The 144,179-nt window shown below is 41.7% G+C and overlaps 9 protein-coding genes and 2 long non-coding RNA genes across 13 annotated transcripts; 4 read left to right on the top strand and 7 right to left on the bottom strand.

Annotated features, from left to right (window-relative positions):
- Positions 1 to 17,872: 17,872 nt before the first annotated feature.
- LOC119652363 lies at positions 17,873 to 18,638 on the bottom strand. Its single transcript, XM_038056454.1, has 2 exons — positions 18,308 to 18,638; positions 17,873 to 18,249 (listed from the first exon to the last, which is right to left on the bottom strand). Exons 1-2 carry the CDS (start codon positions 18,431 to 18,433, stop codon positions 17,980 to 17,982), a joined length of 396 nt encoding a protein of 131 aa, XP_037912382.1. The 5' UTR covers positions 18,434 to 18,638; the 3' UTR covers positions 17,873 to 17,979.
- A 26,900-nt stretch (positions 18,639 to 45,538) lies between these two features.
- Positions 45,539 to 59,377, bottom strand: LOC119650674 (abscission/NoCut checkpoint regulator). Its single transcript, XM_038053626.1, has 4 exons — positions 59,173 to 59,377; positions 46,599 to 46,777; positions 46,021 to 46,540; positions 45,539 to 45,922 (listed from the first exon to the last, which is right to left on the bottom strand). Exons 1-4 carry the CDS (start codon positions 59,218 to 59,220, stop codon positions 45,656 to 45,658), a joined length of 1,014 nt encoding a protein of 337 aa, XP_037909554.1. The 5' UTR covers positions 59,221 to 59,377; the 3' UTR covers positions 45,539 to 45,655.
- On the bottom strand, positions 54,656 to 56,237 carry LOC119650676. Its single transcript, XR_005249350.1, has 3 exons — positions 55,830 to 56,237; positions 55,512 to 55,731; positions 54,656 to 55,397 (listed from the first exon to the last, which is right to left on the bottom strand). It is a non-coding gene; the product is annotated as an uncharacterized LOC119650676 (long non-coding RNA).
- A 92-nt stretch (positions 59,378 to 59,469) lies between the features above and the next one.
- LOC119650672 (26S proteasome non-ATPase regulatory subunit 6) lies at positions 59,470 to 60,867 on the top strand. Its single transcript, XM_038053624.1, has 2 exons — positions 59,470 to 60,129; positions 60,189 to 60,867. The coding sequence occupies exons 1-2, from the start codon at positions 59,587 to 59,589 to the stop codon at positions 60,813 to 60,815; spliced, it is 1,170 nt and encodes a 389-aa protein (XP_037909552.1). The 5' UTR covers positions 59,470 to 59,586; the 3' UTR covers positions 60,816 to 60,867.
- LOC119650673 (protein FAM50 homolog) lies at positions 60,857 to 62,075 on the bottom strand. Its single transcript, XM_038053625.1, has one exon. It carries the CDS (start codon positions 61,975 to 61,977, stop codon positions 60,949 to 60,951), a length of 1,029 nt encoding a protein of 342 aa, XP_037909553.1. The 5' UTR covers positions 61,978 to 62,075; the 3' UTR covers positions 60,857 to 60,948.
- A 5,698-nt stretch (positions 62,076 to 67,773) lies between these two features.
- LOC119650895 lies at positions 67,774 to 69,024 on the bottom strand. Its single transcript, XM_038054074.1, has one exon. The coding sequence runs from the start codon at positions 68,676 to 68,678 to the stop codon at positions 67,809 to 67,811; it is 870 nt and encodes a 289-aa protein (XP_037910002.1). The 5' UTR covers positions 68,679 to 69,024; the 3' UTR covers positions 67,774 to 67,808.
- A 146-nt stretch (positions 69,025 to 69,170) lies between these two features.
- LOC119650892 (lysosomal-trafficking regulator) lies at positions 69,171 to 107,847 on the top strand. 3 transcript variants are annotated; one of them, XM_038054070.1, is made up of 26 exons: positions 69,171 to 69,373; positions 69,437 to 69,646; positions 77,580 to 77,794; positions 77,857 to 77,930; positions 77,998 to 78,160; positions 78,219 to 78,329; positions 78,409 to 81,124; positions 91,762 to 92,418; positions 92,475 to 92,660; positions 92,776 to 93,005; positions 93,064 to 93,798; positions 93,861 to 94,041; positions 94,101 to 94,216; positions 98,466 to 99,555; positions 99,621 to 99,847; positions 99,905 to 100,297; positions 100,352 to 100,525; positions 100,584 to 100,743; positions 100,804 to 101,387; positions 101,445 to 101,578; positions 104,807 to 105,542; positions 105,596 to 105,737; positions 105,805 to 106,163; positions 106,226 to 107,055; positions 107,115 to 107,546; positions 107,607 to 107,847. In XM_038054070.1, exons 3-26 carry the CDS (start codon positions 77,711 to 77,713, stop codon positions 107,737 to 107,739), a joined length of 10,647 nt encoding a protein of 3,548 aa, XP_037909998.1. In that variant the 5' UTR covers positions 69,171 to 69,373; positions 69,437 to 69,646; positions 77,580 to 77,710; the 3' UTR covers positions 107,740 to 107,847. The 3 variants fall into 3 exon arrangements, with proteins under 3 accessions (XP_037909998.1, XP_037909997.1, XP_037909999.1); XM_038054069.1 differs by lacking the exon at positions 69,437 to 69,646; XM_038054071.1 differs by lacking the exons at positions 69,171 to 69,373; positions 69,437 to 69,646 and having other exon boundaries at positions 77,654 to 77,794; positions 100,804 to 101,378.
- Positions 77,444 to 79,969, bottom strand: LOC119650896. The gene is made up of 2 exons (XR_005249383.1): positions 79,833 to 79,969; positions 77,444 to 77,684 (listed from the first exon to the last, which is right to left on the bottom strand). It is a non-coding gene; the product is annotated as an uncharacterized LOC119650896 (long non-coding RNA).
- On the bottom strand, positions 107,798 to 115,549 carry LOC119650894 (serine--tRNA synthetase-like protein Slimp). Its single transcript, XM_038054073.1, has 3 exons — positions 115,370 to 115,549; positions 114,972 to 115,278; positions 107,798 to 108,935 (listed from the first exon to the last, which is right to left on the bottom strand). Exons 2-3 carry the CDS (start codon positions 115,275 to 115,277, stop codon positions 107,886 to 107,888), a joined length of 1,356 nt encoding a protein of 451 aa, XP_037910001.1. The 5' UTR covers position 115,278; positions 115,370 to 115,549; the 3' UTR covers positions 107,798 to 107,885.
- Positions 115,550 to 115,660: 111 nt separating this feature from the next.
- Positions 115,661 to 131,521, top strand: LOC119650893 (4-coumarate--CoA ligase 1). Its single transcript, XM_038054072.1, has 6 exons — positions 115,661 to 115,965; positions 116,030 to 116,237; positions 127,464 to 127,791; positions 127,856 to 128,012; positions 130,187 to 130,341; positions 130,394 to 131,521. The coding sequence occupies exons 1-6, from the start codon at positions 115,834 to 115,836 to the stop codon at positions 131,046 to 131,048; spliced, it is 1,635 nt and encodes a 544-aa protein (XP_037910000.1). The 5' UTR covers positions 115,661 to 115,833; the 3' UTR covers positions 131,049 to 131,521.
- Positions 131,522 to 138,931: 7,410 nt separating this feature from the next.
- Positions 138,932 to 141,519, top strand: LOC119651810 (centrobin). The gene is made up of 7 exons (XM_038055601.1): positions 138,932 to 139,696; positions 139,752 to 139,961; positions 140,015 to 140,165; positions 140,222 to 140,404; positions 140,466 to 140,803; positions 140,862 to 141,129; positions 141,188 to 141,519. The coding sequence occupies exons 1-7, from the start codon at positions 139,008 to 139,010 to the stop codon at positions 141,335 to 141,337; spliced, it is 1,989 nt and encodes a 662-aa protein (XP_037911529.1). The 5' UTR covers positions 138,932 to 139,007; the 3' UTR covers positions 141,338 to 141,519.
- The last annotated feature ends 2,660 nt before the right edge of the window (positions 141,520 to 144,179 follow it).

Genomic DNA, 144,179 nt, shown 5'->3' with positions numbered 1-144,179 from the left:
GCAAGAGTGCGAAGACAATACCCACAGCAATCGTCAGATAAATTATAAATATGGGAGGAACCAAGAAGGACACCAGGCAGCCCTAAAGCATTGAGCGAGCAAAACTTCGTAGAAATGTGGCGATACCAACCTACTAAAGCAAGCGATCATGCGAACCCCACACAATGCCATTGTCACGCATTCATGCCATGGAGATGCACACTCCCCAGTAGAAGACGCAACTACTGGTAGCATAGTGAACTGGCCAGCCTCCGGTCAGCCTCCGGTCAGCCTGCGATCGAGCCATATGACAGTATTCAAACGCAAAAACCTCAAACTCGCTATCCAGCAGAGCGAGAGGAAATGTTTTAATAAGCTCCACTTAGAAGCGGGGGGAGCACCTATAGAATCGTGATGGGACGATTCAGATGCCGGCAGCATAGGTTCCGTAAAGCTAAATCAACCATCGATGCCAAAAAATTTGTTAATGGCTTGACCGAAAATGCGATTGACGGAAAACAAATAATGCGTGATAATGACCCTGGACTTGAGGAATGCATTCAATTCGGCCAACTGGAACCTTATATGAAAGTCCCTAGTGACGATTGGTGTTCCCAGCTATCGTGCTGTTATTGTTGATACCTACTTCGCGGAACGAATGTCCCAGCAAGACACTGATAACGAACCCCAGGAGTACGTTGTCTCCATGGTTCTCTCACGGGGCTCCATATTTTGGCCATTCCTGTGGAACATCATGTACAACGATGTCCTTAATCTTCTGGACACAACACTGCATATCTTATCTAACGCCAACCAAATGACTGCGGTCTACTGAAGAGCAGCCTTCAGGACCGTCTCAGACGACGGGCATTCGCCATCTCGGGAATAGTGCCGATTGGCATCTTGGTAAATGTGATGACGAACACACATACTATCAAGTCCATCTCCCCTCTGTTGCAGGTGAAAAAGCCGATGGGGAAAGATCTCTAAGTAGATGACAGCAACGATAGGATTACTCAAAAAGGGTCACTGGACCCACAAGTTAAATGCTTCCGTCGGAGAATGGTTGGAGAGAAAGCAGCCTGATTGTTCGAACTGCGATGAAGTCTCGGGAGACCCAGGTCATATTTTCTTCCAATGCCCGATTTTCGTGAAAAAAAGGTGGTACTTAGAAGGAACTCTAGGTGAAGGTGCTGTAAACAGAAAATTTCGTTCGGAGAATGGTAGCATGGCAGGAGGGCTGGGATGCAATCAAGTCCATAGTGCAGCGACCCAGGAAGAAGTGCAAAAAACGAAAAAGGTCTGTAATTATAAAGATATCATATTGCTTAGTACCACCTATAAGATATTCTCTTCTATCTTGCTTAACCGAACAGCCCCACACGCCCAGGAAATAATCCGCAAATACCAATAAATTAGATTTTTTCGCTGAAAACAATGGAAATCTTTTGAATTATTTCCATCAATTGCATCAGAGTCTGAATTCGGAGTCCCGACAAAATTTTTTAAAGTGGCTAGGTTGACACTGAACACACTGCCCTGGGTGCAGCGTAACCGAAAGTAGCGGCAGGTGGTAATCGCTCCATTTATATATAATTGCAAACATGGCATGAATGCGAATTATGTTAAAGTGAAATCCGTCATCAGTCTAGACCTAAACCAGGCTGAAGTGAATTTTTTGTTGAAGGTGTTGGAAGTCCTGAGTCCGCACCCACTTGATGATGGACTGGACCACATGGGAAGCAACTTACTTCTTCTCTTGTAGTGCATCTCCCCCTCCTCTTTTTTGGATTAAACACCCAAGTTTTCCAAAAAAGTTGACTGACGGTATCGTCCAGGGCAGAGGCAACTCATCAGCCGCTGCCTCACCACCACAAGTAGCATCACATTAAATTAGTATATTTTTATCGAAATTAATCTCCCCTTCATTTAAAGATATAAATTGTAACTGAATTTTCACCCTAAGTTGTTTTTAAAACCAGCGAATCCCCTAACGAATTCTTCCATCACAGTTTCAAGGAAATCTTCCTGTAATTATCCCCTCCAGTTTAATCCAGGAGCAAATTTCTCTAAATCGTATTATCACACATAATATAGCAAACGACAATAATCCGGTTAAAGCAAATCGCATTTACCTTACAGACACAATCGCATTACATCCCTAAGCTTTTGCTTATCATCACTTTCCTAGATGTGATCACCCCCTACACAATATATTTTGAATCGTTTTGATTTTCTTTCCGTGAATGGCACATTCAACGGTCCTAAAATGGCTTATTCAACGGTCCTACCTAGTAGTCGTCTAGACCCTTAGACTCCCCCGAGAGAGCCTCAAACTCCCCCTACTCCTGCCCACAAATGAGTGTTCATCCAAACGGACGTGCAAGAGTATACGAATATGTATGATTTCATCCCTAAAACTCAACACTGACTTCAACCTCTGGAATTCATGAATACTATCCCCATCAAATAGGGAACTAGGATAAACATTAGGAGACGTAAAAGGAAAAAGAACGGAAATGGAAAGCCAACCCCAGTAATATTTTCAGCAAATACGAAAAACCGCTCTATTGTAGAATAGCAACCCACGGAATGTCTCCCACTACCCTGAATAAAACGTAGATCCCCATTGATGATGGTGTGAAGACGGCGACGATGGTTAGACGTTACACATAGTGACCATCCCCGAAGATAATATCCAGTCTAAAGAAAGGTGTAATAAATTTCTCCAGTCTAAAAATGGACTTGTGAAATGGATACTGGTGAGACGAGACAGTTCCACAAACAGTTTGTTAACTTTGTTTTTCCTCCTTTTTATCGGGTTATCGAACGGTAGAAACGAAAATAGCGACTATATGTGACTCCTAAGCAATGCTCGAGTTGAACAAAAATATCTTAATACGTCTCCAAAGGATATTTTCCCAATGTTTCCTCGGAAGGTGGCAATATTTTCAATTGAATCGTCCACGTAAATGATAATCTTATCTTGATTGGCCATCTCCAAAGTGATAATGGGGAAGTAAGTTGCTAAACTTTTCAGATAAATTTTATTGCACTATCATTTGCGGCGACTATAAAGGAATGACAAATGTAATTAATTCACAGGAAGTGCAATTAAGGGAAGATATGATTGTTGAATAAAAGTAGAATTTCCGAGAGCAACAATCGCATTAACCTCAAGAAGCGGAAAAGGACAACAACCGAAAAACGCACACACAGCTAACAAAAAAGGGACGAGAGTCGATGCATCGATTGGAAATACTTGGTCAATATAATTGCGAAATAATGTCATCCGCCCTTATTCAAATATTCATAGCTACCACCCGGGAGTGAGTAAAAGTTTCCACATAAGCAATTGAATCACAACCTCAATATTCAACGCAGAAGTAGCATGCAGAAGCTCATATTTCTGGAGGAATCCAAGGACTTTCTGAAAGTATTTGGAATGCATGCTAACGATTCCAGGAAGTATGAAGTTGATTAAGTTCCTTAAATTGAATCAAGTCAAACATTGCCTCATTTCTGCTCAGCTGTTTCGCAACGCTCCAGTCAAAAAGGTTCCAGTAAAGTTCAAGGATTGGAACGTGTACAGCTGAGTGGCATACCCAACTTAGTTTGGAAACTTGCTTGCAAACTTTTTACAGAAGGTTACAAAAGAGCGAAATATTTTGGAGAATGGTAAAAATTTGACTATATCTGAATAAAGAGGAAACAAACTCGGAGAGATTATGTCGAACTGTCGCGTAACTTTCTTCCTTTTAATGGCATCCACTGTGGGATTGATTATCAAAGCACGAACAGGAGGGATCATATCCAAATGATGCTAAGCAAAGTGATTTTACTGCTTGGAAAGGCATAATTCCAATAATTCCTGATATTTCGAGAAATGTCCAAATGAATTTTGTCGAAGCCATTGCAAACATCTACGTGGGTTACACCTCCAGAACTGCTCCTACACACTATAAATATCAGTTTCTGGCAGTTTCGGCGGTTTCTTCAAGAATTCTCGTGAACCCTTCCACCGCTACAGCTGGTCTATTCTGTACGATATGTATTTGTAGTTCTAGGCTGTTATGGAAGTAATTTCTATTGCCATTGCGACGGAAAGTATCACACTTCATGGATCCAGATGAAACAGTGTTCCAATTAAAAGGTAATGTGCGTTTCAGTTGGTGTACACTGCCGATACAGAGAAATGGTGTTAAAAGCTACTAAGTCCCACCCACATCTCTCTGTGCTATCCGCCGAGTAATGCATCGGAGGCTAAAGGGGCAAGACAAACTACGCTCTAAAACGGCAGCCTAGTCTGATTGTGCTTCAGGTTAAGGCTGCGTAATTCGGCAATTCTTCGCACGACCTCCCACCCCCTCCTGGAAACCATTTTCGAGAGGACCAGTAATGTGCAGGGCCGAGCTGACAGGAGGTTCATTTAACTGATGAGGGACTGTTTCCCTGCTGGTCCAGTTTTAAAGGCAAATGGACCTGGTGTGGGAATGAACTCAAATAACAACCCAGGAATCGTCCTACCTGTACTGGAAAAGGTGCTAATAGGACCCCAAGCCAAGGCTGTATGGCCAATGGAGACTTTGGTATCTAACATTTCGCATATCCTAGGCACCTTTAATTTCAAGTAATACCCCGGTCGCCAGGCTATCCAAAATGGACATTTTTCCCAGGTTACTCACCAAGACTCAATAAACAAAAACAACAAACGGTCGATAGAGGAAGAAGCGGTGGTAATCTTAGCTGCATCATCGAAGGACGAACTGCTGCCATTCATCCAGGAGCCAGTAGCTGTCGAAGGCAGTGCAATATGTGCCACCCATACCCACTGTCAACAAACCGGTTGTAGCAAATACCAGCCACAGTACTCCTAACCCGAAACCATCGTTATCGGGGGTCCCTTCAATAGCAAGAGCTGACAATAATATCGACCACGAAGCCAACGAAGAAGAGGAGAAGCCTTACTCAAGAACCAGTACCAGAATACCATACATATTCTGAGCAAAATTTGCAATAAGGACGGAAGCGGGTACTATCCACGAGCAGAATGAAAAGGGCCTCTCTATATATCAGACAATTTTTGCATAATAAATGTCTGAGAAACCTGCAGATAGCGAAACCTAAATCCGATCTCAATCTCAAGATCGAACGCCGGAACAAGAAGAGAAATGAACTGGCAGTGGTCCGTGGGCTTAAAGTCCCCTCCGATAAGACTCCCAAAAGACGGGTCGCTCACATCAGGTTGCACCTTTTAGACGAATCCTTGCGTCTTTAAGCCCCAGAATCCCAGCCAACCTTTTTACTCCGAACAAATGCATTGGGCCTGAAGGCACAGGAAAAGGCGGATTATAAACTGTGGTCTAGAATAGAAATGCAAAGGCGAAAGTGTGAAAGTGTAATTACGACCTGAATCTTGGAGGAGATGAAGACCAACGGCCCGACGGAGACTGCGGAACCTCCTACACAGGCAGATCATTCTGACGAAAACACAGATAAATTTGCAACACTCGAAATGCGCCTCAGCTAATGTGCTGGTCTTCTTCGTAGAGGAAGACATCGACGTAGAGAAGAAAGCCAACTTATCGATAAACTGCGATGCCAATCATAATCAACGGCGCAACAACCGGTATCCGGTCTAGGCCTGCCTTAATAAGGAACTCCATATATCCCGGTTTTGCGCCGAGGTCCACCAATTCGATATCCCCAAAACCTGTCTGGCGTCCTGACCTACCCCATTGTTCCATCTTAGGCAGAGTCTGCCTCGTCTTCTTTTTCTACCATAGATATTGCCCTTGTAGACTTTCCGGGCTGGATCATCCTCATCCATACGGATTAAGTGTCCTGCCTACCGTAACCTATTGAGCCGGATTTTATCCACAATTTGACGGTCATGGTATCGCTCAGAGATTTCGTCGTTATGTAGGCTACGGGGTCGTCCATCCTCATGTAAGGGACCAAAAAATCGTTGCCATCATATGCAATATTTCGTCTTACCTTAACTGATGTGCAGAATAAGATCTCGCGCCGCCCGCTCGACCAGAATGAAGGCAGTGTGTACGGGTTGTTCTTCCCGGGATGTCAATATCATCAGCATAGGCGGGTAAACTTAAAGAGGATCGCTACCCTCGCATTTACCTCAGCATCACGGATCACTTCTTCCAGGGCCAGGTCAAAAAGGACACATGATAAGGCACCCCCATGTCTTAGACCGTTGTTAATGTCGAATGGTCTCGAGAGAGATTCTGCTGCTTTTATCTGGCCTCGCACATTGGTCAGGGTGAGCTTAGTTAGTCTTATAAATTTCGGCGAGATACGGTGTACAGTTGTGTACTCTGGCTATGCGGTCATAAGCAGCCTTAAAGTCGATGAAAAGATGATGCAACTGATGTCCATATTCCAGCAGTTTTCCTATCGCTTCCCGCAGAGAGAAAATCTGATCTGTTCCTGATTTGCCCAGAGTGAAGCCTCTTTGGTATGGGCTAATGATTTTCTGGGTGTATGAGGCTATCCGGCCTAGCAAGTTAGCGGAAAATATCTTATAAATGGTACCCAGCTCCCGCTTTTTATATATGGGGCAGATAATGCCTCTTTGCCAGCCGTCAGGCATTGATTCATTGTCCCATACGTTGAGCATACGTTGGTGAACCGGTTAGTGTTACTGGTCGCCTCCATGTTTAACCAATTCGACAGTAATTCCATTGGCTCCTGGCGACTTATGATTTTTAAGCTGTTTCTTCTATACTTGGTGGTAGAAATGTTTATCCGTCTTCTTCAGTTGATGGGACCTCCAACTCGCCGATGTTCTGGTTGTTCAGTAGTTCATAAAAATACTCAACCCATCGCTCCAATATGCCCATTCTGTCAGAAATCAGGTTACCCTCTTTGTCTCGGTAGGATGAGCATCGAGGTGTGTAAGACTTCATCCTGCTAACTTGTTAATAAAACTTCAGCGCCTGGTGCGGTTGCTCCCTGTACTTTTCGAGTTCGCAGACTTGTTGGTTCTCCCGGGCTTAATTTTTTCGTCTGTGAAGTCGCTTCTCCACTCGACGAAATTCGTGATAAGTCTCTGCGCGTGCCCGCGTTCTTTTAAGAAGGCAACATTACTCGGTATGTAGCATTCTTCCGTTCGGTTGTTGGCTTACATTCATCGTCAAATCAGCCGTTGCGACTTTTCTTGCGGCTGGCCAAGTATGTTTGTGGCCGTATTTATGATAATCTTCTTCCGGTGATTGTGAAGATTATTTGTTGATGCTTCATCTCCAGGATCTCTGCTCGCTGCAGTTATTGCGGCATTCATTTCCCCCTTATAGGGATTGCAGAGGGTTGTGCTTTGGATGGCTTCGGTGTTAACTCTCACCTAATTATCAGAGGGGTTTTTGGGTGGTATTGTTATTCGAACCCAGACCACCTTGTCAACGAGATAACGATTCGAGCCTCTATTAGCCCCCCTATATGTTCACCAAGGCTGAGAGGTGGCGACGTTCGATTACCACGTAATGGTTGAAAGTGATCCCGTCTGAAGAGACCCACGCTTGTTTTTCGACCGCTTTCCGCGCAAACCACGTACTAACACCAACCATTTCGTGAGACACCGCTAATTATGTAAGCTATGGGAGCCAGCGTATTGCCTGAATACGGGTTCCATTCCTACTTGGCTGTTCAAATCTCCAAGTATGATTTTGATATCATACTTGCGAACAGATTTCAATGGTCCGCTCAATTTCTTCGTAGAAGATATCCTTCTCCGACTCTGCAGTCTCCTCTACAGGGGTGTGAACGTTAATGGATCTTATATATCTAAATTTACTCCGCAGGGTGCGTAGCTGTTCGCTTAAGTTTTCAAAGCCGATAACCTGCTCCGAGCACATAATTTACTGGAAGGGCACTCTAATATATGGTGTAGTGGTCTTTGCCCAACGCATCTTCTGCAACACTGTTATATCAGCCCCATCTTGGGACAGGATATCGGCTAGTTGCTTGGCAGTTCCTTCTCTGCACAGGGCGCACGTTCCATGAGAAAATGTGCAAATCATTATTCCGTTTACGTTGCCAAGTTCGTCGTTGTGTTACGGTCCATTCCGAAGCTCCTTTTGTGGCTTCGTAGCAAGTTGTTTTCCGCGTTGGTCAGCTCTACCCAACCCCCAACCTGGAGGACTAGTAGGTACAATTTGTCCCGTTTTTAGGCGCGGGAGACTCACCCTCATCCTTCTCCGTCTGCAGCTTTTCGGTAATAAAGTGCTCCCACCGATCACCACGTGCAGCTTGAGACAAGGTTCGGCAGTAGCTGTTGGGGTTGGTTCAGCAGGGGTTTCCAGGTTTTATGCTCCATCATGAGTACCAATCCACGTTTCACCCTGGGACCCATACTACCCTTTGACCACCATCTTATTAATAGTAGTAGAATTCTCACCAAACTTTCCAGTATAATGCCCCTTGTTGTGATCTGTATTACTACACGTGCAGTGCATCGTCATGATTTTTTCAGATTCTTCGGGTAGGTAAATTCTGAGAATAGCTCCATAATTTAAATTTCTTCTTTTTAAGCACAAAATTTTAAAACCAGACTATGTTCCACAAAGGAGTAAGCAGGAGGCACATTGACATGCAAGTCCACGTAGATTGTAGTGAAAAAAAGGTGCAAATAAGAAGAAATCGGCTCGTGTTATTTAACTCTTTTTCTTTTAGCCTACGTGACACATTCATGAATTAGCTTCCTTACTTTTCCACCTGCTTCTACCTTTCAGCGAAATAATCCGACTTCAACAAAATTTTCCTCTCAATTTATTCCATTTTCTTTTTTAGTTTCATCTTACAGCGAAAAAAATGAATGGAATATAAGAATATCATTTTTCCTTCGCGGAATAATCCTAGCAATGATCCCAATCAATGGAATGTTGGATCAAATGCCACATAAACAACTCTTTGAACGAAATGAAATTTTTTCGAAATTGATATTGATAAATTCCATCTATCGCTCCATCATCATCGACAAACGCTATTCCTTGCCATCATCCTGTACTGCAATAATTCACGAGGATATCTTATGATCATAAAAACAGAAGACATAGGAAATTGAATCTACAATAAATAATGATGATACGAAAACTTACGAACAACAAGCCACGTAATGAGGAGAACGATAGCAATCTAGGAAGCCTGTCTCCAGTACAATATATCTGGGAGAGTTCGAAGACCTGATACTTCAATGTTCGGCTGTCACCATATACTAACATTAAAGCCATCATCCTTCATGTGGGTTCAAATGCAAACATTCGGGTCCCTAGGAAAATTGAAATGCTATTCCACGCAGATAGCACACGTTGACTACCCGCGTGTCCTTTGGATTTCACACAGCGTGTCGTTGGCTCTATTCGGAAAGCACGTTCCGAGAATAAAACCACATTGTTTTATGTAGAACGAATGTTTGATACAATATCTTTTTGTCGAATGTACTGTCAACAGTGTTGTGTCCATATGAAAGGATACACGCATATACCGGCGTGGTTTCGTTTGCCTTTGGAAATGATATCATCGAAAAGTCTTATGATACCACATGAAATTTTGCATACGCACATATTTGTGTTACAAATTTGTTTGCATATTGTTCAGAGTTTATCATGCTTGCTGGAGTCAAACGGATGCAAAATTATGCGAACTAGGACCTTGCATCAATTGATGGTCCCTAAATTCAAAATAAAAGGAAATTATATCGCATGACTGAATTAAACTCCGAATGGAAACTGAACATGCTCTTCCTCTCTCTAATCAACCTTCCAATTAATAGTTTTTGTTTACATAAAACCACGAACTACAAATACGCCAGGTACCTATCAATGACTCATCAAGCTCTTGGAACAAACATCCTTGACGGTAAACTCAAACAAAACAACCAGTCAGAGGCCAAATAATTGTGAAAGCATACCTTGTTTGCACTGTACACAAGTTAACACTACTGACGTTTTTGTTTATGAGGTTAAGGGGGCCATGAGTGCGCACTCTTTCTATTTCTGACCGCTTAATTAAGGGTAAGTATCCCCTTATTTCTGGTGCACAACAGTTAAACAAAAAACACTGAAATTAAAAAAAAAACGTTACAAACGACCATCAATCTATTCCCAAAATTAACTTAAATTTTCAGTTCGCAAATTGTTATCACATACCGGTATAATCACGTCTATTTGACTATTTATAAATATTTATTTACCTTCAGAGACGTGCAGCCTCCTATACAAATCAATATGGCACCGAAAACTACCGCATTTTTTCTACCGAAATATATACAGAGATCCATGCAAAATCAGTGAAATTGAGTCCTCTTTCCGCTAACTTCAAAAGCATTGAGCAATCTTCCGGACGAGACAACATATTCATATTCAACCAGTGTCTCGGCACTCCAGACCCACTAAAAGGGTTTCTACAAGATTTTCATTCAGAACAATATTAGACTTCATCCTCTCCCAGCAGTTACACCCTCCCCTATATCCCTATTTAATTCCACCCCAAATTGCCAAGACCATCCTCTACAGAATTTCCTTTGAACATGCTGCTTCTTCCCCTGGACCATACCCGTCAGCAGAAGGATCCCCCAAGGATCCGCCCTAAAGGTATTATCAACTTTCATGCAGATCGACCTTCAACAAGTTCTTATAAATATCCTTACAACAGCAGCAAATTTTCGATCCAGCTAACACCAAACGCATTGTCACCTTTATAACTCCCTCATTAAATTCCTCACAAAAGGCTCCACCTATAATAACCCACTCATTCAAAACGCTGTTTTGTTAACAAACCAGTAGTCTGAACGAAAACCATAAGGACTCTCCCTCAGGCAGCTATAAGGGGAAATCGGCACAGGCTAAGCAGCCAAGTACAACCTCGATATCATGCTGCTGAAGAAAACTAAACTAAGCAGCACCCAATCCTGTAACTGCGTTCTGTCCCAAGCAAACAAGGATTAAACTCTCCACAAGAAAAGCCCTTCGTTGCTGCATTTGATCCTTTTGAAACCCCAACGATGCTCAAAAATTGAAGTACTTGCTTCACCAGAGTTGTAGTGTACAGAGAATACCTTTCATGCAGAATGCCCTTCGTGCATCCCAGAACCACGACATTGCCACAACTATCGCCAAACTAGGAACTCCAATTATCGAAGGTCCAATTATCAAAGATGCAAGGAATGCATGGAAAGAAACTGGTAAGGGTCGCAACATTGACTTTCAACAAAAAGCTCACTTTCATAGGAGGGAAATTGTCAACTTCTCCATATATAACATTATTTGGAACAACAAAATAAGCACAGATTTTGCGAACCTGGAGCTGCAAAGCATATAGACTCAACATTGAAAGGACAAGACCCAAGAGCCCCTGCTGGGCTATCACGCATCACTCTTATACACTGAATTTGTCAATTTTAGGAGGGCACCATTAGAATCCCCGTTTGAAAGACAGTAAAAATGCTGCTCTTGAATCCTTCCAATCACGCCCTTCAGAACAGTCTTGCCAATGGAGAATATGGTGTCAAGAAATCAACTGAGATTACTATTATGGGGCCAGACTTTTGACGGGCCAATCTGTCAACTTCTTTATTACTAATAATGCTGAAAGTACCTGACACCCACGTCAAGAGCATTGCGTTCAGTCACCCAAATTAAATCAGTAAATGGTAACAAAGAGACCTCTAAGACACAGATACATCGGTGCCTATTAAGTCCGCTTTAATTACAAGAGATTATGTCCTCTCAAAAACAAATCTGTAAACCAAATGATTCACGGAAACCAAAGCACGTGATCTTTACCAAAGGATTTCCAAATCAACACCTGACAAACGAGAATGACATCTAGAATATCTGTTTGCTTTGTCTTTAGCAAAGTTTATCTTCAACCACCAAAAAATGCGCAGTTATATCAAAAGGGGTTTCATATTCCGTGAACCATTTATCGTGAAGACCATCAGTTTTTGACTATCGTAGAGCTGCCGTACCAAACCAATCTGCACGGAACCCAATCCGGTACAGTTTCATCGAGGGTAAAGGCAATTCCTCAGACGCTTTCTCACCTCTACTTCGGCAGCAGTATGACCAAAATACTTACTGGATGTTGTTTGCTCCCTTATATCAATCCGCAAACACGTTATGGGTGCGAATAACATATATTCAAAGATGAAGGTCGTGGGGGCTTATGTCGTGTAGGCATAATCCTAGGATACCCTTCGGACGCAAGTTGATTTAGAAACCACAATCAGAGCCCCAACAATTAAGGGGTACGGCGCCCGAGTTATACAGCGCAACTCCACGCTGGAGCCCACGAGGAGCTCTGCCCGCCATATGGGAAAAACCACACCACCATAAAACTCCCACAAAGGGGCTAACCGCAAATACCAGGGCCAAGAGCATATTCTCCAAGAAATCTCCTGGAACAAATGCCATCCCGATTCCCATGGTTCCAGGTAACTTCTGCGAGCCAATTCAGATGAGTCCCTTGCAGCCTCGGGTCTGATCGCCCTTCATAACGGGTTGACTGGAAGTAGCTCGGTGCAGAGAGCCACAACAAAAAACAACTTCCGCTCTGCATACAAAACAACACCCAGGACATCATAAGGCTACACTAGCACAAAACACACGAGGTTGGTGGCTGTCCACCAAGGCCATGCGCCCATCATATTGCAGACGAAGCAGCGTCAAAAAACTCCCACCTCCGTGAGAAAGAGGAAGGAAGGAAGAGTACCACTGCTAGCAAGTCACCCGCTAAAAGCATATATACCGTTGACTAAGTGGATACCCATGTTATCTAGATTATGGATGTCACGCTGGAAAAACACAGAGAACATAGAACAAGTCCTCTAAGTCTGCCCCGCGCGGACTGAAAGCAAGGCTCCGCGGGAGAGAAACTTATTTAAGCGGCCATGCCGCATTAGGAGGAAGCCCATCTGAAGTCCAAAGTCCACGACAGAGCTTTCTCTGGCAGGCACACTTTTAACGTACTCGCATGTGACCCGAACTTTCCCACTTTCGTTCCATTTAAGCTATCACTTAGGTGTTACACTCTAATCTAACAACCTTTTGAACGCAAGCGGTCCTAACCCCTCTACTTGATCCGCAATAACTAAATAAGCTTGCAGCAAAGGTGCGCCCTCCTGATCCCGTAGGCCGTGGCACGGCGGACTACGTCTCAATCGAGAGAAGGAGTACCCAACAAAACCTTCATGGCGTCGGTGTAAAACATGCTAGGAAGAGTCCCACATAAATGCAGCTCTGCTGCTTAGACCTCATTCACACGCCTCAACATACACGCCAAGTTGGTTAAACGCATCCTGAGCTCGATCAGGTATGGGCACAACCGAATACATTCTGCGACTGCGACTCCTACGTATGTCACATTCCGACGGTCTCTCAAATGTACTCTATTTGAATTTATTTCGGGCGAACGACGTAAGTTGCCTTTCAGCAAATAACGATGGTTTTTTTCCGTTGAAACCACAACACTGACTTTCAAGGACCATGCGTTTACAATGCCCATGCTCCCAGTACTCCGCAGTTCAAGCTCAAATCGGCTGCTTACCTTAACAAGAATAAGGAGATCATCTCCGTAAGCAACGCACTCAACCACCGAATTAAGGTCACCCAATCAAAGGTCAATCAAAGGTACCTTTGATATCCAGAAAGATTCCAAGGACGTATTTGCTATGAGAACGGACAGCAAACTTTTTCACATTAATACATATATTCAAACAGGAAACCGCCCAAGCCTATTAATTCTGACCTAAGCTGGCCGAAGTTGAATCAACTTTTGCTTGGAATTGAGGGAGCCCTAAGTCCGCCCTCCACTTGATGGCAGACCAAATCAATCGAATCATCCGCCACTGCGTCACCTCAGCCCTGGAAATAGCGTGAGCGAATTGGTTCCTGGATGTTGTTCGCTCCCTTTTGTGCATATTGATTCACAAACAAATGTTAGTCCAACTTAGACCGTCTGTGGCCAGATGATAGCCGATAACAACAAAGGTATCATCCTTAGGAAGTGTTTGTGTAAAATGTCTCATCTACCAGCATCAAAGTATCCATTAGAAAAAGCCAAAAAAAAAAGAAGAGGAGCCCAGGATGTGTAAATTCTCTCAGACATCCTATATTGGCTTAACCAACTTTTAGGTGAACGTGCTGTACGCAGTAAAGCGGCCAATTGGGAATATATCTACGTAGGAATCCTATATAATCCGTCTACAGTTGTTTCCGTTTATAAGAAACCACAGTTACACTGAGTGGTCAATAACGTCTAAAATCAATGTTTCTAAAGTTGAAACCTAGTACTATGCGAATGATAAACCTACAACAGCGGGACAGCACAAACAGCCTTGGGTAACCTGCATTCATACCCAGGTGGAAATCTTAAAAAGACACTACTACGCGAGGTTGCAGCAGTGTGTGGGATTCGCACCCACTAAAACCACCCCCACTTCTCCACCGATATCCTCGCGGGACCGCCGTGAAGTATTGCTTCGCAAGGAGGACTCTGGTTTACACCAGCATAACTAAGTCACGCGTTTGTCGTCCCCATGACGCACACCGCCTCACCAGATACCATCCTATATGCACTGCACACCCTCAGCGTAATTGGCCGGTATGCCGTCGGTATGATATCGAAGTCTAATGCAAAACCAACCAACTATAGTCCGAGCCACTTTTATGTACATATATATATGGTTACCATTTACCCCTTCATGGGGTATAGTGCTGCGCTTAGTACGGTTACCTCGCCCGCAATTTCTTACTCTACTGTCCTGCGCCAAGTGCCCTGCATTTTCAGATTTTAGACATGATAACGAAAGCGGCGCGATTAATGCGTCGGGCCATCACTGGCAGAAACCACACTTTCTAAATATACAGATTGATCGACGCCTTGAATGTCCTGCTCAATAATGCACACTTTCGAAATATACAAATTGATTCACGCCTTCGATACTCTGCTTATAAAGGCCGGGAGATAACCCGTCAGACTGAGAACCTTCAGCATTCCTCAACTATCATGACCTCACTTCATCATCATCATCATCAACGTCGCAACAACCGGTATCCGGTCTAGGCCTGCCTTAGTAAAGAACCAATTCGATATTCCTAGAAGCTGTCTGGTGTCCTGACCTACGCCATCGCTCCATCTTAAGCAGGGTCTGCCTCGTCTTCTTTTTCTACCATAAATATTGCCCGCATAGACTTTCCGGGCTGGGTCATCCTCATCCATACGGGTTAAGTGACCCGCCCACCGGAACCTATTGAGTTGGATTTTATCCACAACCGCACGGTCATGGTATCGCTCATAGATTTCGTCGTTATGTAGGCTACGGAATCGTCCATCCTCATGTAGGTGGCCAAAAATTCTCGGAAGGTTTTTCTCTCAAACGCGGCCAAGAGTTCGTAATTTTTCTTGCTAAGTACCCAAGTCTCCGAGGAATACATGAGCACTAGCAAGATCATTGTCTTGTACAGTAAGAGCTTCGACCCTATGGTGAGACGTTTCGAGCGGATGGTTTTTGTAACCTGAAATAGCCTGTGTTTTCTGCCAACAACCGTACGTGGATTTCATCATCGTAGCTGTTATCGGTTGTGATTTTCGACCCAAGATAGAAAAAATTGTCAACGATTGGAAAGTTGTAATCTGCTATCTTCATTCTTCTCGTTTGACCATGCGATTTAATGTTGTTGGTTGGTTTGTTTTTGGTGGTGACGTTATCACCATATATTTCGTCTTACCTTCACTGATGTACAGCCCAAGATCTCGCGTCGCCTGCTCGATCTGGATGGAGGCAGTTTGTACATCTCGAGTCGTTCTTCCCATGATGTTGATATCATCAGCATAGGCCAGTAGTTGGGTGAACTTAAAAAGGATCGTGCCTCTCGCATTTATATCAGCATTACGGATCACTTTTTTTAGGGCCAGGTTAAAACGACATATGATGTCTTAGACCGTTGTTGATATCGAATGGTCTCGAGAGCGATCCTGCTGCTTCAATCTAGCCTCGCACATTGATCAGGGTCACCCTAGTAGCCCAGTCTTTCATCGGGATACCAATGCTATCATCGGCCTTAAAGTCGATAAAAAGATGATGCAACTGATGTCCATATTCCAAACGTTTTTCTATCGCTTGCGCCACAAAGAAAATCTGATCTTATGCTGATTTGCCTGGAATGAAGCCTCTTTGGTATGAGCCAATGATGTTCTGAGCATATGGGGCTATCCGACCTAGCAAGATACCGGAGAATATCTTATGAACAGTACTCAGCAACGTGATACCTCTATAATTGCTGCACTGTGTGATATCTCCCTTTTCATGTATGGGACAGATAATGCCTCGTTGCCGGTCGTCAAGCATACATTGAACCCCTTAATGAAATTGGTCGCCTCCATATTTAACCAGTTCGGTTGTAATTCCATCGGATCCTGGCAACTTATGATTTCTAAGCCGATGAATTGCACGGACTGGTTCTTCAATACTTGGAGGTGGCAGTATTTGTCCGTCGTCTCCAGTTGGCAGGTCCTCCAACTCGCCGATGTTTAGGTTGTTCAGCAGTTCATCAAAATACTCAACCTCAAATCAGATTTCCCTCTTTGTCTTGGCAGGATGAGCAACGACACTTCATCCTGCTGACATGTTGATATAACTCGCGCGCTTGGTGCGGTTGGTCCCTGTACTTTTCGAGTTCACAGACTTGTTAGGTCTCCCAGGCTTCCTTTTTCCGTCAATGAAATCGCTTCTCCGCTCGACGGAGTTTGTGATAAGTCTCTGCGCGTGAACGCGTTCTTTGAGAATGCAATATTACTCGGTATGCAGCATTCTTCCATTCGGTTCCTATCTTATTCATCGTCGAACCAGCCGTTGTGACTTTCCTTGCCACTGGGGTCAAGTATCTTTATGGCCGTATCAATGATCAAGTGATTGTGAAGATCATTTGTTAATGCCTCATCTGCAGGATCTCTATTGATTGCCGTTATTGCGGCATCTATTTTCGCTCTTTTAGGTATTACGGAGGGCTGAATGTCTGAGGGGATTATAGATGGTGTTGTTATCGAGCTCGTAACACTATGCCAACGATATAGTGATCCGAGTCTATATTGGCTCCCCTATATGTTCTGACATTCATCAAGGCTGAGAGGTGGCGGCGTTCAATCGGCACGTGGTCAATTTGGTCAAAAATGGTTCTATCTGGAGAGGCCCACGTTTATTTGTGGACCACTTAATATAATAACAGCAGGTTCCATTTTTTTAATTGACTAACAAACCTACTCCGAGCACATGGTTTACTGGATGACCGCTATAACATATGGTGAAGTGGCTCTTCTCTAGGAAATCGGTCCCTATCCAACCTATCTCCTGCAACGCTATTACATCAGCCCTATATTGGGACAAGGTATCGGCTAGCTACTTGGCATCTCCTTCTCTTTACAGGGAGCGCACGTTCCATGGGAAAATGCGCAAATCATTATTCTGTTTTCATTGCCAAGTTCGTCATTGTGTTGTCAGTCCAGTCCGAGGCTCCTTTTGTGGCTTCGTAACACGTTGTTTTCCGTGCAGGGTACCCAATCCCCAATCTGGAGGACCATTTGGAACAATTTGTCCCGCTTTTAGGCGCGGGAGACTCGCCTTCATCCTTTCCCGTTTACAGCTTTTCGTTAAGAAAGTGCTCCCAGTGGTCACCACGTGAAGGTGGAGATAGGATTTGGTAGTAGAGCTGTTGGTTTTGGTTCATTATGCGTTTCCCAGTTTTTATCCTCCATCGTGGGTACCAATTCACGTTTCGCCATGGGACCGATACTACCCTTTGACCACCCTTGAGATTTTACCTTAGATTAACTTTAGTAGTAGCTAAATTAAAAAAAAATCAAAACGCCAGAAACAAGAAAGTTAAAATTCAATGGATTTCTTTGTTAGCTATCTACATGATTCCGTTAATATTTTCTGTTTATATCTTAACTTACAAATGGATTTAAACATTACGATTGACGCATTTTTCATACATCACGGTGACGTCGATATCTGTTCTTCTGCGGATAGTATCTCCTAGTGAGGCACCGATAACGCCGTTGGTAATAAGGACCACGCCGTCGACGTGTATAGTACTGGCAAGCTTCACATACCGAGTCGGAATCCTCTGCATCGGTAGGATCACCGCAACGAATACCATCTGTAGTATATCTTCCTCCAAGTTTCTTTATGAAGCCGTACTCCACCCCCCGGCAGAGGACATTCTTTACGGGCTCCTTGATCACAGAAGCATTCACCTGAAGGGAGAGGTGGATCAATTTCAAGAATCACTATATGGCAGCGCAAGACCCTTACATTTTGCTTATTGGCAATATGTGTGACCACGTCTGTGAAGGTCGCGGGCCCACTGATGCGCTTCAGTGCCTCCATAACTATCTCACCATTCTTCTGACGTATTATTCTGTTATTGTTGGTGGTCATTCTATCTACTTGAAATATGCCCAGCTTGCACGAAAATTTTATTGGGTTTTATGGTATTTTTAAATAGCTATAAATAAGATTGTTAATTATAAGATTACACAATAATTTCGTGAATAATTTATCTATTTTTTCTCGACTTCTAAGATGACTATTATTTGCTTTTGACATTTCATTAAAGTGATTTCCCGAGCTCTCAAAACTTGAATTGCTCCAACTGGCTTCTGACGTCTGCCTCACATAAACCCCCATTCACTTTTCAATATGCCCTTCTAAGGAAGATTCCCAATCAAAAGTTGATGTGAGCGATCGTTTAAACTTTTGTAACGACTTATTTAAACCCCCTATCAAGTGTCGCATTGGAAAATAATGTCCTTTCACCCCAGTCATCCTTGGGAAAGCCAAGCTCCCAGAGAAACTAATAATCTATTCAATCATGACACTATCCAATACTCTCTCGTCTGATAACGATACTCATCTCTGGGGAATTTTCATATTTTCCCGTCTCGATGAATATAAAAGTTTAATAAATGTTATAAAATGCATTGACCTATAACAGTGTGTTACGCAAAGATAACGGTCGCTCGTATAAGAAAATATGGCGCCAGGTCGTTGGAGCTATTAGGAATTTATGAGTGTGGTTAATGGCTTTCTCCGATTCTTTAATAAGTTTTTGATAATGTCGAACTTTTTGATGGGAATAAGCGACGACTGGAAGGAAAACTTGGTCTTATGATTGATAAGGAAAGGAAGAGAATGACCTGGCAATGTTTGTGGTCCTTCATGAAGTTCGCAGCTGGCCATGGCCATAACAATACATAAATAACCTTAATTTATGGAGGTTACACTTCATCATCATTTTGGGTGCGGAGTGTTAAACCATGTAATTTTAAGGATTTTATTATGGCAGCAGACGAGAAAAGATTTTATCGAATTTTTATCATATCCTTAAACTGACTTAGGAAGAATTGAATTTATGCCACGCTTCCTCCTTGGCTATTGATTTTAACCGTGTTTCGCCTGCCTTTAGGATGGTTTCGCACTTCTACCATTCGATTATATTATTCGGTCCTAAGATACAACAAATTCCGTCACGCTGCTCCTTTGAATTGAGTTCTCAGTTGAGGATGCTGGATCCTGAGCCCGCACCAACTTAATGACGGACCGGACCACTTGGGAAGCAACTTACTTCCTCTTTTGTAGTCCACGGACTCCTCTTTTTGAGTTAAGCCTATGTTTTCAAAAAAAGAACAAGAAAGCTGATTGACGGTTTCGTCTAAGGCAGAGGCAACTCTTTAGACGCTGCCTCACCTCTGCCCTGGGAGCAACTTGACCGAAAGTAACGACAGATGGAAATCGCTCCACTTAAATATAATCGCAAACACGTAATGGCTACGAATTCTTATTGTTACTTCCATAGAACAGGATTCTTCATATGAAAGACGAGAAACTGGCTTAGCAACCTTTTCATTAGCAATTCAAGGGCAGGCAGTTACTTTCAAAATAATACTAACGAATTGAGTTGACTATAATAGTAGCTTCACCACAACGCTCACGCTCAGCCCGTGATGAATTTACTATTGGCTCTACTGGCATCCTTCACAAATTCAGTGAAAAGAGGATGATGTGGAGGAGTGTCAACCGCACACAAGTTTTCACTAATGCGTCCAACCTGCCGTGAGGCGCAAAGTCAAAGTGAATATGAATGTTGAAGCAGCAAAGGAAAAAGTTTGGAAACAAAGGACGGTGTAGATCGCCAGTTCGAGTCATTAAAACGATGGAAAGCAAGACATTTGCTGAAGTCCTCACCCAAATTAAACAGAAAGACAATGGAGCAGAAGTGTCTTCCATGTAGAAAATCTTGAATAAGGTCCGAAGTCCTGCGAGGCGTTCAAGAGGCTAATGGGAAAGGGTACGCTGATCCGCATCGTACAATTTAATATGCACCAGAAAGTAACCACTCACGAGTTACTTGCGCCAGTCGCAACGGAGGTAGCATTAGACCTCAACATACAATAGAACAAAGACCCAGTTTCATGGTATCTCAACTTATCGCGTACAGCTGCCATCTGAGTTTGGGACAGCACCCAAATTCGGTTCTTACCCAAGAGGGGATGAGGGGATGGCTTTACCCCGATTTGTTTATCTAACAATGCCAGAGAGAATAGGCTTGATGCTCTGGAAGACACTGTTTTGAACATGGTTGAATGAGGCATACCTCATCCAGACCCCAGAGGGGAATGGATTATAGAAATGGTGACAAGATCCGGGCTCATAGTTTTAAACAAAGGATTTTCGTCAACGCTGCAGCACCTAAGCTAGAAAGAAGTATCCCGACGTAACCATCGCGTCGGAACTACTAGTATCGTAGATGAACGGGTGGCAATATCTGAAATACTCCTCGGCAAGTAACCAGCAATATATCTCGTGTGAAATGGTTGACGCTATTTCACGGCCAACACCAGCCCCGGTCTCCCTGCGCGTAGCACATCGCGAAGGTTTACCTCGAGAAATTCGTCGAAGCTCTTGAAATAGATAGAGCGGCAATGAATGGTATTTCGCGGGTTTTGTAATTACAGTTGATATTATTGTAATTACAGTTATGAATCTGATATCGACAGTCTGCAGGGCTTTCATGGGGGTAGAAGTGTCATATACTCCTCCGTTTAGCACAAGGTTTAGACGCCTAGACGCACCACAATGAATGAGTACAGATTAGCTAAAAGAAGACTCTGCAGCCAATAAGTAAAAGCAGATCCGCGGGGGCTTGGTTACAAACTCGTCAGCTAGAAAATTGAGCCGCTATTGAAACCCTGCTCACTTAAATCCGGACAGATGGACCGCACTATCCCCTAAACATCCTGTACGGGTTAATGACAACAAGGCGCCGTGTACTGTCTGCTTTTCACCCTAATAGACCTTGAAAAGGCAGTTCTCTCTATAAATAAGAAGGTTCTAAGTCTTAATGGTTTCCGGGAATATGTATTCAAACTAGTGTTCTACCATCGGTCAAACCTATTGCCCAGCGCAATCAATGCTTGAAGAACTACTGTGTATGCTTCACACACCCAGGAAATTGCTCGGGGAAGTCAGGAACAGTCTCACTAAAACGATCCTTGCTACTGGGGACTCACCCCGAGGCAGTTCTGTTTTAAAGGAGGGAGATCCACAATGAATGCTATCATGGAGGTTGTGGATGTGATCCATTGAACTGAAAGACGCAACCCATCTCGATGAATAGTGCTCTTCAAAACATTTCACTTCAAAAGGCCTTCAATTCTGTAGGGTCTGTCTTAGGGTCGGACCTCTGCAACGCTGTTAAGCGTTGACATGCCAGAAAATCGCGTCTGGTCTATTCTTGTTGCTGAACTGCATTATTGCTGAACTGCACTATCGAAGTAATCATCTTAACCAAAAAAGGACCCTACCCCATCGATCAGCGAATTAAGTATAGAGTCAAAACCAACGGTTAAGTACATTGGGTTGAAGCTTGAATTGAAAGTGGACCTTTCCGAACAAATTAGAGTTGCAGCAGATAAGGCCGCTATTGGCGAACGTTATGGACTCGATATCTACCAGGAGATGCTTTCTTATAAGTTAAACACAGTCCGTTCTGTTCTACGGCGTGAAGGTATTGGCTGATTCCCTTGATAAGAAGGTGTATCGTGAGCGCCTTGCCCAAGTACAGAGCCGGGAAGCTTTACGGGTGACATCTGCCTATCGCACTGCCTCAGAACCGGCTGTGGTGGTGATCGCGGGGATAACCCCCTTTGCCCAAAGGAGAAGACTGAAGAGAGGTGGTTGCTCACGATGAATGGCAACGTATACTAAATGAGTTCTATCTTGGCAAAATGAGTCTAGAGGCAGGTGGCTAAATCGAAAGCGTGGTAAAATTGATTATTTCCTTACCCACCTTCTAAGCGGGCATGAAAGTTTTCAGTTTACCTACACAAGATTCTGAATGCTCAGACCCCTGACTGTTTATTCTGCAATGGAGCGGTAGACGACGCCGATCACACCTTTTTTATTGTCGAAGTTGGGATGGGATTCACAATTGTAGAGTCGCCCTGTCGAATGAGCATGCCACAACGAGAAAGAATAAGTTCCCCGAATATTACTGCTGGTATCGAAGCCTATGTGAACCGCCAGATGGTATAATCGCAACCTTCTGCTAAGAAGAGTTTACCTACTAACTTGTGTCCCATAGTACACGAATAAAGAGTCCTGTGTAGAACGTTGCCTCGCTAGGAATGCTAACTAAAAAAAATAAACCACAACTGCCTCATTGGTAAGACCACTCCATTGCTCTCTAGGTAATGTAAAGTCAACATTATACTTAGGATAACGCACGGTGAACTTTGTTGCTCCGCGGTTCACCTACTAATCCTGGCGACATATCGTGTGAATAAGTGCTTCAAGGTAACATCACAAAAGGATGCTCTTCGGTAACTTGGTGTCTGACATGCTATCAAAAATACTGCCTCGAGAACTGTCCAGTCATCCTGTAGGGAAATGATTTACTTTTACCAGGACTTTACAGAAAGATGCGAGTTACCCCCTTTCGAAACTGACCTTTCGGCCAAAATAAGTTTTAGACTAGCATAAACTACCTCTATGAACAAAATTGTTAAAATTAAAATTATAATATTACATCGTATCTGATAGCTGGATCCAGTACTTTACAACCAAGTGAGCTACGGCTGATCATCAATTTTCGATCAAGCAAATTATGGAATAATGCCAGAAATACTACATCGACGTACACTCTTTATTTCTGGATTCCTCCTCAGATTGCGATAATACGTAACGCATTATACAAAATTTTGTTGGGGCTACTAAGCTTAGCGAAACTTATGTGATCCTGAGACACACAATGAAAAATGCAAAGTGCCAGGTATAGCCTCAAAATGAGCTGAATCTTAGCTTCCAAACAAGGTGAGGCCTAAAACAAAACGCTGGTCTCATCTCTTAGTTCATGGATCTGCTATGTACATTTTCAAAATCACTGCCGATTGCTCTGAGTTGAAAAAGATCTACTCCGCCAGATTAACGCTATTCGCATAGTCAAATTGGCAACCCCAACGTGGTACACTCTCATGAAATGTAGTGTTTTCTGCCCTTAATTCGACCCCAGTTGACCGACTTAAAAGTATTTCTAACATCTACCGTCAACATCGCATAGCACTTACAAACGATAAATGCCTCTCGAGGAAAATCCCCGCCCACTGCTATCGCATCGACTGCAGAACGGGTTCGCCGAAATACATACTGGCTCTCGAATAGAATCCCCGCAAGCTTGATGGAAAGGAGCAGCCTTTAGTATGTCACTCTCCCCAAAATCTTCCCCTTAGTGACTGAAAGGCAGGTAGCGTGATATGAAGAAGTCTCGCCAGGTAGTCTTACGGGTTCAACTAATTCCTACTCCTTCCACTATGCGGGGAATACTTCTTGTACCATTCGTGATTCAAACATGCATATGAACCATGAGAGCCTTGTTTCGAATCCAGTCCCGTCCGGGTCCTTCTTATATCCAATACATCAGCAGATCCTCCCAGATCCCCGTCTACTTTGAGATCTTCACCAATGTCAAAAACGATAAAGAATAAGGTACAGTGAAGATGAAAGAGCGTATAAAAGGAGTAACCCCGTCGGGGCTCATAGAGACCAGGGTTGCGATCCAGGTCAATTACCCTTCACCCAGCTTGGGGCGAAAATAGTTGAGCTCTCCTAATTTATCAAGGATAAGCACAACGTGCACCAAGCCATAAAGAATATGGTGAGGGCTATTATAATAATAATCGTTGGCGCAACAATCCATGTTGGATCAGGGCCTTGAAGTGTGTTAGAGCACTTCATTCAAGACCGTAACGGTACACTAGGAGGCAATGTGGTCAGCATTGCGCTCAACCAAGATTATTACCCTGATTTGACTCAGGTACTCATTCACAGCTGAGTCGACTGGTGTCCGACGTCAAATCACGATACAAATCCCACTGCCGCCAGCGAGATTTGAACCGCGACCTTCCGTACGACAGCCTTGCGCTCTAACCACTCAGCTATCCGGACACCAGTAGGGTGAGGGTTATCAGAGTCCTTTAAAATAGATTGCTGGAGGAAGAAAGGTATACTAAGGAGACCCCGAATCATACTGTTCGAACACTGTCGCAAATAAACGAGTACACGAAAAAGAGGGGAACCCTTTAAGTAATCAACAAGCGCCTAACAGAAAATAGGCGGACAGGCAATTCCGAAAACCAGCACTCAAAGTTCAGAAGGGGAGAAAGCATACACGCAGTGTACGAACGTTGACCAGTATTGTGAAGCCCAAGGCAAGCGATAACAATGAAAGGACTAAAGGTAATAATAATAAGCATCGTTGGTGCAAAAACCCAATTGCGTTAGGGCCTTGAAGTGTATTAGAACACTTCATTCAAGACCGTAACGGTACACTACAGTACACTATAGGAGGCAATGTAGTCAGCATTAGCCCGAGATTATTATCCTGATTTGGTTCAGGTACTCATTCAGAGCTGAATTGACCGGTATGCAACATACAATCACGGTAACAAATCCCTCTGCCACCAGTGAGATTTGAACCGCGACCTTTCGCTATGCCCGCTCAGCGCTCTAACCACTTGAACCATGCTTACTAAAGTTACCAAAAAACACCAAAAGAGAAGCAAGAATGCAAATTTGTCCAGAGAAGATTGTCAATCTGTCACACGCGGGGATACTCAAAGTTGGAATAGCTTGCGGAGGAGTCCATTGTGCTTTTACGAAAAGCTTATGGCGGTACTCAAACGGCCACAATAGGAGTACCAGCGGTCACAACGCAGAAGCTGTTGTAGCTGGAAAAATTCTTGCTTGCCGTTTAAAAGAACAGATTTCACTAAAGAGGTGCTCGTGTTTGGCCACTTCGCGAAGGCATGCACCAGCGGCATTGATGGTTCCGATCAATACAAAAGTTGTGGGGAGAACGCCTATTGTGCAAAGTAAAGGAGGACAGGATAACCGGCGTATTGCCGGAAGTGGTAAATGCCAGGAAATTTCGGAAGGTTTATTCAAATAAACCTCAATCATTGTGGCATTACCCAGGGATTTACTTGACCTGATCACCTACGAATCTAAGGTCGAAATAGCCATCATAAGTGAACCGTATAGAAGCCCTAACGGTGCCATTTGGGTTACAGATTCGACTCGTGGAGCAACGATACGAGCATGCAGTCGAAAAGTCATATAATGTACTGCAAGTCAGGCAGCTAGAGGCTTTGTGTTGGCGAAAATAGGTGGTGCATATGTTTAGAGCTGTTACGCTTCAACAAGCCTAACACCGTCTGAATTCGAGGAAATGCTAGACAATCTTGTTCTCGACACAAGGGAATGAAGTCCAAAGGTAATTGACGGTGACTTCAGTGCTTGGGCACTTAAGTGGAGTAGCAGAGAATCAAACGCAAGAAGGCCTAGCTTATTAGAAGCTTTTGCGCAAAATGGATAGAGTCCTGAACAACGAAGGTATTGTAAACACCTTTCGGAAAGGGAGGTCTGGCTCGGTTGTAGACCTAACCTTTGTCAACCCTACACTGGTGCGTGGTATGTCCTCATGTGTTAGCGAACGCTGCACCCACAGCGACCAGCAGGCAATCTTCTTTGAGCTATTTGCGGAGCCACAGAGGAAAAAAACCATCATGCCCGAAACCAAGAAAGATTTCAGGCTGGTCTACAAAAGCTCTGGGTTAGCAGAGCTTCATAGAGATGTGGCTAGACCATACTAATAAAGAAAGCCTCTTTACGGAAAGAGCTGTCCATGTGGCACAATGTATCATTAAAGCATGTACCGTGTCCATGCCTAGGAGAAGTTCATTTCCTAATAGAAGACCAAACTATTGATGGAATGACCAGAAAAGCGACTCAGAGGGCAGTAAGCAGAATCAATCAGGGGCAAAAAGCCCCCAAAACCCTCAAGCTCGCCATGCAGCAAAGCAAAAGGATATGCTTTAAGAAGCTCTAGGCAGAAGCGGCCGTAAACCTGTGGAGAAGTGCATATAGAATCGTGAGGGGACGATTCAAAGGACGGTTACATCCACACATCACATGCCGAAGATCATCAAGGGGTTATTCCCACCAGCAAGAAAGGGATGCGGACAGCTTCTAGCGACCTCTGAATGTGGCAGCAATTCCACTAGTTACTTGAGACGAACTGTTGAAGATCAGCCCCAGAATAGGCGACAGTAAATCCCCAAACCTAGACGGAGTATTGAGTATTGTCCTTAGATTTGCCGTGAAATCCACGCCGCACAAGTTCACTGAGTCTTTCGAAGCGAGGGGATATTTCCAGCTGTATAGAAGTAGCAGAAGTTGATAAACCTCCAGGTGAACTATCCTCATACAGATCCATGTGTCTTCTGGACACTGCAATGGAAATCTTAGACCGGGAAATTTATAACAGATTACTCCCGGTTGTTGAGATCCAAGGAAGCCTTTCAGGCCGACAGCAGTGTAGATTCCGTAAAGCTAGATCAACCATTGATGCCATCAAGTTGGCCCTGGGTGTGAAAAACACATTCAATGCGGCCAATTGAAATCCCTAGCGAAGATTGGTATTCCGACCTATTTCGTTACTATCGTCGATAGATAATTAGCTGAAAGGAGGCGCTAGTATAACACCGAAGACGGACCCCATGAGTACGTTATTTTGGCGGGTATTCCGCAGGACTTTGTATTGCGCCCACTGCTGTGAAACATCATCTACAACAATAAACTTACCTTTCCCCGTGCGGCGGAAGCCACGGTGGTGGGTTTTAGTGGCAAGGCATCTCGAAGATGCTAAGTTATATTCAACCGAAGCAGTCAGTGCTATTAAAGGTATACTAGAGGGCTCTGGTCTAATACTTGCGGAGTAAAAAACAAAAGCGGTCCTCATCACCAAGCGCCGAAAGAGAAACTACGTCTGCGTGTGAATTGGGAATCATATCATCACTTCTAAGCCAACTATCAAATACTTAGGAGTGATGATAAACGGGAAGGTCAGTTATAGGGAACACGTGCAGTATTTGTGCGACAAATCAGCCACCACGTGGAGAGCCACAGTATACCTCTTGGTTGCTTATAGCAAAGGTGGTAAGCTCCAGTATGCTCTATGCGACCCTAGTTTGGGGAGAGGCGTTGCAGATGTCAACCAGAGGACAGCCCTCAGGTTGAGCTCTGCTTTCAGGACTGTCCCAAATGATGCACAATTCGTCAGCTTGAGAATGATGCCGACTGACATTTTGGTAGTGGAGATGGCGAATATATACAATGCGAAGCCAATCCCTCCCTTATCGCCGACGAAGAGCGCCGAAAGGAAGAGATCTGTAAATAGATAGCAAGAGCTTTGGGAACGCTCTGAAAAGAGTCAGTGGACTCGCAGGCGGATCCCTGTCATGAAGGTGTCGTTAAAGAGATGACATGGTGAAATCAACTGTAATCTTACCCAGTTTTTCAGATGAGAGGATATCGCTAGTACTTCCATAGGTTTAAACTAGATACCTCACCTCTTTGTCTAAGCTGCGATGGATTCCCAGAGGACCCGGAGCATGTATTCTGCCACTGTACAAGATTTGTGGCGGAAAAGAAGAATTCCGTTAATATTGACAATTTCGAGAAAAGGAGCTTAATTGGTGATCACTAGTGAAGAGGAGAATAAGGACAACAAGTCCTTAAAAAACTACCTAGATATAAAACCTGTGATAAAATCACAGACCCACTCTTCAAACTTCAACGTTCTCACATTCGGCGGGCACCATTCGAACCACACCAATTAGGGAATACTCCTTGAACAGCTTCTGATCCACCACAACCATCGAAACATGTTTCCGTTCCTTCAAATCGTTCCAGCATATTCCTAGGGGTTCAACTCCCCAATCAATCCACCTGATTACCACCATTACCGGTTGCTGATTTCAAGAAAGCCAATTGATGTCTCATCAATCAATTGACAATACCAAACGTTCAGCCCACCTACTCCCAGAGTAACTTCGACTTATAAAAATTCAAGCACGAAAATACCTATACTGAAAAGCATATCTATTGAATTGAACCATCATCACTTGCCAAAAGAACTTTTTGTGAAATTCTCCTGTCACTGCATTTTGAGTATACTATGCATATTTCAAACGAAATACGAAGGTGCAGAATTTGCTCCTTGCTACCAACGTTTCCAAAGTGTCGTATCTTGTCATGATCAAATTATTGTATGCCAGATCCACAAAAAAAAATCAGTTTATTTTCGATCTTCGATTTACATTTCAATTCACCAGCTTGACAAGGTGTTTACACAACGTTCAGATTCAGGAAAACACGAAATACAAAACCATTCCTCCCCACTCCTTCAGGACTTATGTATTCACATAGTTATGCACCTCAAATATGGATCATATGCGACTGGAAACTCCAGAAGGCTTACACGACATGTAAGGATAATTTGCATTCATGTCACATTGCTAAACAACATTTTGTCGATGTCATTTCTAGGATTTACATCCTACCTTTGAAATATCCTTATTCTCCGTGAGGCTAACCTGGGTGCGTCCTGAATCTTAGAACTGTTTCAAGGGGCAGGCTGGAGACTAAAGTAAAATCTTAGCATTTTATAGATGTCTTAAACGTTACAAATGGGTAAGTGATGTGTCAGGGAAGTGTTCGGGCCATCCGGATTCTCCATTTTCATTCCCTTTTAGGATGATTGCAATTTAATTTCCCTGGAGTAAAGATGTGTTAGAATAGAAAGCGTCATAAAGATGTTGTAGCACTTACGACTCTTCTTAAGTTGCAGACTGGCTCTCGAAAAGCAGTCTCAGGCGTTCATCTACCATCATCTACATAATAGCCAACTATTCCAGAGCCACCCTCAAGCCGTGTATGCATAAGGTCATAGTTCTCAGACATAAAAAGGTAATAACTCGTATTTAAATGGACTAAGAATTGGAGGAGCATGACGTGATTAAGGACTAGAGGACCACTTGCAATTTATTCCCTACATTATTGCCCTGAGAAGGTCGAGCGTATTTTATGTTATGCGGTTTCCTTCGAGGACATTCCGGAGGATATGGGACTCATCTGGATGAGCTAAGGTTGAACGTGTCATGCTTGAGTTAAATTGTCCCGTGAGCCTTGGAATATTCATCTGTTTCCGACTGACAAATGAAGGTGTCAGAAATTTCATCACAGTTTCCCTAGGGTAGTTTTTGTGGCAAGCAAGGCGATAGTGATGTTCTGAATGGTCTTGGTAGAATTGGGGTGTTTAGCATATTTAATGTCGCCTGAAATTTATAGTATTGGTAGTAGATAGTTCAATACATTAAGGATTTTTCATTTACAAGCTGGTTGAAAATGAAATAAGTTGCTTTTAACTCAAAAAAAAGTTATTAAACTCTTTGTTTTCGATTCCAAGGCCTTGCGTTCCTCCTGAAGCACAAGCGACACCCTTAAATATCTAGTTCTAGTTCACTCCACCAAATCTTTCTGGCTTCAAATTTGGGGTCAACCATTTGGCTCAATAACCTCTACTGTTTTCTTCTTCATAGCCATAGGTTCAGCGATTCCGTTCTCTCATTTTGCTCACTGGATAATTCGTCCGAGCAAAATACTAATGATCTTTACGACTTCGCGACCTCATTCTTGCCTGGTATCCGAAACTTAATATAAATATATGGTTGCTGTCTTATGATGAAAAAGTTTGTGAAGCCAGATCAGAAACTACGTGTCTACGCCACAATGTCCTAAAACTTGTTAGCGATATTTGTAACCACTTTACGTCAGAATTCGTGTAATAGTATCGAAATTTTTCTATAACGTCATCGTTGACATTTTCTGGTGATGTACTCCGGCTCCCCCACGACTTTCCGAGAAGCTCCCACTCTTCCTTCATTGTTTCGCGCCGTATAACTTTAGGGAGGCCCACTCATTAACCACCCTGGGATAGTGTATTCCATTGCATGGCAGATCCCGCATTAGAATTGCCACCCTCTCTAAATGTTTGACTCATCCCATATCTAAGGGCACCTAGTCGCACGTCGTTCTTCGTTTAATATTGTCGAAAACGAGAGTACTCCAATGAAACGAAGCAGATACAAGTTGATAAAAGTTTGGAGCTTTCGATTAACTGTGGTTTCCACTTCTCATATGTACCTCCCATATGCCAGTAAAAAGAGAACATTGACGCGAAATAAGCTTAACTCCATGTTTGTATTGAGATAGCCGCACTGCCAACTACCACCTCCAGGCCAGGCAATACGAAGGAGTACCCCAAGCCTTATGACCTTATGAACTGCGTGCCGTTATTGACAAAAGGCTTCCTTCTATTACTGTACGATTGAACCTGGACCAGAAACTCGAAAAGAAAAAACTGTCAGAAACCGAAAATCCAGGCTGGTGTGAAAATAATACGAGGATTTCCAATATCCCTTCAACACTAGCAATTTCATTTGATCCCCTTGGAGGAATTGCCACTATACTCCTTCAGTTCATTAACATCGTGCCAGAGTCGACTTTTTTTCGAGTGCTTGTCGGCAAAAGCGGCAAGATAGCTGCAAATATTAATCGTTGTCAAAAACTTCCCGATTTGGTTCCAATTGGCCGAGTTTATGGGATAGTAAAAAGAATGAGTCGCCTTCAGATTTATCAGCTTTAGGTATGAATACAAATTTCTGTTACTCCCATAATTCTAGCAAGAAGGTCTTCTGCATATCCTCCGCACAATTACCGACAGCTTGACCGTTTTATTATGTTCGCCTTCCCGACTCGAAGCTTTGGTTCCCCGCTAGGCTGCTCCCTATGAGTGGGGGTTAGAATACCCTCAACGCCTTCTCTCCTTACAATAAGAGGTGGCTAAAAGAGGAATGTCTCTGCGGATTTACGTGAGTACCTGTCTGGTGGACTTAATCCTACGATCTTCTTAAGACACGGATTGATTTTGTGACCACAATCAAAGCCCCGCTGAGACAAGCACAACAAAACCAACCTATACTGAGTCCATGGCTCAGTTTATTCATACTGGTGATTGCAAGACCTACCTAAACCTCTATCGAATTTTGTAGTACGACACCCGTGTTGAACAGCAACTCCACGTTTAAGATCCGAAGGTCTCTGCTCGCTAAAACGTAACCACAACCACCATGAAACTCCCACTAAGGAGCCAACCGGAACAACCGAACTATATTTACATCCTCCAGGAATTCTCCTGAAGCATATGAATTTAAGGGTCACCCGATTCCCATGGTACCAGTACGGTACAGTTTCAGGGCCGAAGCCTCTTCAGATGAGTTCTCGTGGAGACTCGGATCTGATCGTCCTGATAAGCCATGAAGCATTCGCCTACTGTATCACGGCCAGCACGGAGGTTCTCCACAGCCACTTGGTTTTCGTTTGGCCGACAAAGTTGCATTCCCGTCTTTCTCACCGCCACCTTGAGCACCACTAAGGAAGATAGTAATTTCTGGGCTGGTCACCTGCAATTTTGAAACAATGAAATGTCAACATCGCCTCGCATAGGGACTAAACTCACACCGAAGATCTTTCGCTATCAATAACGGATTATGATTGGTTTCTGGAAAGGCTCCTCAAAAAGCTCGCTTTCTCCAACATGACCGGGAGCGCAAGCGAAGTAAGATGGTGGGACTCTGGGAAGTACTCCTTTCCCTATTACGGCGATGCACTTTTGATCTCTGAAAAGCCAAGTGCTAGTGGAAGCGCTCTCTTGACCTGGGAGCCGGTTTCTAACAGACTTCTAACTGCAAGATTGCGGTTCAGGTTAGTGAGTATCCCAATTGTACAATACTACCCACCAACGGAGATTTCCAAGGTAGTGGAGAAGGATGATTTCTTTCCAACTTAAGCGAGAATTCTAACGATATAAGCTGGACATTCTGAACGTAAGTGAAATAAGATGGTGAGACTCTGGGGAGTACTCCTCTCTCTCTTGCCACACAAATAGATATGTGCTTCTGCACTCTAGAAAGTATAGTGGAAGCGGACGAGAACCTGGTGTATGGTTGTTTCTGATGGCTGCCGCAAGATACGTTCTCCTCACTCATTTCTGACAGACTTTTAAGTGCAAGATTGCAGTTTAGGTTAAGAAGCATCACAATTTTACAATGCTACGCACCAGCGGAGACTTCCGATATAGTGGCGAAGGATGGTTTCCATGAGCAATGGAACGCAATTCAGAGGAGGCTTCCTAAAAGTGACATTGTGATCGTGACCGGAGATCTGAATGCCAAGGTGTGATCTGGCAACACCTTGCTCGGACATGTGATGGAGAAATACGGTCTTGGGGACCGCAACAGTAATGGTAGGAGGTTCGTGAATTTCTGACGTTGGCATCGGTCTCAAAAGTGATCACCATCTGAGAGGTGCTACCTATCTGATTGATTACCTCTGGACATTCACGCTTTATCGCCTCCTCTAATTCGACCTTTTCTATGAGGTAGTCAAGATCTGGATACAGAGCGGATAGGCTCTCGACTAGAAACAATAGCATTCTCCCCAGTAACCCCTTGACCGCTTCGCAGACGTAGTCGTTTTCGGGCCTGTTCGCCAAGGACTCCGCCACTCTTCGTTTTCCGTATGGAAGACACCTCTGCTCCGTTGTCTTTGGGTTTCATCCTATAGCGGATTTCACTGAGTCTTGCCTTCCATCGGCCTCATGAGCAGACCCGACGGTCTAGTCCTTCTTCGTTTCTTCCTCGTCTTTTCTGCTACTGATCTTTGGTTTCTAACTTCCTTGTCTTTGGACAGACGGAATTCTGGGGTGTAGTCAGCTGTTTCCTTTTATCCTTTTTTGCCTTCTTTTTTTTGGGCCCTGGAAAATACTTTGATAAATTCTCCTTCGGGCACGTCGTCTTCTTTTCGCTTTTGCTCCATTTCGCTTTACAGTGGGCCATCTGCGGCCCGATTTGCGCTAGCAATGGTCTCAGTGGAAATTGTGGCTGTTTTTGCTTTCCAATCGTCTTCCGCTGCTTTCCGCGTTTGCCTGTAGAAGGAGATGCGGTCCAGTAATTCCTCCCGTTCCATCAGCCCGTTTTTGAAACCTGTGCTGACGCTTCACTACTGCCGCAAATTTCCTGATAAATTTTTCCTCGGCTCTAGCTAGGGCGATTGAACATCTTCTCGGTTCGTATCCGAATCCACCTACTCAGGACTAGCAGTTCTAACTGGGCTGGACACTATTTTGGAGTTTCCGTCCCCGCACCGTCAGTCGCCCCCACTTAATAAATCTTCCTCTTTATTTGGGCGTCCCGGTGTCACATCGGGTATTTCAGCACCCGCTGCCTCTTTTGCTGATCGCTGCGGTGAACGACACATTTTTGTGCTGCACCCAAATGAACTCAGCTCCTCCTCTCCCTGCTATTTCGTCGATTTTTTTTTGTTTGTTCAGATTTATTCTCCACAGAAAATTCACCAACCATAGGAATATCCTAGACGAAGTACCTCGAGCGACGGCGTGTTGCAAGGATGTGACCCAGTATTCTTCACCGACAAATCAAAGAGGACTTGTTAGCACTGATGAAGGGAACAAGTGTTTCCCCGGAAAATCGCAAGCACTCTGACCGACAGCCAAACAACCATAGGGCAATGCAAAAACGCGCTCAACAGTCTGGGCGACACGCTCAAGGTAATCGTCCTCTGAGTTATAGGAACCTAGAGACCTATAGAGACCATGCCGCCAAGCTGGGGATACCCTAAAATTCCCATTGGTGAGGCTGGGGAGATGAGAGGGAAACCCTCAAGCACTTCTTTTCCGATTGCCCAGTTCTAGCTGGCGGCAAGCTACGGACACTAGGTAAACAATTCTTTGGGAACCTCAAAGAGACCTCTGGCTGCAGGCTGAGGGAGCTGCTTTCCTTCGTGAATGCTACCAGCTGGCTCTGAAGATCGGAGCCGGCTGGACTCTGCCTCATTTCTCTCACAACGGCAATCACGGTCTTAGGAGTTAATGGCACCAAAACGGCGCACCACAACGCTTATTAAGCGTGTTGGCGCGGGGCAAGACTGAAGAGCCCGGGGTTTCGTTAAATCCTATTAAGCTCTGTCCTATTATACTTTTTGCGACGATGATAGACGCCTGCGCACTTAGGCTGAAATCCTTCCTATTACAAAATTACTATCACCACTGAAGAAGTTATCAATGCTTTTATGGGATCTTGATCTTTCAATAATCGACCCCTAATGGAAAGCTCTCATATTCTAAGCACTGGTGTAACTCGTCGGCTCCATGAAGATCCGAACCACATGCCATCATCCTACATCCTACTCCGACCATATTGTAGAACAAGTCGAGTTTCGTGTATTTCCTTTATAAAGCCATTTGAGTGAACATTTGTCCCATTAGAATCTAGCATGTAATATATGCATATATATGCGAATATTCACATTCGCGTGACAATGACATCCAAAAGCTTAAATTTGCAAAGAAAGAGCAACTTTGATCTGTTATAATTTTGTTAGTAATAGTGCGATTTTCACCAAACTTGGCAGGATCATGCTCTATACATTATCGCTGAAAAATTTCATTATTCTAGAAGGAACTTAAGGGAGGTTTTGCAGCCAACTACTAAAAATTATAGTAATATACTATTATTAACCTTATTTGAACAGATGTCACTATGAAGGATGTGTCGGAGCCTAGGCACCATATAGTGGCAGCCTCGTGATTCTTTTCAGATATTTCGGTTGGGTAGTCTCTGAGAATGGGTCCGTTAAAGAAATGATCAATTTCGACACCTCGCACTCCCCACATTTCCAACAAATCTCAAAACTAAGACCGGCCTCGGAAAGCACAAACCGACTCCTTTAATTTGATACCCCTCATGACTATAACCCATTATAATGAAAAAAAAATGTAAACCCCCTTTTGCATGAATGAAGACCCCCATTAAATTCGATGTAGAATTATGTAACTCACTGTATGCGTGAGCGTTCACAGTTCCCACCTTTTCACCAAATTTGGTGTGAATCGCCATAACCGTCTCCGAGAAAAGTGTGTGTGATGGACAGACAGACAGCCAGACAGATAGACGGACAGACAGACAGTAAACCGATTTTAATAAGGTTTTGTTTTACACAAAAAGTATTTGCGCAACAGGACAGCCTCAAATATTTGCCATCTGTCCAACTCCCATTTATGGCAGAAAAACAAATCATTGGCACCAGTTCGATTGGTCCAGTTCGATAACTAGGTTGGCTCGTCTAGATTAGGTTCACCATTTTCTAGGCCATAGATTTGGTCCGGGTTTCCGTCAGCGCGAATTACATGACCATACCATCGAAGATACCTCTCGCGCGATTTTTCTACGGTGGTTGCATCCGTGATGCATATGTCCCTGAGTTTTGTATCTCCACAAATAACTTTGTTTCAATGGCGCACTTAAATCTAGGGGCGTACCTTGGAGCTAGAACTTTTGTATTTGGAAGACCCCACTATGATTGAAAGAATAAGAAATTAAAAGGAAGCTTAGAAGCCTTTTCTCGAAACGTTAAGCAAAGTGTGCCTGATCGACTTGACCTTCAACAACCTCAAAATTATTATCTTGTCAACTAATCGGGAAAACAAAAAACTGTAAAAAGTTTTCGCCAATATATTTTACATGGATTTTTTGCTATAAATTACAGTTTGAAAACGTGATTATCGCAGATTATATTAGATAAGCATCTCAGCAGGTTTTTTACGTTCCGATTTTTCGTCGAAAATGGAGCAGTTATTTACAACGTATCCAAATTACTTTGCCGATCAATTCGGGAAATCTAGACCCGAAAATAGTATTATCGATAAGTATCTGGAATCACGAATGAAGATGCGCGTAGATAGCAAAGCCGCTTCTGGCAACAACCTGCCATCCTTTTTGAAGACACAGAAAAATAATAGTAATCTGAAGCAGGAGAACGCCAGCAAGCAGGGCGCGATAAATTTAAAGAGTTCACCCGCGCAATTAGCTAATTCTAAGACTTCTCAGATTTTGGAAAGTGTGCGCAAAATGTCTCCGAACATTCATAACTATACTAATTCAAACATTCAGAATGGAAGCAATGAGTTCTATAATTTCTCTAATCAAAATTCAATTTTTTCACCTGGGCTGCAAAAGGAAGACCCAGATGGCGACGATAGTACGTTTAGCGGTAATTTTAAAGATAGCACCGAGCCTGATACTAACGTGCTGCGCGATGAAGAATATCTTGGCGATCACAAGTATGAGTACAACAAGGAATTGGAAAAAACGGATGAGAAGGACACAGTAAGCATTAAGGAAAGTGAGGACCATGTGAGCTGGGACATAAACGACAAAGTGGCAAGGATCCTGAAACTAGTGCAACTCGACGATCATAGCGAGGGTAGCGACAATAAGCGCTACTACTCAACTTATGATAACGATAGGGACTACTTCAAAGATAAGGAGAACATTGAAGTTTGGGCTGGGCAGGATAATCGCTACAGCTACTACGTTTTCTTCGTGATGGTCCTGACAATTGCCATAGGAACATTCCTACGATCTGCGAATCGTCTTTTGGCTACAGTCAAGGTGGTTTTTGACATGGTGTTCGTAAGTTGTTGGAGTTGGGCACGAAATATATTCTCACCGATTCATAATAACGATGGAAGTGTCTTCCTTTTTATTCTGTGTACACCAGTTTTAGCCTTCCTGCTTGTACTGTATGCAGGCTTTAGTATTGTATACTTTTCGAATAAAGCGCTGTTGTCGCGCGTTCCTGATAAAATTGCTGAACAAGTTAACTTGAAGAAGATTAAGGATTTAACTACATAAAATGATAAATTTCTTTTCGATGCATTGATATTTTTACAAATTTAACGAAACATGCCACAAATGATTGTAAAACAAATATTTTCAGATTATAAAATACTTAGTTTTTACAACTTTACATTTCAGTTTTTTTCCTTCTTCTTATCCGTTATTTATAAGTACATCTGCTACCACTGTTATCGATTAAATCCTTTTTAGATAACATCTAGTTTTTCCGTTTGTAATTCGATGTATATTGGTCCCTCGAGGCTCTCTTGGGGATGGGGTTATAGTATCAGAAAGTTATCACTTAACTTTGGCACGAACGGCAACAGATATGAAAATCTCTCGATATTTGCGTTGTGATTTCCCACCTGAAAAGGATGTAAGGTGAGGGAGAGGCAAAGCCTCTGAGCACTCAGATCTTAGTGGTCCATTGTACTCGATTCCTCCATCGAACGGAATATGCCTGATTCGTTCGCAGGATTTCCGTTAGAGGATGTGATGCTATCCGCTGCAGTTGAAGCACATCAGCACCAAAAATCGGATGTCTGATGCGTCCGTGGGCGGGGCACTCACATAGAAAATATTCCGTAGATACCGCCTCCTCATTACAGGATGGAGACGTATCATCATGGATAATTCCTATTCTGAAAATATGCCCAGCTAGTGAATTATTATAGCCAGTCAGGATGGTGACAATATTTTTCGACACGATCATCTTTGCAGTATCTTTGTTTGGTTCTGACAGAAAGAGTTTGGTCTGTCCAGCAGCATTAAGGCTTCACCACCTATCATTATGGGAAGCTTGTTCCCACTTTTGGATTGCAGCATCAGCCAATGCTACCGACACCCCAATTGCTGGTTCCGGTCCGGGCATGGGGAAAGTTGAAGCTTCTTTTGCTAAGGCATCCGAGATTTCATTTGCCTCTACACCATAATAACCAGGTAACCAGAATAAATTCACCGTATTGAATCTAGAAACAGAATTCAGTCGGTTTCTACATTCCTGGACAATTTTTGAAATGATCAAAATACTATTCAACACCCTCAATGCAGCGTGACTATCACTACAGATTGCGATGCGCGTGCCCTTCAACCGCTCTTCAATCATCCTGGTTGCAGCCTTTAGAATCGAATACTTCAGGACTTCAGTCTGAAAGACCGTTGTGTATTGTCCCAAAGAAAAAGCCCACTTCCCGTTTTTGTTCGAGAGGTAGGCTCCTGTTCCAGAACCATTTTCTGTCTTTGAGCCATCGGTGTAGAAGGCGTCAGAATATCCTGACACACATTCTTCTGGTTCATCCCAGTTTTCTCTCCGTTTCAAGATAACATCATATCTTCTACCAAACAGATATATGGGGATCTGAGAATCGGAAGGCATTGCAAAAACTAGATTCAGTTCTCCCAATGACTCTTCCAATGCTCTATGCCCCCAGGTCCATTGTTTTCTCATAGACCTAATCGAATTAGTCTATGAGCTGCTCTCATTGCAGTGTTCGGAATAAACAAATCCAAAGGCTGCAAATTGAGCAATGCATTCAGAGCTGCCCCGGATGTGGTGCTCATGGCACCGGTGATACCCAGACACACAGTTCTTTGCAGTGTGGCTAGTTTGCAGCGAAACTCTTCTGTTTCAACTTAACCAACTTTGGTTTTATTTGGATTTACTGTGAGTCCATGCCTAAGACATCAACTGTCAATCAAATCAACGGCGTGTTGTGTATTTCTACACACCAACGTATATTGGCAGATTTTGCAGTTCGCATAGTAGTGAGTTGATCAGCATACTCCACAGAAGTGGCGATAGCACACCTCCTTGAGGACAGCCTTTCGTCACTTCCTTTGTTTGGTAGCGATCAACACCCACTTCAGCACACAGCGTTAGCATAGCGTACATCCTTTTTATTAGAGTTTCGCCAACACCATGCTCTCTGGCGGCATTACAGAGCTTTTGGAAGGGTGCACAGTCAAAAGCCCTTTCAATGTCCACGAACATCCCATCGTGTACTCATCATTCAGAATTGCATCCTTTATCTTTGAAACCAAAGAATGAAGAGCAGACTCACAGGACTTTCCACGTTGCTAAGCATGTTGGTTTTCATTTAGGGGAAGCGACTCTAACGCCTTCTCGCAAATGTGACGCTCAACCAGTCTCTCCAGACATTTCAGCGAAAATGACGTTGAGCTGATTTGCCTGAAGTTTTTTGGATTAGAATAGTCATCTTTCCCAGGCTTTGGTATGAAGACTACCTTCACCTTCTGCCAAGAGGAAGGCATGTAGTCCAGAGCAAGACATCGTTGAAAAATATTTCTTAGAAGTTGCTCTAAGTGCTCTATACCCTCTTTTAGCATCGTTGGGTAGATGCCACCAATGCCAGGTGTTTTGAAGTGTTCAAATGATAGTATAGCAGCTGTCGCCTTTTCATTGGTAACAACCGCTCTCGCAGTGCTCCAATTCTCCTTGCAACACCTTTGTGTTGAAAGTAACGAGCAAACACGCACGCAGTCGAGTTGTTCACTACTCCACGGTGCAGCCTCCCCTCGTATTCCGAATTTCACAGCTCGAGTTTTTCGTTCCACTCCAATACGATGAATAACTTAAACTCTTTCCGCGTGCAGTGCGTAATATCGAGAAATTCAAATCGTTGCTTCTTTTACAAAGTATCCGGAAGTCGGATCAAAAATGTTTAGACGGAATGTAAGTTCCTTAAGTCAGAGAAAAAATATACGATGAGATAGGAAGAAATGTGACGAATTCTTACTGGACAGCTGCGACGACATGTTGACCGTCCGTTTCGGGTGACGGCTGGAACAGAAGAGACCGGTTGGTTTTCCACGCGGTCCCTCTGTCGGAACTTTTTCACCGCTGGCTCTCCACTCCTGTGGCGAGTTCTAAAAAGTGCGGAGAGCGCCGGCGGCGCCATCTATCCGCTCGCATTAACAACATAAAATAAATTTTGAATGTTACCAATCCTGCTGCGCCACATCACTCCGCCCCAGATGAAACCTAGGGGTTTCAGCGACCGAACCCGGAACTGCGTTCCCCGTCATTCTGCGAAGCTAACGCGACGTTGTTTTGGGGTGCACACGGGCCTCAGCCTGGATAGGGAGACCGCCTTTTTGTGTCCTCCGATCTCCAGCTGGAAGAAATGCTCTCCCCGCTCGAGAACACGGTACGGGCCTTTATATGGAGGCTGCAGCGGTTTTCGAACGGCATTCATCCTGACCAGGACGTGCGTGCACGTGTCCAGTTCCTTGGGCGCACAGACAGGTGCGGACGAGTGTCGGGTGGGAGGTGTGGCTTTGGTGCATCAAAGATTGTCCCTCAGCAGACGCAGCAATCCCGACTCTGTGAGACCCGATCTCTTGTCGAAGACCTAATCACTTAGGAGCCTTGGGTTCTCCCCGTATACCAGCTCCGCGGGGCTAGCAGCAAATTTCTCTCGGCGGGTTGTTCGTAGGCCGAGTAGGACAAAAAACTTGAGTCCAGGACGAATCGTCGCGTGCCATAGCGTCCGGTGCCAACGTTCTAGCATCCCATTGGATTGCGGGTGGTATGCAGTAGTCCACTGGTATTTAAAACCCAGGAGTTTGCCTAACTCCGAGAAAAGGGTGGACTCAAATTGCATTCCCTGGTCAGTGATGACCACTGCAGGGACGCCAAAGTGAAGGATCCACTCTCGATAGAGAGCTTCGGCACAAGATTGCGCCGTAATGTCCTTCAGAGGTATTGCTTCAGGCCACCGCGTAAACCTGTCGATGATTGTAAGGCAATACTTGTAATCGTACGAGTCTCGCAAAGGTCCTACTATGTCGAGGTGTATGGTGTGGAACCGCTTGGTAGTGCGGGGGAATGAGCCCACTTCTTTCCTTACATGCCTGGCGACTTTACACTTCTGGCATGCGGTGCACTCTCTGGCCCAGGAGTTGACATCCTTGTTCATGGAGGGCCAGAAATATTTCTCGGTGACTAACCGATTTGTTGTCCTGATGCTTGGATGCGCTAAGTCGTGAACCGCGTGGAATATTTCCTTGCGAAAGGTGGTCCGAGTCTTCGCTGCAGAGAAAGAAGTTCGAGCCGAAAATGGGCAGCTCCAGAAATTTGTATTTGGGGTTGGATTTGAGGCTCTGAAGTACTGCGTCACCCTCCTGCGCCTTGGCGATAGATGAGAAGTCGAGTGCGGCGGGGATATTAACCTCGGAGACACGAGACAAAGCGTCAGCAACTATGTTGTCCTTGCCGGACACATGCTGGATGTTTGACGTAAACTGGCTTATAAAGCTCAGGTGTCGAAGCTGACGAGGGGACGCTTTGTCGGGCTTTTGTTTCAAAGCATATGTGAGAGGCTTATGGTGCGTGAATACTGTGAGCGGCCTGCCTTCTAGGGAAAAGCGGAAGTATTTGATGCTCAAGTACGCGGCGAACAGTTCTCGATCTTAGGTACTCTAGTTCCGTTGAGCGGGGTTCAACTGCTTAGAGAAAAAGTTCAACGGTTGCCAGACCTGATTCACCTTTTGGTGAAGAGCAGCACCTACTGCGATGTCAGAGGAATCAACAAAAACGGCTAGAGGTGCATCTTGCAAAGGAAATGCCAAGAGTGTAGCGTCGGCCAGTTGTTGACGGGATTTCTCAAACGCGCGGACAGCCTCTTCAGGCCACACAATCTCTCGTGTGTCCTTTGTTTTTGGGGCCAGACAAGTACGCCTTCAAAACGGACTGATGTTGGGCGGCCTTGGGCAGGAAACGACGATAGAAGTTTAGTATGCCCAAGAACCTCCTCAACTCCTTCACTGTCTTCGGACGCGGGAAGCTTGTAATTGCTTGCACCTTGTCTGGGTCGGGCTGTATTCCTTCAGGGGAAATGAAGTAGCCGAGGAATCTCTCCTGTATTTGAAGGAACTTGCATTTCTCAACGTTTAGGACTAACCCGGCCTCAAGGAGACGTTGAAAAATGTACTCGAGATGGGTTAAGTGCTCAGACTCAGTGGAAAAGGCGACCAAAACATCATCCAAGTACACGAAACAGAAGTCGGGGTTTCGCAGGACTGAATGAATGAACCTTTGAAAGGTTTGCGCCGCATTGCACAATCCGAAAGTCATCCGGGTGAACTTGGAGAGTCCAAAGGGTGTGCATATTGCCGTCTTTGGTATGTCTTCTGGAACTACAGGGATTTGATGATATGCCTTGGCTAAATCCAAGGTCGAAAAGATGCGGCAATTTGCGAGATGATGCGCAAAGCCGTGGATGAACGGAATTGGATATCGGTCTGGAACAGTCTATGCATTTAGCCTCCTGTACTCTCCACTCCAAATTCTTTCCGCGCAATGGCTAGTTTCTGGGGTGGTAGAGGACGCTGAGGAGATTGGGGGACCAGTGGTGTTAATGTGGTGCTGCACATTGTGCTTCACTGGTTTAGAGATACTACACTCGGTAGTAATCTGCCTGAACTTTTGGAGAAGTGCGCGAACACGAGAGTCGGTAATGTCTTCCAAAAGTACAGAAAGATTGTTACCTGGTTGAGATGCCATTCGGCCCGACGAAATAAGGTTGGTCATGTGATCTACAAGAGACTTGGTTTGCAAGTCCATCAGCAACCTATAGTGACACAAGAAGTCTGCGCCTACAATAGGGAAGCTGACATCCGCCAGGATGAAACGTCCTACGCAAGCCAAGACTCACGTCCACTTGCCTATACCCGTAGGTGTTGATTCGGGAGGAATTTGCTGCCGCCAGTTTTAATGGTTGCGGAAATAGCCGATGGTGCCGGGGTACGGGAAGAACCGAAACCTCCGCACCAGTATCTACGAGGTAGTTGCGCCTGCTGAGAGGTTCAAAAATCGTTAGGCGACGTGGCGCTGCGTTCTGGGTGGCCGTCGCCAGGACCCCCCGCGGACCTAGTTTTTCGCGGTAGGCGCGAATTTACACGGAAGCGTACATCTGGTACCTTTATCGCCGAATCTACGATGGTACCAACAAATACTTCGGTCCGTAGACTGTCCTGACGACCTGCTACCCGATCGCCCTTTTCGAGCAGCAGACTGCGAGCGAGCTCGCGACCTGCCGCCCGAACGCTCAGCGTCCAGCGTCGCCCGCATTTCAGTCATACTGGCTGCTAAGGCGGCCATCTTACGATTCAGCTCGCCTAATTCATCTGAAGGCTGCTGAACGGCCGCTATCGTGGGACGCGAGTGCATCTCATGCACCTTGTCTGGTCTTCAGAAGTCGTCGCAGCCAGAGCGATTTCATCAGGTCGTTGTCAATCTTGCCCCCACCCAATTGCCTCATTTCACGAAGCAATTGGCTGGGAGTTCGATCGCCCAACGTCAAACCGGCCAGTAAGTGATCCAGCTTAGCTGATCAGCTCTGTTCTCAAAAAGCTGTAGTAGGCCGACTTTACGATGTCCGCTACCAGGAGGATGGACTCCTCATCCAGGCCCACGATGGCATAGTTGAATTTTGTCGTGTCCGCGTGTCCGGACATCTGGAATTGCGTCTCCGAGGGCGGTCACCTGAGGGTCCGATGGGCCTGCCGCGTCTTTGTTGCCTAGCGACATGACAAAAGCTAAGTCCAACGACGCAAGCTGAGTCGAGGACGCGGCTGTAACGAATTTCAGCAGGCCCTAATTTGACGACTTTAGACCGCACCCCCAAATGCCCGTACGAAAGAGAAAAGAGTAACCACCGACGCACTCCGGAACGGATGCTTGAAGCACAGGCCAAAATAAATAAAAAACTCGCCAAGAGGTCGGTACTCCACCGATGAGTTTTTTTTTTTTTAAAAAGAATATCGTCGCCGTCTCTTGCGGCGGTTTTATGATGATTATTAAGGTTAAGAAAAAAAATTACAAAAAGAATAAAGACTTAACCTATTTAATAATAATATTTATTGTTGATGAGGCGCTTGTTGTTGAATTTGCGTGTGGATTGCCGGTTGCTACGACTGCACTTGAGGTTGTTGTAAATTAACTCGGGTTTGATTGGGCTGAGATGGCTGCTGCTGCTGTAGAGGCGGCTTTTGCTGAAGCTGTTGATTCACCAACGCTGGCCTCTGCACTGCATGGTCGATGATTTCTTGTTGATTATGGTGATGCTGAATTTGATGTGGTTAAAGCGATGGCAGATGCTGCTGTACAAGATGTTGCGTCTGGTTCGAGTGTTGGATCACATATTGCTGTTGCGCTTGGATTTGTTACTGATGCTGTTGGCATTTGCTTAACCGAACTCGGGGTCACCAATTTAGGAATTTACCTATTTATTCCAATTTCAAGTTGCAAATGGAAAGTTCCTCGTGAGCACTAGTGTTCCATGCTACGCTCCAACGTATTTTTGTTTCGGATGTGATTCACCAACTGGCCCAAAACCATCTCTGAAGAATTATTTATAACATTTCGGTATTTTTGAATAAATGAGCATTAGCACTGAATGAAACTCAACTACTTTTTTTCAATTTGAACTTCAGTCAATAATCGAATTTATTGTAAGACGTAGCGAAACACATTATACACGGCAAAACGGTTCTGAACTCTTTTCCAATTATTTCTATTCTGTCCAAATAGTTGGCAAAGGCCTACTTCGCCACGGAGAACATCGCTGATGGCATCTGTCAGTCGAATTAACAACATTCGAAATAAATTTTGAATGTTGTTAACCCTGGTACGCCACAATATCATCGGGATACCTTAGCCTAAAGCAATATGACCGCAAAAATCATGTTGGGATACTAGCCAGATACCCGTTAAAAAGTTTATGAGAAAGGGGAACCGGTTGAAGGTAGGTCCCATATTGCAAAGTTAAATTTGAACATTCAATCTCGCTGGACGATGAAATTAACAAAAAGCCCCATATTTCAACGTAATTGACCTCATAATAGGTACTCAGTTAAAGTTTATTGTACAAAGTCCACTTCCTACCAAGATTTGCAACACTACCACCAGCCATCACACAATCTCATTTCAAACTTAACTTTTATGCTCCCGAAAACGGGGCCATTAAAGTAATCGCTTCTATGGCTCCTCAGATATATAATATTCCTGGGGCCAATTTAAAGAGAATATGTCTACACAAATAACTTGAATGTAAAAGACGCAACTATGTGTACATTACTAGTATCAGGAGAAACCATAAACATGAATAAAATATCCTCAGAGGCAAATTGCTAAATAAAAGACTCACCGCCACTTTTCCATGCTCTAAGCTATGAGTCCCAAGTGATTAATTTTGTGAAATGCTTAATGGAAACAGAGCTTAATGTTCAGAGATAGAATGTAAGGAAATGTTGCATTTAAAATCTCCTTAGAAAGTATGGTGTCAAAGGGAAAATAAACAATAGCAACTTATGTTTCTTAAAAAACAAAATATATTATATAGCTTGCAAGTCCGATTTAACAAGAAATATCACTGTAATAATTGAAATATAAAACGGGACGACACGACCATACATTTTATGTGATTTAAAAATGATTCTCTTTGAAATTTGAAGGCTTTTGATACGGTTGGCTCTTATGTTCTCGAAAATCCTCATCATCATGACACTCCCGAAAGCATTGCGCACAAAATAAATCACCATCACATCCGAGGCATCGAATAGTTGCGTCTTCATTGCAAATTGTGCACCAGGGCAGCTCCTCAGTATCTTTACTTGGCGGCGGTAAGCCACTGATGAGTTCCTTTTCTTCCCGCGACAACAGTGCATCTGGCAGTTTGGCTTCTTCCAAAAACTGGTTAATAAGAAAAGATGGTAGTTGGTGATTTATATAGAATTTAAAAAATGGATAGGCAACACTGAGAAAAAAATTTCAATTCAAAAATAACTAACCTGATCTAGAACCTTTTTAACAGTAACGTCTTCGTCCTCTTCTTTTTCCTCGGGAATATTGACACGTTTGGAGGTTCCTGCTTGGCTACCTTGACTAGGTATAGGATCCCCCTTCAGCAAAGCAAGGCGCCGTTCAATATCAGCAATTGGATCAAGGGCTGTTCCAGCTTGATCGTCAATGCCCCGCTCTTCTACAAATTGTTTCAAAAGGTCATCGATTTTCTCTTTATCAGTGCGCGTATCAGTTGACAGCAAAATATCCTTGTTTGAATACTCTTTGTGCGGTATCCCCTTCAAATTGGATAGACGTGCAGCTAATTCGCTATCGCCAGGCAAAGCTTTTTTTTCATCTTCAGACTCTTTTAGTTTATTCAATTTTTTCGATATAATGTAGTCTAAATTGTCAGCTAATTCATTATCTTCTTCGTCATCATCCTCATTATCATCTTCTGGAGGTTTCACTTCCTTCGCTAAATGTATTGGCTCTAGAGGAGCCGCAAGGCTTTGATTAGGATCATCACTAAGGAAAAAAAATTAATTTTTAAAGTTAGTATATGTCCTAATTTTAAGGATCTTACACTTTTAGGACATCGGAAGCTGTTTTCACTGGAGCATTCTGTTGAAGAAGCTTGTCCTTTTCGATTTTGTCAAAACAACGCAAACACACCTTCAGTTTTGCACCACCACATCGCAGTACCTCGGCCTCCTTTTTTAGGCATTTAGTGCAAAAGGAATACCCACAATTTGGACAACCAACCTTCGGAAAGATGAGATACAATGTTATAGTGTTTATTCAATTTATCAAATAAGTTAACAAATAGAAAGAAACCTGACATCATCAAACTCGGATTCAGAATTATATTTATTCGATCATTTAAACCGCAAATAGATCTTGGCTACTAAACTTAATGAGACTGGTCTGCCATTTTAAGCTTTACAATGGTGTTCCCTTTTTTGAGTGTCCCAAAAACTTTATTTTATGTATTCGGCATCATTCACTAGTTGAACACAACAAACCTAAGACCCCTAGGCCAGCAAATTACCGAATAGCCTGAGCTTCGCTTACCCCCAAACCGAAAAATTATTGATTTCTCAGAAGAGAAAGTTCTTGCCCCACTACAGAATACCTTCCGAACTCCGACTTGTTTTTAACACTGCATTTCTTTCTTTTTTTTCAGCCTTTGTTCCGTTCACAAGCGGGGTCGGCTCGTCGTGATCGGTTTCGCCATTTAGCTCTACCGAATGCCTGAGCTGGGTACAATCTCGAGGCTTTTAAATCCCCATCCAGCGTATCAAGCCACCGTTGTTTCGGACTGCCTTTTGGTCGTTTACCATTGACTTCGATGTTCAGACCAATCTTGGCAAGTGAATCCTCGTTAGCACGAATTACATGACCATACCATCGAAGCCGCCTCGCTCGCAATTTTTCCACGATCGGTGTAACCCCATTTCGGATGTGATCAAACCGGGTCACGGCACTAGTCCAACGCAACATCTTTATCTCCATTACCGCAAGACGCCGTTCATTGTCTTTTATAATCGGCCAACACTCAGAACCATAGAGAGCGACAGGATGGACGACATTGCGGTAAATTTTAGATTTGAGACGTTCGTTCATACGTCGATCACAAAGGACACCAGTTGTGAAACGCCACTTCATCCAGGTTGCGTTAATGTGTGAAGCAATTTCATAACGCAGTTCTCCATTGGCTGATAGCGTTGACCCGAGGTATTTAAATCGCTCAGTTCTGGGCAGCCATCACTAAAAGCCTTAAGGGGGTCATCCCGTGTGTCGGATTCGCCGAATCGAATTTTTTTTTTGCATCAATTGTATCTAGATATAGTGTAGAATATATGGAGAAAGTGATTTTTTGATATTCGGAGTCATTTGGAAATTATAGTGTTAAACATGTCAGACACACATGTCACATTTCACATGCTAGATTTATGTCGATCGCCGTAATAAAGCTCGTATTTATCGATCCGAATGACGTTCGAATGACTTCGCTAAAAGGACAAAAATTGAAGCCAAGGTCGTACATGTTTTTCTTGGAAAAACCTGAGGTTTATGGATTAGGTATAGCAGTTAAAGTTTTATGGCCAAAAATAACATTCTACTTTTTAAATGCGTTTTTCTCGAAACTGCATGTTGAAAATCAGCTGCCACCATAGCCCAAAATCTATCCAATCAAATTCTTTGAAAAACTGGGATAATTGCGATTCGTTCAGTAGTTTTTTTTATTCATTGAAGAAGCCGTGAAAAAACACCAAAATTCGTAAAAAAAAAGTTTAACACGGCTCCAAAAATTTAGCTTTTAATATTTTTTAATAATCCTAGTTTGCGAACTGTAGTTAAGTCTGTATGTTAAAAAGCCGTTTACTTTTTTCTCTAAGATGATCACAGCGCCCTCTAGCATGGCAGCAGAAAAACACCTTTTTTGGAGATGGGTGCATAAATTGCCCTGTATTTCAATAATCAACTATGCTAACGGGGTCGAAAAATTACTATGCACGCTCAAGATATTAATAAATCTATAGTGAAAAATTCGTATTTCTATCTTCATTCAATTCTTCACAAAAAATTTCAAAGAAAAGCCAAAAAACACGGGATGACCCACTTAACGGCAAAAAATCAACCGGACCCGATGACAAAGCAAATATTGTCATCAAAAACCTCCCCAGGGCATCAATGAAGTTCCTTCTTGCAGTTTTCAACAACTGCACCAATAATGGTTACTTTCCCACTACTTGGAAAGTAATAAAAACAATTGCCATTAAGAAAAATGGCGGCTCTCACGAACCATAAAACTTCAGGGCCGTCTCTCTCCTCTCTAACTTAGGCAAGCTTTTCGAAAAAGCATGGACAGTGGGATTAGTCCAACATTGCGATCAGAAAAACATTATTCCGAACCATCAATTTGGGTTCCGAGCAAAGCATGGGACTCAACACGCAACTAAGCTACCTTCACGACTCAATGAGTAGCAGACTTAACGTCAATAACAAACCCACAGTAGTTGTGTGCGTTAGACCTTGAAAAGGTATTTTCAAACCAATCAGCCTTGATTTCCCTATCTCGGTGACCAGACTAATAATAAGTTTCTTCGAAGATAGGCATTTTTACGTCAGCGTGAGAAATGATTATTCCAACCTCCTACCGGTCACTTCCGGGGTACCGCAGGGACCCATTTCAGGACCTACACTCCACAACATTTTCACGGCCGACGCTCATCTTCTCGTCGAGCCTCGACCCGGTAAGGCAGCTAATGCTATCGGGAAATACTTATCAGATCTCTGCATGTACTACCAGACCTGGAGGATAAAAATCAATGAGGCGAAAACACAGGTTATTACTCTTCGGAGAAAATCCAGATACTTGGGATCTAGATCTATCCACAGAAAAGCTAAACGCTTAAAACAACGCTTCGGGAATACCGTAGTGAACAGTTCACAAAAAATGAAATACTTGGGAATGCTATTTCATGAACACCTACGATTCGACCCTCACCTTAATCTTGCAATCAGCAGAGCACGTGGTGCACTCTATTCTTCGTAAAAGAGTAGGACTTTGCAATAAATCTAAGCTGACTTTATACAAAGTCCTCATAAGACCGATTCTTTGCTACGGAGCCCCTACATGGAACTCTTGCTCGACCAAAGCTATGAAGAAGTGCGAGTCCTTCGACCGCAGAATTTTGAGCCACCCGTGTTTTAATATATAATTAAGATAGATAAGCTACATTTAGGCTAGAAATAAGAAACAAACGCTATGTATTAAATTCCAAGTCACTGGTTTTTCAATAAATGATTTTAAAACGAAAAACGAAACGAATCCGGAAAGTACTCTTACCTCTCTTGTTGTACTGCACGTTTGCAGTGAGTCTAATGGTAATAACGGAGTCTAATGGTAATAAATTTCTGCAAGATTCCACATCTGGTTAAAGAGCATCGCATTTATACAGTGCTATGCAGCAACGCGAATTTTCAATATAGAGAAAAAGGATACTTTCAGTGGGCAATTACTTGCATTTCAGGAGAAATTTTTTAAAGGTGGTATTGGGATCGTAATTTATAATCTGAATGCCAAGCGGTAAACTCTGTAAATAGGCGGCTTAGGCATATGATGGAAAGACATGGTCTTAGTAATCGTAATCACAATAGGGAGAGGTTTGTAGACTTCTGCAACCGTCACAGCCACAAATTAAAAATTTTCTCCTGAATATGTGCAATAACAGTTGCTAAAAGAAACCATCATCTGATGGCCTTTTACCCCCGCTTGCAGAGCAGAGCATCGACACCCCAAATTTAATACGAATCATCTTCATGGTCCGACTGTGGTACCAATGGAGAAACTTTCTTGCTGTACAAGGGATACAAACTATAAGTAACTCGCACCCCATGAACTGAAAGTCGTTGCAAGCAGACTTTAAAGCTTCCAGCTCGAGATCGGCCACCGTGAAAAAGTATAAAAAGTACAATATTAATAAAAAGTTCAAAACCGTTTCCGTTAACTTTATTAGAAAATTTATTTTTGGAATATGTATATATATTATATTTCGACGACTACTTGTCGCCTTCCTCAGTACTTGGGTTTGGACGTTGATGATGATGGATCCACACTCAAATAGTCTTGGACCTGCTGTTAAGGAGAAAGCAAAAGAAATTAGATCTGGAGATCTACAGGAAACCGACAGGCACCTACCGAGTTATCCTTAGCACACGTCACCAACCACGTGATCCACCGGATGCTTGCCCTTTCCATTTCCTCGGATGCACATTTTTGAGGTTGCCAGACTGAATGGATGCTCTGACTGAGCCATCAGCAAACGGAAGAGGACGCTTAAGCCACAAACGCTTATGAAGCTGACTCCCAATCAACGGCCCAAACGGAGAATAGCTTTGGAATTCAACGAAATTTCCCTTTCGTTGAAACAAAAACTAGGGAAACATGGTTTGGAGGTCGTGTTCAGCAGCATTATCAGTCATTTCAAGACCCTTCTGGGATCGACCAAGGATCCAATCGATCAAATGACCAAGTACAGGATATATGAAATTCCCTACGCAGATTGTAGAAAAGTATTCATCGGACAAGCCAAAATGAACGTCTTGGAGAGAACCTGAAGGGAGCAGAGTTGGAAAAAAAGGCCGCGGCAATCTTTAGATCGTAAATAGCAGGGCAATATGTCCTAAATAACTAGATCGTTTCCATGGAGAACGTAAGATTCCTGAAGCACGTAAGGTATACAAGGAAGTTAGATGTGGCCAAAAGTCTGTCTTTTAATACTAACATAAATTTGGAGAAAATCTAAGAGGAGGACAAAGGTGTCGGCAGCGTCTGATGAGTTGTCTCTGCCTTGGATGAAACTGTCAGTTTGGGAATTTAGCTACAAATGTTGAAGAAAGTTTTTTTCCCAATTGGTTCGGTCCGACATCAACTGGATGCGGACTGAGGGCTCCCCCAATCCCCAAACAAAATAATATCTGGTGACAAATGCGGACGAGGCGGCAAATGCCCATAGACATGTACATTGTAAAGCTTAGCGTCAATTTCATTGTTCCCGGATAGTCAACCGAGTGAGTCCCTCTAGAAATGCTTGGAAAATACAGTAGAAGAGGAGTGTGGGTTTCTAGGGAAGCTCTAGAGAGAACTGATATACATCGCCAGTGAATTCTTTGATGAATTTCACGAGCTACAGTGCAAGTTTGAATGTTGCCTAGTCCGTTATCATTACAACATTTGGACTGCGCTGCGATGTAGGAGCGTAAACCTCATGTCCGCTGAGAGTCCCTCCTACTTCGAATAGCGTCACTTGATATTGCGGAGAATTAAGATGAGAAGGTCGGGGTGAATTTGCCCCTATTTAGGGTTTCACCTAAAACAAAAGCTTATTTACATCGATCCAATATCTGTCTGTCAGTCCGTCTGTCTACTTATTTCATCCCATTTTTTTGAAAATGAACTAAGTTATTATCATGAATAGGGCCGCAGAGAGAAAACCGGGGCTCGGAGTGAAAATTACATGCAAAAATTATACGAGTATGGGGCCCTATTATCCCTTTTTTCTTTGAAATTTCTACTTCGTACCCTTGGGGCAACTCCGGACGCGGGGAATCCCCCCCCCCTCCTTCCGTGTGAGGCCTAGTCATGAATTTTTTAAGATGTAATCTATAAAACCCTTAGCAGTTAGCATTGACACGGTTTTCTGCACACGGCCCCGGTAAAATTAACAAGACTGACCCTGATCAATATGCGGGCCAGATAAAAGTAGCGGAATGCACATTAATGAAGGCAAAATGAAGTACATGATAGTAAGGACAATACCAAAAACCAAAGAAGCCACAGCATCCAATGAGAACAATAAAGATAGGAGAAACAGTTGATAATTTCGCCTATCTGAAATCCACGAATGGTTGTTGGCCGCCAACAGAGATTATTTCAGCTAACAAAAACTGATTCGTTCGAAAGCTTACTGTACAGGACAATGATCTTGTCAGCCCTTATGTATTCCTCGAAAATCTAAGTTCTTAGCAAGGAAAATTGTGAACTCTTGGCCGCGTTCGAGGAAAGAATCCTCCGAAGAATTTTTAGCCCCCTGCATGAGGATGGACAATTCCGTAGCCCACGACGAAATTTGTGAGCGATACCACGACTGTCAGGTTGTGCATGAAATCCGACCCAATAGTTTCCGGTGGGCGATTCACCGTATGAGTGACGATAATCCAGCCCGGAAATTCTATAAAGACAATATCTATGGTAGAAAAAGAAGAGGTGGCAGACCCTGCCAGAAATGGAGCGATGACGTAGGCCAGGACGCCAAACAGCTTTTAGGGATATCGAATTGGTGGACCTCGGTGCAAAACCGGAATGCCTTGAGTTCCTTACTAAGGCAGGCCTAGACCGGATAATGGTTGTTGCATGGTTGATAACGATGATTTTCTGTTGTTAAAAAGGAGCTCTCCATGCATGGGGATATCAAACTGAAATTGAGATAATTTTCAATATCGGCTGGAAAATCATAAACAGCTCTCATTCTTAGAATCTTCCAAATCTATACCGCAAAATGCATCATATTCTGACATTTGTGAAAATAAGTGGTCCAATCATTTAAGTTCATCATAGGACTAAGAAATATTGTTACAACATAGAACACAATATAGAGCATAATATTGGATAGTTTGACAAAAGCTTGGCATTTTTGTTGAAATTGATTGCACGCTACGAGCGTAGTAAGCTAAAAGCCCATATATAATATCCGACAAAAATATACATAATTTAACTGATATTTTGACACCGTGCTTTGTTTTAGTTGCGACAAAAGTGGGCATATCGTGATTCATGTTGTGATTAATCAAACGTTTCTATTAATTGATGATAATTGATCATAATCCTAGAACAAATCATGCAGCAGATCAACAGAGAGCAGGCTGGCTCACTTTGGATCTTCCTACATTGATCACACAAACACCCTACGAATCATTTTGAAACAGGATCTTCGCTTCACCTGCCCTTCATCAATTTCGAGAAAGCTTTCGATACCGTGAACAGAGAGTGTATTTGATGTGTTCTACGCACGCACGGAGAAACCAATAGCTATCATCAGAGCGACATATGATGACGCGAAATGCCACGTACTGCATCACGGTAAAATCTTGTCACCAATATTATTTCTTGTTATCAGTGAGGTTCTTCATGCTGCCCTGTCCGGACGACTTGGAAGAGTTCAATGGACTATGATATTTTTCCTATTTCGACTATGCTGATGACATCTTTTTGCTCTCTCACCAGGTCACGGGCCTTGACCAAATGGCTCTGGATTTAGAAAGAGAAACAAGTAGAGTTGGACGGAAGATAAACACCAACAACAGTAAGGTTCTCAGTCTGACGAGCCACTGCACTATTCCTATCTGCATTCGTGGACAAAGCATCGAAGGCGTCGAAAAATGTGTATATCTAGGAAGCGTGGTATCTGCCGACGATGGCAACGAAATAGATGATACTCGATGCGCTAGATCCGCTTTCACTGTCTTGTCTAAAATCTGCAAATGCAGTTATCTCAATACCAAGATCAAGTTGAGACGATTCTGTGATAATGTCCTTTCTGTGTTGCTACATGGGAGTAGCACATGGAAAGTGATCCCCACTGTTACTCAAAAGCTGCAAGCCTTCGTTAACAATTATCTTCAATATACGGTATGATGCCAGTTACCCGCGAGTAATGTAATCAGAAGGCAGAAGGGGCAATGGATAAGTCACACATTAAGGAGGTTCGACAATTGCATTGGTGGCAACACCATGCAGTGGAACCCACCCTTCTTCTCCCGAGTGGTCGCTCCAACGGCAGTTACGCAGAACAGTAGAGAAAGAGTGTGGGGGTCCCACGAAATCCTAAAAGCAATTGAAGCGAATTTCAACGGAACGTGTACGATGGCACTTAAACGTGGTTGACGGGGTATGTCCCACCAAGGGATGAATGGCAACCATTTTCCCGTACGATTGGGGCAGTAACAAAAGCAAAAAGCTTAAATACAAAATATTAATGATATTTATTTACCACCTGTTAAAATAGCATTACAAATGTTTACAGTACACACACTTTTGACAATTGTTTTATGATTTCAATTTTGTTTCAGGGTGAATATTTTTTGGAGCCTGAAATGTTTGTGAATAATGAATAATGAAAATAATAATTATACTTTTAAAACTTGGTTTTAAAATCCAAACTAAAGGGTTTACACATAGTTTTGTCATATTCTGACTGAGAGTAATTTCGCTCCGCTCCAGTAAAATCCATTAATTAAGCAATACCAGAATTATCAATTACATAGATTCCTAGATTCCTGTCATTATTTTGCATTAACAATTGCTGAAAGAACTCTAATAAGGCAAATTATAATAACTGAATTTTGAGACTCGAGATCCTAAATAGCCGAGCCCGACAAGTGGTCATCGAGATTAAGCGTTCTAGGGAATGGTTAGTTCTTGGATGGGGATCATCCACATTTTCTTCAATGTTTTGTTTTCTATAGTTAATTGTAAAACTGATTCATAACATAGTCTAGGCCAAAAAATTTTCAAGTTCGTGGACTGAAAAAGTTCATAATTTTTTTGCAAGTACAACATAGAGTTTCATTCTGCATAAATTTTTTTGTCGTCACTATTCATTACACCATCAATTATTACGATTCTATTACTTGAATCAATGGCAATAGCTACCAAAGCTACCATTTGGTTGGTTTTTTGATATTTTTGCATCTAACCCTCAGAGCAGATAAATTTCAATTTGTTGCTGAAAATTCTTTCTTCTCCCTCTTCTTCCTTGACGGTACACTCCGATGTCAGTCCTTGGCCTGCAGAAGTCTTTGTCTCGCTGATAATTGCCTGTAAAAATTAAAGAGAGATACATATTTATAAATTTAGTTACCCTCGCGACTTTCAAATAGTAAAACAGCATCAGTACTTTTATGAAATTACAAAAATTATAAAGTAACTCACATTTTTTCAATCATAAGTTATCCATCCAGATTGCATTCGCATATGCGTTTTATACACATTGTCGTTGTTCACCGTTCTGGCTCACAGAATTTATTTCAACCACTATAAAATCTTGGTCAATTCACTTTATTCACAAGTTCTCAGACGACTTTTCCCACCTATCACTTGATTTTTTTAACTTTATGGTCAACAAGTACCGGATTTCTCAACTCTCCACCACCTAGAAACGACATTTTATGTAAAAGTGGCTCATTTTGCCAAAAATCCGACTTTCAAATTGCCCTTTTGCAGAAGTGCCTAAACAAAAAATTTACCTACCTTTCTTGAGAATTCATAATATAGAAATGGGATAATCCCTTCAACCTCACATAGAGGTAGATAACAGCGACCCATATAAAGTTAGGCAGGCCTGACGAGGGAGACAAGAAGGGCCCAGAATAGAAATTTCATTGAAAAATATAATATGTGGGACGTATAATTTTCACAACGACGATTTTTCCGCATAATTTTCACTTTGAGCCCGGACCTTCTGCTGGGGCCCTGCTATCAGAGCTTTCAGGTTATATCGCGTAATTGACCCTGTATGTCAACTCTCAATAAGGATTCCATTCTAGGTTATGTGCCCTGATTTGTCATGCATTTTAATAAAACGTATTTCATGTTAAATTTGTGTATTTTCGTGGAATTTGTTATTATTTAATTAAAAAAATCATTTTTTAAGGTTTTGTGTAAAACAAAATCTTATTAAAATCGATTTACTGTTTGCCACATGCACTTTTCTCCAAAATGCCTGAACCGATCCGGACGAAATTTGGTGGACAGATGAGAACTATGAAATTCCATGCACACAGCGAGTGACATAAATTTAGGTGGAGTTTAAAGAGGGCTCTCCAGACATGCAAAGGGGGGATTCAAACAATTTTTTCACCGGATATAGTCGTATAGGGTATCAAATGAAAGGTCTCAGTACTCAGTACTTTCCGCAATTGATATTAGTTTTGTTGTGGATTGCAAAGTGCGCGAGTGCGGAATCAAAATGTATGCACTTAAAGCGAGACAGGACTCATTTTCGGAAACTACCCAAAACCAAAAATCCGAGAAAAATCAGGGTGTGCGCTTAGATGAAATCTAGGCCTCAAAATATGTCCCACTCCAATACTACTAATATATATTACCGACTTTTAGAAATTTACTGAAAAACCCTCCTTAAATTCCTTCCTTCCTTCCAAATTGTATATAATTATGTATCAGTATAGAGGACAATATTTCGTATACGGGTGCCAAATTTCATGGAAATCTGGCCATTAACGCCAAAGTTATAGCAGTTCAAACTTAGCAATCTCGCTTCCAAAGCCATGCAAATAAGATGCTAATGTCATAATTAACGGGAATAATTGACAATCGCGTGAAATATTAAAGTCGCACTCATGGAAAATCTACTTTTCTCCAGTCCTTTTTACGATTCTGTGTGAAACACTTATGTGAAATCTAAGCCTCGAAAGATGTCCCATTCCAGTATCTGCTCAAATAAACTTACTAATAGTATATATCAACTTTTATAAATTGACTGAAAAACTCCCCTTAAGTTCATCCTAGGAGTACTAAATTTTGTATCAGTATAGAGAACAGTAAATCCACACATAAAAAATCTTAAAATTTAAGCCAATAAAATTTTGTTAATAATAATGGGATTTACTCCAAACTGTGAAATAGGCTCTGGATTATGTATGTACTTAAGGAGTTTTCCTATGTGACGCCCGATATTTTAACCTTTCTTTAGAATTTCTTTGCCAACAAAACAAGAATGTAATCTTTTCAATACTTTCATATAGCCGACCCTGCTTGTGAACGGGACAAAGGCTGAAGAAGAAAAAGATAGAGAACAGTATCGTGCATACGCATGCCATGTTACGGAAATTCGACTATTAGTGTCAAGGTTATAGCAGTTCAAACTGATCAATTTCGTGCGAATTTACCGCTTCCTAAGCCATACAAATAAGCTTCTGACGTCATAATTAACGAGAATAATTGACATTCGAGTGAAATCTAGTTCTGTCCAGCCCTTTTTTAAATCTGATGTAGGTTAAGTTCTTTGCATTTGCTAATAATATTAAATTCCGAGTGTGAAGCGTATGAGGTTGACTATTATCAACACAATGCTTTCCATCAAATGATTTATTTAAATCGTTTTCTAAAAACTAGAGGGCAATGAAACTAGGTGACACGGAGCTGTCATGCACTCGTCGCTCCTCACATCTTCTTTTTCTTCAGCCTTTGTCCCGTTCACAAGCTGGGTCGGTTTGTCGTGATCGGTTTCGTCATTTTATTTTATCAAATGTTGTCCGGATAGCTGAGTGGTTAGAGCGCAAGGCTGTCGTACGGAAGGTCGCGGTTCAAATCTCGCTGGTGGCAGTGGGATTTGTATCGTGATTTGACGTCGGACACCAGTCGACTCAACTGTGAATGAGTACGTGAGTCAAATCAGGGTAATAATCTCGGGCGAGCGCAATGTTGACCACATTGCCTCCTAGGGTACCGTTACGGTCTTGAATGAAGTGCTCTAATACACTTCAATGCCCTGATCCAACATGGATTGTTGCGCCAACGATTATTATTATTATTTTATCAAATACCCGATCTGGATGTAGCTTTTAAATCCCCATCCAGCGTATCAAGCCATCGTTGTTTCGGCTGGCCTTTTGGTCCCTTACCGCTGACTTCGATGTCCAGATCAATATTGGCAAGTGAATTCTCATTAGCGGGAATTACGTGACCATACCATCGAAAACGCCTCAAACGCAGTTTTTCCACGATCGATGCAACCCCATGTCGATCGCAGATATCCTCATTTCGGACGTGATCAAAACGTGTCACGCTACCAGTGCAATGCAACATCTTCGTCTTCATTACCGCAAGGCGCCATTCATTGTCTTTTATAGATGGCCAACTGTCAGAACTATAGAGAGCAGGGAGACGGACGATGTGGTAAATTTTAGATTTGAGACGTTCGCTGATACGTCGATCACAAAGAACACCAGTTGTGGAATGTCACTTCTTCCAGGTCGCATTAATGCGTGAAGCAACTTCAAAACACAGTTCTCCATTGACTGATAACATTGAACCGAGATATTTAATTCGCTCAGTTCGGGGCAGGTTAGAGAAGCTGACAGCACTGAGCAATTTAAATATCCCGAGTCAATACTGTTAGCCAATGGAGAACTGCGTTATGCTTCTCACATAGGGAAACACAAAACCTTTTATACCTAAAGCGTCAAGCTTCCGATTTCCCACTTGTTTTAGTCTTATTTTGGGCCATTGTACCAGAAGCCATCATCAAATCGCGGGGCCACGGAAACCGTAACTCCCACACCAACCTCTAAACACTTTGGACCTTTCATTTGTAGCATGAAAGATAAGTCTCAAATTAAGAGTTCTTGGAAAGAGATTACTTCAAACCCAGTCAGAATTTCCATCCATTCCAGCAGAAACTTTTTATACAGAACCTATGCCTAGATGATCCCCATTTACTGGCTTACCATGGGGTAATAAATAAGCCAATGAAGATTTCACTTTACTTTAATTAGCTTAGCTGATATAAATCTAATTAAGACAATTCAAGTGCAAAAATTTGATTCTAAAAAGGTGCATTTTGTGCTCTCACCTCTTTACAGAAAAATCCGTAGCGCTTTGTGCACGAAGTACATGCCATTTTGATCGAACAACTATCCTCAAAAGTATTTAGACTAGAACATAATCACGTCAGGAATGTATGACAATTAAACAAATCGAAGATAATATTGCAACATCCACCCTCAATTTACTTATTATCTTTGTTGTCATAAATACTCTTAGCTGTCAACTCGCAGCTGATAAAATTGTACAAGAGTTTCTGCAGAAACGTCAAACAAACTCACCTTGCAAACTCATTACGGCAGCACCATTTCTATCTACCCGCGGCTAACTTCATCCAACTAATGACAGTGCGGCTTTTGCATTGTTGGTTTGGGGTTTTGTGTGTCATTTTACTAGAGAACTTCATACTTTCCCATTTTTGTGCATCAAAACGTAAATAAAAATGCCTGCCGAGAATCTCGAAGAGCAGGGATTAGAGAAGAATCCCAACTTGGAACTGGCCCAGTGTAAGTTTCTGCTTTCCCTGCCGGAACACAAAGATGAGCCTGCATTGAAGGTGAAACTTTTCGAGGCGATTCGAGCGGATAACATGGCCCCGTGGTACGAAATAGTCTGCAAAGATCTCGGCTGGACTGAAGACAAAGCGGAACTGACTCGAATGCAAGAAGAGAACAAGAAAAAACTGGAAGAATTGGACGCCGCGATTGAGGATGCCGAGAAAAATCTGGGCGAGATGGAGGTGCGCGAGGCGAATCTCCGCAAGTCGGAATATTTGTGTCGAATTGGCGACAAAGACGCGGCGATCTTGGCCTTCAGAAAGACCTATGAGAAGACAGTGTCGCTGGGACACAGACTTGACATAGTATTCCACTTGATTCGAATTGGACTCTTCTACTTGGACCACGACCTGATCACGAGGAACATCGACAAGGCGAAGTACCTGATCGAGGAAGGTGGCGACTGGGACAGGAGAAATCGTTTGAAGGTAATTAAAGAAAAATCTCTCCCTTAGGAAGATATATTAATGGAAAATCTCCTTCGAAGGTTTACCAAGGCGTGTACTGTGTCGCAATCCGCGACTTCAAGAACGCCGCCAACTTCTTCCTCGACACCGTCAGCACATTCACTTCCTACGAGCTCATGGACTACCAAACTTTCGTCCGTTATACCGTCTACGTCGCGATGATCAGCCTTCCAAGGAACGAACTTCGGGACAAAGTAGTGAAGGGCGCCGAAATCCAGGAAGTGCTCCACTCTCTGCCCGACGTTAAAAACTACCTTTTCTCGCTATACACGTGCCAGTACGCCGATTTCTTCAGACACTTGGCCGAAGTGGAAACAAATCTGCGCAACGACTACTTAGCTCACCCGCACTACCGCTTCTACGTGCGCGAGATGCGCATCCTCGCCTACACACAGCTTCTCGAGTCGTACCGTTCGCTCACGCTGCAATACATGGCCGACGCTTTCGGGGTGGACGTGGCCTACATCGATGGCGAGCTCTCCAGATTCATCGCGGCTGGACGCCTGCATTGCAAGGTAGATCGCGTAGGCGGCATCGTCGAAACCAACCGGCCGGACAGCAAGAACTGGCAATACCAAGCAACCATCAAACAGGGCGATCTCCTACTGAATCGCATCCAGAAGTTAAGTCGCGTCATCAATATTTAAAGCTAAATCTACTGTAACATTTATTCGAGATTAAAAGTTCGTTTTTCGATTACGCTACGAGTTTTATTGCTTATTTACGGCTTACAAAATAGTCTTAACCTAACGAACACAAGATGGCTCCCAGAGAATCAATTCAGGTTCGCTTCCCCTTGTCCTTTATCGTGTACTTGTCATAGGTCTTGGTTGGGTCGTATGGCTCCCAACGGCTGGCAGGGAATATATGCTTGTTACGTTCGTACCAGGAGCGAAGTAGCACCTTGCCTGCGTGCGACTCTTCTTTCTCGATAGTAGCGTCGCTGATCATCCGGATATCGTCATGCACATCGAACTGGAACAGGGGCCCGCTCTTACCCCGAGCCTTAGTCACGATGAAATCATAGAACGTGTAATGGTGCGGCAGTATCAAATCCTCCTTCACGTACATCAGCTGGTCCGCCATGACCGTTTTCAGCTCATTGAACTCCTTGCGGAGGATCTCCAGGCACTTCTGTAGGAACTGGTAAATTGAATTGCCCTTTTTCATAGTCACACTGCGTCGATGTCCAGAGCCGTCCCAATAGCTGAAGGTAATCGTGATCTCCTGATCCTTAAGAGTTGCTTGCTGTGCTACCCACTCCTGTCGTAACTCCTCACGCATTCTATTTTCACGTTCCTCGCGTTCTCGATCGGGTAGGAAGGACGTGTCAACGTCTGGATTTTTGCGAGGCTTCTTCATGGCCGGCGCTCCAGTCTTTGTCCGCCACGAACCTCCATCATCTTCAGACTCCTCATCTCCTTCTTCTTCATCCTCGTCCAAGTTGAAGGACAATGACTGGATCTGTCTGCGTTGCTTGCTCTTCTCAGCTTGTTTGGCTTCCAACGCTTTAAGCTTCTCTCGATCTTTCTCCTCCTTTTTCTGTGCCAACTTCTTTTCACGTTCGCGGACTATGTCCTCCTGTTTAGCCTTCATTTCATCAAGCGTAACCAGACCAATTGTCGAGGTTTTAAGTTGCTGTTCCACGGCATCATAGTGGCTGGCGAACTTGTTTTCGATGTTGGACAATTTCAAATCCTCTTCGATTTTCTTCTTACGGAACTCGATTTCCTGTTGGGCGATCTCACGCTTCTTCATGAGCTGCATTGCTCGCCCAGCTTCGCTTGCAGCCCCCTTGTAATGGGCCATTTTAACTAAATAAATAAGGAACAACCTCAACGCTGGGAAAACACTGGAAAACTTTGACAAATCGCTTAATGGACTGCTGATTCTTCTTCTTCTCAACACTGCATCTGGCGAAGTTCTCAATCTGCACACCAAATATACAAAATTACAGAGAACATCGTCCGTTTTGACTAAGCAGTGGTGAATAATTCGAAATCAAAATCGATGCGTGGTGCGAAGAACGTCCAGTGAATTATGAAGGCCATTTCGACAAAGCTAATTGCATAAATATGAGAAGGTAAGCAGTTTCCAGTAATGAAACAGATCGTGTAATTATTATTCAAAAAGCTGTGCCTAAGATATAGTCAAAAAATGTTTTTATTTCTCTGTCGTATGGAATCCCCTGAAATCGATTCCAAACAGCAGAGTCGCGCCGCAGCTGGTTGAGCAGTGCGTTGCTGCATTGACATATGCGCCCTACACAAAATAAGATATTTTTTCTTAATTTAAAACCCCACTAGTAGTTAGAAGAGGAATAGCTAAGGAAAAGAGCGTCCTAAAATTTAAGGAAGTGATGTATCAGCGAATACAATTTAAAGCCCATTGAAAATGTGTCATCCAACAGGAGGTTCGTTGGTCGGAAAATCCGATTGGATCTGGTCCTTGAAGTGAATTAGCGCATATCATTCAATGCCGTAACGGTACACTACAGGACTGCAGCACACTGTAGAAGGCAATGTGGTCAGCATTGCGTTTGCCCGTGATTATTATCCTGATTTGACTCAGGTATTCATTCTCAACTGAGTCGACTGGTACATCTAGTTACAAAATAATTCCCTCTGCCATCAGTGAGATTCGAACCGCAACCTCCCATTATAACAGATTAGCGCTTTAATCACTAAGCCATTCGGAGTTTATGAAAATAATAAGAAGTAAAATAGCTCAGGTCCACCATAGCCGTTTCCGAACTCGTTGTAGCTTGAACCATCCAGGTGCAGGCAAGTGAGGAAGAGACAAGAACTTTATGGTCTGGATAAAATAAAATGAAGAAATGAACATTTTGATCATCCGCTCCCATTCCGAAATTACAACAAGGCAGGTTTTACATCATTATGCCCCTTGTTGCACCGAAGATTCGTCAAGTTTCCTGTGATTGACGACCGTTATTGTACAACGCAGTGATAAAATAGTTGCACAGTGACGCAATGCCAGCCGCCATCAGTGAATATCTATGACTTGGAAGCAATAATGGGGGGGTTACCCGAATTATGCTATCACCAGAGCAGATACTTCTTTTTCTTCAGCTTTTGCCACAAGCGGGGTCGGTTCGCCGTGATCGGTTTCGCCTTTTAATTTTATCAAATGCCTAATCTGGATGCACTCGCGAGGCTTTTAAATCCCCATCCAGCGTATCAAGGCACCGTTGTTTCGGCCGGTCTTTTAGTTGCTGAACATCGGCATCGATATTCACACCAATCTTGGTGACTGAATTCTCGTTAGCGCGAATTGCGTAACAATACCATGGAAGACGCCTCTCTCGCAATCTTTCCACGATCGATGCAACCCCATATCGATCGCGGATGCCCTCATTTCGGATGTAATCAAAACGTGTCACACTACTAGTTCAACGCAACATCTTCGTCTCCATTACCACAAGACGCCGCCGTTCATTGTCTTTTATAGTCGGCCAATATTCAGAACCATAGAGAGCGACAGGACGGACAACATTGCAGTCAATTTTAGATTTGAGACGTTCGTTGATATGTCGATCACAAAGAACACCAGTTGCGTGAAGCAATTTCGTAACGCAGTTCTCTATTGGCTGATAGCGTTGCAGTTCTGGATACACTTAAACAGAAACTTTCTATCGTATACAGTGAATTCAATGGTATCGCAAAAGTTACTCGAGACATGTTAAGAATGCAACGTACACAAGGAACCAGTTAATTATTCTTCAGACTGCTAATAATCATAGTACAACGTCCATACAAGCCTGACGACAGGGGGGTGGAAAGAGGGATTCCCTCTGGACCCGGAAGAGAATTTTCAACGAAAAAAAGATAATAGGCGGGTCCGTTTTTTCCTCATAATTTTCACTCGGAGCAGATTTTCTCTCTACGGCTCCGCATCCGGGCAATACCGTTGTCAATAACAGAAATAAAATAATATTGAAGTGGACTTCAAGGCTGCTCGATTGGCATTCCCGGGATGCTTGCATGGATGTCACTATCCACGACATGAATTTTACGAGTTTTAGTGGAGAGGAGATTCGACGAGCCATAAACAGCGAAGATTTCGGAGAGCTCAGCATATGTAGCTCGTGTTTGGAATTTCTGGTACAGGGAGCCTTATCAATATACATCATCAGCTAGCACATAATATAAATTAGATCATCAGTCGGGTGGAGGTAGTTGATTCCCTCCTTCCTCGCTGCTGGGATTTCTTGGCTTACCCCCGCAGACACAAGACTAATGGCTTACTTGCCAACACTTTGCAAATTTATAACGTCAATCACTATTGGAAGGTCCAATGCGCACCTCGAGACATATAAGATTCTATCCGAGGTGCAGAAAGGCTGCCAAATTACATCGAGAATTATAAGTAGTAACTTATTATCAACTCGGTTGTTCTTGGACAGACAGATAGAACCCACAAAAAATATTTATTATGTAGCTAAATCGATTACGTCAAGGCCTTTGATAGCAACTGCATACCTGACCAATCGAGATATTCATACCCCTTTGGTTTTACCTAATATTTAATTTCCTTTTATAGCTATTTGTACTGCGAACTGATGATAGATAACATCAAACTATATGCTAGTACTAACGGCAATTTTCCAAGTCCATTGAGAATAATGGATATGGTCAGCCGCAGTATTGAATGGAACTTGGCTGCAAAGACTTTCACGAGCTAAATGCTGAACATAGCACAAATATCTATAAATATCAAGAAATCTAAGAAAGAACTTATGCACGAATAAATGATTTGAAAGATACTCCGCTATCCGAATTTTTGCTGGTGTTGAAATCGCATTTTTCAAGAAGAATGAAATAAACAGATTTAATATTTTGCCTCTGCCCTAGGAGCAACGTGACCCAATTGGTTAGCAGATGTAGTTCGCTCCCTTTTATTAATCCGCAAAACACGTCATGGGATTATATCCAAGGGAAAACCGGCTAGTATTTCTGGCAAAAGTCAGCCGAAACTGAAATAATTCTTGTTTGGAAAACGCCACTTTTCTGGTCCATGGGCTCCTCGTTTTGAGCATACACCCAAAGTTAAAAAAAATTACAGACGACTACGGTTTCGTCCGGGACAGAGCAACTGGTGTCCTTAGGGCGGAGGCAGAGACAGCGCCTGATTTTTTTTAACTTTGGGTGTAAAACTAAAACGAGAAACCCATGGGCCAGAAGATTGAGAGGCAGTTTCTCTACAATTGGTCCGGTCCGCCATCAAGTGTATAGCGGATTCAAGACCTCCTCTATTCTAAGCAAGAATCACATTAAATATGTCCGCTATCCTTTTGCTGGTGTATCCATTCGGAATAACATGCAGACCGCTACGTCCAAATTTCGAATGTAGCACCCAAACTCTGCGGTGAATCTATAAAACCTACCTCGTAACTTCTACATGTTGATCTTCTGTTGGGCCGAAATTACATTCGACATGGGATCTTATTCTTTGCTTTTTAAATTCATTGGAAATAATTTATTGCCTATCAAGACGGTAGCGGGTATGCGAATAAGTTTCTGCCCTTTTTCAGCCTAAGTTAAAATTTATTTAAACAATGAAAATAGCGACAATTTACCCCGTATTTCAGCATAAGGATTACTCGAACGAAAAATTCGGGTTCTTTCGACTCGATACATTCATTAAGCCAGTTTGCGATACTTCCGCGAAATGAGTACATCATGGCTCCCGTCCCATTCCGCTTTTTTTTGAGAGCTTGATTCAAACGCAACCGGTAACCATCGCCAGTGATGGTCATAATAGGTGGTACCCTTCTGATCTCATCAGATACACAAGCATGAACATTTTTTTAGTGTCGATGGCGGCCCCAAACTTTTTTAGGTTTAGGACTATCTTAATAGACCCATTTTTTATCGCCATTGACGATGTGATGCAGAAAAGCTTTTCCTTTGTGCAGCATCTCGCACGCCACCAAACGTCTCTCGATGCCCGTCTCCTTCAATTGATATAGCACCCAGTTACTTAATTTCTGGACCATTCCCATCGTGCGCAAACGTTTACCGACGGTTGATCTATCGACATCCAACTCTTTGGGCAAATCATCAAGGGTTCGACATGCGTCTTCACCCAATAATTCTTGTAGTTGAGTATCTTCGAATTTTGTCGGTGCCCCTTCGCATTCTCTATCATTCACACAGCAAAGCAAATGCGAAATTACACTTAGATGAATAAAATGAGTTGCCAATACCCTGTGAGTACTCTTGAATCGCTTTAGCCAGAAGTTGTCAATCTCATCAACTGCTGGCGCCTTTTCAAGGGCTATCGCAATATCAGCTTCAGGCATTTCAGGTGTGGTCATTTCGGAGAGGGTCTCGTATGAACACATAAGGTATGAGGGCAACTCATAGGCGAATTCATGAGATATATGGGAAAACAAAAAGACGTTAGGGGAACAGAGCATCGCAATGCCTTCTGTTGGCCGGATTTTTTTACATCTGTTTGGTAGTAGATATGAAGTTATCTTGGCAGAATATACCGCGGTTTTCTACACCGAAGGATCAAAAACAGAATAGGGCTAAAGCAGGAGTCTGCCTTTCGAATAAAAACTGCACTTTTCCATGGGACAATATGCAATGATCTTTCAGGGTGAAGTGTATACAATCAGAGCAAGCTGGGTGTTTGACGAGCAGTTGAAAGGCAGATGTATCCAATCTGCAACCATAATCAAACTACATTGAGGGTGTTGTACAGTACTTTGATCACATTAAAAATCGTTCAGGAATGTAAAAACCGATTAAATTTTATTTCTAGATTCATTACGGTAGAAATACTCTGGGTACCTGGTCATTGTAGTGTGGAGGAAAATGAAATCTCGGATACCTTAGCAAAAGAGGGTCCAATTTCCCCCATGCCCAGACTGGAACCAACAATTGGAGTGTCAATAGCATTGATTACTACTGCTATCTAGGGTCGAAAATCACAACCGATAACAGCTACGATGATAAAATCCGCGCACGATTGGTGGCTGCCGCTCGAAACGTCTCACCATAGGGCCAAAGCTCTTACTGTACAAGACAATGATCTTGCTAGTCCTCATGTATTCCTCGGACACTTGAGTTCTTAGCAAGAAAAATTACGAACTCTTGGCCGCGTTCGAGAGAAGAATCCTCCGAAAAATGTTTGGCCCCCTACATGAGGATGGACGATTCCGTAGACTACATAACGACGAAATCTATGAGCGATACCACGACCGCAAGGTTGTGGATAAAATCCAGGTCAACAGATTGCGGTGGGCGCGTCACTTAATTCGTATGGATGAGGATGATCCCACCCGGAAAGTCTATAAGGGCAATATCTATGGTAGAAAAAGAAGATGAGGCAGACCCTGCCTGAGATGGGATGATGGCGTAGGCCAGGACGCCAGACAGCTTTTAGTGATATCAAATTGGTGGACCTCGGCGCAAAACCGGGGTATGTGGAGCTCCTTATTAAGGCAGGCCTAGACCAGATACCGGTTGCGCCGTTCCTCCTGTTGGAGGAACTGCCCGCATCTGCATGTTTCATGTTTGCTATATATCCACAATCTCATCAGAGCATTCGAATTGGCTCCCAAATAAAATAGACGCATTAACACAACAAAATAGCTTTATTATTCGACATCCTCATCCTATCATAGCGTCAAACATATCTTCACTGTCCAAAGCTTTCTCGCTGTCATCACTTTTCCCTGGTCTTACCTTATTCACTTCTTCGGCCTCTTGCTCCAGTGTCCTGATCCGTTTCTCAGCTGTTTCAGCTGCAACCAAATTTTTTCGTTTAGGCAAAGATCGAACTGGCCGTTGCGTTTCAGAAATGGGCATGGGTTGTGTTAGTCGCTCGCCATCGCCATTGCTTCCTTGCTGAACGTTTGATGAAACACGGTTTTGTTCTGCTAATCTTCGACCTTCCGCTAGTAATTCCTGTAGCTCCGCGATTTTATTTTTCTTTGAGTTCAGCAGCGCAGCACACTTCTGTAGTAACTCCTTTTCACTGGCGTTTTTCTCAACGACCGATTTTTCATAAGATTGGGCAAGCATTTTGAATTCCATGTCTAATGTTTGGTAATCCAGTTGCTTCGTGCTAAGCTCAATTTTAAGGGTGTCAATTGTGTCCATCGCTTCAAGGAAGACTTTCTGAAGGAGACTTGTTTCGCGAACCAGAGGCACTTGGCAATATATTACTCTGACTGTATCAACCTTCCGCAGGACAAATTCGTCGTTTTCTATGGCGTATTCAAAGCTACGCAAACCGCCATTTGTACTTAGAGCTCCCTTCGTTTCTGCGCAGAAATCATCGAAGGGTATATCGAGTGCTTCTGCCGATGCCTTCAAATATTCATTTGAGATGCTTCCTGACCATTCGTTGCTTGCATCCCGGAAATCAATCAAATTCAAATTGACTTCCTCTGACGACCAGATGGATTTCAAAATATAATATTCGCTAGTGTTAGCAATCGGCAACTTGTTTAAAAATGTAGTAGGGGAATGATCCATCACTGCTAATAAACAATCTTCCCAGGAGCACTATATTATTTACAAAATCGTATTTCACCACAAGTTGAGTTCGCAACTGACAGCTTGAAGTTTATTTTGACATTGGCTGAATAGCTGAAATATCAGCTGGTGCCCGAAATTCCAATTCAATTGTTGTATTGACTTGAGCGAAATATGATGCTTGAATTATGCAGATTTGATTTTATCTCTACTTCAATAAACAAACCGCAAAGCCGGAAAACTGTTATGGTTTTGTGAATATTGTGGGATATTTATGATTCAGTCATGTCTAGGACAATTGCACAACCTTTAGGAATTACCACTTTGATTCCCCATCTTGAAAATTCACAGAAACTAACTTTCTCAGATGTTACCAATCATTGCAAAACTTTCCGGTCCGATTCCCGCCTGTATTCTCCCCCGCCCCAATTACCATCCCCGCACTGCAGCTAATAACCAGTCTTGCATCTGCTGCCGCAAAACGTCAATTCCGTCGACTTTTTCCTGGTTCTCGCTTTGTTCACAGCTGATCGCGTTTTGTAAGTAAATAAAGTACAACCGGATAGTTCCTATGTGATCGGATTTGCTTTAAATACGGTTAGTGATGTTTTGCCACGGAAAAATAACGAATTGAGAACTATTCCGTCATGAGTATCAGCCGTCGATAGAGTACCTAATGAGAAATTTTGGGGAATGTAAGTAGAAAATTGAAACGCAAAAGTGCGAATCTGGTTAATTTGGGTGCAATTGTTTTCAAGGCCTTTCGCAATTATCGTGAAGTAGTCAAGAGTGCAGTTATTGGTAGCAAATGCCGTTTTTGCATTAGCAGGACTTCGATCGCGAGAAGTGCTCACAGTTTTTCTAGCAATCGCCAAGCAGATATTGGAAAATTGATAAGAATTTCGATTGTGATGGATTATTGCGTGAACATTTGCAGGTTCTTACATGAACTTATAATTCGCAAGAAGGTGACTCAAATGTTTATCAACGTTTGAAAGCGTTTTAGAATAGAACTACATATTTGAATTTGTCGTTATCAACTTAACACCGATATTGTCTCGTCGAGAGTTCACGAAGTTCTGAATTGTTAACATGAAGGGCTAGCAGGGTTAAGTTCTCTCCAAAAGTTTCTCAACCATTCCCCGCTCTACAGTGTAGCAAACCCTGCTTTATTAAACTTCATGAAAGTAGCTTCACGTCTAAATTTAGGATTTAGATCTGGATCGACCCACTTACCGATCTTGCAAGGGTTCCCATTAATGAGGGAGCTACAGTTCACGCGTGAGTTAGCAATGACACGACCCTCCACTTAAAATTACACTGAGCCAAAGTACAACAAAGCGCCGAGTACTGGAACCTGGGAAACCTTCAACTTGGTTATTCCTGCATGTATAAACTATTCGACGATTTCGGTCCTCTCTGTTGTCCATCACTCGCTCTCTATATTGACTATACATCGGAGCTTTTAAATTTTAATTGCAGTAGTTAAATTAGCCTAAAATTCTCTTGAGGCTTTGGTTGCCTTTTCTCCGACCTAATTCCATCTCCCACATCTCGCTGCCCTAACACAGGATTGATCGATTTAACGTCTTGAAGATGGTTAGTTTGTTTTCCTTTGTGTATTTTATAAAATATGATCACTGAAACCATCAACGACGTAACAACCGATATCCGGTCTAAGCCTGCATTAGTAAGGAACTCAATACATTCTAGTTTTGCACCGAAGACCACTAATTCAGTATCCCCAAAAGCTGTCTGGTCGTGTGGTCTACGCCATCGTTCCATCTCAGGCAGGGTCTACCACGTCTTCTTTTTCTACCATAGATGTTGCCTTTATAAAATTTTCGGGCTGGACCATCCTCATACGGATTAAATGACCCGCGCAACGCAACCTATTGAGCCGGATTTTATCCACAAAAAGTTGAGAAACCGGAACCTGGGCGCTTCAGGTATGAAAGGTTTTGTGTATTTTATAAAGACATTTGAGTGTGAATTTGTCCCATTGGCACGTAGTACGTAATATACGCATATATTCTTCTTCTTTTTCTTTAGCCTTTGTTCCGTTCACAAGCGGGGTTGGCTCGTCGTGATCGGTTTCACCATTTGGCTCTATCGAATGCCTGATTTGGGTGCAATCTCGAGGATTTTAAATCCCCATCCAGCGAATCAAACCACCGTTGTTTCGGCCTGCCTTTTGGTCGTTTACCATTGACTTCGATGTTCAGACCAATCTTGGCAAGTGAATTCTCGTTAGCACGAATTGCGTGACCATACCATTGAAGACGCCTCTCTCGCAATTTTTCCACTATCGGTGGAACCCCATAACGATGGCGGATATTCTCATTTCGGATATGATCAAAACGTGTCACTCCACTAGTCCAACGCAACATCTTGTTTGTGTTTGCAAAACAAAACCTTATTAAAATCGGTTCAATGTCTGTCTTTTTTTTTTTGCGTGTGGGATACTTACCCACTGAAACCACCCCCGAATCCCCCAAGCCCCGTGGAGCCACCGTACGGTATTACATCACGGGGCGGAGTTAGCTCATTTTAGCTTGGTCCCCTTTCGTCTCTACACGGCGTACGTAACCGCGCTTTTCTGGTCTCCTCTGCCTTTCGCAGTTTGCTCTGGATAGATACGACCATGGAGTTGATCGCATCCCAGTCTTCCTAACATGCTAACATTCTTCGCACCAGATTCTCTGGTACGAGCACCTTTCCTAGAGTCTCCTCTAGGTTCTTCCTTTCCTCCACAAACCTTGAACAGTGGAAGAATATATGCTCTGGGTCCTCTGGGGCTCCATCGCAGTTTGGATAATCGGGTGAGGTATCTAGTTTAAACCTGAACAGGTACTGACGATATCCTCCATACCCCGTGAGAAGCTGAGTAATTAATTAATATTAATTAATTTCACCGTGCCGTCTCTCCAACCACTACTTGATGGCAGGGATGAGTCGTGTCCGCCAACCCTTTCCCGAGCGTTCCAAACACTCTTGCCATCTATTTAGCGATCTCTCCCTTTCGGCGTTCTTCGTCTGCGATAAAGGACAGATAGACTTCGCATTATATATTCGTCGTCTCATCTGCCAAGATGTCAATGGGCGTCATTCATGAAATGACGAATGCTGCATCATCTGAGACAGTCCTGAATGCAGAACACACCCTTAGGGCTGTTCTTCTGTAGACTGAACTCAGTTTGTTAGCGTTAAATGTAACCTGTAATGCCTTTCCCCAAATTGGAGCTGCATAGAGCAGGATCGAAATCACTACCCTAGCTATAAGCAACCTGGAAGCATGCCGTGGCCCTCCCACGTTCGGCATCACTCGCAGTGGATGCTTTGGTTCAATGACTGTCCGTCTGTCTGTCTGTCTGTCACAAGCATTTTTTTTCAGAAACGGCAATACCGATTGATACAAAATTTGGTGAGAAGGTGGGAATTGTGGACCCCTAGACATGCAATGAGTGATATCCTTCTAGGTTGAATTTAGGGGGGTCCCCATACATGTAAAAGCGGGGTGTAAATTTTTTTTTTCACCGAATGTAGTCATGTGGGATATCAAATGAAAGGTCGCGATTAATACTTTTCGAAGCCGGTCTTAGTTTTGAGATTTGTTGGAAAAGCGGGGAGTGGGAGGGGTGGAAAGGGCTGATTTCTTTAACGAACCCATTCTCAGAAACTACCCAACCGAAAAATCTGAAAAAATTCATGAAGCTGCCTCTAATGGTGCCCAGGCCTCCAAATACTCTCCATATCGATATCTATTCAAATTAAGTTAATAATAGTATATTACAATATTTTTGGGAAAATTGAGTAAAACCCCCCTTAGGTTTATCCCAGAGTTATAGAACTTGGCAGTAGTACGAAATATAATATGAAGCATATTATCCCCAAGTTCGATCGAAATCATACAATTAGTAACAAAGTTACAGTGGCTCAAAGTTGTCTTTACCGTGTAAATTTACAACCCGAAGTACTAATTCTGACATGCTAAATGCATATACATAACGGGCTATGTACAAATGGGGTGGTTCTACACTCAAATATACTTACAGAAGAAGCAAACAAAACCTTTCCCGACTTGTTTAGATTCAATGTGAGACTGTGTTGCATCAGGCGATCATTCCAATTTTGGACAAGTTGCTCGAGATCTTTTTTGCTATTAGATGCTAGGAAAACATCATCAGCATAAAGCAGTGTGTAGGGCGCTGGACGTTGGATGCCCCGTGTGACGGTGTCTATAACAAGAACTATACGCATATATTCTGTGAGAATATTCACTTCCGGGTAATATTGACATTCAAAATATTAAATTTCCAAAGAAGTGACGACTTTGACCTACTATAACTTTGTTAGTAATAGTGCGATTTCCACCAAACGTGGTAGGATTAAGCTCCATATTATAGCCTATATTGCTGCAAAATTTAGGCATGGACTTTCAGTAAATCCAAATAAAACCACAATAGCATTTTTTACAAAAAGAAGGAAACTAAATGGTCTTTCCCTTCCAGAGATGGGGGGGACTTAGGCCTCAGGTAGTAATGTGGATATATGCTGCTGTCATTAGGCCGATTTTCGCTTACGCATCTATAGTGTGTAGTGTGGTGGGATAAGCTGAATACGAAAGAGTTTTCGCTGTACACTAGCCACACTGCAAAGAACTGTGTGTCTGGGTATCACCAGTGCCGTGAGCACGACATTGGGCGCAGCTCTGAATGTATTACTCAATTTGCAGTCCTTGGATTTGTTTATTCAGAGCACTGCAATGAGAGCATCTCATAGACGAATTCGATTAGATTTATGGGAAAACAATGAACGTGTGGGGACAGAACATTGGGAAAATTGAATCTAGTTTTCGCAATGCCTTCCGATTCTCAGATCTATTTGGTAGAAGATATGATGTTATCTTGAAACGAAGAGAAAACTGGGACGAACCAGAAGAATGTGTCAGGATATACTGACGTCTACTGTACCGATAGCTCAAAAACAGAAAATGGTTCTGGAACAGGAGTCTACCTCCCGAATAAAAATGTGAAGTGGGCTTCTCCTTTGGGACAATACACCACGGTCTTTCAGGTTGAAGTGTATGCGATCCTAAGGGCGGCAATCTGGATGATTGAAGGGCAGGTACATCTCAATCTGTAGCGATAGTCAAGCTGAGGCCGTTGAGTTGTACTTTTATTACTTCAAAAATCGTTCAGGCATGTAGAAACTGATTGAACTTTGTTTATAGATTCAATACGGTGGAATTACTCTGAGTACCTGGTCATTGTGGTGTAGAGGGAAATGAAATGTAAGTAGCATTGACTGATGATGCTATCAAAAGCTGAGAACAAGCTTCCCATAATGACAGATGGCGAAGCCTTAATGCTGCTAGATACACCAAACTTTTCCTTTATTGAGTGAGAATCACACACTGTTTCGACCTGGCGCAGTAGCGTCTTTTTAAGATTTTTACCTTCATAAAACTTTTGTCTTGAAAGGTTTCAAAAAACGTCAATTCTCTACTTCCGAATTCCGTCACGTTTTCTCCCGGTTGATGTACCTTCAAGAGAGAGTGTGTAGACTGAACTCTTTAGTTCGTAAAAGTTCCATCCGGTTTTTTAAGAGAGTCAAATTTGGCCGACTCATCCCTTTTAAGAACTCCACAGCCTGAAAGTCTTTCTTTCACCTTCCAGTTCTTCACAGTATGTTCTAAAGGAGATTCGCTTCGAACGTTTCACGAGCCTCTTATATTCACGCTTTGAGTCCCGAAATTTAACCAGTCTTTATTCTCATTTCTTTTACAAGCACGATATAGAAATCGTCTGGTTTCCTGACTTTTTGCAGTTCTTGGTTCCATCAGGAAACCGTTTTCCCACTTTTGTCTTGGCAAATTGGAAAAGACTTTTCAAAACATTCTAAAAGTGTGCGATTCAGAGTTTCCAATTGATCTTCTATCGGCGATACAGTTCTAGCGAACTGCACTTTGTTGCCAAGAACTTCATTGAACTTTGTCTAATCCGTTTCCGTTTTTGTGTCACAATCTCTTCCCCTATAATAATCAGACTAAATTTTAAGTAACGATGATCTGAGAGTGAAACTTCGTCTAGCACCCGCCAGTTTCTAATAAAATCTAACAACTTTGAAGTGCAGATTGTTAGGTCAATTACTTCACTTCTTTTTGTCCCCACGAACGTAGGTCGCAGTCATCTTAGCTGCTGACCCGTCTCAGCACGGTTGTTTCTAACAATTTTGGCATCAAAACACAGGTTCTCGGTTTCGCGGTTTTATAACCAAAGAAAATCCTAATTTCCTTTAGTGATCCAATCCCATAGATTTTGTTAAAACGGATCCATGACTCTTGTGCCAGGAATATATAACGGCAATTCTGCAGCTTTACTAAGCTAGCAGGCAGTGGATAGAAAGACGGTTTGGCATACCTTTATGTTTGTAGACATGAGTGCAGTCTAATATGGAAATCGCTAACTGAAGAGTCAGCTGTGTCCAGAATAGGTCTCAACAGGGTTACCAGCTTGTCCCCACCTTCTTCCTGAAATTCTGCTGTCTTCCGTCATATTCCTTTGAATATTGCCACGTTTGAAGGTGCAGTAACGCCCATGTCCTTATTGCCAAGAATCTTTGCCTTCTTTCCCAGTACCTTCTGTTCTCGTTGGTTGGGAAACTTTACAGCTTCACGATATCCGGGCTGTATGGATACGTTTTCACATATCGATATCAGATCAGTTGCGTTCACATCACCAGCTTCCCTTTTTCCGCTTTTCCTTGTGGAGACGGAGGAGAAGGTTCTGACAGGCAAAATTGAGCCTCTATTCCCCTCTCCTTTACCGCTGAAGTTTCCTTCTGCTGAGCCTTCCTTTCCCATTTTCTGGGAGAATCAGGCAAATGTGCTACCGACAGATCGACCGTAGTCAGATTTTGAGTTCCTCTCATTATGGAAGTTGCTGTGCTCGCCTTTCTGGCGCCGTAGACACTGAGTTCAAACTTTCCACTGCAGTGGAGAGCATGTCATCTGCAGATTTCTCTGTAGGGGAACATGGATCTCTAGCGAGGCCTCCAAAATCTGTTCTTTGTCTGTAACTTCTTACTACTTTAAGAGTTAAAATCCATTGTTTCCATTTTCATGTGGTTTGGACACTTTTGGTGTGGTAGCGAACTATAATACTATAAGCTATCCCAAGGCGAGCCTTTGGACCATTTTTTTTTTAAATTGATCGGAAAACCCCCCTTAAGCTTACCCTAGCAGTAGCATAACCCTGAAAAGTTTCGTGCAAATCCCACTGTTAACAGCAAAGTAAGAGAGTATCAAGGTTATCAAGTGCGAATTTATATAGTAATGTAATGTTAAATTATCGAGAATATTTCACATATGACTATAATACTAAAGTCCCATATCACTACTACTTTTTCTCATTCTGTCGTTGTATCTGTTTTAAGTTCACTTCTTCACACATGCTAAATAATGTTGAACTTTCGAGTACAGTGGGTCACCAGGGTCTGAGTGCTCGGAGGCTACAGTTGCTTCCCCACAACAAAAACAACATATGTTGAACTCCCAGCCCGAAACGTGTGCAATTGACTACTTCCAATACGGTACTTTTCAGAAAAATTTGTCGTGTGAACGGCTTTGAAAAAGAATTATGTACAAATAGAACTACACCTTCGATAGTACTCAGCTTTGGATCAATGGTGTTAGCCGCTAGGAAGCACGATATAGAAGGCACTATATGTAGCTTTCTACAATCGTTGCTTGTTGTCAGGCTGACTGAAGCACATCCACAAGGGGCAATCCTATCACCCCTTTTGTGTGACCTTGGAGTTTAGAGTTGCTGGTCTCACTGAATGGAAAGGGTTATCATCCCCAAGGGAATGCTGATGACATCAGCATATTTATATCGGGAAAATTAACATACTGCCTATTATCGGGGTAGTTTGGCTTGATACAATCTCGAACAAAGAACTATGTCGTTGTAAGGTGCCGGTGGAGGTGTAGATTAAAAGACAGAAATGGTAGTGCAGTGCAATCTGCAGTGGAATCTACTATCTCAAAGTGACAACGAGTGGCTCGTTCTAGAAAAATATAGCGCAGAACGGTAGAGGAGAAGTTGCAGATTCTTGTGAGGATGAAACACCTTATTTTTGTCGTGCCGAAGCACTTTTGAAACTACATTCTAAGCACTTAATACTTTAATACTTCTGTGTCGCTTCTTATGATAAGCATGGACCCTACAACCGTCGCGTCTTACGACAAGCAAGGGTTGTCAATACGCAAGCCCCAGCTCACTAAGAAATTAATATCTGGGCGGAGGCTCTGATGTATTAAACTAATAGTAATTACTGTTAGCAATACATTACCACTTGTGGGTGGCTTTCGATTTTTCCCTGCGGCCTTCCTATTTTCAAAATTTAAACTGTAAAATGTATGACTTTTGTTACAAAAATAAAAAAAAAACTGACTGTATAGATGATGCGCGCAATATATTACATATAGATCATATCGCGGTTATCAGGTTTTCTAAAATAGTTGTCGTTGTGAATTCCTGGGGTCAGGAATCACTTTGTATTATGATAACTAATCAATGCAGCCCCCCACGCTATAGTAATCTCATCTAAAACATACATCTATATATTCATGTCCGAGGCATTTCCTCACCATTATTTGCCCGTTTTGTATCAGCCGGCGAATTTCAGCTTGACCTTTATAAGCATTTACGAGTGAATGCAACAAAACAAAAAATTCAACGCACTTTTAAAAATAAAAGAAGTGTTTTTACAATGTATTAATATTTTGAGAAAAATAACTCATCTACTACTCATCACTATCTTGCAGAGGAAAATTGTGAATGCAAACAATCCCTGATAACACTTGGAATAAATAAAAGAAAAGTAAATGTTTTGTAGACAACATCAAGCACAAATGAACGGTCGGTATATGCAGTTCAAGCAATACTTCGATGCGAAAAGGGGTAGTTTGTCATTTGGTTGAGTGTAACAACTCGAGTTTCCCTGGAAGAAAAATTGTATAATAAAACATGGATAAAGGCTGTGATAATCATAATGTGGCTCTACAAAACAGTTGGAAACAATTTTGTGCGGAAAAAGATGAGAAAGAAAAGGTTTGTTAATTTGATTTTTATCGATCGGAGTTGACTTAGCAATCTTTCAATTTACCATCCAGATACATAAGGCGCAGCAATTTTTATTTACGTATCACCTTTTTAAGAACTCGCCAGCAGGGAGAACGACACCAAGGTAATTATTAGCTCTTTATTTTCAATTATTGTTTAGTACATGTGAAAAAATTGTATTCTTTGGATAGCTTTCTTTCATCTGTTCCATCACAATTATCGTGTTACTTGCTACAACTGGTGTATGACATAATCTGTGCAACTATATCATCCCAAAATGTGGAAAATTCTAGCACTGAACTGAATTCTCACGATCAGTCGCAGTTTAATAATTTGGATTTTCATCCTTCTACGGTAATTTTTAAGGAAGTATACTAAGGTTGGGGTTATATACGGGAAATTGTCTTTGCAGTTAATTTTAAATGCCCCCAGTGATATAACCGCAATAGTTTCGTTAAGGGAGTTTCTAACGAATGGCCTAGGGCGCGCAATTTTAGAATTTCTACATGGTTGCGAGACAAAGGTGAGATTTAGTTTGATCGAAGTTATTAAGCCTGCGAAGTCATGAAAATATATCTTTTACTTTGCATTTATACTTGCAGCTTATAACATGCAGACGGGAGTTGGGAAGTCTCTTAATAAATCTATTTCCAAGCTCTCGTTGGGACACTGGCAATACTTCCGGCTTTGAACCCGACCCGCCAATGGATTTTCGCAGGTATATCGAACAGTTCGTTTTACTTGATGACGGCATGTCGCAAGAAGAAAATCTGAACAAAATGAAGAGTACTGAGTGGTCCGTCGAAAACAGCCTCCAAGAAAAGATTCTCTACAGAGAAGATGAATTTGAGTTATTTCGAAGTCGTCGAATAACAAGCGATCAACATGCTTTTGTTATTATCGACACACTAATGAAACTCGTAGGAACTGAAACAGGCCTTCATTTAGACGAGAAGTCTGTAACATTAGAGAGCATGCACTTTGCATTGGAAGCAATGAATACCTTACGTAAAAACAGACCGTTCGAAGGGGCTAATCACGAGATTATCAAGTTTAAGATTCTGTCATTGATAATTTCATGTTTGAACAATTTATTTTCTAAGGAAAAGAACCTGGAGGAGGTTCGTTTCGACGAAATTCTTGGCAAGTTTGTGGAGATAATAGGAATCGATTTCTCTAATGAGGAAAACCCTGTCATAAGAGATTATGGAGTTTCATTAAGCCTAATAACAGTTTATATTTTATTCGGTTTCTTAAACAATTCATTAAAGACAATGAGTGATAAACGAGAAGAATTTACAGCAAGTGTTGTGAAAGTGTTTAATTCCGCAAAAAAATCGTCTCTTCTAGAGGGTCTTAAGCAAATTATAGTGAGTGTAAATGCAAATAGAATTTGTGATTTTAAGGAAATAGTCGATATATTTTTAATGACTCTGGATAGTGTGAAAGTGAACATTTTTAAAGAAATAACGGCTAAACGTAAGTTAAAGAGCAAACATCGAAAGAAGCAATATACAACACAAATACACTGCAAAGGAACAAGTTTATCATGCATTCTCGAAGGCATTGTATTAAATATATTTAACCCTCTAGATTATCGCTTGCAAATAACAATAATCAATTACTTTGGAAAAAGCCATCTTTGTTGTTGTTTGTTCAATATCGAAACTATCAAACTATTAATGGATGGAAATCAAGGAGGTGACATAGAAAGGCAGCTATACCGTATTCTTCGAAAGCAGATTATTTACAATTTATTCTCTAATGAAATATGCACTGATTGCACCAGAACGGCATCATCAAAACAATTCCAAAAGGAGCTACTATCTGCATTCATTGAAAAATTTCAATCCATTACAAAAGAACACGAGCTCTTGAACTTCCTAAAGCATCTACAAAAAATCACTGCAAACATGTCCAACAAAGTTACAGAAGGAATACTAACATCTATTATTCTACCAGTTTTCCATGGAGAAATGAGAAAAGTCCAAGCACACAATTTCAAAAACACTCAATTGATTCTTACTTGTTTGCGAACATTTCGAAATTGTTTAGTAGATTCACGGCTTTCCGAAATGTTTTTTATCCCCGAAAATATCAACTATTTGCGGACTTTGATATATATTCCGGATTTGGCACATGTGGTATGTGCTATACTGAACGTCGGTTTGAACCACAATAACTTAGACGAAATGGAGAGCGCTGAACAAGATTCTCTTTTCAATGTACTCTACTCGATTTTATCAGATGCAAATATCTACTCGGCTGTCTTGTTAGATAGCATGTTTGCCAGGGTGGTCGCCTTTAATACCAACTCCAGTAGATTTCAACTAACAGCTCAAAAGCAAAATGTTTGTGAGAAGAGCATTTTGTATGATTTATTGCACGAGGGCAAGTTAAATGTAACGCAACTTCTCAATCTATCAACGACGTATTGGGACTTAACATTAGAGCTGTGTTATTCTAATGTCTACTTCAAGACTGCTTTCTTACAAAATTTTCCCTTATTGAAACCAATGGAAAATGCTAATATTGCGAATGAAAAATTTTCTACGAAATTAGTGCGGTTTGCTTGTAATACGTTGAGCTGTTTTTTGAGCCATAGCAGAAGTCCAGGACCATTGCAGTTAACAGACTCTACAATTACAAACAATACGTCTATAACACTCAGCGAGTTCTGCGTCGTTTCATCGGATGACATCATGAACAACGACCAAATTAATTCGAGCCACAAGGATTCAATTAATTTAGAGTTCGTCCCCAATAGTTTTGCCCTCGTATGGGATAGCTTCTGGTCTTCCTCATCGATCAGTGTGGATCGCAGGACACCATTATCTCTTACGAGCAGTTCTCACACTCCATCATTTCAAAGCTTCGATGAAGTCACGAATTTAATGTCTACAAGCGATCACGATCACAACGAACTTTTATCTTGGCTGAGAGCCTGTGAAGGAAGTGAAGTGATTTTTGATATCAGGAACCAAAGTCGTATAAATGGTGTGAACAAATGTTGTGAAAGAGCTTTTCTAACTGATATCGGTGAACCTAAGATCGAAAAGAGATACAGTTTTGTTAGTAGTTTATTTACGCTCAACTCTTTACTAACGACGAGTGTTAGCTACTTATTCGGGAGTGGCGAGATGAAGCAGAAATCTTCAAGTGAAAATGTGAATGCATTATATGAGTGTGGTGATATTGATTTTATAAGTGATGATAAACTCAAATGTTTACAAACAGCCGGCAACTGCAAAAGGAAGTTATTGCGAATATTTGCTTGCACCCTAGCAGCTTTAATTTTAGATTATAATCAGTCTAAAGGTGAGTAACTTTTAATCTAAGCTTATTTAAATTAGACAGCGATTATAACAAAAATAAATAGCGAAATTGCGTTATTACCACCATCTGAAAAGAAATTCGTGCATTTTTTACATACCGTTCCCCGTCGTGCATTCCGTATTTCGATTGATAGTCTTCTGGATTAATCTTCATTATGATTTTGTGCGTACTATACGCATTTAAATTTACTTTTTAATTACGTGATAAAATAATTACCGTCCGTCTTATTAGTCTAATTGCCTTATGTTTTGAAGCACTTTTCATAATACAGTCACGCGTGGCATCAGAAGAAAAATCTCAACCACTAACGCCATAAAACACTAGTCCCCAATAAGATTTGAAGCTCTCTTCATTAAGATGGGGAAAAGAACAAGCACCTAACATAGCGGTAGGAATACAGATGGAATTGACAACGTATAGTGGCCATGGTAATAGATAATATATCGTTATTTCTAGGACGAACAAGAGAGCTGAAGTACTGGACAGTTGTATATTTTCTATAAACATTAACGTAATCGCAGTCATCATAAGTTTCTGCTCGGCTTGGACTCTGTACTATACTCGTATATGAATGAGTTATTAGTCAGGGTATATGTAATTCGATTTTAAGTGCCATGCGCTATTGTGACCGTTGTGCAGTGCAAATAATGTGTTATCCACACATCATGTTATGTAGAGATGGGTAGATGATGTATGTAATATCACAAAAGCGATATTACCTTAAAGTGTAATATCATATTCTTATCAACGAGCGCGATTGAAACATCAACATTACAACATCACCTAGCACCACCGCATTACCTAATATCACGGTATCACCTATCATCATGGCATTACTTTGCATTGCCACATCACCAACCATCATCCCATTACCTTGCATTACCTCATCACCTATCATCATCGCATTAGCGCATCACCGTATCACCTATCATCATTGCATTACAAAAATGATGATATTATTTCTCCGAAAATTAATGAAAGCATTACCGCTCTTCGTAGCACAAGTGGCGCTGGTGAATCTATTTTTGTTATGGTTGGTAATGTTATCGCTCGGCCGCTGGTTGATGTTGCTGGTGCTAGACCACTTATAGGGTTAAGCAAGGCAGCCAAGATACAGTGTTTGTCTGTTTGCGCTGATCAAAAGTTGTGAGGGTCTTATCTATTGCACTTTACGTTTCTTATCTAAGATGCAATCCTTGGTTAAGGCACATATGTGTACTCCATCCGTAATTTGTATTATTTCTGCCCATTTCTATCGGCATTTCCGTAATATGGCATGTAATGGTAGAAATAATAATAAGAAAGCGGATTTTATTGAATCCAAATTCTTATTTATGTACTTTAGTTTCACTATTCACGCTGTTTGCCGTGTATAGTGTGCGTATACTTTCACTTTTGGTTTTAGAATTTGTTCAATAGTAAAATGTGTGTGATTTCATCCCATGTAGTGTAAAAGATGATTTCTAAATACACCAATCCTGATATACAATTTTAACATGTTAGTTTGGCGGTCCTAAGCTAGCTAATGTATGAAGGGAAATTAACTAATCAGGTTCAGATAGGAAGTTAACAGTAAATTAAATTTTAACTGGTTTACTTTTATACGAAAAACGAATTACTCTCCGACACGGGATGCTTTAAAACATTAAATATTCATATTGCATATTCCACATAATACGTGGATTAAGTGGGTTTATATACCTGTCTTGTATATAATATAAGCATATGCTTGATTAAGCCGTTATAAACATCGTCAACAAGTGATTGCTTATCCTTTACTTGGCATCAACCAAAGGCTCAGGCTTACGATATTCATAAATAATGGCCATTCTATCTACACAATGCAGAACAAAGTAATAGAAAGAGCATATTACTTTAGCGATAAATAATATATAATGTAATGTGGCCTTTTTTTGTAATAAAAAGTGATGTTTGTGATACTACATTATAATATTACTTTTTCCATTATGCTCTGTCAAAGGCCTGGTCTAGAGGCTTACGAGGCTCCCAAGTCACTATCCCGGGTTTCAACCCATCATTATTTCTGCCGGGCTTTTGGTCGTTTCCCATGGATTTTCTACGTTCAGACCAATCTTGGCAACTAAATTTTCATCAGCGCGAATCACATAACCATACCGTCGAAGACGACTCACTCGCAATTTTCCGCGCTGGACGTTGGATATTCCATGTGACAGTGTTCATAACAAGAGCGGGGAAAAGGCGCTTCTTCGATGAACACCGAACAATATACAAAGACATTTTGATATACCCGCCACATTTCGAATTTTACTTTTCGGATCGTGGTAGAGCAATTAAACCCACCGCGCCAGGCGTTGCTGCGGAGAATACCAGCTGAGATAATGCGGCACACGGTCAAACACCTTCTCTAAAACCGGAAATACAGTGTAAAGGAGGCGATGCTCTTCACGGTGATTCTCGATAAGTAACCGCGCAGCGTGTATTGCGCAGTAGTTTCGCAACTCTTGGAAAACCCGGCTTGATTAACGGTTATTTGACCGGTGTTACGAATAGGATTGCCAGCAATGCGTTCAAAAACCTGCATGGTATGGAAAAGCAACCGAATCTGACGGTAATTTGAACATGCTGCTGGACTACCTTTCTTTTTCATATTGGAACGGTCATGAACCTTGTTGCCAGCCAGATGGTGTTCTACCCTCCTCAATAACCCGATTGAAGAACTCGTTGAGCTAGTGTTGGGTTCCAGCTCTTTGCTTGGCAGAGCTCCGCTACGATATTGTCAGATCCTATTGCTTTCCTCTACTTTATTCGTTTTATTGCTTCCTCGACTTCAATAGCACTGACAGGGGGAATGGAGGATGAAATAATTCTCCCATTGGAATCTGTTTGAAATATTCTCGCCATCTATCCGTAGTAGCTCGTCGATCTGGAAGCAAAGTACTGTCCCTGCCATTAACCCAACAGAATTGTTCGATATCCTGCGTGCGTTGGTAGCGAGCTTTTGACAAGTCTCTCGCCCTCGCCAGTGTCCAAATTATCGTAAAAATAGTTATAATGGATCGATGATTCGATTGCCATGGTTGTAATTTACCAATTGACTAGCGATTTACCGTCGAAAAACTAAAGCCGTTTTTTTCACGAACCTTCAATTGGACATCGTCATTCCAAAGTCAAGCATCTCGATGAACGGCTTACCTAGCTTGGTGACTTCGAGAGTTGCATAGGCCGCTTTGTGGATCGTGTTTTTATCTTAGTTCCACTATTCATCCACATTCATAATGGTTAGTAATCACGTAAGTGAGATCATTTCTCCTTTTTTCTCACGAAATTGGCATCATTTAATGTGCGAAAGATCATGAAAACGATTATTTTTGTTTTTAACGACATTGAATGCATTTTCTGGGTCGGTATGTCGGAGGATAGCTGAGTGGTTAGAGCACAAGCCTGTCGTATGGAAAGTCGCGGTTCAAATCTCACTGGTGGCAGTGAGGTTTGTATCGTGACTTGACGTTGGATACCAGTCGACTCAGCTGTAAATGAGTACCTGATTCAAATCAGGGTAATAATCTCAGGCGAGCGCAATGCTGACCACATTGCCTCCTCCAGTATACTGTAGTGTACCGTTTCGGTCTTGAATGAAGTGCTCTAACACATTTCAAGGCCTTCATCCAATATGGACGCAGGGTGGATCGCCCTAGAGCGCCGTGTCGAAGAACTGTGGAGAGAAATTATCGATTTACTTGGAGGCAGCTGAAACTCATCTCGGCGAATCGACAACAATGGCCAATAATTGCGATTGATGCACTATGCCCCATTTGGTAGTTAATCGCAAACCTATAAAATTGATAGCGATAGTGAAATTGATCGTACTTTCTCATGTATTTTGGAACTTTGGAACAGTGAAATCCACCTATAATTATTCCAGGAAGAATTATCTATGTTGGAAAATTGCAAATGAGCAAATCCATAACAACCTTTTACTGGCAGGTTATGTTCTATGTGGTATAACCACTCTATTTTTGTGGTATTCTTTGAGAAATCTGATATTTTATGATGATGTCTTTTATCATCACCTTTAAGACTACATAATTGTTTGTTAAACTTTATTCGTAGAAATGTTCATCATATGTTTTCCTTACTCCTATCTTACTCGAATATTTAAATATAGTGATTAATTTCCACTGTTAACTTAACCCACTGAGATAGTGGCTCCCCAATGAACAAATACTATCTGAGTCATCAATTAACAGCTTGTTGTTACAAAAAACGTAATTACACTTCGAATACGGTGTGACTTTCTCGAAAGAAGGAGCCACATAATTAAATATATAAGTAAATAAATAGTAGAACATTTTTAAGGTTTTGTGTAAATCAAAACTTGATTGAAATTAGTTCGATGCTCATCTGCCTGCCTTTCCGTCTATCTGTTTGTCACTACGTATTTACCTGAAAACGGCTAAATTAGTACATTTTGAAATTGGTCTAATTTCTGATATGGAATGCAATATGGGGAAACCCCCAGTTAACTAAACTAACTAACTAATATGGGGAAATGAAACCACCATAAACTGAGCCACATTTCATTTTTAAAACCTAAGCGATCTAAGTTACGAAATCATGGTGGTGCAGAGATGGATAGGTTATGTATGTAATATTACAAAAGTGATGTCACCTTAAAGTGTGATATCACATTACCACCACCGGGCGCGCTTTAATATCCCAACATCACAATATCATCATATGACCACCCAGTAGGGGAGTGATGAAGATATTACTTTTGTGATAAGTAATATTGTAATGTCCGTGACGGCGTGATATCGCATTACTAAGCATCATCGAGTAATACTGTAATTTATCGTTCTCCCCAGTATAAGAAACGGTGGCGGTTTTCGAGTGCTAATGCCGACTCTCGCTTACGAATTAGTTAGTGTTATGATTATCTGTTGTCTTGACTGGCTTTGGCCTGCGAAAATGATTTCGAGTTTATGTGTAGATAACTTTTATTACACAAATTTAGGCTACTGCTCGCAAGAGTCATGATTTATTGTCTTTTGTCTGTGAATAGTAATATGTGATGTTGGTGATTAACATCATATTTACAATTAGGATAATGAAAGGCGATATTTGTACTTACTCACTTTTCGCAAAAGTGATGTGATATCAATTTTCAGTCCAATTTCGTTTAAAAAATCCATTAGGATTTGATTTGGAGCTAGCTTACTTTAAACCATAATAGAATTCATTTGTCTCACGGGAGTGTTTGAGGGATGATTTTGTTGCCCATTGAACTCGTCCATGTTCTTGCTCACAAAGAAATATAGTAGTAATAGTAATGCAGCTTTACTAATTTCCGTTTTTCAGTTTCAAATTTTCTTTCGAGATCTTGGTTTCACAAAATAATGCTTGGTGTTACATTTTGTGACACAAGCAGTGTTTTCCAGATATATTATCGTCATCATCGATTAAGTTTCGGAGATGTTGCTTCCTATTGGTGAAAAAGAATAAACACCAAATTGAAAACCGAAAGCTCGACGCTTCAGGCATGAGAAATTTTATGTATTTCTTGTGTAGGTATATTTGAATGCAGAAATATACTACGTAGTCCGTAATGTATATGCATGCGGTTGTAGGCTACCAACAGAGCCTATTTCAGCTTACACAACTTGTTTCGCTTGAAACGTCTCATAGGGTCAAAATTCTTACTGTACAAGACTGATCTTGCCAGTCCTTATGTATTCCTCAGATACCTGAATTCTTAGCAAGAAAAATTGGCCGCGTTCGAGAGAAAAATCCTCCGAAGAATTTTTGTGATATTCATGTTTATTAATGCTTTGGTTAGCAGTAAATTTACACAGGAAAGATAACTTTGAGCTACTGTAACTTTGTGACTTTTAGTGCAAGTTTGACCAAGGGGGGGTTTCTGATCAATTTCCCAAAAATATTATTATTAACTTACTCTGAGTAGATATCGGTATGAAGGGTATTTTGAAGCCTGGACGCCACATCGGACAGCTTCATGGGTTTTTTTTCAGATTTTTCGGCTGGTTTCTGAGAATGCGTCCGTGAAAGAAATGATCACTTTATAGTCGCCGCACTCAACAAATGTCGCGACCATTGTGCGATATAACTGCAGATGATCTGTCCTGTAGTCCTGGTGTTAATATCAGCGGGCGTGCTCTTATAAATGTTCTTCTTTCAGGTATCCATCCAAATTCCTTGCCAATTATAATTCCCACCGGTATCTCAGCATTACTAGAATCCCTGAGGAACCAAAGTGTAAAATGGTTCCAGTTTAGATCCGTCAGTATAATACAAATTGCATTTCCAATTTGTGTTATTAAATGCAATAATATGCGGGAAATTGCATCGGTGAACATGAAATATAATTTTATAAAACCGTAAACAATAATTATTCTGATGAATACGTACTGAATAATGAAGCTGTGTATATGCTCTATTGACTAACTTCCAAGCAAAAAAAGTCCAATCATTATTATAGTAAAAGTTATTTCCGATTAATAGATGTGTGGTTCCTATGCACTAAGCATTTTGTATTTTACAACTGAAAGCATTTTGAAGTTAATTTAATTGGCAACTTTGTGCATCATTTGAGGTTGCATAATGCTCCTAATTGTCCATTTAATCAAGTTAGCTTGTGCTCAGACAAATCCAAAACTTTCTGATGTATTTTTGGTGGTTATAATCAATCTATCTATTATATAAATACGAAAGATGGTATTTCATAGGTTTTCTTTTGTGCTGATTTGTGTACATATTCTACATTTCATTAGAAATTATTAGCAATCATATCCCTTCCTCAGCGTAGCTGATTCCTGAAGTTAGCGTTCAACTTTTACTCACAACTTTTTATACTTTTACATTTACAATTTTTACAACTTTTATTTTGCCAATTGGCTACAGAAACGCCGTATACATGGCCCGCCCATAAAAAGAAGCTTTGCAGGCTATACTCCGCAATATAAATTGTTATCAGCCCATTTTGGCAGAAAGTCAGTCAACCTTGGGTGCTTTTTAAGGCTTTGTGTAAAGCAAAACCTTATTAAAATCGATGCACCGTCTGTCACACGCACTTTCCTCGGCTAAACCAATTTGAACGAAATTTGGCATTTGATTTCTTCTTCTTTAGCCTTTGCCCCGTTCATAAGCGGGATCGGCTCGTCGTGATCGGTTTCGCCATTTGGCTCTATCGAATGCTTAATCTGGGTGAAATCTCGAGGCTTTTAAATCCCCATCTAGCGTATCATAGGGGGACAGCGAATCAATGCCTGACGATTGGCAACGAGGCATTATCTTTCTGATACATAAAAAGGAAGATATCACATAGTGCAGCAATTATAGAGGTATCACGTTGCTGAGTACCATCTATAAAATATTCTCCGCTATCTTGCTAGGCCGGATAGCCCCTTACGCCCAGAATATCATTGGCCCATACCAACGAGGCTTCACTCCAGGCAAATCAGTGAAACAGCAACAGATCAGATTTTCTCTCTGCGGCAAGCGATGGAAAAACTGTTGAAATATGGACAACAATTGCACCATCTATTCATCGACTTTAAAGCCGCCTATGATAGCGAGGGTAAAACTGTACACGGCCATGAGAGAATTCGGTATCCCGACGAAACTGATAAGACTGACTAGGCTGACCCTGACGAATGTGCGAGGCCAGATAAAAGCAGCAGGATCACTCTCAAGACCATTCGACATCAACAACGGTCTACGACAAAGGGATGCTCTATCATGCGTCCTCTTTAACCTGGCCCTCGAGAAAGTGATCCGTGATGCTGATTTAAATGCAAGAGGTACGCTCCTCTTTAAGTCCAACCAACTACTAGCCTATGCTGACGATATCGACATCATGGGAAGAACCGCCCGAGACGTACAAACTGCCTTCATCCAGATCGAGCAGGCGGCGCGAGATCATGGGCTGCACATCAATGAAGGCAAGACAAAGTATATGGTGGCAACGTCAGCACCGAAAACCAACAAATCAACAACATCGAACCGCACTGCTCAAACGGGAAGAATAATCCTCCTAATCCTCCCTAAAAGTTCCACCAAGGTGGAAAAATTATTGCCCATGTCCGTGTTTAGTCTTTTTTTCGGAGGGGAATTTTCCAAATGTGAAAATTCCGTAGGAATCTAGCATCCTAACGTCGTTCATTTCCTTCAAAATATTGGCGTTGTCCAACGAAAAATGGTGTCCCTGCTCTAATATCAACCGCGGACCTTATGTGTAGATTATTCTAATTTTTAGCGGATTTGACCTTGACCTTGCCGCAATCTGGGCAGGGAATCTTATAAATGCTGCTTTTTTCCGTACACTCTTTTTTGTCCTTGAAGGATTGTAACCAGGTCCTAAGTATGTATCGTCTATTGGTCGAGGTGATCCGGAGTCCACGTTTATGTAGCCGCCTTTTAATGTTCTGCGTCCGACCCGAGTAGGTTAATGTTATCCATTGCCTAGGTTGTGTGTTCACCTCCTGGAAGAGTGTTGAAAGTTGCTTTCTTGAGGCCTGGCGTAGTTTCTTTTTGATTACAAGCCAAGCCAATAAAAAGGAAAAATATCTTCCAAACCAATTTTTCATTCCTTAATCTGCCATCTCTACATTCTCGTTATTTCATCGCTAGCTTGTTCCTCCTGTTTTATCTCTAAAATTAGAGTTATGGGTGCGTTATAAATTTCTGGAAAGTGAAAGGCAGCTTATTCTCGCTTTTTTGGTTAGCACCCAACTATTAAAAAAGTAGAAAGGAAGGTGGCTAACAATTTCATCCAGGGCAGAGGCAACTCATCAGATGCTGCTTCACCTCTACCCTGGGAGCAGCGTGACCGAAAGTAGCAATAGATGGAAATCGCTCCTTTTTTTAAAGTTGAGTTGAAAACAAGATAATAGTCAATAATAATTTTTTCTCTTACTTCTAAGGAGCTGCTTTATCGATTGGCATATTACTTGTAAACTTTAGTTAAATTAGTTATGGTCTCCAATGCTTGTAAAGTCGATGTAGAATTTAAGTGCACATAATCGCACATAGCTTCTTTTTTTTACAAATAAATTTTATTTCGCAAATAAGCACTTATTTCGGGAGTTATTTACTCCCTTCGTCAGTGCTCAGCTACGTATAGAGTAAGAGCCAGGGGACCCCAGACCTATGTCATAGTATAAAACTTAAAAGTTTATCTGTGGAGAGTTCTCACGGATATACGAACAATTGCGTACTATAGAGTTTGAGTCATAGGGAGCTTCAGGTCCGCGGGGTCTTAGACTAGTAGCTAAATAAGATTTGCTTGTAAAATAAAATTTACTTGTAAAAAAGGAGAACCTATGTGTTTAAGTTCTGAATGAAAGAGAAACTCTTATTCCTGCCAGGCAGTCCAGATCTATTGCAGTAACCTAATTGAAAAGTTATTACACAATTTGCTTAAATATACTCCCTTTCTTACAACGAAGATATTAAAGCGCTTCCGTTTTCCGAAACAATATGAAAAGGTGTAAATAGAGCTGAAGAGAACGTGCAAAAATAATGTAATTTTTCTTTATTAGTTAGTTTGTAAATGACTTGTTAAACACAATTATTTGTTTATTTTTGAATGATCAATTGAAGAAGAATTCAAATTTGAAGTCTAAGTAAGACTTCGACGACGGTAACGCGTGAACGTGGATGACGCACTGTGCCTCACGTACAAATTCCCAAGAGTAGCAATTTGTAAATTTATTCACTTACTTTAAGTCTTTCCTAAAGGTAATCACTACTAATAGATTTCAGTTAGAATCAGATGGAATTCAGTCGTTTTAAAGCATTTACTTCACACTTTGTTCGGTCAGTTATAAATATATCAATGATCAATGTGTGGTTTGTTACACTTACTATAATGATACAAAGATACACCCAAGAGGCTTACTATAGATTTACCTTCGCTTGTTCTAAGCTGATATCTATTCAGATTTAATCATTCGTTGCAAGTAATAAACCCAACAACAAGAGCCAAGAAAACTTACGCATCTGAACAACTGTTACTATCTTATGTTTTTGCTAGACCGCGCCGTGTGCAGCATACCCGCCGTACAGTTATGGTATTGCATTGAGAAGCCCTAGAAATTTGAAACCGGCAACAACAACGAAATGTATATATATCTATTCGAGGAAAATAGGAAAAAACCAAACCACCAGTGTTGGGATAGTCCAACTTTATCTATTTCTCGTTCTTTTCAAATAGACAATAACACCTTTTTGATTCTCTACATATTCAGAGAAAAACAACAATTTTGAGAAGTGTCCAGATATCACAAGATAAATTTCTTATCAGATTCTCGAGATCTCGGAAAGACACCGTATATTACCTTCATTCCCTGCTTCTCGTTAATCCAAATCATACTTATTCCATTCGTGTTGAGATAATTAAGTTAGAAGGTTTTAGCGAAGATTTTTCCATATTCGTAGTTGTCATGTTGTATTTAGTATCGTCCGTAGCATGGATATTTTTCGCGGTAATCATATATAATCCGGAAACCGGCATTCGCGCGTTTTAAGAAGTTTATAATCAAATTATTGTGAAAGTGTTTTGAAGCTTAACTTTCGAATGAATGTAATTGTATAGTTTTATGATATTGTTTTGTTCTTAGACAAAAATATGCAATCACTTCTACGACCGATACGAAATTTACTTTTGCCACATTCGAGGCAATTATGGGGTGATGTGGAAAACGCTAACGCTATTATCCAAGTATTGCAAACCCTTTTAAAAGTAGCCGAAATGAATGGTACCAGTTTGAATGTAAATGGCGAACAACTCCCACTCAAGTTCAGTAAAAGCGGTAATGATAGTAGTCAGGAAACGCCACTCAACATACCAACAACTAAAGTACCACAAGCAGGTGTTCGTAAAAGCGCAAATGAAGAAGAAAGAAATGAAAGCGAGATTGATATGAGTGATAATGAAGCCGGTGAATTGAACTTGGTTGGCACGGATGAAGGGTACGAAGCCGATGCTGAAGTTTTGGTGCTTTCTGATTCGAGTCTAGATGAGAGGGATATTTTCCGAAGATACAACCCATCATCAAAGTATCGGGCCCATATCGTTAATGAAGGATTGTGCAACCTCGTAGTTGAAGTTTTAATGGAACTCACTTCTCAATGCATTAGGAAGCCAGAGAACTGGGTGACTAGCTTGACACAATTGGTGAAGCAATTATCTGCGGTGAGAGATTCGCTAGGAGGGACCTTATTTTTAATAAAAGGATTTTCCAAGATATTGTCTGAAAATGACTTTCGATTAAAAGGTATTCTCAGATTCTCCATATATGTGTAGCTTTATATATCAGTTTCATTTAAACAGATCTACAACTATCAATTTTGGACTTGATCTCCGATCTACGAGATCCGGATTGTCTTGCAGCTTATTTGAATATTTTAGCAACTGAAAATCCGCCTGTTGACATTCTTTTGCAACATATGGCTGCTATTTGTAATCATAATTTCAAAGTTACTCCTTACGCTGCCATCAAATTTCCTCTGCCCAATGGTAAGTTATTAGATATAATCAAAACAGAATATAAATTATAAAATTTATTAAAAATATTTGTTAATTCGCTTATTACAAACTTTCATTTAAATATATTTACTCTATTGCTCGCTAGACGCATCTGTTTCATATCTTGGAGAAGATGCTGCATTAGAAAATATTAAACAAATCCGAAATCTACATGAAATCCACGAAGTCGATTCACTGTTCACAAGATCTCCTTGTTTCCTACCTATTTCGAACGGTAATATAAAGCCATTCTCAGAAGAAGGTTTCACAGTATCAACTTGGATTCAAATCGATCGACATTCAGACAGTTCGCGGCATCCAAAACATTGCGAAGAGGTTTATTATAGTATTCGTTTTAATAATATATATGCAATGTCTAAATCCATCTTTTCAGACTCATATACTCTCATTCGGAACGCAACAGCTCATTATAAGTTTATACGTGAACGAACATTCCAATTTAATTGTTGAATTTCATCATCCCACTTCCGATATCTCTAGCAAACATAGTCCAACAGATGCAAAATCGCTAACACCTAGCTCCTCGTCATCTAAAGAATTAAAAACAAACAAAGGATCACTTTGTAAACTGCGACGTAGTCGTAAACTCGAATCGTCGGAGAATCCTACGATAGGAAACAATTCAGTAAATAACCGGCAACGTCGAAGTGAGGGATCTGCATTCAAGCATGTGTTACAAACAACGAAACACGCACTTTTCAGAAGCTTGAGTGGTTTTAGTCTGTTACAAAATGCACCCGGGCACATTTTGCATGGTGCTCGCATAGAATTGGATTCTATTCCACTGAAAGAAGATAAGTGGACTCATTTATGCGTAACAGTCCAAAAACAAGGAAAAGCGTTGGATCTTACATTAATACTGGATGGAACAGTATCCTTCCCCTTCGAACTACCTTGGAGTCCGCAAAGTGGTTCTATAAAAATAAACTTTGAAATGATCACTATTGGCGAAATGTATCCAATAGATATGAATCAATTGTGTAGTGATCATGAGTATATAAATTATAGTCTCTCAAATCTTTTGGTTTTCAAGAAATGTCTGAACAGAGGCATTTTGGCAAATTTGACTGCTTTGGGACCGGACTGCAATAATTTAATTTATTGCCAAGTGAGATTTCTCTTTAATTTTCTGTCTTTCATAATAATAGTTTCTTTACCCTACCAAATTAGGCTGGAAATAGTATCCCCAATTACGGACTTCTTGATTACCACATGTATGCAAATCTTGAACTCCATCCGCTACAGGATTCTTTGAAATTTCTACGATATAATTTGATTTTAATGTATTCGGTTCATGAACCAAATTATTTATTGTGGTATTCTCACGATGAAACCGGACCGAATATATTAGGTAAGAAATTATCAACTGCGTAAGTTATATAGGAGTGGGTAAAAACAATATAATTTCAGGCAAACGACAAGATGTCATATTGTACACAAAAATGGTTCCAACGAAAATACCTTCCTTACAAAATGCAACCTATATTTGTGGAGGTCTTTCTTGCCTATTGATACTCTTTGCCAAGGTAAGTAGAGCCTAGAAGTAATCAATAGTTTGTTTTAGATTTAGATTTGTTTGGATAAAACTGTATAATATTCACAAAGCAACACGAGTCTATACAGCTACTTCATTATACAAGTCTATACATCAGATAATCCTATGTTATTTCTGAATTTCATGTAAAACGAGACTCTATTTAAAATCATCACAATGTTTGCTTGATTACCTTCAGTATCACACTCAATCTACTCGAAATCGACTGAACTTATTATCACGAAATTTAGTCGGACTGGTAGTCTGTAAAATTCTTCTTGATTTGAGTCTCGGAGGAGTTTTGTTCAAATCTGAAGCAGCTTGAGGTGTCTGGTTTGTTTATACATAGTTTTTATGCCCACTGCAATATATTAAATACATACAAACTTATATATCTAAGTCGTCAATTCGTGTATTCTGTATTCTTAGCTTTTGTTTTCGTTTTCATTCACCAACAGTCGAATCTGTTTTGTCAAGATTTAGTCAAGTGGAGATATCGACAACTTTTTGGTCCTATCGAGTTACTTTACATCTTGCATTTGATCTGATACTAACAAAGCTTTAATATCGACTAGAATTTGCTTACTATATAATTTAGGGACAATTTGGTGAACATAGGCATTTCCTGCTCCAAATATCTGAATTCCTACCTATTAAATTCTTCACAAAGTAATTTTGCTAAATTATTAAACTAAAGCATAACTTTCTTTCATAACGGGTTGATTGTGAAGTATTGCGAATTTAGCGATAGTTAACTTTAAATCACTTTTGTCGATTACTGTACCTAGGCAACTCGGTGATGTCTGACCAAAAGAATAATTGATGCAGCTACACTATTTCCAGTTGACTTGAACACATGAAATTGATCACGCTCTCTCCTTGTTGCCGAGTCAATTTTACAGAGGATAATGGCAGTAATATGATCGAAGTAGTTCTCCTAACCTAATCGAAGCAGTTCAGTCGCGAAGTCGACTGTCCTGGGGTCCTGGAGGTGTTTTGTGGGTACCTACCGAATTGAGCCTCCCGTGACTAGCACAGTAGCACTAGTTTATGATGAACGCGCAGTATGCAGTAAATTCCATTTTCACTTGTTTGAATATTAAGGCACATATTATGTATTCCGTGTCCGGATGGCTGGTAAGAGCGCTGGGCTGTCGTAGCGGAAGGTCGCGGTTCAAATCTCACTGTTGGCAGAGGGATTTGTAATCGTGATTGAATGTCGGATATCAGTCGACTCAGCTGTGAATGAGTCAAATCAGTGTAATAATCTCGTTCGAGATCAATGCTTACCACTTTGCCTCCTACAGTGTACTCTAGTGTACCGTTACAATCTTGAATAAAGTGCTCTAACACACTTCAATACCCTGATCCAATATGGATTGTTACGCCAACGATTATTTCCGAGTTATCACAATCTCGGCAGATGCCGGATTTTACCTAATACTAGCACTAAGTGCCAAGCATTTAGGCTTGGGCGAACCTACCTACTTAAAAACTAAAGGGGCGCTGGTGGTGGTGGCCGGTGGTAGCTCAGTGGGAGAAGCCGTCGAGTACTCCCGCAACATCGAACACGTATTCAGAATGGTGTACTTCTGCACGGTTTGAACCAGACTGTGCGAAAGTCCCAGAACATCAAGGGAAGCCATAAGGGATTTAGGTACAATACCTGTAGCTGACAATATTATGGGAACTACAACCACCCGCGCGAGACGCCAAATTTCTTTGATTTCCCGAGCCAATGGCTCACAGTTCACCTTCTCCACGTATTTCCGTTCAATGTTGCTATTATGGGGAATAGCAACATCAATAATATACGCGGAGCGACCCGTCTTGTCAACTAACAGTACGAACAGAACAGAACTATCAAGTACTGGTTGCGGCTCATATCGGTAAACCGAACATGTTCCCGTGCTCAGCCCATGCTTGTATGCAAGGTTTTGATGGATAACCAGCATTATGCCTGGTGATGTATTGCACTGGTGCCATAACAGTACAACCAGAAATGAGATGGTCCAACATCATTCTGCACTGCTCGTTCTCCACCCGTTCCGTCATGATGAGCTTTTTATAAGTTCGGGTGGCGACCACGCCGTCCTGAATGGCGCACATGAACCTCTCCTTCTCCGCAAAGAGCTCCCCAGCACACACTCATCTGTTTGATAAATGCAAATCGACAAATGGCTGCCAAAGACAATTCACGTGTTTACCGTGCATTGCCTTCGACTTCCATTCATCGATCCGCTCTTGGTCGAACTTCACTCCACTCAGAGCATTGAAAGATCGATCCTTCAAGTTAAGTGGAGTCAGCCCACAGTCTGCCTTACAGACAGCCGCATGCAAGGGACTCGCTTGCTCTTTGCTGTAAAAACAAGCGCGCAGCGAGGCGACTTGGCGATGATGTTGTGCCGCCACGTCAACCACGCCTCTACCTCCGATGTCACGAGACAGGTTCATCCGCTCCAAAGCAGAGTTTGGATGATGCATTCGGAATCTGGACATAGTTGTCCGTATCCGCCGGTGGATTTTTTCCAGATTGGTCTTCATCCACGGCAATATTCCGAATGCATAAGCCAGTGAAGAGATAGCGAATACATTCAACACGCTTATTTTATTCTTCCCCGAAGATGCGATTTCAGCACCAACTTTACACGTCCCCGTAATTCGGTCAGCAGAGAATCCTTCAGATCACCAACTCGAGTTTGGGTTCCTTGCAGAATTCCCAGGTACTTGTAGAAGTCTGTCTCGGTCATAGCTTCGATGTGGAGGTCACCATTCCTATGTCCGGCATGCGGCACGTGATGACCTTTTCGGATGGCTTGTATTCGACACTTGTCTAATCCAAACTCCATCCGAATACCACGGCTGAACATTTCTACTATTCGCAACAGACTTCTAAGATGGTCATTAGTACCAGCATACAGCTTGATGTCGTCTAAGTACATCAAGTGTGTCAGTTCGCACTTAGCACGTAGGCTATACTTCATTGTAAAACCATGCCCGAGGCCAGACAAGGGGACGCCCTATCATGCGTCCTCTTTAATCTAGCCCTCGAAAAAGTGATCCGTGATGCTGAGGTAAGTGCAAAAGGTACGATCCTCTTTAAGTCCACCCAACTACTGGCCTATGCTGATGATATCAACATCATGGGAAGAACGACCCGAGACGTACAAACTGCCTTCATCCAGATCGAGCAGGCGGCGCGAGATCTTGAGCTGCACATTAATGAAGGCAAAACAAAATATATGGTGGCAACGTCAGCACCGAAAACCAACCAACCAACAACATCAAATCACACTGGTCAAACGGGAAGAATAAAGATAGGGGACTATAACTTTGAGACCGTTGATAATTTCTCCTATCTAGGGTCGAAAATCACAACCGATAACAGCTACGACGAAGAAATCCGCGCACGGTTGTTGTCAGCCAACAGAGCCTATTTCAGCTTACAAAGACTGTTCCGCTCGAAACTTGTCATAGGGTCAAAGCTCTTACTGTACAAGACAATGATCTTGTCAGTCCTCATGTATTCCTCGGAGACTTGGGTTCTTAGCAAGAAGAATAGCCGCGTTCGAAAGAAGAATTCTCCGAAGAATTTTTGGCCCCTTACATAAGGATGAACGATTCCGTAGCCTACATAATGACGAAATCTATGAGCGATACCATGACCGTCCGGTTGTGGATAAAATCCGGCTCAATAGGTTACGGTGGGCGGGTCACTTAATCTGTATGGATGAGGATGATCCAGCCAGGAAAGTCTATAAGGGTAATATCTATGGTAGGAAAAGAAGACGAGGCAGACCCTGCCTGAGATGGAGCGATGGTGTAGGTCAGGATGCCAGACAGCTTTTCGGGATATCGAATTGGTGCACTTCGGCGCAAAACCGGGATGTCTGGAGTTCCTTATTAAGGCAGACCTAGACCGGATATCGGTTGTTGCGCCGTTGACGATGATGATACCAAAAAAAGGAAGGAAGGGCTTTATTTTCGGTTTTGAACTGCTTTTCTTCGCTTTTTACATAAATTGAAGTCCTATTTCGGTATTTCAGTTGGCTTTTTCCATATCATTCCAAAAAAAAAAAATATTTTGGCACTCGACTTTATCGTCAGTGTTGACTCTCTTCGTAACCTTCACAATTCCTTTTCGGTTTGGTTGGTTTGGTTTAATGCTGTGTCTACAGATTTCTATAGTCTACATTTTATATAAAGCTTTTTCTAGTCAATTTTATTGTGTCTCTTTTCAGGCGGTCGAACTTACAAACAAACCGGAAATTCAAGCGATTGCCCTAAACATCCTCTTCCGAGTAGCCTTTACCGATTCTAGGCTCTACACAGAATTCATAAAAAGGGACACTTTAAACCTTATCGGGTCCGTTATTAAGACTAGTCATTGCTCAAAAAGTGTTCATTTACTAAAAGTGATTTTAAATAATGCGTGCAGTGGTATAGTATGCGATCAGAAAAACGGTGAAATTCAATTAGTGGAAAATCTCGACGTGTGTGTAGTGTATCCAAACCTCATTGTCAATACAATCAAACGTTACTCTGATTGGAGCACTATTGATTCTTTGGATTCTACTGTAATAGATATGATCTTACAATGCATTCAAGATTTGGTTAGTGATAAACAAATCCAGCAGAACTATAACACGATGCAGTTTATTAAAGCCGGACTTGTACGAGAGCTATTGAATCTTTGTAAAATTTATCTCGTCGAAGCACCAATCCCGGTGTATTTTTCAAAGAAAACGGCTTCATTATTCATAAATATCTTGAATACTTTTGCTGGTGCTCCGCCTTCTCCGTCGCTTCTTGATGAAATTACAAAGCTTCTTCTTATCTTACAAAGGCCAAACGAGTGTTACGTTACCGATAATCGGTCTAGATTTTATTTTCTGTTAACTTCGGATATACCATCAAAATCAAGACTTATAACGCTTCCGTTATCGTCTAATAAAATTCGGCTATCGATTCGCAATCGAAAAAGCCCATTCACAGGTTCCGAAAAACAATTTCAAAGCAGAGGCGAGTTTAAAATAACAAATTGTGAACATCTTATGAATAGAAAAGCCGCAAAATCGCGACACAATCGCTTCACTAATTTCATATATGATTATGATACGCTGCAAACGATTGCAAATTGCTCTGGAATTGATGAAAGAAAACTTTGTGTAGTCAGGCGAGAACACAATGAACGATTTAGAAAATTTTTGTTGGAGCTGAAGAAAAAACAACTTTTACAGTCTCAACATGAGAAAAATGATAACAGAAGAACCATAAGGAAGAAGTCCAAAAGACTGCGAACAGTTTCTGATAATGACAATGCTCGAAGAGGTGATTGCATATTATATAAAAAGCACAACGGTATATCATAGAAATTTTTTCTTATTTATTTACAGTTCGAACATTTTCTAGTACCGAGGACGACATCATGCTGCGTGGCGGATTCGATATAGTTCACTCAGATGAAATTTCAAGTTTAGAAGAAACACAAGGCAGCAAAGGTACAATTAGATCTGCTAGGGTAAATGCATATCATAGTGTCGGAGTTATTGCAATGCAGAATGGTCTTTTCACTCTGCTACGAGACTATCTACTGGTCTTACCAGATAGTGCAATTGATGAGGTAAATCTGCTGCATGTTTTGCGAAAATTTAAATAACAAAATGATCTGAACTTGCAGGTTTTAGCACATTATGTAAAATTAGAAATTATCTTAGTCCTTGCAAATCATAGAAGTTGTGATGTACGAACGTCAATTCTTAAACTTTTGATGGTATTTTGTGAAAGGCTTTTGCCAAGTGAATTGCAAGTCGTGACGAAAAAAATGTACTGGCATCATTTAGCCAATCAACTAGCCTTGCATCCTGTAGACGGTACACTTATGGAAACATGTCTAGAATGGGTAACATGTAAACCTGGCTTTTCAATTAACTTCGAAGAAATTTCTGATCAGGAATTGAAGATTCATAATAAAATCGGATTGAATGCTTTGCTGGCCATGTCCGTGCAAACTGTACAGAATACTAATTTGGCTGCGAATGTATTCAAGGTCATAGAATACATTTACAGGACGGTATGTTGTACTTTAATTGGTTTTCCAGCATATTAAATATAAAGAACTTTGTAGGATCCTGCGCATAATATGTTAATGATTGAAAGTGGAGTAATTCAATCGACCGTGAAGGCTCTACAGAAAATCTACTTAGAAATCAAAGTAGACTACCGGAAAACGGAATACAATATCCGCGACTTGTTAACAACAATCGCGAAAAAAAGTGTTTGCTCAAATGGACATATAAATGTGAGTTCATAGAGTCTGAAATAAAATTAATCAATAATGTCTCATCACTATTTCTTAGGTACTCTGGGAATTGTTAAATATACTCTCATATTATGGAAGTAACAACTTTACGAAAGTGGTATACGGATTTCGTTCCATCCAAGCTCATATTTTGTTATCGCTCATACAAATGTTTTTAAGAGAAAATGTCCACATTGGACTCAATATAAAACTCAAAGGTGAGAGTTATTTATGTAAACTGAACCTGCATAGTATGAATGCCTTGAATCTTTCATTAGATATACAATTAGCAGACTCGAATTTATCATCCTCGGAAACTCGAACTCGGTTCGAACTACTCATCGACCGCAGCATCCAGTTCTTTATTTCTATAAGCGATTCATATCATCCCTCCGCTGTAGAAGTTCAATTATTTGAGTTATTAATAATTTTGAGCCTGTCAGGAAATTCTCGATGTAGCAGTCTGATAGGTTGGGGTTTGGCGCCAAATCGAATCTTAACTTTCAAGAGTTCTGTAACTACTCACCTGTTAGCCTTATTGGAACAAAGCAACGCCTTACCTAATATTGTCTGTGATTGGAAAATGGTTAAAGCTTTTTTATGGAAATATCAATCTTTGTCCGGAATCAATGGCGAGTGCTCGCCTGTGTCAAAGGTGTGTAAAAAATTGCTAGTGACTGAAAATGATTTGTGGAGCTTAGAGGAGTCAGTTGATAAATTGGAGCTGAGTCGGTCAAATTGTTTGACGGAACAGAAACCAATGATTGAAAAAGCTCTATATAGGTTTGAATCGATTGCTCAAACTTGTACTGATACGGCGATGTCAATAACAAGAATAGTTGCTGATTTACAGGTTTGTTTGGTGATTCTTGATACTGTTAAGATTTGAATGTGATTATAATAATGTTGATAATTGTAGAATTCAGAAAGGAAACACTTGTTGAATCTGATGCGACAGTACGATGAAAGTTTCATTTACGCCGAATGGAAGTTAGTTATTCAAAGGATGACCCACGAAGGAACACCATGGCATTGTCCTAGTCTCTATCCCAAGTAAGTTGAATCAAAAGGTTGATTGGCAAATTAGTGGCATTGGCAAATATGTTATATAGGATATTAAGTTTAGTTCTAAACCGCAAATTGATTGACTAAATCAGAAGCAGAACATTTAGGAAGTCTTCTTTGCTTAAAGATTCATTGTTTTTCGTATATATATATTCTGATACTGATATCTTCCGTCGCCTTCAGCGCGAGTTCTGCTCTGAGGAAAGGAGTTGATAATTAAATTTACTTGTTTCAGTCTTTATAAAAAAAATCAAGATAAACCTTGGATAGTTTCAAAAGTTGAACATAACATGGCGAGATATAAACACATTAGAACTGCGATTAGTGTAAAATTTTTCCAGCCGTTGATGCAATTATATTCTATGGGTTTGGAATCCATCACCATCAACGGTGCAACAACCAGTATCCGGTCTAGGCCTGCCTTAATAAGGAACTCCAGACACCCAGGTTTTGCGCCGACGTGCACCAATTCAATACCCCTAAAAGCTGTCTGGCGTCCTAACCTACGCCATCGCTGCATCTCAGGTAGGGTCTGTATCGTCTTCTTTTTCTACCATTGATTTTGCCGGGCTGGATCATCCTTACCCATACGGGTTAAGTGACGCGCCCACCGAAGCTTGTTGAGCCCGATGTTATCCATAACCAGACGGTCATGGTATCGTTCATAGATTTCGTCGTTATGTAGGCGACATGTAGGGAGGCAAAAATTCTTGGGAAGATTCTTCCCTCGAACACGGCCAAGAGTTTGCAGTTTTGTTTTTGATAAGAGCCCAAGTCTCCGAGGGATACTTAAGGACTGACAAGATCATTGTCTCGTACAATAAGAGTTTTGACCCTATGGTGAGACGTTTCGAGCGAAACAGTTTTTATAAGCTGAAATACTCAAGCGTGTGCCTTGCATTTTCGTCGCAATCTATCAACAGGTTGGCCTTTTTTGTTGCTAAGGTGCTCGTCAAATGTTCTTCTGGCGCAGCTCAACGGTCGTGAGTCATGTAAGCCGAGGAAATATACACGTTCTCCGTCCTCGCCTGCTCCTGTTTGACCACGGCTAGGTCGCTGGAACTCAGATCCATACACAGAAAAGCGTGCAGATTCTTCTTTGCGATGATAAATTCTCTAGGTCTGTCGTATTCAGCGTCTCCTGTGCTGTGAAATAAATTAAAATATTTGCTTTGGAGCCCGTTAATAGTTTGGTCCCCTCCGATGCAATGCTCCTGTATTAGTGCGATGTCGATGTCTTCCTATAGGTAGATTAGCCGATGCGCTCTTCGAGTGCTGCAGATTTCTCTGCGTTACTTTCAGCATAATTTGCTTGCGTGGGGGGTTCGTCAGTCCCCGTCGGACCATCGATCCTCATCTCCTCCAACAGCTCGTTGGCGGCGTCGATTGGATCCAGGTCGCTGTCCAATTTTGGAGGGCGGAACACTTTCGCCTTTACGTTCCTGATTCCGAACCACCCTTTATAGTCGACCTTTTTCAGTGCCTCCAAGCACTCTCCATTTATAGGGAGCGGAAAATGTTGGTTATTTGTCTGGGGTTCTTCCTCCTTGATGACAACCCGGTTGTCCATGGGAATCCAGTGGTTTTGAAGGCGCAGGAATTGAATGAGCTTGTCCTTATCCATGCGGATCTTCGTCAACCAGAAGCGAGTGCCCGGTCTCCTGGGAATCTCGTTGTAGAGGATGACTTTGAGCTTTACGTCCTCCCAGGTGTCGCTGATCTTAGCGATGCATGAATTGAGGAAATCTCTTGAGAGTTGAGTCCTCGCTAGCTATAACGTGCAACCCACTTGCCACCTAAGAGGAATCAAAGCAGGGAATAGATCCCGCGTGTTTGCCTTTGGCGTCCAGGAGATGCTCAATGACCATCTCCAACAGCCTGACCTCGACACTGGTCTACACCTCCGACGCTAGTTTACCGCTAGGAGACTTACCGTCCGCCAACGCCACACGTAAGTTGCTCCTGGCCACGTCGCTGAAGGATTTCGCATTTCAATTTTGTGTTTAAGAGCGACGGGCTTCGCTTTCGTATTTAGCGAGGTCTTTTTCATACGGCTCGTCGACAGTACCGGTCTCCTTATTCTTAGCAATCTTGCTGGGAATATGCATGGCCTTCTGGTACTGACTCTTGAGCAGGACATCAACGGAGCTTCGCTTCTTAGCTAGTTTCCGATGACCGATGTTCTTGTCAGTCTTTACTTTTGAGGGGTCGCCTGACGTCGAGGATTTCGGGTTAGGAGTACTATGTCTGGTACTTGCTACACTCAGCTTGTCGGCAGTGGATTCCAGGCTAGAAACCATTAGTCCGTCTGCCGGGAGGTCCCTGTGGTTGGTTTCAGCACAGCGGTGCTACGGCTGGCACCGAGTGTGCTGCTTTCGACGGCTACTGTCTCCTGGCTGAATTCCGGCAGCTCGTCCTCCGATGATGCGCCTGGCATCACCACCTCTTCTATCGTTGGTTTGTTTTCTTAATAATTGAGTCCATGTCCCACGAGTAGTCCGAGAAGAATGGCCAGCCTGTCTAGCTCAGCCACCAGAGTAAGGGTCGTATTTGAAATTGAAGATGCCTAAGGTATTCAGAGTTCGCATACTAAAGACCAGGCTCCTCATTGGCCACGCAGCCTTCGATATATACTGTTCCACGTTGGCTTGGGACCCTATTAGGCCCTTCTCCAGTGCAGGGAGAAAGATCCCCGGGCTGTTGCTTCAGCTCATTCCCCCGCCAGATCCACTTGTGCCGAACACATTACCAGCAGACAAGCATATCCTCGTCAGTTGGGAGAGTCTACTCCCAGCCTGGCCTTACACACTTTTAGCCCGCCTGAAGACGGTTTCCAGCGGACACCGCGAGGAGGTCGTGTGAGGGCTGGTCGAATTATGCAATTTTAACCTGAAGCGTGATCAGACCAGGCCACCTTGCTTTATGTTCTGTTCATCAGTCCAATTGATATGCGGCAGGCAATTTCCCATTACTGAGATGTTGCAGCGTTCTGTGAGGACTGGCAAAATGGAAAAGGTGTCTAGTAGAAAAACGCTTACATTTGATACGACATCACTTATTTCACTCTTGATTCCAAAAGGAACATGGGAAAAACTTTCACTGAAAGAAATGTATATAACACTTGCCTGCGGCTATTTACAAAACGTACTTACGATATTCTAACGTGATCCAAATTTATATTCTAAATCTCAAAAATCTATTCAATTTTATTTACAGGTCATGGGAGCTGGATGATACTGAAGGCCCATTACGAAGTCGCACACGTTTACGTCGCTGCACACTAAACATTAATTCGAGATTTATAATGCCGGACTTCCGGGCATCGCACACAGAAAACCAACCTAAGACGTATCCCCTAAAGTATTTAATCTCATCCCACGACCAACAAATGAATTTTTCACTCAATGCTCAAATATTATTTAATTTCCCTGCCAAATTCTTACCAGTCGATGGTGAAATTGATGGTGAACTCATTGTCACCGAAGAAAAAATCTTTTTCGCAGCAACTCATCGCTATAAGTTTTTCTATATAAATGCTTTCATTGACAATATCACTGAAATCTGGATTCGCCGTTATCAACATCAAGAGAATGCCTTTGAATTCTTCATTAGCTCAAATAAATCGTTTTTCTTTGTTGTTGAAAATCCGGATGATAGAGTTGTCTTGAGGGAAATATTCGCTGATAAAATTGTGGTGAATGTAGATCCAGTGAAACTAATGCAGCAATGGAAAGAAGGTCGATTAACAAATTGGGAATACTTAATGACCTTGAATCAACTCGCGGGGAGAACATATAACGATTTGATGCAGTATCCAGTTTTCCCTTGGATTTTGGCAGACTATACATCTGAATGTCTGGATCTGACGCAAAGAAGTAGCTATCGGAAGCTGGATAAACCGATCGCAGTGCAGCATAAAGAAAACGAACAGCATTATCTCAATAACTATGGAGTAAGTATGACCGACTGCTTGTCATTCAAACTTAACCGAGATATTGGTTTCAGTATATAAGCAACTCTATGACAAATGGTGGAGGTTGGGAGCTGAAACCATACCACTACAGCTCTCATTACTCGAATTCTGGTACTGTCTTGCACTTCCTGGTTCGAATTCCGCCGTTCACTAAATTCTTCCTACGCTACCAAGGTGAATGTCGACCTAATATATTTAATTCCTTCTTAGATGTTTCAATATCATATTTTTCTGTCGATAGACAACAACTTCGACATACCAGATAGAACGTTTCATTCTCTAAACACAACATGGAAATTGGCGAGTAAAGATTCACCGACAGACGTAAAAGAGTTGATTCCAGAATTCTTCTGTTTGCCTGAGATGTTTGAAAACTTCGAAGGATTTGATTTTGGAGTGAGACAGAATGGAGAAATTGTTAACCACGTCATGTTGCCACCTTGGTGCTGGAACAATCCACGACTATTCGTCCTAATTCATCGACAGGCACTTGAATCGGAAATGGTTCGAAAAAATTTACATAATTGGATTGACCTGATTTTTGGATACAAGCAAACAGGACAACCAGCCGTTGATGCTTTGAACGTTTTCCATCCGGCAGTAAGTTGGAATGATGGTCCGATTCTTTACAATTATTATTATTCCCATATGGCTTTTTCCAGACTTATTCCGATTTCGAGTTTTCAGCTATAAAGGACCCAATTGAAAGGCAGGCGGTTCAAACAATGGTAAAAACTTACGGGCAAATGCCACGGCAGCTATTCAAGACCCCACATGATAATTCTGCGGAACTGAACTATAGTCCGCACCAACCATCTGTGTTGACCTCAGTGAAAGGACTTCGATGGGGAATTTTTACAGGATCACCTCAATTGGAAGATCCAAAGATATGCAGCGTATTTAAACAACCGAATGTTCCCTTTTCAGTTCTACTACCGTTTGAAAGCAAGAACATGCTCTATGGGTTGTATGAGAAAAGTTCCGTCATGCTTGGAACGGACTCAGAATATAACCTTGTTTCGTGGCACTACGATGATTTTATAGTTCGTGTGCAACCACTAAACGATAACATCCATTCCTCCAAGCCACTTTTATTCAACGATCCGGCTGATCCGATAAGCTGCTGTGGGTCGCATTCTTCTTCTAATGTTCTGTGGTTTGGACATAGTTCGGGGAAAATAACAGTATATCACTGCACGAACCATGACATTGGGAAGAGTGGCCGAAATCGACACTCTAATATTGGGATGAAGTTGTCATACAATTCCGCATTTCGTAGATTATCCTTAAAACTTCCATCTCGATTAGAGGAATATGAATCTTTGAAAGAGAATAAGACTTGCAAGTATGATCTCGGGACAATACACTGGTCTGGTCCGACTGTACTTGTCCGACACACAGACGAAGTGACTGCCATCTGCATTTCTATCGAGTTCAAAATCGTTGTTTCGATCGGAAAGGACGGATTAGCGGTAATATGGGATCTAAACAGGTTTGTAAAGCGAATATGCTTCTATAGGAGACATAATAAGTAACCTATTTCTATTTCAGCTTGAACTATATACGAACGATAGATCGACCGTCCGAAATACGTCACTCACCACTCAACATCGTTATCATAAGCCCTACTTTAGGAGATATATTTACTGTCCATTCAATAGAACCTTCAGAGGACAATAGACGATTATCCGATGTCGATGAGGAATGCTTTGAAGTAACTGAAGAAAACCTCGATGATTTCGTTAATGTTGCGATGAATTACAATGGGCAGTCGATAATGAGGTTACATTCGGTAAATGGCAAATACGTCAGCCATAATATACAGGAGGAGCGGATGTTGTGTGCTTGTTATTCGTACATTAAGGAAGGAGTAGGCGTAAATGTTATCGCCACCGGATTTGAAGGCGGAATCGTAAAGTTATGGTCCAGCTGGGATTTGAGCTTAATTAGAGAGATCATTGTATCACAATTAGACGTCCTGAGGTAATTTGAAGTATTACAGTTAAAGCCGGCTCCTTTAATCAACGACATCTTCCTTTGCAGCTTAACATTTGCCACATATCAACATTTGGCTGTTTTAACAAAAGATTACATTCAAATTTGGGATTCAGAAGGGCTTCTTGGCGATCCTCCCAAACTCCCGCAATTTATGTTACACAAAGGAATAAACGCTTGAAAATACTCCCTGATTGATACTTTGAGTTGATATCATTATAAGAACAAAAAGAAAGAGAATCGTTTCTATGTTTTATTAAGTTATTAAATTTTTGTACTTACATAAAAATAAAAATGTTGTTATTTTATTATATAAGTTTTAGTGCGCTACGCAAATAAATTTTTAAAATCTTTTATAGCATCTACGTCTTTTTCTGAGCTAGAACGTGGAACGGTTAGGGCCCTTCCGTTTTCGAGTAGGCACGCTATAATTCTCGTAACATTCATTATAGAACCCGCAGCAATATATGGGAATTTATGTGATTTTCCGTCTTTGAAATTAAACAACAGTCGTTTCGAAACATAATTTGAATAGTTACTCAGATGCCCAACTTCAATATACTCATTGTAAATTGGCGAATACATTTGAATTGACGCCCTTAGACTCTCTGCACCCGTAAGTTGGTGGGCTGGCAGGTAAACAATTCTAAAATGAGTGTCGAGTTCACGGAACAGATCTATTGCCAATCCAAGCGCGGTTTCAACTTCCTTATCCAATTCATCTTCATCTCGGGCAGCGATGAATGTTTGTATGCAGTTTGATTGTGTGGCGGTGAAAAGTCCCCGGTGCGGTTTTTCATCTTGCATGATATATTCACGTCCACTTGCTACGAAACGAAGTGGTAAAAACGTTGGAAAAATACTAAGCTTTGTAATGAAGCCCAGGAAGCTGGCAACTGAGCCACCTCCAGTTAAATGCAGCAAATTAACTTTCGACTCCTTTATATCTTCCTCGTCAACGATTTCGATTTGATTTAAGTCGATAGACGCAGCTTCAAGTAAAAGTGTTCGTGCAAAGTCAGGATTGACGAATTGCACATAGCCCGAATCGAGGAAACGCTGAACGCAATTGAATGGTGTATAGTAGTCGAAATGGGCAGCTTCCTTCTTCAAATAATAGCATGTTGGGTCGCGGTAGTCGATCAGATCTTTGCGATCTAAATGACTATGGGGCTCTTGGATGCTCTTTGGAAGACCTTGACGGTAAATAATTCTCGACTCATCCACTGGAGTCTTTTGACATAATCCATTTGGTAGTTTCAGGAAATTGTGGACAAAGTCATCTTCGATTGGATATAGTTCTTCCTTCAATGATTTCAGTGAATTCCGAAGTTCGACCCCCTCGTGTTTTTTTGCTTGAAGAATGGACTCATCTTGCTGAAAAGGAAAATATTGGGTCATAAGCTAATAGTATATGCGGAGATAAATAAAAAAAGGATATGGAAGAATGGAAATGCAAATTGAGTTTTTATTGTAATTAGCTCAACGTATGTTACCGTTACATTATCGTTGGAGATCCTGAGTAGAAGACGAAATAGCTACGAAGCTGGTAAGTAAAAAAAGTAAGGTTTGAAGTTTTAAATTTACACTGAATGAACGATTTAAAGGTTCACACTTCGCCTGAAACCGGTTAAAAAACAGAATCAAACATTACTACAATTTAAATGCTGCCGTTTCCGAAAATAAACAGGATTAAAAATGAAACCTAAAGGAACCGATTAAAAATAGATATCTGTAATACCAGCCTCCAACGAGCAACCTGTTAGCCAATCAAGTTGCAGGTGGCAATGAAGTTAGACGCAGCAAGTTATATTGCCCGTGGCGTGGTTCGCGATTTGGTTTACAACTTAATTATGGTCAAGCAAAAGCAACAATTGCTCATCACACGATCTCTACTCTTCAAGGTCTTAGAACTAAATGATATTCTTAAGGCGCATGGTGTGTGAAAAATGAATTGCAGTTTGGTTGGCAACCAATTTCCCTTTTCTATGGCTACTTTTAATGACAGGGAGGATCATTGCGCACGTTATTTTATTATTATTTTATTATTTGATTTTTAATGAGACTCTGCTTCAATTTTATTAATGTTGTGCAAATGATAAATCTGTGTCCGGATAGCTGAGTGGTTAGACCACGAGGATGTCATACGGAAGGTCGCTGTGCAAATCTCACTGGTAGCAGTGGGAAGATATGCATCACAATTATTATGAAATCTGGAGACCTAACAACAAACCAGATGAAAGGATTTAAAGATACACAGGATCACCAATTTCAGCAGAACAATTATCGTTCTGCCACTATCGTCGAAGCCTAAGCAAAATTAGTGCGATTGAAATTGACTTAGGATCAGCATACTCATTTAAGGACCACGAAATCTTCGTAACCCTCAACAACTGAAATCCAATCTACTTTAGGTCCAGCTTTTACATTTACGACGTTTTTGTCCCCGACGAGAAAGCCACGATCGTATATCGTAACAATGCCACCACCACTGATTACACATCCGCTACAGCAACATCAGCGATTGATGACCCAACGATTCAATCAACCATGGAAGCGGAATCGAATCACTTGTTGTAGTTAAGGATAATCTTAACTCCAAGCAGAGGAACCTTTCATATAAATGACCTGGACTTCCACATAAAGATAGCAGCAACCAAATTCGATATGACCATGAACCAAATCTTTAGAAACATCTTAAAAATGGAGGTCCATGTTGATGACATCATCATCCATGGAGCAATGCGGGACGAATGCTGTAATAACCTGATTGTAAACTGCATTCAACAATAACGGCACCAAATCATTCGAGAAGATAAAAGTAATTTAAGATTAGCACCGACTGAAATCAGCGGACGATATCAACTCCTTTCTTCTTGCCTAGTACGCTATTTCACACCCAGAGCATTTACAAGGCGTGAAATTCTGTTGGCCGAGTTAACGTGGTTGGGCTTTTCTCCGAGCTTTGTCGGTTAGCAATCTACAAATCGAGAGTCTTATTTATGCACCAAAAACGGCTACCATACCTCGGAATTGGGCTGATCTTTGGCCTTTTGCTTTCGTCAGCGGTTTCCGTCCACATCGTTTCGGTCTCTTCGAATTCATTCGATCATTAATGGATTTTTGAAACGCAGCTCAGTTACTCCGACGCACCATGGACTATTTCGCAGGAGATGGTCCATTCGCGTATTGCAAGGCAAAACGGACGCACGCTTTGTAGTCTTATACTTCTGACATACGATGCACTGTCTGGCCCAAGAATTAATCTCCTTGTTCATGGACGGCCAGAAATACTTTGCGGTGACTGGCCAATTCGTTGTCTGAATGCCTGAGTCCGCAAGATCAAGAACCGGCCGGAATATATGGCTTTGATCTCTTGTCTGAAGTCTAGCATTAAATACTGGATGTCGCGTCGAAGATAGTGTATTTGGAGTTGGTCCTTAGGCTCTGAAAAACTGCGTCGTGTCGGCAGTTGCAGGAAAATCGACGGTGGCGGGGATCTTGGCCTCTTGACCAAGTAACAAAGCGTCAGCAACTACTGACTGATAAAGCTCAAATGCCGAAGTTGGCAAAAAGACGCTTTGTCGGGCTTTTGTTTCAAAGCAAAAGTCAGTGGCCTATGATTCGTGAACACTTTGAACGGCCAGCTTTAGCGGAATACTGAAAGTATTTAATTGCGAGGTATGCAGTTAGTTTAGTTTGCTGGGGGAAGTCGCACTCCGGCTATTGTTAGGTCCATTGCACTATCCCCGTAAATCGCCCATTGAAGGGCTTCCGCCTACGGCGTTCGCAAACTTTAGCGAATCTGAGAACATTCTCCAGACGCAGAGAATGTGCAGATTATTCATTGAAGAAAACCTTGAGGAGGCCGCGGAGCTGCATAAAAATTACAGGGCCGTCTCCTCCGCCTCCTCACTTTGGATGCACCTAGCCGAAACCACCACCCCAATCTTTTCCATATGGTAGTTTAATGAGCAATGTCCCGTTAAAAACCCTACTGGAGTTTTCATGTGCCACTTCTTAAGGAACAACAAAAATGCAGCTCTAGTGACCCCAGATTCTTTCACAAGGATTTTCGCTTGTCGACAAGAGTTCAAATTGCTCCACTCGGCTGCGTGAATTCTTGCAATTTCACCCTTTTGAGTAGACTTGACAGTGGATGGTCGGATTCCAAAAGCTGATTCTGGCCCCACCATTGTGGATCCAGACCCTCTTCGAGCCAGTCTGTCAGCCTCCTCATTACCAGCGATGTTAGAGTGGCCCAGCACCCACATTAGAAATGTTTCGTTCAGTCGGCGAAGTTTCAACAGCACCTGATGACAACTCCACACCAACTGGTTTGATATGTTGTTGCTGTTTAGTGCTGATAATGCCGCCCGACTGTCGGAACAGAATCGAATGGTGCGACCCCTTCATTTTTGTCGCAGACGTTCGTCTGCTGCCAATCAAATAGAATATATCTTCGCCTGGAATATGGTCGTAATTTTTCCGAGAGGGCGGGCCAGTTCCATAATCGGATTCCCCAAGAACATCCCCGCGCCCGATCCGCCCTCAATGACTGACCCGTCGGTGAAGATTATTAAGTCTGAAAAAAGAACCAGGTTTTTTTCCATATCCTGTAAATATTTTTTTTTTCCTGCATACAATCGTTTCGGAGACCACGAAACCATTGTATGCGGGAAAAAATAAAAATATTTACAGGATAAGGAAAAAAACCTAGTTTTTTTTGTTAAACTTATATACCAACTGTAAAAAAAACATGGGCATTAATTTCAAATTATTAAGTCTGTAATCTGAAAAGACTCATGACGATTTGTCGACCATTCTTTTCTTTTGGTGATTACGACAGTCTATATCTTTTCAATGAATGGGGAGTAGATTTAGGATAGCTTCAAGTGCCGCAGTCGGCGTAGTACTCATTGATCCAGTAATAATTAGGCAACCAAGCCTCTGAATTTAAGCGATCACATACTGTGTCGGCAAACTCACCGGTAATTATTACGGCTACGTCGTCTGCAGGGTATCCATTGCCAAGAACCATAACAGCGGAGAGAACAAACCCCCACCCCCCTGTGGGCAACCCCTAAGGCATCTTACTTTAATAAACTTCTGGCCGACCAATATGTGGATCTTTTGTCCACTCTAGCATGCGAAGGATCAAACTGATTAGCAGCGGTTCGATTCCATGCTGTCTTGCCGCATCACAAATTGCCGCGAATAAGGCATAACTGAAGGCACCTTCGATGTCTTTATAGCGATTCCAGCTATTATCTGAATCACACTTCAGGGCACGATTGAGAAGCATCCTTGTCGTTGTCCTTTGTTTGGCCAAATCCAAGTTCCACCATGATGTTTTACCCTTCTTTGGCAACTTGAGTGGATAACTTTCCTCGAAAGCTCAATTCCAGCACTGGATTTGATGCGTTTCCCAGGAATCGTGACTGGGGCGCTCAATTCCGAACTGCAGCGGGTGGAGGTGGATGTGCTTGTGATCCGAGAGGGTGATATCGTTTGATACTCTCCACTCTCCGACCAGAGCCGCGATGTCAGGGGATGCCACCGTCATGTCGATGACCTCTCGCCTGACCACGTTGAAGAAAATGGATTCATTATCCAAATTCAGGATCTGCAAATCGGTTCCTACTAGATACCCCAGTAGTCTCGATCCTCTTGCATGGATGTTGGAACTTCCCCAGCATATGTGGTGAGCGTCGACATCACATCCTGATATTACCCCTATGCCTCTACTTTTGGCATATTGCATAGCCCTGATGAATGTTCCACTGGGAACGTCTTCTGCGTCAATATGCAGGCAACTGCATATTTCCAACATAGTATCTCTTTATCTCCCTGTTGCCTTTTTATGGTTAGTTTAGCCGATGTGGTATGTGGTGGTATCGCCATCATACAGGTTGTTAACCAAATTAACATGGAAGTCTTTTGAGACTACCATGCAGGAGCGGGGCCGATCACTTCCATAGGCATAGGCAGGTCAGCATGTTGTAAATTTAGGCCCCTGACTACCCCACCAACAAGCCATGGTTCTTGTATGAGGTATGCAGTTGATAACTCACAATCATAGGTGCTGTAGTTCCGTTGAGCAGAATTCAGCTATTTGGAGAAGAAGCTCAACGGCTGCCAGATTTGGTTCTTTTTGGTGAAGAGCAGCACCTAATGCAATATCTGAGGCATCGACGAATGCAGCTAGGGGTGCATGTTGCTGAGAGACTGCCAGAAATGTAGCATCCCCATTTGTTGATTGGTGATCTGAAACGCTTGGACAGCCTCTGGGGAGCCCACAACCAGACGGGAGTCTTTGGGTTGCGACCCAGACAAGAAGGTGTTAAGGATCGACTGATAATAAGAGGCCTTGGGCAAGAAACGACGATAGAAGTCTAACATGCACTTGCGCCTTAATTGGGTCCAGTTGGATGCCTTCAAGGGTAATCAGGTGGCTTTGTAATCGCAAACTGCATTTCCCAACGTTAAGTACTAGACCGGCCTCAAGGAGAAGTTGAAAAATGCGATCGAGATACTCTAAATGCTCGAACTCAGAGGACCAGAACGCCATCCAAATATACGACACAAGATGAATCTCTGAAACGTTTGCGCCGCGTTGCACAATTCAAGAGCGAAGAAAATTTAGATAAATATAAAAAAGATTTAGCTTATATTAGTCTCAATTCTTGCAATAACTTCACATGAGAAAATTCCTTCTTCTTGAGTAACCATTCGCGGCTCAAATTCGATCTAGGTTTCCGCGATTTTTCCACTAAATATCCGATTAATAGTGATAGTACTACTTCCTCCATGAATGCAGCTTCTTATGAGATCGATAACTGGCGATGACGAAATATGAATCCTTAGAATTTACCGAAAAACAATTGTTGACCATACTCGATAGCCAAAGGTTGTACCTGTAAATTCCATCCTTGCCCGAGGCGTTTGCTAGCAAGTTGCCTTTCTCTCCGTTTTGGTCGCCTTTTTTGACAAGCAACTCCAAACCCAAAAAGAGTTACTATGATTTTACAGAATTCTAAAAGGCAGGATCATATGTAACCATACTGGTTACAATGCAAAAATATTTATACATTACCAGGATATATATGTGTGCTGTAATTTTTTTCTAAACCAAAAACGGAAGCTACATTCAGAACCTTCATAATTACATACTACAAAATGTGCAGAAATAGTGCTTCCGGTCATTCACAGTTGTTCCGCCCAAAAGGATTGTCTTGAAAACACTTCCCTTACGGTTTGTTATATATCAACTCCTTTCTTAGTTTTCTTTTTGACTCTCTAAATACCAGCAACCAAGGACTTCACTACTTTTCCACGAAAATTTCATCATCCATCCCCACAATTACAACTCGTTACAATTTGCACATGAAACAAATTTAAAATGTAGCTCACTTTCGTTTTTTGCAGCTCCTTTATTTCTTTCGCAATTTGGTCTCTCCTTAATTCCAAGTCGGCCTTTAAAGTCTCTTTCGATCTGTAAACTTCGTATTTTTTCAGCACCTCATCGGGGTTCAAGTTTAGCCGACGTTTGGCTATATTATCACGTAGAGCGTCCTGTTCGTCGATTAACGTCTTCGAAAACTCCATGTAAGGTGTGAGCACAGCATAGTTTTCCTTTGCCTTATCACCGGTCACATAGAGTGCCGATATCCTTCTCCGCGCTTGGTGCAGCACCGGAGCGGCTTGCCGCAGTCTCATGCTGGAATACAAACATATGGTGGACCATGATAATTCTTTTTAATGAGAATAACAGTTTTATGCACTCAACAGCAAATCACTTTCGTTCTTACATTGTTTTTAAATTGTCCGGAAGTTTTGGATTTTTGCCTCAATACCAACCCAGCCACATACCGACTCCATCCCACTTCCCGCTAAACTGTCAAATGCCGCTGAATCCAAAATCATATGTTTGTCAGATTACCAAGAGCGTGATGTGCGGATTATGCTCCTTTCCCGAAAGCTCCCCACAGTAGATTAAGATAGCGAATTTGTATCTGCTTAGTGTATTCACGTATGTGAAACTCCGACTCTCAGAAATTACCCTGTTAATCGCTGCGGGAATCAGTACCGGCTTCGTTCTGTGTTGTGAGTGTCTGCTTATCGGCTGTGATAAGAATAGAGTGACTTGAGTAAAAATTTTGTGGGCACGAAACGCAATAAGATCCGCATTGAGTTCATTCAGTTATAACGTTTAGTGTTCGTCGGTCACAGCCTCCCCAAAACACAAAGTTCTGCAAGTAGACGCTCCACCACAATGTCGCAGGTAACAGCTATCAACAATATCCTCTACGGCGGAAAAATTGAAGATGGGATTACGAAAGATGCAAAATCAATGGGACAGTTTGTCCTGGATCGTTTCAAGGAGATTGAAAATCATGTGATTTTGGTAAATTATCCAAAGTGTCTAGTGAGAACCCCCGCGGTGATATTCAATTTAAATTAATTTGTAGGTTGATGGGTTAAATGGCACCGAAGTCACTGCAAAACAGTTCCGAGCAATGATTATTGACTTTGCAATAAATTTGCGAGCTTTGGGAGTGAAGGAAGGTGTTTCAGTGGGTATCTGTTGCGAGAATCGGCTAGAATTCGCCTGTACTATGTACGGGGTAATGTTGCTGAACGCTACGCTTGCCCCCTGCAATGTGACCTACACAGAACGTAAGTACACTTACTCGGTTTTTAACAAAAATATGTTTCTTTTCGATGTTTTGCATTGTCATCCTATCAAACACATCTGCTAGTAAAACCTGGATCTCATTTAGATTCAGGCTTTCAACAATTTTGCACTTTGAATTATCTGTGAACTTTGAAGTCTTGGCGCTCGCGTGGTTGATATCCCACGCAAATTTGTTCACTAATCTTATCTGGTTAGCATTATAGCCAGCGATATGAGTGATTACAGATGTCAGAAGTAGCAAGAGGGTGGGAGCTTATAGATGTGTCTTTAGACGAAACTCACTAAAAAATGAAAATGCATAAACGTACCCTGTGCCTTTTGTCGAATGTAATGACAATAAACTTAAATAATTACATTGACAACAAAAAACTGACGGAACTACTTATTAAATCAAATCATAACCAACTTATATTTATATTATTCTGTAATTGCCTTTTGTGTGCCGATCACCCCGCACTTGTATAACTACAGCTGATACGCACATTTTATTTATTTCTGTTGATACTAAATCGCAGTGGAATATATTTCTGTTCTGGTTGAAAGTTGTCAACTCAAAGGAAAATATGATTTTGGTTTTCGGTTAGGTAAAATGGGCGTGGAAATTCTGCAACGCAAATGCAGGAAAACCTCAAAACATGTGTGGAAGATTGAAAATCTAATATTGCTATGTACCTCTAAGCTGCGGCAGTAATTATGGTAGAATTTGCAATTACTCATCATCATCAACGGCGCAACAACCGGTATCCGGTCTAGGCCTGCCTTAATAAGGAACTCCAGACATCCCGGTTTTGCGCCGAGGTCCACCAATTCGATATTGCTAAAAGCTCTGGCGTCCTGACCTACACCATCGCTCCATCTCAGGCAAGGTCTGCCTCGTCTTCTTTTTCTACCATAGATATTGTCCTTATAGACTTTTCGGGCTGGATCATCCTCATCCATACGGATTAAGTGACCCGCCCACCGTAACCTATTGAGCCGGATTTTATCCACAACCGAACGATCATGGTATCGCTCATAGATTCCGTCGTTATGTAGGCTACGGAAACGTTCATCGGAGGATTCGTCTCTCGAACGCGGTCAAGAGTTCGCAATTATTCTTGCTAAGAACCGACTCTCCGAGGAATACATGAGGACTGGCAAGATCATTGTCTTGTACAGTAAGAGTTTTGACCCTTTGGTGAGACGTTTCGAGCGGAACAGTGTTTGTAAGCAGAAATATGCTCTGTTGGCTGCCAACAACCGTGCGCGGATTTCGTCATCGTAGCTGTTATTGGTTGTGATTTTCGACCCTAGATAGGAGAAATTATCAACGGTCTCAAAGTTGTATTATCCTATCCTTATTCTTCCCCTTTGACCAGTGCGGTTTAGTGTTGTTGGTTGGTTGGTTTTCGGTGCTGACGTTGCACCATATATTTTGTCTTGCCTTCATTGATGTGCAGCCCAAGATCTCGCGCCGCCTGCTCGATCTGGATGAAGGGAGTTTGTACGTCTCGGGTGGTTCTTCCCATGATGTCGATATCGTCAGCATAGGCCAGTAATTGGGTGGACTTAAAGAGGATCGTACCTCTTGCATTTACTTCAGCATCACGGATCACTTTCTCGAGGGCCAGCTTAAAGAGGACGCATGATAGGGCATCCCCTTGTCGAAGATCGTTGTTGATGTCGAATGGTCTTGAGAGTGATCCTGCTGCTTTTATCTGGCCTCGCACATTGGTCAGGGTCAGCCTAGTCAGTCTTATTAATTTCGTTGGGGTACCGAATTCTCTCATTGCTGTGTGCAGTTTTATCCTGGCTATGCTATCATAGGTAGCTTTAAAGGCGATAAAAAATGGTACAACTGATGTCCATATTCCAACAGTTTTCCCATCGCTTACCGGAGAGATAAAATCTGATCTGTTGCTGTTTCATTGATTTGCCTGGAGTGACGCCTCTTTGGTATGGGCCAATGATGTTCTGGGTGTATGGGGCTATCCGGCCTAGCAATATAGCGGACAATATCTTATATATGGTACTCAGCTACGTGATACCTCTATAATTGCTGCCTCGTTGTCAATCGTCAGGCATTGATTCGCTGTCCCATACCTTGAGCACAAGTTGATGAACCACTTGGTGTAACTGGTGGCCTCCATATTTCATTGATTCGGCTGTAATTCCATCGGCTCCTGGCGACTTATGATTTTTAAACCGATGAATTGCACGGACCGTTTCTCTTATACTTGGTGGTGGCAGTATTTGTCCGTCGTCTTCAGCTGACGGGACCTCCAACTCACCGATGTTCTGGTTGTTGTGGCAACATGGAGAGGAATATTCTCCAGGGTCCTACCATCTTACTTCCTTAAGCGCAAAATTTCCAACTTACATCGTCGGAACTCCCGCTCGAGTTGAAGAAAGTGAGCATTCTAGGGACTTTCCATAACTTTATCGAGAAGCGTGCACACATACCAGAAACCAATCGCAGTCCGTTTTCGGTAGTTATAGGTCGTAGCCATAAGATCAGCGGTGTTGACGTTACAGCAATAAAGTTTGAAAATCTACTAGCCCACAAATTTCTACCCCTTTTAGTTGCCTCTTACGACAGGCAGAGAAAACTTTGAATGTATTCTCAAGCCCCACCGACACAGTTGAGCCGATGATGTTTGTAATATATAGGCCTGTCTGCGATATCTCGATCTATTTCGAAGGATTGTTGACATCGCGAATTTATGTTGGTACGTATGGAAGGAATTGCCAGGAACGATTCTTTGTATTGCTATGAGTTTTCTATGGATATTGAATTCTATGTTTTCTTTGACGATTCTGATATCCAGAAATGGCTTTGGTTTCATAGGTTCAGTTTCTTCTAAAATTTGATTTATCCACGAGGGCTATTTGACCCAAAGTCGCTGGCATTATTTCTGGCTGTATAGTAATTTCTTCTAAATCTGCCATGAGATTTCGCTGAGAAGTGGAAATAAATTGTTGCTCATTGTTGTATCTACTGTGGTTTTGTCATATCCGTTTCTAAACGTAAAATAATGAAATAATTTTCGCGTACGCATAACGTTGTTAATTTCATGTACAGACGCTTTTTCTTTTTTTTTCTTGGTAGTGGGTCCTATGACATGCAGAAACAAACTCTGATTAGGAACAGGCTGTTTACCATGAATCTCGCTATTTTGAATTGAAGGATAGTTTGGTTAGGTTGGATTGTGGTTCAGCACTGGTGGCAGTGGGATTTGTATCGTGATTTGACGTTGGATACCAGTGGACTCAAAATCAGGGTAATAATCTCGGACGAGCGCAATGTTGACCACATTGCCTCCTGTAGGGTATTGTAATCCTGTAGATGCCGTTACGGTCCTGGAAAAAGTATTTTAATACACTTCAAGGCCCTGATCCAATTGGATTATTGTGCCGACGATTATTATTCTTATACCTTTTACGGCCAATTTCACTGCCCTCGCGTTTTTTTGAGCCTATTCATCCTTAAAAAGTCACTGTTTTTTTGTGTCTGGAGTGTAAAAATGCATCCATCGTCGAGATTAATGTGTCGACGCAAAAACTTATTAGAATTGCAATGAAAAAACGCCAAAGCATCCCCAGAGACAACTACACAACTGCGTTTATACTCTACTGAGAACAAACACCCAAATTTTCGTGAAAAAACTAAAACTATTAAGCTCTCTTCATACGATCCAGCAGTTTGCGTGTCCAACACTACATAGCACAAACAGGAACATCTGCTAGTAGATCGTATGAATACTCGTATAGTAAATGTGTGGAACAATAGTTTTGTCTATGATGAACAGTGATGGAAACGCTAGCTGCTGAATCTTATGAATAGAGCTTTAGGCAGCGTAATTAAACACAAGAAAATGTGTTCTCCTTCGTCATTCTTAAAAATTTCGCCCGAAACATGGCAGTGAGAGAATGTTCGTACTTGGAATAAAAGCAAAATTTTTCAACGTTTAGATACGGATTTATATGTTTCACCAGAAACGACTGTGTGTAGTGAAAGACGAATTCTTTGATATTGGTCTGGATGGAGATAGCAGGAGATTAAAATTTACATACAATAAACAAGTCGGGAAACCGGAAGCTGGACGCTTCAGGTACGAAAGGTTTTGTGTATTTCTTAGTACGTAGCACGTAATATATCCATATATTATGTGAGAGTATCCACTTTCGGGTGATATTGACATTCATAGTCTTCAATTTTCAAAGAAGCAACAAATTTGAGGTATTATAACTTTGTTAGTAATAGTGCGATTTTCACCAAACGTGGTAAGATCATGCTCTATATTATAGCCTATATCACTGCAAAATTTAATGGTACTAGGATGAACTTAAGGGGGGTTTCTAACCAATTAGAAAAAATTGTAGTTATATACTATTATTAACTTTATTTAAACAGATATGGGCATGGAAGGTATTTCGGAGCCCAGGCACCATATAGTGGCAGCGTCCTGATTTTTTTCAGATTTTTCGGTTAGGTAGTTTCTGAGAATGCCCCCCTTAAAGAAGTGATCACTTTCAACCCCCCGCGCTCCGCACCCTTCCAACGAATGTCAAAACTAAGATCGGCTTTGAAAAGTACTAATCGAGACCTTTAATTTGATACCCCACATGACTATATTTGATGAAAAAAAATTGTACACCCCCCTTTTGCATGTATGGGGACCCCCCCTTAAATTCGACGTAAAAGGATGTAATTCACTGTATGCGTGAGCGTTCACAGTTCCCACCTTTCTACCAAATTTGGTGTCAATCGCTATAACCGTCTCCGAGAAAAATGCGTGTGACGGACAGACAGACCGACAGTAAACCGATTTTAATAAGGTTTTGTGTTTACACAAAACCTTAAAAACTAGTTGCAAATTTCATCATCATGTTTCCCTTATCGAAAAGTCCACGAAAAATTTGGACCTCACCAGACAGGAAGTCGTTTATCCAAATAAATGACGCTCTCATCGAAAAGCTGATATGCATTAATATACAATCATACCGTGAGACAGATCCCAATAGCAACCACTATCTCAAAACGAGATATTGTTATCGGATAACAAAAAAAGGAGCAGTGGGTCTATCTAAGCTATCAAATCTGATATCGATCAGATTGAAGAAATGAGGTGAAATTTATCGGATCGTTAGAATAAAAATCCCACTGACGCTATTAAATAACGGACAAAATTGAGCGGAATTCTTGAAGAATGGATTTACCTAGAATTTAGAACACCCGATTCTAAAGTATGTAAATGAGTGGCTAGAGCACAAGGCTATCGTACGGAAGGTCACGGTTCAAATCTCACTGATGGCAGTGGAATTTGTATCGTGATTTGACGTCGGATACCAGTTGACTCAGCTGTGAATGAGTACCTGAGTCAAATCAGGGCAATAAGCTCGGGCGAGCGCAATGCTGACCACATTGCCTCCTACAGTGTACTGTAGTGTACCGTTAAGGTCTCGAATGAAGTGCCCTAACACACTTCAAGGCCCTGATCCAATACGGATTGTTGCGCCAACGATTATTACTATTATTATTAAATTCTTTTGGGATTAAAGACGTAATCTCCAACAACGAAACAGTTACGAAAGGGAGATCAAGCGTAACGATGTTTTTAGAATACCCGATTAAGTTCCTGCTGAGGCTAATTTCTTCGAACGTTATTGCTAATATGAAGGATATAATGAGATGAGATCCCTCTGTTAACGTCAATCTATCTATTGTTAAATTTGCTTAGGAGGCGAAATAGAAGGTGTTTATGCAGCTGAATGGAGAAATTTGAACTCATGTCAATAAACAAAAAAATTTGTGAAGGAACCAGACACTGGCAGCACAGCATTTTCATGGTTCCTTAATAAAAGGGACATGAAAATACCAGTAAGGCTAACTTGACAATGCTTCCCAAAGTATTACTCAGAGACAATTGTTGGAGTTGGGTCAGCTATTAAAGCCCTTCTTTATCAAGGAATCTGTGTACTCTCAATCGTTGGAATCATATTTAGATTCGCAAAAACCTGCAAAGGTTGCAGACTGAATAAATGTTTGGAATTACGGTTCTCGACGACAAATTACCTTGTTTCATTATAAACTCAAACCTAAGGGCCGGGTGGGAATGACAAAGACTTTTTATTGATAAAGGTACATGATAAGAAACGAAGACAATGCTATTGCTTACTGTGCAATGAAATCAAATATCCAATAAGTGGCCCTATAATAATTAGATATGCAAATCAAACCTTACTGGTGAGAGAAAGATTTATACCATGACTGATGTGGAATACCAGACTGAGCTGTGAGCCAAATCAAGATTATAATCGCAAGTTGACTACACTGCTGTAGTGATCGGGCACGTTCTTGACATGAAGTACTCTATCATGCTTCAAGGCATAAAAGAGAGATCCAGTTGCAAGAAAATTAGTACGATTCGCGAAAAATTAAACAGTACAACTTTATCAGAGTGTAATTATGCGGTGTTTCCAACGATTAATTACTTGAAACTTGTTTCTTTTTCACTGGTGTAAATATTTATTCTTACAAATACCGATATTTGGGGAACCACTTGTTCAGTGCTAACGACTTAAGACAAGTCTTAAGACTTGTTAGTACTGATGAAGGGAACAAGTGGTTCCCGAAATATCAGAATTTGCAAGAATAAATATTTACACCAGCGAAAAAGAAACAACAAGTTTTTTTATTATTTCAAGTACAACTTTGGTTTGAAAGATAGAGAACGCAATTCTGAAAGGCGAGTACGCGATGTGGATGTTTGTGGACATTAAACGGGCGTTTGTGCTCCTTTTTGAAAGCTCTGTGATGCCGCCATCTATGCTATGCTAACGCAGAGATTGCTACCTAACAACAGAAGCGACGAAAGGCTGCCCCCAAGTACGTATGCTATCGCCATTTCTGTGGAGTATACATTATTATTCGAACCACAAAATCTGCCAACACACGCTCAAAATCATGCCCATGATTTTATTGTTGGTCGAAATCTCGTAACAATGTGTAAAAATACACAAGGCGCCATAGACTTGATTGACAGTTGGTCCCTCAGGCATAAACTTTCAGTGAAACCATATAAAAGCATAATGGTATTATTTACAAAACGAAGGAAACTGAACGATTTTTGCCTTCCAGGGATGAGGGGTACAACCGTTCAAGTCTCCGAAGAACTGAAATATCTGGGAGTTATTTTAGACAAGAAGTTGTTTTGAAACAAACATGTAGAGGTAAAAATGAAACGAGCTCTCACAACTTATGGGCTGTTAAGCGGATTTTTGCCTTGACTTGGGGATTTAGTAATGTGGATATATCTTGCTATAATGTTCGCCTACGTATCCATAGTGTGGTGGGCCAAGGTGAAACAAAAGAGTTTTCAGTGTAAACTAGCCACACTACAAAGCACTTGGTGTCATGGAGTTGTGCTCATGCACAACATCCGGCGCAGCCCAAAATACATTACTCAATCTGTAGCCCTTGGGGCCGACCTTTTGAGCCCCACATCAATTTACTCCTTATATGCGCGTGTAGTGATATATCGTAAGTACATTGACCAGATGTCGTGTTTTTGTGCGTCAAAAAATCAAGTCGTTTGCGTGAGGCTAGTCTGTCGTTTCCACTGCTTTTGTATTAAGAAATTATTGAAATGAAATACATTGCATGCTTTCGCATAGTAAAATTCGAGACTAGTTAATGACCTTATTTACAAATTATGATAAGCGAATTGACTTATTATTTGTATTGATCAATTATTATTTATTATTGAATATGAATTACTATTTACTACGATAAGTTTAACAATTTCTTTTTTTTTTGTTTTTTTTTGTAAATTCATTTCGTGTTAAGATCCCTTCTTTTGTATGGAAGCTACACCTCATAGCCGGGGATATTATATAATCGGGTAACCACCACACAAAAAGATATTGTTAAAATTAGAAAAATCATTTTTAAAAGACCATTCGATATCGACATCAATAAGATTTTGTCGATAGCGACGGTCTATAAAGATTTCGCTTTAAATCAACTACAAAGAAAGGAAGAATTGAAGAAAACTGGAAAATCAGAAAATGATTGCATCCCAAATCGATACCTACCACCCAAATTCGGTGGGACACAATGATTGTCAACATTAGAAAAGATAACAAAAAGTTAGAATTGCTGCTTTGGAAGATGCTTCGATTATCATGCCCAAAACAATGACCACAAACTCAGTACCATATATATTTGCTTTGAGCAACAGACCATGATGTTCAAAGTTCAATCGGCGAGAAGCTCGAAGCTTGAATCAACTCCAAGCTTCACCACCAGAATATACCTGAGTCGATATTTCAATCTTTAAGCCCCGCGATGTTTTATGTGTGATCCGAAGCTCGACAGGTTTCTGATATCATCTGAATACTAATATGGGTAGTATATGATATGATTGGATAGCCAAAATTGTATTTTCAATTCGTCATCCCCCGTATGTGCACATTCAATAGCTGTCGTTGTATTCACATTCAGCAGTTGGTATTTGCAATGTTTTTTACATTATTATAATTGCATAATTACTATCGTACGTTGCCTACCTTCTAATCGCTGTGTAATTGGAATTATTCGTAGAAGTATTACTGCTTAAGATGAATTATAATTAAACGATTCAGTGATTTAAATGGCAAACAGTTTTGTTAACATGTCTACTGTTGATTGACTTGAATAGCCAATGCAGCAAGTGAATATTTTTCGGGAATAAGTTCTGGGGTTAGTTGATGCGCCAAATTGAAGGATTTTTAAAAAGCAGAATAATAATAATAATCGTTGGCGCAACAATCCATATTGGATTAGGGCCTTGAAGTGTGTTAGAGTACTTCATTCAAGACCGTGACGGTATACTACAATACACTGTAGGAGGCAATGTGGTCAGCATTGCGCTCGCACGCATGATTTGACTCAGGCACTCATTCACAGCTGAGTCGACTAACATCCGACATCTAGTCACGGTAACAAATCCCTCTGCCACCAGTGAGATTTGAACCGTGAACTACAACAGCCTAGCGCTCTAACCACTTGAATCATCCGGACACACATAAAACAGAACGCTCTCATTTTTCTCCCTCGAATGAAGTCGTTGAAGAAAAAATGAAATATTATCTGGCAAGTGCAGGCTGTCAAGTATGTGTATGTTTGTGGTGGGGGAGAAGCTATACCCTCTGAGCACTCAAACCATTGTGGCCCATTGTAATCGACTCCCCCGTCTAACGTCCGTTAACGGATGTGATGCTATTCGTCGTTGCAACTGGAGAACATCTGTGTGGGTGCGGACTCAGGACTCCCAGCATCCTCAACAAAAAATCGGCACCAAAGATCTAATGTCTGATGCGTCCATAGGCGGGACATTCACATAGAAAATGCTCCGTGGATTCCACTTCCTCATTACAGGAGGGACACGTCTCAGCTTGAATAATTCATATTCTGAACATATGTCCAGCTAGTGAAATATGGTCTGTCAACGCCTACAACACTCTGCAAGTCCTCCTACTTTTCGACAGTATGAACTTTTCGATGTGCATATTTGCTTCTAATAGGAAAAGATTGGTGTGTCTAACAGCATTTAGGCTCTGCCACCTGACATGGGAAGCTTGTTCCCAGTTTATGATTTGATACTGATACTCTAATTGCTGGTCCCGGTCCCGGCAGGGGGGAGATTGACCTCTCTGTTGCTAAAGCATCCGAGATTTCATTTCAAACGGTTTCTGCATTGACGATTTTCGAGTTGATCAAATGATTACTAAACGCCCTCAATGCAGCATAGCTATCACTGCAGATTGCGATGCGCCTGCCCTTCAACCGCTCGTCAATCACTCAGTTTGCCGCCGTTACAATCGCATATACTTCAGCTTGAAAAACGATTGCATATCGACTCAAAGGGAAAGCTAACTTCTTATTTTTATTCCAGAGGTAGACTCCTGCTCCAAAACCCTGTTTCGTTTTTTCGCCACCTCATATCCCACCACACGTTCCTTTCTGACTTCCGAGTTCTCTCTACATTTCAGGGTAACTTCATATCTTCTACCAAACAAATGCATGGAGACCCAAGAATCAGGTGGCATTGTAAGGACTGGATTCAGTTCTGCCAGTAACTCTCTCAGTGCTCTGTGAACTCCACGTCCGTTGTTTCCCCATCTAATGGAATCAGTCTATGCGCTGCTCTCTTTATAGGGTTTGAAAAACCATATATCCACGAGCTGTTAATCGAGTAATGCATTTAGAGCTGCGCGGATGTTGTGCTCATGCCACCGGTAATACCCAGACACACAGTTCTTTGCAGTACAGCTAGTTTGCGGTGAAAATGTTTTTATCTCGCCTTAACTTACCACACTACGGATGCGAGCATCGACCGAATGATAGAAACGTGTATCCACATTACCACATGAGCCCTAAGTCCCCATGTCGAGGCAAAAGTCCGTCTGTACAACCCATAGGCTGTTTCAACTTTACTTCTACATGTTTGTTCCAAAAAAAAATTTTTATTTAGAGTGACTCCCAAGTATTTTACTTCATCGGAGAAGTGAAGGGTTGTACTCTTCACCTCTGGAAGGCATAGTCCATCCAGTTTTCTTCTTAATGTAAGTAATACCATTGTGGTTATATTTGGATTAACTGAAAGTCTATGCCTGAGACACCAACTGTTTATCAAGTCAACGGCACGTTGTATATTTCTACACACCGTTCCAGGATCCCGATCAACGGCAAGCACAGCCACGTCATCAGCATAAGCTCGAGGGTGTATTGGCAAATTTTGTAGTTCGCATAGTAGTGAGTCGATCAGCACATTCCACAGAAGTGGCAATAGCACACCTCCTTGGGGGCAGCCTTTCGTTGCTTCTGCTCTTAGGTAGCGATCGACACTCACTTCAACACACAAATTTCTGCGCATGCGTAGCGTAGGTCCACTTGCACAGTCAAACGTCCATTCAATGTCTATCAACATTCCCATCGCGTATTCACTCTTCAGAGATCCCACCCTGGTAAGCATGTTGATTTTCACTAATTGGGAGCGACCTAAGCGCCTTCCCACGAATGTAACGCTCAACCAGTCTCTCCAAGCCTATATTATATTTTCAACACTAACAACGAAGATTTACAAACAATAACAAAACAAAAAAATAAAACGTAGTGTGCTCAGTAGAAAATTGTTCCGTTTTTGGCTGAATTTTAAAAAGCATCATTCCACTTCTCATTTCAGGTGAACTGCATCATGCATTTAGTCTATCCAAACCAAAAGTCATTTTCGCTTCAACTGCTACAGTTAAGAAGGTGGCTAAAGTTGCAGAAAAGAACTCCTTCATTAAGCATATAGTTTGTTTTGGGGAGGTGCCGCCATTAAAACATATTATACCATATTCAAAGTTCCTAAAAACTGTAAAAGATAAGCCAAAAGGAGACTTCAAAGTGAAGCCAACAAACGTACGAGAAAATGTTTTACTAATTTTATGTTCATCTGGAACAACTGGTCTTCCAAAAGGTGTTCAATTGACACAAAATAATGTTTTACGCACAGCCGATGGGCAATTGTAAGTTTTAGGAAAAGTTAACTGTTAAATGCTTTATTATTTTGATTTGTATTCATTTGTTCAGTGAATCGAGAGGTATCCTACAGGAAGCTACCGTTTTGAGTGTTATTCCATGGTTCCATGCTTACGGATGTCTAACTTTGATGATGCTGACAGCGATAGGTGCAAGAGTAGTTTTTTTGCCAAAATTCCAGGAGCACCACTTCTTAAATTGTATACAGGTCAGTATATTTGACAACTTCATCCATTACCATTTTAATTCGAAAGCAACACCTGCTTTTCATTGTTTAAAAAATTTTCGCTCTCTCACTTCTGCATATAAAAAACGTCAGAGAGAACCGTACTGCTTTTTATTGACTGAAATATCAAATTGATCACGCTGAATTATCAACGTCATTTAACATTTTGGTGAGGATGGTTTAATGTATCAGTAAGATAGGTGAATTGCACATTGGGGCAGATCAATAACCTCTACCTTACCGTAACCGAAAGCTATAGATGCTGCTTCGAATATCTAAATTCAAATGTCCACTGTCGGTTTGAAACATGGACTGGTGTGAAATTTCAACGCGGCAGATGGAGAGGGGAGGGGGGTTGCAGTATACTCAACTCGATGTTGAACTAACGCTGGCAGCAGTTGATTTAGCAATTTCCCTCTGGATATTTCCAACATGAGACCATTGGAGTATGTAATCCTTGAAGACGATCATTACTTAGTGATAGTTTAGCGTGTTTTAATTTAAACACGTTGATGTTAATAACAATATCACCGAAATAGATTTTAAGTTCCAATATGTTCAATCCGTTAATATTAAATTTCCTTTTTCTTTCTCTCCGGTCGGCGGACGTGACTCAACTCTTCTTCTTGACTCTGTTGACCCAAAACTGTCATTTTTGACATTTTTCGCCCCAGTTTCATGTCAGCCTCCCAGCTGTTTCTGTGACCATTGAATGCAGCGGTGGGGGCGAATTCATGTTGGCGCTTAGGTTCGTGCCTCCGATATGCTGTCACATCACTCCGCCCCCAGTTGAAATCGCGCGAGTTCAGCGAAGCAAACCCTTGGTCCCGCCAATGGGGGTCACCGAGCGAATCTGACACTTCGCGAGTGCTCTTTTGAAGCGGCCGTCGACCAGGACCCACTTGGGACCGCCTCGGACGTTGAGTTTGAACGAGTGCTCACCTCGTTCCAGAACTTTAAATCGGGCCTCGTATGGTGGTTGCAGCGGCTTCCGAGGGGCGTCCACCCTGATGAAGACCTGGTCATACACCCCTGGGGGTGTTGATCTTCAATATTGCGTGCCTGGACGGTGGAGCCGGCCGCATCTTCGAAATCGCGTCCCTAAGTAGACGCATCATTCCCGAGTCGTAGATTTCTCCGTAATCCCCGTTCTCTCGCTGGGCTGTACGAGGGCCGAGGAGGACGAAATGCAAAGATCGCGACCACGACGGGTCGTCGCGGGTCATTGGAGCGGCCTTCAGCGTCCGGTGCCCACGTTCCAGCATACCATTGGACTGTGGATGGTATGCAGTAGTCCTATGCCGTCCTGCCCTCAAGGGAGAAACGGAAGTATTTTATAGTGAGGTATGTGGCGAGTAGTTCACGATCGTAAGCGCTGCAGTTGGATTGAGCTGGGTTAAGCTCAACGGTTGCCAGATTTGATTCACCCGTTGGTGCAGAGCAGCGCTTATCTGAGGCATCGATGAACACAGCTAGGGGAGCATCTGGCTGAGGAAATGCCAGCAATGTTGCCTCAACAAGCTATTGTTTGACTGTCTCAAACGCATGGGCGGCCTCAGCAGGCCACGCAACCCCGTGGGAGACTTTAATTTGGGGCCCAGACAAGTAGGCGTTCAGGATCGCTTGATGATGGGGGCAAGAAACGACGATAGAAATTCAACATGCCCAAGAACCTTTGCAGATTCTTCACCGTGGTTGGTAGTGGAAAACTCTCAATCGCCTCAACCTTCTTTGGGTCAGGTTGGATACCGTCAGGGGTAATTAAGTGGCCGAAAAATTTCACCTGCTTCTGTAGAAATCCGCAAAGTTTAAGACAAGTCCAGCCTCAAGAAGACGTTGAAAAATGCACTCGAGATGCTCTGAGCATCTATTCGACTTTAAAGTCGCCTATGATAGCATAGCTAGGGTAAAACTGTACATGGCCATGAGAGAATTCGGTACCCCAACGAAATTGATAAGACTCACTAGGCTGGCCCTGACCAATATGCGAGGCCAACAACGGTCTACGACAAGGGGATGCCCTATCATGCGTCCTCTTTAACCTGGCCCTCGAGAAAGTGACCCGTGATGCAGATGTAAATTCGAGAGGCTCCATCCAAATACAGTACAGTCCTCTATTATATAAAATTAACATGTTTCTTCATTGCATATTCCAGCAATTCCAAGTTGATGCCGCTTTCATGGTTCCTCCTTTGATGGTTTTCCTAGCGAAACACCCTATGATCGATAATTATGATTTATCCTCCTTGAAAATTTTAATGTGTGGTGCTGCTTCTCTTAGTAAAGAGACAGCAAATGCAGTACAAGAGCGGTAAGTAACCTTTTAATGCACACGAGTTAATAATAATAAATATGACCTATAGAATTGGAGTACCATTGATTCGTCAAGGATACGGTTTGAGTGAGGCTACATTGAGCCTTACAGTGCAAAGTGATGGTCACGACACACCGGGTAGCGTGGGAACAGTTCGAGCGGATACATATGCCAAAGTCATTGATACGGAAACTGGTAAACCTTTGGGACCGAACCAGCGCGGTGAATTGTGTTTCAAAGGTGATGTTATTATGAAGGGCTATGTGGGCGATAAGAAAGCTACCGAACAAACTATCGATAGTGATGGCTGGCTGCATACAGGAGATATTGGCTACTATGATGAAGAGTTTAACTTTTTCGTCGTTGATCGCATCAAGGAACTCATCAAATATAAAGGATTTCAAGTTCCTCCAGCTGAAATTGAAGCTTTGCTCCTAACGCATCCGAAAATTAAAGACGCTGCCGTTATTGGTATTCCTGATGAAGCATCTGGTGAACTTCCGATGGCATTTGTTGTTAAACACGGAACTGACAATTTGACTCAGAAGGAGGTTATGGACTTTATATCAGAGCGGGCGTCACCTGCTAAGAGGCTCCATGGCGGTGTTCGATTCATTGATGAAATTCCAAAAAATCCAACTGGAAAGATATTGCGTCGTGTATTGCGCGATATGGTGAAGAATGAGATTAAGTCGAAATTGTAAATAGTAAATGACCTATCGGTTAATGTGTACTTTTTATAAGGCTATGATGTATCTGATTTTCCTTTTGTATTGTGGCTTCCAGTGTTTATGTATTGTGCAAGACTAAAGATGGTGATTTGTGTATCTAAACTTTGTGGTTTTGGTTGTATAGCAATTCCCTACATTGTCATTTTCCTCTCCTCCACTTGTGAGTTAAAGATTTATGGATTTTTTATATTAGGTCTTTTTAGAAGAACGAAAAAAAATGTGGGTATATTTCGATGATTTTTTTAAAGAAATGACATGATTAATTCAAGTTACTTAACATGTTTCCAAGAATCCACCCCCGGAGCTACTTCAGTTTCGATTAACAATTGTTCTGATCGCTTGATGCCTTCCGCGCCGACTTTAAGACATAGCTAATTATTAATTAGGGTAAAGTACCAATGATTGTTCCGTACGCTTACGAAATACAAATCTTTAAATTTGTTAAACGATTATCGACCGTCGTTTTCGTCATATATGGTGGACGAAACAACCATAAACATTCATACTGATGTCTAGTTAGTTAAATTTAACCAAAAAAAATTAAAGTTTTTGAGCGTTGTTGCGAATTGAAGTTTACATTGCATTCTCTCTGCTCTCACATAACATGATGATGATATGATAGGATTATGAATTATGCAGAGCAATCTGTTAATTAATCCAAAAATCTGTCTTTGAACAAAGGAATATTCGCATACAGCTGTCGATAGGGAGTTGAAACTGTAGACTCAAGTGTATGTAGTTTTGGATAAACGGGGCGAAGGAATTCCACTAGGGTGGATAGTTTTCGAAGATAAATTCAAGATGGAAGCATATCTTGGGGAAAACGATGAAAATCTACCTTACGCACTTCCAACATTTCACATTTAGCGAAACTAGGTAGAGCGGACGGCGTGGTTAATGTGGTATTCGTGGAAGGGAATATGCATCCGATATTTTAAAAAAATCTGCATGCCAGCACAGAGAAATTGAGTATTTGTCAGTATTTGTCATTCATGATTTGTCAAAACCGTGACTCGAAACATAAAGCGTGAAAAGCATGAATGCGATAGTGTTGAATTGTCCGAAGTTACTCAAAACCTCTCCATTATCCTTGGACTACAATGTTATTGTGAACATACAGGATTATGTTGACGGTAGATTTCGCGAAGCTCCCATTTCGAACAGAGAATACTTGACGAAGCGTCTTCTGGAGAAAAATTCTAGCCGAATATGTCCAACGTTTTGTCAAACCCATGCCACTGGTCAGTGAAGGATGTATGCAATGCAAGTCTCCATCCGTAGTATTAAGCAGTTATTTTTCGAGCTTTTTAATGTCATTATTGCGATTTTCAACAGTGTCCGAATTTCAATTTTGCATATGAAAAAAAAAAAGAGTTTCTCCTATTATTCGCCCTCATAGTGTTTCCTGTTCACTTCTTAGCGGAGTATGTCGCTTCAAAACAGTCAGACTGTGCTTCAGTTTCAGTATCATCACACTATGCAAGTGATAAGCTCACAACAGCAAGCCAAACACAAGACGAATACAAACATTCATGACGACCGGAATTCGAAACCAAAGCAGCGAAATTGAGAAGCTGACGCTTAAACCATTACCTTTTTCAAAGAAACAGAAATATCTGACTGGCTTTTTTAATGGTATGAAACATGAAAACACCATGAAACTAGCAACCTTTATTGAGTACTCAAGCTTCCAGATCTGACACTTTACAGCGCGCAAAATCTCTCTTTCAGAACCTGGGGGTACTAGATCAGACACGAATAAAAAAATAAAATACAACATCAAAAGTCTAGCTAGGCGTTTCAGGTATAATGGTTTTGTGTTCATCTTGTGTGAGGAACCCTCTATGCAAGCTTTTTTATTCGTTAATAATAATAATAATTGTTGGCGCAACAACGGATCAGATCGGGGCCTTGAAGTGTGTTAGGGCACTTCATTCAAGACCGTAACGGAACACTATAGTGTACAGTAGGAGGCAATGTGGTCAGCATTGCTCTCGCCCCAGATTATTACCCTGATTTGACTCAGGTACTCATACACAGCTGAGTCGACTGGTATCCGACATCTAGTCACGATAACAGAGATGACAGAGGGATTGTCACCGATGAGATTTAAACCGCGATCTTCTCCTATCCAGGGCCGAAAATCACAACCGATAACAGTTACGATGATGAAATCCGCGCACGGTTGTTGTCAGCCAACAGAGCCTATTTCAGCTTACAAAAACTGTTCCGCTCGATACGTCTCACCATAGGGTCAAAGCTCTTACTGTACAAGACTATGATCTTGCCAGTCCTCATGTATTCTTCGAAAACTTGGGTTCTTAGCAAGAAAAATTGGGTACTCTTGGCCGCGTTCGAGAGAAGAATCCTTCGAAGAATTTTTGGCCCCCTACATGAGGATGGACGATTCCGTAGCCTACACAATGACGAAATCTATGAGCGATACCATGACCGTCCGGTTGTGGATAAAATCCGGCTCAATAGGTTACGGTGGGCGGGTCACTTAATCCGTATGGATGAGGATGATCCCACCCGGAAAGTCTATAAGGGCAATATCTATGGTAGAAGAAGAAGACGAGGCAGACCCTGCCTAAGATGGAGTGATGGCGTAGGTCAGGACGCTAGACAGCTTTTAGGCATATCGAATGTGTGGGATGTCTAGAGTTCCTTATTAAGGCAGGCCTATACCGGATACCGGTTGTTGCGCCGTTGATGATGAAAGATCACAAAATTGGGGGCTTTCCCTAAAAAAGCGAGTGGATTTGTGCATCTAGTGACTATTGGCAAAATACTTTATTGATTTTGTGTGAATCGAAAAGAATTATGGTTGCTCATAGGAAGGAAATAAGTATTACTGAACGTAAACTAATCCTAAATTTGCAGCAAAAAAGTAAAAGTTTTCATGAATTTGCGAATTTAATCGGAAGAAGCCATTCAACCGATTTTTTTACTTCACAGTATCGATCAGGGCATCCACTTAAACTTATAATACGCGAACATCGAATTATTTTAAATTGTGCCAAACGAAATCCTCCTGTTCAAGAACTAAAAGAGAAATACAACAAAATATGCAATGAAACGGTTCGTAGAATTTTAAGGAAATGCGGTTACTATGGTCGAGCAGCACGCAAGTAACAATTAATTCCAGGTGAAAATCGCCTGGAAAGAATGAAATTTAAAAAAATGTCAGTATGCCAAAAGAATTTCGGGGACGGTGTCCTTTTTTCAGATGAAATTACGCAGAACTTTTTGGGTTATGTGTATGTATTTCGTACAGCGTTGTCCGGATTTTAAAGTGCATAGGTATCAATCTGATGTCCAAGCAATGGTTTTCATTGGAATAAAACAAAAATATCTTCCTAGAATTCATAAAAAACTTCAACATTTCGAAAGAATCGTTGAATGCTCTTTGCCAGATGACTAGCGGGGTTCAGCTTTAATACCATGTAAAAAATTTGGTGGGAATGGGATGTCGAATTAAAAAAAAATTTGTACAAAACTTGGTATCATAGGTTGCGGACCATTTGAGAGATGCAGCTTGAAATTTCCATGCTAATTAACCATCTTGTCCCACTTTTAATAAAGACTTCCTGGTTAGGGTAGGTACTTCAACTTGTTTTGTGTTCATCTTTTGTGAGAAACTCTCTATGCAAAGTTTTTTATTCGTTAATAATAATAATCGTTGGCGCATCAACGGATCGGTTGGGGGCCTTGAAGTGTGTTAGAGCACTTCATTCAAGACCGTAGCGGAACACTACAGTACACTGTAGGAGGCAATGTGGTCAGCATTGCGCTCGCCCGAGATTATTACCCTGATTTGACTCAGGTAGTAACACAACTGAGTCGACTGGTATCCGACATCTAGTCACGATAACAAACCCCTTCTGTCACCAGTGAGATTTAAACCGCGATCTTTCGCTACGACAGCCCAGTGCTCTAATCACTTGAGCCATCTGGACAAGCTAAGCTACTAAGCTAAAAATGCAAAATATTCCCACATTAATTGCTCCAAGCTATATATACATATCAAAGACAAAAATATTGTGCTCATCCTAAATAAACAAGCGTTGCCCATTACGACATACTGATGCACACTGATAATAAAGTACGTAAACATAGCACACACATATGAATACACATGTCTGCCTCGTGTAATTAACACTGATATGCAAATAACTAAAAAGCGAAGTCGTTCATATAATGTCATTTTATATGATGATGACGTTATACACGTCTTAGCGCTCAATCAATTTAGGTATACCAATGCCAAATTTTCTACTTCTCATTACTGAGAACAATACCGATTTCGAAACTGTATACCCAGGATTGTAGAGCGAAAACCCGATCCCGGGTGAAAATTATGTGGAAAAACTTGACCCGGGGGAAATTGTTCGAGCCGTCCTGTTATCCCTTTTTTCAATTGGAGTTTCTATTCCGTACCTCCGAGACAACTCCAGGCCCGGGAAAACCCCTTCCTTTCATCCCCTCTCTCATCAGGGCTCTGTATACCATATCACGAAAGAGATTCAGTCATAAACCTATATTGCTTGAAGAAGCACCTCTTATTGAAGGTGATGAGTAACTTGAAGGCAGAAGAAGTATTTCACTGCGATTCGCAATTGTATTATGGTAGGAGTCAAAAGAGCAGCATTGTAGAAGTTGAAGGAGGTAACATGCGATAACAAACGATTGATGGCGTCGATCGAAACGGAAGTCGTGATCGGAACTTCATCGAGTTAACATGAACGTGGAGATGGTAAAATAATTTGCAAGGTAATTATACATAGTGCATTTAAATTATTTGCTTACGTTATTATACTTTCAGTGCTCAATATATTAGTTAGGTTTAACGCTCTTAACGCAGCGCAGTTTCATTTATAGATAAATTTTCTCGTATCTCTCCTCTCCTAGAGTTCTAGTAACCTGGCAATGAAAACTAGTTTTAAAGTGATTACAAATTCTTCTATTTCCGGTTTGCAAACATCATTCACTTGAACCTTGATTTAACGTTTGACAAGGTAGTCCGTACACGACCGCAAGAGAAGTCGGTATCCATACAAAATTAATAAGACTGATTAGGCGGGACCTGACCAATAAAAGCAGAGTCACTCTCAAGACCTTTCATCATCAACACCGATCTAAAACGAGGAGTTACTCAATCATGCTATTTTTTTTTTAATCTAAAGAACAGCAAAACAACAATTTCCGCAAAACAACAATTTTTTATTTACTAGAATTAATTACAATAAACTTATAACTAACTTAGGGGCTACCTTAACAGTTAAACTTAATCTAAGGTATAACACAAAGCTTAATCTAACTTATTACTAAAAAAGTTATGTGTATAAATATGTACATGTCATTTGGAAGAAAAGTCGAAAAAAACCTCCACTCGTTGAGTATATATAAAAACGGGGTGGGAGTGGGAGGGGAAAAAAGGACTGGGATAGGATAGGTGGGGTGCAGGGGAGGGATGAGAATTAGAAGCTGGGAGAGCGCTAATGATGGGAAGATTTAAAAAATTGGGAGTCGGAGAAGTTGCCCGTGTAGAAGACTACTCTACCTAGGGGATCGAACAGGCGGTTCTGTGACTAGAGGGATAGGAAGATCTGGGGAAACAGATGAGTTTGAAGAAAGTTATCTTTAACGATCTCGATCTGCATGGCTTTGGCGACAAGAGGATTGGGATGGGATTGGCACTTGACCAGAAAGTGGAGGGCTAGACGGGCAAGGAATTTTAACCTAAAGAAAGTGATTCGTGATTCTTTTGTAAATGCCAACGACCGGCATATGATGACAATATTGACAATTATGCCGCATTTACGATACACATAATGAAGCGTCACTTACCGTAAGATATTTAACATAAGACGGTGACACGTAATATTTTACGTATAGCATTTATGATCGGCGTAAGATCATAAAGTGACAGTTAGTGTGATTCTTTGATTCATATCATAGTTCATGAAAAGTAGTGAAAAATAGAGATGGGAACAACATCGAAATTGCCCATCTACTAGAATTGTCTGTGTCGTTTAAGGGGACGCGGCGAAAAAGAATGATGAAACAGTACGGCAATAGAAATATACCGTTTCAAAAGTCATTTTCAAATATCCTTTACGGAGGGGTCGGCAAGTAATTGGAACTGTGTTCGTTATTTTATCTGCTTGATGGAGAGTTTTCTGTCGCTTTTGTGCCGCGGCCGTTGAAAATTCTTGTGAAATTTATGAGATTACGATTCGCTTCCACAACTTTATATGAAAAACCGCAGGGTCAACGTTATTATGATGATATTGTCCAACTAATTATGAACTTGAAACAGGAGATAAATAAAGATAAATTTGTGCAAACGGTAATTCTTTATAAGATTTAAAAAAAAAAAATGAAGAGAATTCAGAAATTCAACGAAAACACAGCCCAGATTATCGTTCATTGTAACGGCTATTCAAATCCACGAAAAATCTTAAATTGATAGATTTTTAAAACCAAAGTGCAATTTTTCGTAGAGCATCTTTAACAAGTTCTTTCTCTTTCAAAAGGTTTCATTTCTGCCTTCATACAATAAACAATTCTATGCGTACAACCATGTACACACTATCGCTTTGTTGTGATTGGTTGATGAATTCACTTCACTAAACGGAAACGTCACGTAATGTAAAAGTTAGAGTTTCTCAAGGTTCTACGCCATGCGATGCGCATCGTAATATGATGCAGGAGTTCTCATATGCTTAACTGTTAACGTCGCATCGTAAATGCAGCATTATTCCGAGATGTACATATTGCTTTCATCAGGATCGAGCAGTCAACACATTAATGGAAAGAAGCTGAAGTGCATAGTGGCAACATCAGTATCAAATCAAAACAATGAAAATGGGAGACCACATTTTTGAAATTGTGGAAAATTTCTCCTATTTAGATTCGAAAATCACAACAGCTATAATGACGAAATTCGCATACGGTTGTTTGAAGGCAACAGAGTCTATCTTAGCTTCAAAAACTGTTCCGCTCGAAAGGTCTTACCATAGGGTCAAAGCTCTTAAATAATAATAATCGTTGGCGCAACAATCCATATTGGATCAGGGCCTTGAAGTGTGTTAGAGCACTTCATTCAAGACCGTAACGGTACACCACAGTACACTGTAGGAGGCAATGTGGTCAGCATTGCGCTATTACTGCACAAAATAATTGTCATGCCAGTCCGCATGTATTCTACGAAGATTAAATTGGGTTCTTGGCAAGGAAAATTGCGAACTATTCGTTGCGTTTAAGAGAAGAATGAACGACTCCGTAGCCCAAATAACGGAAATATTCATTAGCGACGCCACGACCGTTTGTTTGGGGATAACATCCGGTTCAGTGGCGGGAATGTTGTAATGGAGTGAAAAGATGTGATACCACTATTAAGACCAGTTTTTGGTTTCAAGGGTTTAATAGGAAAACTAAAGTTCATCTTCCGTAACAACGGCGCGAATAAAGTCATCGCTTTTGAGTCTGTGTCTTGATTTTTAATTTATTTCCATTTTTCTATTCGATCTGGTTCACGATTTCCTTCGCCCCTGTTTTTAATGGTTGGTATATGTATCTATAATTTTTGTACATATTTTTCAAGAACTTTGAAATATAGAAACCATTTAAACTAATATTTAGGAAATCCATTTCAAGATCAAAGGTGATTCGTTCTCGCATTACTTCCTTGTTCAATTGAAGCGAACAAAAGTCGTCCTTAAATTTTCTGTTTAAAGACTCTGTGTTGAGACGAACTATACTACTATTCACAATGGTTGAAAACAGCTTTGAAAGAGTCAACATTCGGCAAACTTCACTTTTGTTTACTAACGAAAGAGCGTCAAGATTCAGAAGCTTTTTGACAGCAGTTTAAAATGTTTTGTGATGTCGCGTAAACATGCGGAATTTTCATAATTTCTGAATGTAATGAGTGATTCAGATGATACAGACGTCTTACTGCTGATTCCACCCAACTTTTTATTAATTGATGGAAATTCTAGTGAGAAGTTAGACAGTCGATCTGGCAAATCTACACCCAAACTACCTTTCATGTCAAGCCCGTCTGAACTGGAAAGTATAAATGCTCGTCTGGCACAGATTGAACGCGAGTTCCCCGCCAGCTCGGACATTTCATCAATCTCCCATTGTACCGTACAAACGCGGGATGACCAGAGGTGCCGGGGAACTATGCCATTCAGAAGTAAGTCGCCGAGAGACTTTGTTCATTCCACTCCAAAATGCGACGACAACTTCAATCCGGGGGGCAATTGTAACGGGGTACTGCAGGAAATAGATACTTTCCTGAATAAGAAGTCTCAAGACTATACGAACCCATATAGAAGCTCACTTGGAACTACCGTTCGACTATCCGAATGGGAGAAACAACAACCCAGCGAGAAGGAACCCTTGATCAGCCTAAGTGAAATCTGGGGTAAGGATGACAATGTCCACCACGTCACACTGGCGGAGGAAACGCTACGGAGAAAGCATTGTGAGCGGACAATACAAGCGCTGCAAGCCAAACTGCTCGAGTATCAACAAAAGATAGCAGTTGCCATCGAGGTTGACAAGAAAAAGGATGATTTGATCCAGAAACATTTGGAAGAGAATCTCAAGTAAGTTTACATCTCGGGTCCTCATTCGTCACTCTCAAACATTTCTCATTTGCAGTCTAAAGTCTCAATTCCAAAAAATATCCAGCGACATCAAAAACTTCGAGGCTAGGCAACTAGATCGCATACAAGAATTGGAATCAGAGAACTCAGCACTGAAGTCGCAGAAAGAAGTCCTCAACAAAGACATGGCGAGTTTTCGGCATCTTATCAGCGATCTAGAAGACAAAAATCAGGTTCTTGAAGTCAAGTTATCACAGCTTATGCGGTAAGGACTTCATTCTTATCTGTTCATGATGGCTTCACGCTAAATTCTTTCAGGGCTTCGAACGAAACCGCAGATATCTACAAGAAACAAATCGCCGACTTGGAAGTGCGCATTTCGAACGGTCACAATAGTAGAGGTCAATTGGAAGAGCAGCTCGCCGCCCTGAAATCCAAACTGATTGAAACAGAAGCAGCATCCGCCAAAGTAAGTTCAAAGGAGCATTCTTTGTACAGCCCTAATTCTGTTTATTTTAAAAATAGGCCACAAAAGACCGGGATTTGAATGCCCACCAATTAGAGTTATGCCAAGAAGAAGTGAAGCTCCTGCAGCAACAGAAACGCGACGCCATTGAGAAATACCGGGATGAAAAATGTCGAGCGGACACCTTATACAATGAGAAGAAGCTTTTGGATGATAATCTGCAAGAGTTAAGGCGGAAAGAAGTAAGTGATCACAAAATCCATAAACTATAGAATCCTGTCTATGAAGTTCCCATTTCTATAGACTAATGTTCTGAAAGAGCTCGAGTCGCAGAGAATTTCTCTGAAGTCCTACTATCAACAGCAACTTGAGCAAGTTGTTTCGCAAAAACTCGCCGAGTTCCAAACGCAGTTGGACGCAGTTGAAGGAAACGTTCGCACTGAAGCGAAAGAACGGGAAAAACTTCTCGCAGAACGCGCCATTAAACAGATTGAAATGATCAACACAAAAAATGAACAGGAAATTGAACTGCTCCAAGAAAAACATCGCGAAGAGGTCGAACTGTATCGAATTCAGCTTTCGAACGCAACGAAAACAATTGAAGAATTGCAGGGAAAGCTGGACGCGTTTCGGTCAAAGCGGTATGTCACTCTCCGGATCATTGCATTTTCATGGAAACTATATTTAATGTTTTTTCAGAGCGGATATCGCCAGCAAACTCCATACCATAATGGAGTCTCAATGGCAAAAGGCATTAGAAGTTCTCACAAGTCCAAACTCTGTAGAAAAGCAGAACGACTTGACAGCTGACCGAGTAAACCAAACCAAAGTCGATGGTGTAGAGTTGAGCACGACCGCGAGACACGATAATCCGGAAAACGAGTCGTTCGAGACACCAACATCAAGCCGAAATCGGAAGCTAAGGGACAAGCGCACTGAGGAACGGTTGCAGGCGTATATACAGTTGGTGAGTGATTGAATCAAAAGTTTTAGGCGCTCAATGTTACATGCTTGCTTTTCCCCAGCTCTTGAATAAGTCACCAAGGGATTTAGACAATTTAGATGAATTACTTCGTGTTACTAAGCTACCAAACGAATCAACACACCAAGAAAGTTATAAAAATGAAACTAGTTCGCACAAAGTTCGACGTGATCAAAAACCTCCTTGGAAGTAGGATTAAAAACCAAATACGCACAGTAACCTAATGTCTAGTGTACAAAATGAAGTCAATATTCGATAATTAACTTAAGCGAAATTTTTATATTGAATTATATGAAAGAAGATATTATTGTAAACATTTTTTGAGTGACGGTGCGTTTTAGCTCTGCGCTTGGAATAAATTCTGATGTACAAGTATTCTTTCTAGTTCCTGCTGTGTTCTACCAACAACAGTTAAGTACCTTTGGTCCGCATCGAATTTTCCGCCTGCATACCCGCGAAACCGGCATTCATGGCGTGTAGACGTGGTGGACGCTCTATGCTTCTTCCTCTTTTTTCTTAGCCTTGTTCCGTTCATAAGCGGGGCCGGCTCGTCTTTATCGGTTGTGCTATTTTGTTCTGTCGTTTGTTTGATCTGGATGCAGTGACTATGCTGATCATTGTTAAGTCTCCTTTTGCTGGTAAGCCTAGCTTTTCCTTCTCATTTTCTCCTTACGACTGTAGCGCTAGAGGTATTCTTTCGCCAAACCATTTGTTATTTTCCGTGTATAATTTCCCCATCTTAGATCCTTACGTTTTTTTGACAGAATATCTGAAATCCTATGCGCAGTTTCCCTGCATTGCCCTTCATTACTTGTATCGATTTCGCTTACTTTAAGAGCTCTTTGGATTCCAGTAGAGCAGTTCCCGAAGGAATATTGACCAATATCGAGCCGGCATCAACCACACATACGCAGCATACTTCGCGGTTACCTGAAATGCTCTTCACGATTCCTTGAGACGTCTGCACTTCTTCTCTACTGTTCTGAGCCATGCCCTTGGGACGACCCACCCGTCGGCCATCTTGGGCTGGCGTAGCCAGCAATGCAACTGTCGTCCCTCCCTACTTTTGCCTCCCGATCATAATCCGTACGAGTGGTAGACCTGTGCGCCGACCAAGTTCTTCGTTTGAGATAGTAGGAGACCAGCGTACTCTACTGATACGACGGAGGCAGGTGTTCACGAAGGCTTGGAGCTTTCGAGTAACAGTGGGGTTCACTTTCCATGTGCTGCTCCCATCACAGAAAGAACACTAGCACAGAACAGTCTCAACTTCATCTTGGTGTTGAAATAATTGCATTTTCAGATTTTCCACAAGGCAGCAAAGCGGATCTAGTGCTGTTAATGCGCCGGGCAACATCTAGTTCGGTACCACGTCGGTAGAAACCACACTTCCTAGATATACAAATTCATCGACGCCTTCGGTGCTCTGCCAATCAGAGCAGATAGGGAGAGTGGGATGAACCGTCAGACTGAGAACCTGGGTTTTATTGGTGTTTATCTTCAGTCCAATTTTACTTGCCTCTCTTTCTAAATCCAGAGTCTGTTGGCCAAGGTCCATGGCCCCGTGAAAGAGCAAGCAGATGTCATCAGCGTAGTTGAGGTGTTTGGGGAAAGCTGTTATAGTTCTGTTCCTCCACGTCCTCCGGACAATACAGCGTAAAGAACGTCATCGATAACAGGAAGAAATAATATCGGTAACAGGATGCAACCCTGACGGACTTCACTTTGGACCTCAAAATCCTTCGAGGTTTTACATCGGTGCGGAACGTCACATTTTGCGCCATCATATTTCGCTCTGATAATAGCTGTTAGTTTCTCCGGAATGCCCTCCAGCGTAGACCACTTTAGATACACTCCCTGTTCACGCTATTGAAAGCTTTTTCAAACTCGATGAAGAGAAGATGAAGCAAAAATCTAAACTCCACGCACTGTTTCAAAATGATCCGTAGGGTGTTAATGAAGCCAATGCAGAAGGATACGGACACGAAATCAGTCTCCTTTCCAGATGTTCTTTGTTGCGTTCCAGGATTATTTTAACTATTATTTTTGGGACAGCAGGGAGTACATAGATACCCATCCAATCATTACACTGAAGACGATTACCTTTCTTTGGAATTTTAACGATCTCCTTTTTCGGTCTCGGATTTCCAAGATTTTTGTACCAGTGGAACTAGTAGACCTGCAGTAACCGCAGGTGCGGCGATAAATAACTCTACGGAGAGAATGCCAAACCAAGCGAGGGTTTGATTGCATTGATGGTCGAAATTATTTCCCTTGTTTTTGCAGAAACAGTCCGTATTTGTATGTTATGGTGACTAGTCATTTCAATCGTAAGAGGCGAAACCTCACCGGATGTGATACGATTAAGAATTTTGGTGAAATATTCTTTCCACCAAATACAATAGGTTACGGTGGGCGGGTCACTTAATACGTATGGATGAGGATGATCCAGCCCGGAAAGTCTATAAGGGCAATATCTATAGTAGAAAAAGAAGATGAGGCAGACCCTGCCTAAGATGGAGCGATCACGTAGGGGGATAGGGATATCGAATTGGTGGACCTCGGCGCAAAATCGGGATGTCTGGAGTTCTTTATTAAGGCAGGCCTAGACCGGATACCGGTTGTTGCGCCGTTTCCACCTCCTCACTCGCTCGTCATCGTGATTGAGGAACTGACCGTTGAAGTCCTTCATCCGAAACTGTAAGATTTGCAACCACATGCAGGTTCTTTCGTACAGTTTTACCTAGACTATGCTATCGTAGACGGCCTTTAAGTCGATGAAAAGATGGTGCAATTGATGGCCATATTTTCTATCGTTTGCCGCAATGTGAAAATCCGCTATGTTCCTAATTTGACTGGAGTGAAGCTTCTATAATATGGGCCGATGATGTTCTAAGCGGATGGGGCTATTCGGCCTATATATAAGTTGTACTGCGTGGTATCGCCCTTTTATGTATTGGACAGATAAAGTCTCGTTGCTATTCACTTAATTAATTAATTGATGGAGGGTTCTGATCGCCGTTAAGTCTCCCTTT

The sequence above is a fragment of the Hermetia illucens genome, chromosome 3 (genome assembly GCF_905115235.1).
Source record: "Hermetia illucens chromosome 3, iHerIll2.2.curated.20191125, whole genome shotgun sequence".
NCBI classification, from domain to species: Eukaryota; Metazoa; Arthropoda; class Insecta; order Diptera; family Stratiomyidae; genus Hermetia; species Hermetia illucens.
Note: the sequence above shows the minus strand (reverse complement) of the source record. Positions and strands in the feature narration are given on the sequence as shown.

Excerpts from the sequence above, each read along its gene's own strand:
- LOC119652363 (XM_038056454.1), bottom strand. The coding sequence starts at position 18,433 with ATGACCACCAACAATAACAGAATAATACGTCAGAAGAATGGTGAGATA. Across the intron at positions 18,250-18,307 it reads ATATTGCCAATAAGCAAAAT|GTGAATGCTTCTGTGATCAA; the intron begins GTAAGGGTCTTG and ends CTCTCCCTTCAG.
- LOC119650674 (XM_038053626.1), bottom strand. The coding sequence starts at position 59,220 with ATGGCATGTACTTCGTGCACAAAGCGCTACGGATTTTTCTGTAAAGAG. Across the intron at positions 46,778-59,172 it reads ACGGATTTTTCTGTAAAGAG|GTTGGTTGTCCAAATTGTGG; the intron begins GTGAGAGCACAA and ends ATCTTTCCGAAG. Across the intron at positions 46,541-46,598 it reads GCTTCCGATGTCCTAAAAGT|TGATGATCCTAATCAAAGCC; the intron begins GTAAGATCCTTA and ends TTTTTTCCTTAG.
- LOC119650672 (XM_038053624.1), top strand. The coding sequence starts at position 59,587 with ATGCCTGCCGAGAATCTCGAAGAGCAGGGATTAGAGAAGAATCCCAAC. Across the intron at positions 60,130-60,188 it reads ACAGGAGAAATCGTTTGAAG|GTTTACCAAGGCGTGTACTG; the intron begins GTAATTAAAGAA and ends TCTCCTTCGAAG.
- LOC119650673 (XM_038053625.1), bottom strand. The coding sequence starts at position 61,977 with ATGGCCCATTACAAGGGGGCTGCAAGCGAAGCTGGGCGAGCAATGCAG.
- LOC119650895 (XM_038054074.1), bottom strand. The coding sequence starts at position 68,678 with ATGGATCATTCCCCTACTACATTTTTAAACAAGTTGCCGATTGCTAAC.
- LOC119650892 (XM_038054069.1), top strand. The coding sequence starts at position 77,711 with ATGGATAAAGGCTGTGATAATCATAATGTGGCTCTACAAAACAGTTGG. Across the intron at positions 78,330-78,408 it reads TACATGGTTGCGAGACAAAG|CTTATAACATGCAGACGGGA; the intron begins GTGAGATTTAGT and ends TTATACTTGCAG. Across the intron at positions 94,042-94,100 it reads AACCGGACCGAATATATTAG|GCAAACGACAAGATGTCATA; the intron begins GTAAGAAATTAT and ends ATATAATTTCAG.
- LOC119650894 (XM_038054073.1), bottom strand. The coding sequence starts at position 115,277 with ATGAGACTGCGGCAAGCCGCTCCGGTGCTGCACCAAGCGCGGAGAAGG. Across the intron at positions 108,936-114,971 it reads AGGAGCTGCAAAAAACGAAA|CAAGATGAGTCCATTCTTCA; the intron begins GTGAGCTACATT and ends TTTCCTTTTCAG.
- LOC119650893 (XM_038054072.1), top strand. The coding sequence starts at position 115,834 with ATGTCGCAGGTAACAGCTATCAACAATATCCTCTACGGCGGAAAAATT. Across the intron at positions 127,792-127,855 it reads CGCACAGCCGATGGGCAATT|TGAATCGAGAGGTATCCTAC; the intron begins GTAAGTTTTAGG and ends TCATTTGTTCAG. Across the intron at positions 128,013-130,186 it reads ACTTCTTAAATTGTATACAG|CAATTCCAAGTTGATGCCGC; the intron begins GTCAGTATATTT and ends TGCATATTCCAG.
- LOC119651810 (XM_038055601.1), top strand. The coding sequence starts at position 139,008 with ATGAGTGATTCAGATGATACAGACGTCTTACTGCTGATTCCACCCAAC. Across the intron at positions 139,697-139,751 it reads CATTTGGAAGAGAATCTCAA|TCTAAAGTCTCAATTCCAAA; the intron begins GTAAGTTTACAT and ends TCTCATTTGCAG. Across the intron at positions 140,804-140,861 it reads GACGCGTTTCGGTCAAAGCG|AGCGGATATCGCCAGCAAAC; the intron begins GTATGTCACTCT and ends ATGTTTTTTCAG.